At 33.4% G+C, this 144,179-nt stretch overlaps 2 protein-coding genes across 4 annotated transcripts; one reads left to right on the top strand and one right to left on the bottom strand.

Moving 5' to 3' along the window:
• Positions 1–51,230: 51,230 nt before the first annotated feature.
• Positions 51,231–92,624, bottom strand: LOC118187542 (AH receptor-interacting protein-like). Of its 2 annotated transcripts, XR_015041848.1 has the most exons (7): positions 92,488–92,624; positions 91,901–92,089; positions 83,162–83,336; positions 72,858–73,044; positions 69,983–70,125; positions 67,449–67,627; positions 63,411–63,535 (listed from the first exon to the last, which is right to left on the bottom strand). XR_015041848.1 is itself a non-coding variant. In XM_035357785.2 (6 exons), exons 1-6 carry the CDS (start codon positions 92,575–92,577, stop codon positions 63,321–63,323), a joined length of 999 nt encoding a protein of 332 aa, XP_035213676.1. In that variant the 5' UTR covers positions 92,578–92,624; the 3' UTR covers positions 51,231–63,320. The 2 variants fall into 2 exon arrangements, 1 of the variants encoding a protein (XP_035213676.1); XM_035357785.2 differs by lacking the exon at positions 67,449–67,627 and having other exon boundaries at positions 51,231–63,535.
• Positions 92,625–94,733: 2,109 nt separating this feature from the next.
• On the top strand, positions 94,734–139,807 carry LOC118187541 (F-box/WD repeat-containing protein 7-like). 2 transcript variants are annotated; one of them, XM_035357783.2, is made up of 11 exons: positions 94,734–94,988; positions 98,403–98,651; positions 102,395–102,465; positions 105,326–105,470; positions 112,535–112,669; positions 115,019–115,312; positions 116,872–116,985; positions 121,668–121,849; positions 126,390–126,615; positions 131,674–131,884; positions 138,553–139,807. In XM_035357783.2, the coding sequence occupies exons 2-11, from the start codon at positions 98,418–98,420 to the stop codon at positions 138,819–138,821; spliced, it is 1,881 nt and encodes a 626-aa protein (XP_035213674.1). In that variant the 5' UTR covers positions 94,734–94,988; positions 98,403–98,417; the 3' UTR covers positions 138,822–139,807. The 2 variants fall into 2 exon arrangements, with proteins under 2 accessions (XP_035213674.1, XP_035213675.1); XM_035357784.2 differs by lacking the exon at positions 94,734–94,988 and adding an exon at positions 95,056–95,190.
• Positions 139,808–144,179: the final 4,372 nt, after the last annotated feature.

Raw genomic sequence — 144,179 nt, 5'->3', positions numbered from 1 at the left:
GCATTTGAGAAGCGAAGCAGCGCGGTGTTGGCAGAGCAGGATGAATGACGTAATTAAATAGCCAGCGGTATCTAAACCAAAGTAGATGCAATTGTAGAGATAAGCTATGATTGATCGATTTTAGGTTGTTATATAACATGGAATAATCTCGAATTCGGGAGAACAAATGAATTTAGGGGGAGAGCACCATATCTAGATTAGTTAATCTTGAGGTCGCCAATTATTTTTAAAGCATCCATCGTATTTTGTTATATCTTACATATATTTATAAATATAAGTAAACAATTTAATTAATTGTAATAATGCTTGCCAGAATGCCAAATGCTAAATGCTTGCGCTGAAGGTGCAAAGTAATAAAATAATAATTTATTTACTAATAGATTATTTAGTATATTATCGCCTTGGACAAAAGTAGTTAGAATTCCATTGAAAGTAAGTAAATCATTAGCATATTTAAAATTGAATCTTGAATAAATTTAAAACGAAAACATTAAAAAGGTAATATTAAAAGTGAAAATGCTATCAATAAACCAACAAATTATGGTCATTGACTGTAAATGTAAATTAGTTGACTTTTGAAGGGGAGCAAAATTAACTTCCGATCAATTAACAATAATTAGTAAATGCGAAAGTGTTTCGTCTTTTTCTCAGTTAAGAGTTATTATGACAAAAATGCTTTTTAGTAAGTTAAGTGAGATGAGATGAAGTAAAACTGGTAATTAGAATTCAGTAAGAAATTAGCTGTACCGTCAAGTTTTAAAATCTTTCTTAAAATCGGCATATATTTTTATAAAAGTGAGTTTTATTTTCTTATTTTAGAAAATTGTCCCCCGACACTTTCGTCTTTAATCATATTAACTCAATGCAGACTTCGTAAAAATTATGAACGCAATGCAATCTTTAGATATATATATATATATGTGTGTGTGTGTGAGAGAGAGTGTGTGTGTGTGTGTGATAAAAACAAACTCAGAAGTAACTGACCATCAGGAATTTTGATGGCGTAGAAGTGTTGATCCATAATGAATTAGAAATTGGAGGCGAAAGCAGATTAAATATTAATTTTTTTTATTTCAGCAAATATGTTGCGGCCACAAACATGTTGGCACATTAATTGTGCCTATTCCAAAAACTTACATTTCAGATAATTTTGCAGAAAGAAAGGAGGAACAGACAGACTGCAGTCGAGCTAGGGAAAACAAGTGCGTTATGCTCAGGGTGAAATCCTAATTCAGACTCAGTTATGGTTCTCAATACATTTTGATTGGATAATTAATATTGTTGTAAAACTACTACTGGCTGCTTTAGTTCCATTTACATCAAAATGTAAATGGAACTAAAGCAGCCAGTGTAAGAGTGTAAGAGTGATATGACATAGGTTAACCTAGAAATAAATCAGTGCAAATAGAGGTTACTATTTTTAGAATACAGAAGGGAATTAAAGCTGCTAGTTTAATCTTTTACATATTATTTATTTTTCTTACATATATATACAGGGTGATTCGCCACAAGACCGACAAATTTGCATGATGTGTAAGGGGTACGGAGACGACTCGGAATCACACAGGGATGCAGGGTCGCAAATGCCGTAGTTGCGAGCTATCGTGCAAAGGATAAGGATTGTCTGTACCAAGAGTAAATACATCCAATCGGTTAGAGAAAAAGCACAGAAACAGCAACTCATTAATAGGAGAGAAAACATTTTATTGAATGGATATACTACAACAGGTGTTCAAAATTACGACCTGAAATCGTCAGGCAGCCCTGACACCGGGGCTGTATGATATTCCTTACGTTCTGGAAAATTCCTGGCATGTCATGTATCTTCCCGGCAGCTACAGATATTCGAGCGACGAGATCTTCAACTGAAGGAAGGGGTGTCTCGTACACCAAACTCCTCATGTGACCCCAGAAGAAGAAGTCCATCCACGGTAGGTCCGGCGATCTGACAGGCCAATGAACCAGCCACCACGAGCTATCTACCGCTGTCCGAAGTTTACGTCGAGGTGTCTGCGAACGTCAGTCATGAAATGTCGAAGAACCTCATCATACTGGTACCACATAGAGTGGCGGTGCCGTTACAATCCGCAGCTCCATACACGATCAGCATGTTAACCAGTTCATCGTTTGAAATACGCGAAACGGATTGCAAATGACGACTTCCAGCAGGATCGCTGTGCACGCAACCCTTTCTTTCGTTCAGTGCCATCTACCGCAAGACTGCCGGCACGAATCTTCCAGAACGTAAGGAATTCCATGCAGCGCCGCTGTAAGACTTGCCTGACGACTTCTGGTCGTAATTTCGAATCGTATTGTACTAGAACATAAGAGGTTCGAAATTTCTCGTAAATTAGAACCTCTTATGTTGTAGTACAGCCTTTCAATAAATTGTTTCCTGTCCCATTAATATGTTGCTATTTTTCTTCTTCTTCTCCGCTTCTTTGCTCCGTAGCTCGCAACTACGGCATTTGCGACCCTGCGTTCTTATATGATTACGAGTCGTCTCTGTACCCCCTACATACCTTGCAAATTTGTCGGTCTGGTAGCGAATCACCATGTATATATACATATATGTGTGTGTGTGTGTGTGTGAGAAAATTTTGACTAAGAGTCCAAAATTTGTAGCTACGCCATTGTCTAATAGGTATCATGCACAAATAAGAATAAAATTCTGGTAACAAAAAAGGAAAGTTATTTATATTTTATTGATACACTGAAATTTTTCAAACTGCAGAGTAACGAGCTTAAAAAATTCGAGCTTAGATCAACAACTGCAGTTTAAAAATACAATTACAAGAAATTTTTTTTAATAAAATATATAAACTATTCTTTAACCTTTTGTACTCATAGGAAAAAAATTAGCTAAATTTATGTTACTTAAAATACATTTCTTTTTTATTTCTTATGATTTTTAAGAAACGTACGGCAAATTTCTAACATGCTTAAATCAAAATGACGCTTTAAAGTACTTATCGGTTCGTTTGGTCAGTAGTTAAAAATAAGGATTTTCTGTACCAAGAGTCAATACATCCAATCGCTACTTGAAAACAAATAAAGCCGTTGCCAAATGTCGTCGTCCATGAAGTCCTGTCGCCGACACTATACATTTACAAACATACATATCTTCTCCGGGATTCGAACCCAGGCCCTTCGGTACCGTAGTAGGATCCCCTAACCACTATACCGTCTGAACGACAATCGAGTCGTTTAATTACTAGAAAATAAACGCTACCAAGATTCAGTTCACCGAGTCGGTTAGTAGATACCCGTAAATAAGCATTGCTCTTGCTAATAAATAGTCAAAGCATTAACTACATTGTTGAAAAAACTGCTGCTTTCCCAAGAGTCGATACTTGATAACAAACATTGTCCTTGACAGAAGTCAAAAGTTCCGAGTTCACTTCCTGACAAGGATAATGTTTGTTTGCAAGCTTTTTCCCAGATTCCTCCCTTCTCTGAAAGGTTTACTTCTGATGGATTTTCTCTCTCTGACACATTATTTTTCTCGAATTCTATAGCTATTTCGAATTCTGATTGAGATAACTAAAAGCAGCAATATCTGGAGAATTTTGAGAAACTTAGTGGGGTTGGAGACCTTCTTCTCAAGCATTTGCTATCGCAAATTGAAATCAAGTATAAACGAAGCTTAATTGATGTAATGAGTGTGTTCAGTCTCTGAGTCTAATACGCGTTATCGCTCGAAGTACGGATATATATTAGGATAATGATGGAAGAAAAAGAATGCTAGAGAATCGGCGACAATGGGTGTCGTGCTCCGAATGTTCCACTTATTAACCCCGCTCTGGTGAAAAAGACAATGGCACCAAGATGCACCTCAAGAACAACCTTCAAATGATGATACAAAGTACAAATACCGATGACTCGGAGTTGCGTAATGAGGAGCAAAATATTAAAAAAATGCAGATGTTTTTATGGCGTGCGTCACTAAACATCCGGGTCACGTGATGCTGAATGACGTCATGCATGGAACATTGCGTCACGCGAGGTGTCATTTTTATTTATTTATTTATTATTATTTTTTTTTAATGTCGCCTTCGGCTGCAACGAACGTTTTGGGCCGACAAACGGCCGAAAGTTATTTCGTAACAACTTCACGTACTCCCTCGTTAACAGAGTTTGACGGGTCATTGGTGAGGGCTGAGGTAGAGAGGGGCAGTGAGGATGGAAAGATTTGCTCACGGCTTTAAATGGAGACAAAAAGTCCTAAAGTCAATCCACGTGTCCTGAATGAAATTAAATTTCACCTGGTGCAAAAGGTGCTGGGTGAAGCAGCTGACAAAGGACTTTAAATGCCAGGTACACTTTATTGCTCCTTTTGCGCCTCACGACAAAGAGTGTGAGTTGAAATCACAAGCATATGTCCCATGCATAATACAGATATATAAAAATCTCAGGTCCTGTAATAAAAATTATAGGCAGTATGTAAACAATACCGCGAAAATGCTCGGCATACGTCCCTTAGAAACAAAGTGTTAGCAACAACATTAATGGTTTACACCAGCGTTTCCCAAATTTTCTTTCAAGTAGTGGCCAATTTTATAAATTTGAAATGTTCTGGGGACCACCTTAGTCTCGTCCCTTACCTTGTTACTACAGGTATACTCCTATTTTTAAAATATAGTTAATTAAAATTAATTAAATTCTATATTGATAATAACTAATTAAATGAACAGAAGAAAATTTGTATGTGTTTTTAAAAATTCAAGTTATTAGTTAATTCAAGTTTCAATAATCTGTATCTTTTTAACTAAAATCAATGGTAGTTCTTTGATGAAATGAATGAGAATCCTGATTCATGCCAACCTGTTCTATGTTTGGATGTACGCTGGTAAAAACACTATAAATTATGATCATAATAACCCTTCTTTTATTGCCAAATTTAGAGTAGACATTTTTTAGCTAGGGTAACCGGTTACTTCTAGGGCGCAGCCCCCAGCCCCCTGGCAACCAAAGCCAGCCAAATGGCTTATAGGGAGGCAGCCCCATTTAACAGCAAACGAGGCAACTAGCCAGCCGGCCGTGTATCTAAGAAACAAATAGACAAAAAACAGAGCTTAACTTGCTCCGGAGCCCAGCTCCGGTACTTCTTAGTTTAGGGAATAAATCATAATTCTAGGCGGAGCTCTAAATAAGAAGGTTCCGGCACTTCTTTTATGTAACTGAACAACAATTTCAGTAGAAATTTGATCTTGGAAAATTTTATTTTTTGCAATTAAATTATATTAAAAGTTCATTTTTGCTCCCAGTTTTGATGGACAGCACTCCGCAGGGGATGAGTCCGAGGGTCTCTTACCTCTCTTTTCCTACCATCGACCTCTCGAGACGACTTTCAGCTCGCCGCATATTTAGAGTACGCATACTGATAAACCTCAAGCTAATGTCCTCTCCGCAGAAGCTGCGCCACTTCGGAGGGCCAGTAGCTGATATAATGACAGAGAAATATCGATTTGATGCGATTTCATCAAAAAGCATTAAAAAAATATTCCTACCCTCATTCGAATTTTGAAAAAGTCCCTTCGAGGTTCACTTGCTTTTGTCTAGATACACTCCTATGTACCAAATTTCGTAGCCCTGGGTCTATTTGAGCGTACGCGCAGCACGAACGAAAGACACACACAAACAAACTCTTCTTTATATAGATAGATAGATAGATAGATAGATTATAATGCCTGTTTTATTCAAAATAATTCACCATCTTTTCTACTACTAAATAAATGATAATTCTTAGAATAACTGTGAAGTCTTACTGTAGAAATCATAGCACGCTTTCTCTGACAATGCACGTGTATTAGTTATTTATCCATACTATTGCTGCATTAGCGCCCTAAGAATTAATGAATGGATTTTGTATCTTTGGAGGGTAGGGTAGGGTTGGTTTGGAGGATAGGGTCGGAAACACTATTTGCCGGATTCCAATTTCTAGGTGAATGTTAGATTTTGTGTAATACTGTTTGAAGTGGTGATGATTTTACAATCCACTTTGTAAAAAGAGAGTCCTTTATTCTGTCAATACGTGCATGAGTTACACAGAAAAATAGTCAAAATGGATACGGGAACGGTCAAAATGCATGATTCAGTTGAAATTTGATATCCGAAATATTTTGCTATTATAATACTCCCTTTAATTCGTATAAGGAAGGAAAACTAATATGCCAGTGAACAATTTTGTGAATGTTTTCGTGGTTAAGATCTATGTAAATATTTAATTTAAATAATTTAGTCACTCATCGTAACTAATTTTGGACTATTTTTATAAACACACTACGTCGTTTTATTATTAGGTATGCATTTTATATAATATACTTTCTTACACTTTTTTGCTGTTTTTTTTTAAACAGAATATTTATTTGCCCAAAGGTGCGTTACTCCAAAATGGCTATAAGTCTCGAAACGGCATTTTGCATTGAATCACTTTTCAGATTGTTGCCACCAAACTTTATCACCCTGTATTATATTTAAAGAAACTAAATAATGAAGAATCTGCATGAATGCATGTACATTTCTCACGCTGTGACAAAACAACGGTACATAGGGTAATGAAATTTTGAATAACATAGTCCTCCATCCCAGCATGGACACCTGTAAGCCGGAAATTGTTTCATTGTCTGTTTCATTTTTGGTAAAGAACTTTTTATTAAAAACTCAACAATTTCAAAGCGAGCAGTGGCAACACTGTATGGAACAAAACATTTCTATGTCCAGCGCGCGAGAATGTCTATCGGAGATTATAAAGATATACTGTTTTTAAATAGCGTTAGCCCAAATGCTCTCGAAAATATGTTTGAGCGTGATATAAAATCTGAAAGCTTTCAGAATTTTATTGGGGTGGGGTTATTTTCTTTGATAGTTTTTTTCTTCCTGGGGGGGAGGTATTATTTACTCTTATATAAGAAAATATTATTTACTCTTATGTTAATTTACTCTTATCTTAAAGGAAAAGAAATAAGCTTAAGTTATCAGTCAACTGATTTTATTTGGAAGATTTTTCGCATTACCAATAATTGAAAAAAACGATTAGTAAATTTGCAACCTTTTCTAGCAGCTGACGGATGTTTTCTTTTGCCCCAAAAGCCCCGTGAACCGTTCCCGAAACAATTTATCGCAATGCTCGAGATTCAAATGTCGCGGCACTTTTCCACGATCTAGTCAAACTGCCACCTCCCCTCGTGCCATCCATAACGACCCTTGGGAAATTCGCGATCCCTGGATAACATGATCCCTCGTCATCCCTTCCCTTCACCGGATGATCACGTCGTGATGGAGTGCCTTGCAGGTGGAGGAGAGGAGGAGGGGAGAGGAAGAGACGAGCATCCATGACGGTTGCAAGAATGCCCATCCTCCCATGTCCGCACCCATGAAGGGAGTCCTCCGTGGGAAAAACGCAACGGATCGGGATGCCTCCCCCGAGCTGCGAAGATCCTGCCATCTCCCGCCAACTTGGCGACGATAACATCAATGAATGGATGCCTCCGCTTTGCCATCCTCGAGTAAACAAATAAGTTGTAAAAAAAAGGGAGTGAAAGAGGAATGCCATTGAGAAGAAGAATAAACTCTGAACGAGAGAAAAACAACAGAAAATGAATTACACGCAAAATTCACCTGCTGAATAGAACAATGCCACTAGGAACGCTCGCATGGCTGTTTTATTCAGTAAATACATAGAGTAGAACTTCGATTATTCGTCAGTCTCGCATTCTTCAACAGAAATTCCATTCACTACCATCACCGTATAGAAGCGGTCGATAACGATAATCTAATTTTAACACATCAGTTTACATTTTATATTTTGATAAAAATTTGATATTAGCATTGTAAATTGGAACATTACACATCCCAGCTTGCTTGCCTTAAAAATACAAAATCAAACATTTTTGTAGCAGGCATATATGATGTTACGGTGAAACACCGGAATCTGGAGAATGTCGATTTTCACCGGTGAATGTCAACATTCACATAGTCGCTTGTCGCTTGGTCCGAAATATTTTCCAAATACTCTTATTTCTGACTTACACCGGTGAATGTCGACATTCACCATGTACTAATGGTGAATGTTGAACATATAAGAACATTATATTTCCTTCTCCGTAATTCATTCGCGGAAAAACGCACTTGAGACTCAGAATAAGAACTTAAGAACATAAGAACTTAAAACACAGTACATTCAAAATGAGAAAGGAAAATAATAGAAGTTATAAACTTACCAAATTATGTGATTCAAATCTTATTTATTGCAACAACTTAAACTATTATGACACTTTGAATTGCACAAGAGGCCCTTGCTTTTACAACTGCATTTATTTGTGGAACACTTCCTTTTGGAATGGCAGCGTGTACATAGACTCCTCTCTTTTCGACCTACACCAGAGCATATCTGTGATTGTCGACATACACCGGTGAGGGTCCGAATGTACAAGAATGTAAAGAAATATTCGATCTTTCACCGACGTATTTGGTGAATGTTGACATTCTCCGGTGAAAGTCGACATTCTCCAATTTCGGTCTTTCACGGTAACAATGATGTATAACATTAGAAACATCGTTTGTGGATTATAATAATATATTTTAATATAAATCAGTTTAATAATATAAATTGTAGTTTAAATAAATTTTAATGTAGTTTAATATAAATATAGTCTGATATAAATCAGATAACTTTATTACTAAAAAATAAAATAAAAATTTAAACTAGTAAAAATGCGTTTACTGTTACCTCGAAAGGGACGTTAGTTCCGAATGGGATATTAGTGTAGAAATGGCATTTTGCTTCCAAACATTTAAATGCGTTGTATACCTGTGAGGTATTTCTCCCTCCTTCTACACTGGTGAAATAAATTAAGAGAATTTGCATATTTGATCTACGATCTCCAGAGCTACTGAACAGATTTTAATAAAATTTGGTGTGAAGATAGGTTTATATAATACAAACAAAATAAACATTCGACAGTTATAATAGACACACATGTTCGTGTGTAACACTCATGGGAGTCTGAAACAGCGGTTGCAGAAGACACAAAAGAAATGGGTTAATAGGGGGTATGGTCCCCTCTTAGAGCCATATAGGCCTCGCAGCGTGATATCATACTGGAAAAAAGGCAGTTTATCAGTGCCTGTGGCAAATGGTCCCACTCATTCTGCAACGCTGTTTTCAGTTCCCGGATGGTTCTCGGAGGGGGGTTGGGAGTTTCAATTGCCCTCCCCAGAGCGTCCCAAACATGCTCTACAGAGTTGAGGTTTGGAGACCTGGCTGGACGATCCATCCGACGAATATCCTCACTCTCGAGAAAGTCGTCGACCAGAAGAGCTCTATGTGGCCTCGCGTTATCATCCTGTAAGACGGGCCCACTGCAGCCGGAAAAGGTTCTCGGAGGGCTCCAAGGGCTCCATAGGGCTCCAAGTCTTCCTCCCTATACCTCACACCAGTCGCAAAGCCACTGTCAAAGACGTGGAGAGGTGTGCGGCCGACCAACATGAGGCCTGCTCAGGCCATTACACAGCCACCGCCATAATTGTTGATTTCCCGGACATTGGTAGCGGGTCGCTGACTCTCTCCATATTAAAGTACGGCGAGAATAGGTGTTTAGGCTAAAACGGGACTTTTCGGTGGCTAAAACGGTCGCCCATTGCTCCGTACTCCAATCCCTATGCTGCCTGCACCATGCTAATCGGACTCTTCTCTCCGTACACGTGAGCGAGACGCAAACAGCCGCTCTTCTGGCAAACAACCCTCTCTCATTCAGTCTTTTGGAAACAGTTACCCTTGTTACACGGGTTCCTGTGGCTGCATACAGTTCCCGAGAGAGCTGAGAAGCTGTTCCCCCTCTGTTACGCCTCGCTAAAATGGACAAATAGCGATCTTCTCTGGCCGTCGTGGCTCTTGGACGACCTTGTTCAGGCTTTCTCTCGAAAGATCCAGTATCCTGGAACTGTTGCCATAGGTTACGCACGACGATGGGCGTTAAATTAAATTCTGCATATCTGGACTTGCGACTGGCCTGCATCTAGCCTCCCCACAATTCGCCATCTCATTCCATCCTCTAAACGTTGGCGGCTACTCATTTTTACTCTTCAGATGTGAATTTAATCTAATGCTGCAAGATAACACCAAGAAATTCGCCGAGGTCTGCTAGCAAACGCAATTCGTCTTACGCTCCACGCGCTTATAAAGCCTGTTTTTCTGCTAGCTTCGCCTACACTAACGTGTACGCTTACGTATTTGCCGTACAAGATTTGCCTTTTTATCTAGAAGCAGTGGTTTTACCTTCAGTTTCTTTTCATGCAATTCGATAAAATATGTAAATTCTCTTAATTTATTTCAGCAGTGTAGTATGCTTTCATTATGTAATGGTTAGCACACTCGCCACGTACTCGAAAGGTCCGATAGGCTCGTGTTCCGGCGAGGGCATTGCTCATTTTTCACGTCTCCAGCGTCAAAATAATATAACGACTCTACGGTGACGCCCGAACTGAAGAAGGTGGTGGATGATGATTCTCCACCACCAGGATTCGGCGATTAAAAGTAAAGAAAGTCCGCCCTTACTGCATGCCTTCGTGGGGTAACGGTAGCACACTCGGCGCGTATTCGAGAGGTCAAAGGTTCGAGTTCTGGAAAAGTAAGAAAAGAGCACGTGCATCTAGGGCTGCCGCGTACCGTAAACCGAGTACGATGGTGTTTACGACTTTAAAATGCAAAGACGCGATACGAAGGGGGTGAAATCGGTTACCAAACAAAGATCAGAGACATTAGAGCATGTTGAGAAATTGCTTTTGATGTGTATAGCAGGTAAATATTTAGTAAAAGCTCGGAATACGCTGCATAAACGAAATTGCGAAGGTGGAGCTTAAAGCTGTCATAGATGGATGACACTATAAGCTTGTGATGTCACAATGTGTTCTTGCATTTTACACTTCGTGTGCTTATTGTTTTCTACTGAAAATAACAATACTCAAATCGTTATTATTATATATTAACATTAAATTCTTTTTTTTAAATTTACGTTTCTAACAGTTAAATTCTGGTTTGACTGAAAATAAGTTGTTGTTGTTGATGCTGTGACCTATCTCACTTGTCTGACAATCACATCAGAACAAGCCCACGAAATTCATCGGGGCAAGGAGTGCAAACTGTGTCTGTCTTTTGGCAAGAACTTTGAGCACCATACAGGTGGCAGCAGGACTTTGCTCCGTTCCGCCCCCAATTTTGATGCAGAGCACCCCGTGGCGACGGGTCCGAGGGCCTCCTATCCTTCTTACCCTACCAGCAACCTCTGGAGAGGACTTTCGGTTTACCGCATATTTAGAGTATCCCCATGCCGCACAGACAATGTCCGTTTACAAGCATCCATGCCTTCTCCGGGATTCGAACGACAGTCAGGATCGCTAACCACTTTGGATGGCAACTCGATGTAATAGTTTGCATATGTGAAATATATACCTCTATTTTTAGAAAAAATGCAAGAAATACGCAAAAAAAAAATTGAATTTTGTAACGAATTCAAACACTGAACCTAGCGTGAGAATAGATTTCATCCTGTTGATCAAACAATGGATGTGAAACGCTAACAGCGTTCATCAAGGTATAATTTGCTCATCCTGTTGAAGTATCCATGACGCTGTTTAAACAACAACAAGTGCTCAATCATAGTGACAGACTTAATGGGGTATATAACTAACAGTGACAAATGCCCATTTGGAAGTTTAACTATTTTCACTGCCTTTTGTCTTATCATGAGAAAATCGTCTAGAAATTGATAGCCTGATGAAAACTTTCTGCATGGGTGAAGGAACGTAGATTTCTCGATTCATTGCTAATCTTACACGATTGCACTTATAGTGAGGATATGATAGTGAGTATAGTAAGACTTAAGAATGGCAGTGACTCTTAAGTCTCACCATACTCACGATGAGTTAAATATATGATGATCCATTTACGCTATCCTATTGCAAAGATTATCATGGCAAAGAAAAGGCAGAATCCATCTTAACGGAACTGTGCAATATAAATGGTACCATAATGAAAAAATATAAATGCCGTTGGAAGGATACATGTATGACGAAAGTTGCCGGCGTAAAACATTTGCAAAAAAGAAGATTGTAAAGGACTAATAACAACAGAAGGGAGGAAAGGGCAAAATGCTTTTAATTGGAATTACAAGTTTTTCAACGTATATAACTTTTTAAGATACAGTTATCTTCCGTCACTTCGCAGTTTCAGGACCACCATAATCCTCCGACCTCACTCCGATTGACTTCTGTATTACATATTAATAATGTAATTAAATGTACCACATATTAAAAAATTACAATGAAATAAGCAGTATCCCTCAATACAAATATAAATTATCCTAATAAATAAATTAACCAACTTCCCGTTGCAAAATCTTAAGAATTCAAATGGTATATAAAGGAAGTTAAGGACTTTGTTTCCTGAAAAAAAAAAAATAAATAAATAAAAAATAAAAAAAAATAAACCTCATGAAAATCTTTTTATATAATTAAAATTATATATAATTAAAACATAATATAAAAAACTACAAGTAATAAATCTCATATTTTCAACAGAAAACAGTCAGCAGTCACCATACAAATATTAATTATCCTAATAAATAAATTAACCAACTTCCCGTTGGAGAAAAAAAAATAGCTTAACTTTTTAGTATCTTAAAAACAGTGAAATAGGCAATAAATATTTTATCTCATATTTTCAACAGTCAGCAGTCCAGTATACAAAACACTGAATGAAAAACCGTTGCCAAAAGCACATTTCTAAAAGAATGAAACTATTCAAAATGATGCGATTTCATCAAAAAAGATAAAATAAAATAAACTTCTTTCGAATTTTGAAAAAATCGCTTCGAGGTGCACTGGCACTTGTCTTTAGATGCATAAATGTACCAAATTTCGTAGCCCTGGGTCTATTAGCTTCCGCGCAGCACGAACGAACGACAAACACACACAAACAGACTCTTTCTTTCATTATATGTTAGAGAATAAAACATTTTTATTGTAATCGCACGCTGGAGGGCACACGTTAAACGATCGGTGGGCGCCATGGTGCCCGCGGGCATAGGGTTGGGAACCCCTGATTTATAGCTTCAGTTTCATTGTAATTAAAGGATTTACAATTATGATTACATTATAAGTGCTGTCATTGAAATTGGATAATAAATGCAACCGTAATTACATTGTAATTGCAAATGTAAATAATTCAGTAATAATATAATTTCAATTGAAATAATTTACGCTTGCCATTACATCGTAATTCATTTGATTAAATACATTGTAGTACATGTCATTCATGTCCCAATTTGGTTGTGGCTCTGAGCAATCGTTATACGAGCCATGAACGAAGCGGGTAGCTGCGAAGTTGCCTTCCGTATAGGCAAAGATATACACACAAAACATATATGACAGAGGCTGGTTTGGTTTGGTTTTGGTTTATTTAATTACGGCAAAGCCTCAAGAGCTATCTGCCTAAGGGAAGGGATGCTTTCGTGGGGGGGGGGGACTTTCTAAGAGAAACTGGCTCGTATACACGTTACACATGGGGAAAACCACGGAAACGCCCATGCAGCCAGCCCGTTCGCGGGATTCGAACATCTGACCGAATTACCAGTGTTCAGTTAATTTACCGCTCGGCCCGTTAACGCGATATTATAGGAACTGTCAACCTTTATAACAAACAACAAAGCAGCTCTATTTTCCACTTGATACTACTTCGCCTCTTCGACGCAAAAGTATAAACAAATAATAATAAAAATATTTTTTTTTTTTTTTTTTTAAATTTGGAAATGTGATATAAATATAAATTTCAAGTTGTTATACAATTTGTTTGATTTAAATAGAAAATTTTTTAGTAAAAAAGATACGCGAACATATGTGTGCAAACTTTTCAAAAGGGTTAAATGGCAGAAAATTCCACAACATATACCCTCTTCTCTACAACAGAAGCTGATATACTGAATTTTGGATGAAATTTTATTTATATTATGAGAAACATTAGATAGGGCTTAGTATTTCGAAATGTTTAAAAGCGCACTATTTTGTTCAAAAGGGATTGCAAAGCGACATAAAACGTACTTCTGAATTTGTGGAATTTCTGTGTCGAAATACGGCTGCATCTGTGAATGTGTATTGAAAAGCTATTTGTATAAAAACTGTCATTGGAGTACAAATGCTATCATTGTTTCAACTTACTTAAAAGATAAAAAAAATAAACAAACTTAACGAACATTTGTTCACTTTTTGTTAATTTCTTGTGCGAAGCAAAGGAAATATTGAAATCACAAAAAATTCCGGGTATCATATTTCAAAGAAAATATCTATTTTGACCGCTATCGAATGCAATTTAACGATGTTTTTGCGTCACATCTGCATAGGAATAAAGGACTCTTTTCCCCAAAATGAATTATATGCAAGATACATACATACATACGTACGCACGTATGTATGTATCTCGCATAACGCAAAAACGAGTAGCCTCAGAAAGTTGAAATTTTGTGCATAGGACTGCTATAACATGTAGCTATAATATATATAATTGAAAAAAGGAGAACAAACTAAAAAAGACCTGTGCGGTCAAAAATTTTGCGCATTGAGCTGCAAAATTAAAAAACAAGGTAAAAAGGAAATTCTTCATGCTATTGCTTGAAAGCAAATGTGATACTGTGGTTCCTGTGTATAATTTTTTAACATTATGTAAAAGTAAATTTCAATTACAAAAAGTTTAAATACAAGAAGTATGAAATCCTTAGCAAGAAAACTGACAAATAAAAACTGAATGTAAAACTCAAATCAAATTTGAATGTTAAAAAATTTTTGATTAAAGTTTAAACAATCGTAAACCATTTTAAAATACACACAAAAATTATTTGAAACACTAGCAAAATTACTAAAAGCGGTAAATGATAAATTAGCTTAATTCGAATTTCATTATGGACTTTTCAAGGGAAATGCATAATGAGCTTCGAATCCCGCTAATTCCGTAACGCGTTTTGTCAAAACATGAAGAATTGAGACTGAACACGAAATAACGTTTTACTATTAAACCGATAAAATTACCTAATATAACTTAAGTCTCAATTTTTCTGTTTCATTTCCCGACGCGTCCGCTGGTAAAAAGTAAATGAGAAACATATTAATGGCGCAAGAAAAAACTATACAAACTAGCCTGGGTAGGCAAATGTACAGAACAAAATAAACAAAGAAGTGCTATTAATCAACTTGTACATGATTTTAAAAGAGAACCAACTTAGCTTGAAGAGTTAAAACTTTGTAAAAGAAGGAATAAAACTTTTTAAATTTAAACAATAAGGCGCATCAATACTATAAGTGAGCTTACTAAGCTGATATACATCCAATATATATAAGCCTGATATATATATATCCACTCTGTTATATATATAGTATATATACACTCTGTTAGTCGGCTTAGTGAGCTAAGTTTGTTTTATTCTTATAAGTTGGTAAAGTACGCATTTTTGCTTTAAAATCGATTGAATTATGTTGTTTTTATCTTCCAGTTAAGGTTTTTATGCCTTTAGTTAATTTGCATGCAATAGTTCTAAAATTATCAACAATTTAAAAGTTGTTTAAGTGAGGCTAAGCCTGATATTTCTTACCGTAGCAGCCATATTTGTTTACGTTTGAGCAGAATAGTGAATTAAGTCTTTCTGCACCTTCAGTGTCTTTTTGCCGAGTGGGATCAAAAGGAAACTTAGTTTTGTCCACCGAAAAATCTGCTTTCTTGCCTGCTGGCTGAATTTCTTGTTTTTGCATAGGAACTCTCATTTTAATTGTAAAAATCGTTTTTTAATAGTTTTAACTGTATTTGGTGTTTTATGTTTTTCTATATTTTTCAATTTTTAATGAAGATATTTTGAGGTTTTATGTATTTTGCCTTGCCGCGAAGTGAATTAATTGAATGAGAAATCTACCTGTAATGAAATAAGTTTTAATGAAATGCAGCAGAAAATGCGCATAATTTAATACCCGTACAAGGAAGTCATGTGGTTTCCGCATCAGACTTTTCACTTACTAAAAGAAAACAAAAATAAAATGTTTACTGTTTACATTTCACAAAATGTTTTCTGCGCCTTTTTTTTCCTTCTTGTTAAAACAAATCTCTTTAACTAATTTTCTGAAAGCTGTCAAGATTCCCTTGAACTTCCAACGAAAAATGTCTAATTTAGAGTCATTAGGTTATTTTAAAGCAGGAGTAGATGAAAAATGTGCAATACTCTCGCCGGCGATTACGCGCCGTATGTACACCACGAAGGCATGCAGAGAAGAAAGGAAAAATACCTTAGATACTGCGCCTTTTAAAGGGCGACTGGTCATTAGGAGACTCATTCGCTAGATCCTGATGGTGAAGAATCGTCATCCACATCCTTTTAGTTCGGGTGCCACTGTAGAGCAATTTGGTTATTTTAAAGCAGGAGCGGATGAAAAGTTTGCAGTGCCCTCGCCGGGACTCGTACCTGGACTTCTCCGAATATGCGCCGAGTGTGCTACCGTTATACCACGTAGGCATGCAGAAAGAGGGAGAAAATACCTTATAAGTTCAAGAAAACACAAACACTGCACGCAATTTTGTTACGAAGTGCATTTCACTTTCAAATAATAGTAGGTTCCCAATAAACCGGCATGTATGGGACAATGCCTTAAGGTTTGTATGTTGTTCTATATCAGCACTTCTCAAACTGTGGCCTGTCAATCCTGTCCTTGTGCCCTCCTAGACTTACAAAAATATGCTGTCCTATGCAAACGAAACTAACAAGATTTCCCACCATTTATGTTGTAGAGACATTAGGATTTTTTTTTTTTTTTTTTGGTTGTTGTTGTTGTTGTTGTCGTCGTACGGGAGTCAAACTTTTTATAATTTTACTTCCTCATAACGAGTATAAAACTTTTTCAAATCTAAGGCTTTCTTAAGTCAAATCTAAAGATAACATTTCTTAAGTCTTTCAAATCCAAGGCTTCTAAGGTTTTCTAAGGCTTTTCCGCTTTCTTAGCATGCCTTCGTGTTGTAATGGTCAGCACACTGGACGCGAATTCGACAGGTCCGTGGTTCGAGTCCCGGCGAGGGCATTGCTCCTTTTTCACATCTCCTGCTTCAAAATAATCTAATGTCTCTACAAGTATATTTAAGGAATATAATATAATTTAAATAAAAGTTTACGTAAGAAACCGGGAAAAAGGAATTCGAAGTTACATTTTGTTATTTGTCAGAAATACTTTTTTTTTTTTTTATTTTTATTTGGCCTCGTGAAAAATTAATATTTTTGTCATTTAAAACACTTCTGTATTTGGAAGTGAGAATGAATAATAAAATGGATACGTCTTGCACAGCTGTTCTATACATATGTCGGTAAGCTTAAGTTTGAGATCGGCTATGATCAACGATTCCGAAAATAAAAGCCGGGTAGGGACTTTAAAGCCAGGAAAGTGATGGGTATATAGTACATATATATATATATATATATATATATATGTAATAAGATGACTTCATGGAAAGTTGCAACGGATTGATGCAAGAAAGGCTTAATTGCTTAGTTAGAAAGATGACACTAGAAGACAGACGTGGCCACTGATGTTGGAAACAATATTTTATTCTTTGGATAATGCACATCATCACTATGGGTGCGCTATACACCCCGCAATTTTATACAGCTTACATTTCTTAAACAATGGCCGAAATAGGAAAATTAACTCTGCGTGGCTAACGGCAAAGCGATGCAGCGAAATGAAGCAGAAGAAAAGAGTGAAGGAGTTGTGACGAAACTACCTTTTATACTGAATTCCATTTCAAACAGCATGACAGATTAATGTCCAGATGTTAAGATTTCAGCCATAAGTGCGCATCAGAACTGAAGGGAGTTTAGTTAGAAAAATGATTGCTCTTTTATTTTTAGAATACAAACCGAACGAATGGGATCTATTAAGTGAACTTTCTAATATTAATGGCCGTTACATGAAACTGCAAGGATATGGCGTTGTTAATCTTTAGACCTTATCTAATGTAAAACTGAATATATTTCTCTATTTTGCAAATTATAATTCGTACTAATACTATTTGGGCTTTTAGTGGTGTTACTGGCTGTTATAAAATTTAAATCCAAATTAAAAAAAAGCCAAATATACAGCTACGAAACCAAATTCCTCAGCAATCGACGACAGTATATAAGGTATTTTCTTCCCCTCCTTCCGGCATACCTTTATGGTGTAACACTTGCACACTCGGCGTTAATTCGAGAGGTCCAGGTTCGAATTCCGGCAAGGACATTGCATATTTTTGACATCTTCTGCTTCAAAGTTACCTATTCACTCTATAGTGGCGCCCGAACTAAAAGGAGGAGGACAATAATTCGTTACCACAAGGATTTAGCGATTGGGCACTCTCATTCCCTGTTACCCTTTATAAATGGGAGTACATAAGGTATTTTCTCTCACCTTCCAGCATGCCTTCGTGGTATAACGGTACCGTACTTTTCTGTGACGTTCCTGATTAAGAGCAATTAATGGCACTTGGTCTTTCAGCCATTACCTTGTTATGGTGGCTGCTTGTTGTTTTTCCACTGATCTGGCATCATTCTGTTTGATTTTACCTTAGGTCGGAAGCCTGGTGAGCGGCGCATAACCGCATAACTGTTGTAAAACATTTTTATAGCCTCGAAATTTCACAACAAATTAATAAAAGTAGAGAGCAAAATGATTTCTCTTACCTTGTATCCAGCTCAGTTTCAAGCGAGATCATAGCTAATAAACCTGTAATCCAAAAAAAGGTTGTAGACGGAAATTGTAAGATTACAAACACATTTTCTTAATACATGAAAATAGATTAAGATTCGTTAGTATTCAAATACAGGGTGTTTATAAAGTCCCAGACCCATTTTGATGTTTAATAACTCATAAATTAATGAAGATATAAACAAACTTATGGCATTTATTGATGGAATAACTTCAGGTTTGAATATCTTTACTTTTGTAAATATCGTCTATCGTCTGTGTGGTTAATTTCAGATAATTTCATTTTCCAGTCTAAATATGTGTACTTTTCTAAATATCGTCTGCTTATTAATTTCTGAACGCATAATGTTCTCCGACGAAGCATCCTTTCATCTTTTTGGCATTGTTAATCGCCTTAATGTGCGCATATGGGGATCTGAAAACCCCCATGAATACCGTGAGGCACAAAGGGATTCCCCAAAGGTTAATGTGGTGTGTGGACTAATGCACGACCGAGTCATTGGGCCTTTCATTTTTACAGATAAGACGGTCTCATCAGTCGTATACTTAGAGATGTTGGAAAACTTCGTATTTCCACAACTAGAAGAGCTTCAGCCACATGTCTTTTTGCAACAAGATGGTGCACCACCTTCAATGAGGTACCATCGTTCGTAGTTCTTTGAATGACCATTTTACAGGAAAATGGATTGGGCGAGGAGTTCCAATTCCTTGGCCACCCAGATCACCTGATGTAACGCCGCTGGACTTTTTCCTTTGGGGATTTGTAAAGGACAACGTTTACAGGAGGAGAGTGTCGAACATGGATGGCCTAAAAGCCAGAATTACAACCGCAATAGCCTCTGTGGATGCCGACATGCTTGCCGGTACCCGGCGTGAAATTGAATATCGACTTGATATTCTCCGTGCGACGAAGGAGGCGCACGTGGAAGTTCATTGACAAGGGTCATGAAACTTTTTGAGTATATCTAACCATTTATGTTATTAATTTTAATCTGTCTTTATTATTTTATGAGTTATTAACCATCAAAATGGGTTCGGGATTTTATAAACACCCTGTAGATATATCGAAAGGCAGTTATATAATAGAGAGTGTCATATCACTGTCCTTTCCTGAAGGAGTGAGAAAAGGAAGTGTAAGGAGCAAGCGAGTTTACACAATTAACTGCTTTGCAGGGTTTTTAGTTCATAATGCTCATCGCGCTATTGGCGACAGTCCACCACTATTTGCATACCAACAATAACCACACTCGGCGAGTATTTGGGTCCTGGTGATGGCATTGCTCATGATTCACGCCTCCAGCATCAAAATACCTAATGACATTATAAGAAGTTTTTGAAATGTTTCAGTATAATTACTAGGCCACGTTACCTCTGTGGAGTAAATCGATTTATCGGCAAGTTGAAAAGTTACTTAAAGTATTATTGCAGATAAATAAATGCAGCCGCCCAACCGGTATAGTCGTTTGGGTCGCTGACTGCCGAAAGGCCCGAGTTCGAATTCCGGAGAAGGCATGGATGTTTGTAAATGTAGAGTGTCGGTGCGGTAATCTAAATATGCGGCGAGCCGAAAGTCCTCTCGTGTGGTTTGGTGGAAGGGGAGAGGGAAGGGAGACCCCCGGGGTGCTCTCCATCAAAATTAGGTGTGGAACGGAGCTAAATCGTACTGTCACTTGAAAGGTGTCACGAGGAATTTCGTGGACTTGGGCTGACTACGTGAGACAAATGTGCATAAGCAACAGCAACAACACTAATTCAGAAGTCAAACAACAAAAATCAGCGTTATACCTACAAAATTTTCACAGGACTAGTTTCGATGGTTTTACCGAACCATCATCTTCAGCTGTAAAACCGCAAATGAACAAGATAGGAAATAATGATTAGATAAGATAAGAAAGCCTGGACAAGAATAAGCAAGTGGCGCCATCTGTTGGCGAAACCAGAACTAGAACATAATTTCTCTAAAAGCCGAAGGCAAATTTGGATTGGAATTAGGATCGTTAACTAGAACAGAAAGATTTTTATGAATGTGAAATGCCTCTAGAAAATCCAGTTCTCCAATGGAAGATGTTTTTTGAATAATTTTGGCAGCAGAAAAATTGAAGAATTTAGGAGATTATAAAAATTCTGTTGTCATTCCCTTCTTTCCATCAATTAGCTATAAAGTTGCACATATTTTGCAGAAATTTAACTTTCGGGTTGTTTTTTCTCCCATCAATAAAATTCCAACTTCTATACTCAAGGACCCCATTCCGGATATGAATTCATGGGGTATTTATAGGATTCCTTGCCAGTGTGGTTTAATTTACATTGGCCAAACTAAGAGAGCCTTAAAATTTCGCGTCAAAGAACATGAGGCATATGTTAGAAAAAAGGAAACACAGAGGTCTTCTGTTGCTCAACATTGTTGGTCCGAAAATCACACTTTCAATTTTTCTGCTGCCAAAATTATTCAAAAAACATCTTCCATTGGAGAACTGGATTTTCTAGAGGCATTTCACATTCATAAAAATCTTTCTGTTCTAGTTAACGATCCTAATTCCAATCCAAATTTGCCTTCGGCTTTTAGAGAAATTATGTTTTAGTTCTGGTTTCGCCAACAGATGGCGCCACTTGCTTATTCTTGTCCAGGCTTTCTTATCTTATCTAATCATTATTTCCTATCTTGTTCATTTGCGGTTTTACAGCTGGAAGATGATGGTTCGGTAAAACCATCGAAACTAGTCCTGTGAAAATTTTGTAGGTATAACGCTGATTTTTGTTGTTTGACTTCTGAATTAGTATTTATTCGGCGTGTTATTGTGTCTTAATTATTGTGTCTTAATTAACAGCAACAACAGTTACAGTTACACTGCAAAAAAGAGGACTGCTGGCCTTGTAGCTATAAATCAATTAGACTTACAGCATTAACATCCTCTTTGCAGTTGCAATCTATTACTGTTTCGCCACAGAACAAACAGCATTGAAGCTATGAAAAAGAAAAAAAAAAAAAGTGCAAGGACATAGAAGTATAGAAGTAACGTCACAACTAAAGGAATCGCCGTCTTGTGCACACTAGCGAAACTAAATGAGAAATCCAAGTTAAAAAGGTAATTAAAAACATAATTGCTGGGAAGAGAAATGTAGAAATTGCTTAAAAAATTACGAAAAACGAGAGAGAAGGGGGCTGCTGAGAGCCTCTGGAAACGAAGTCACTTTTGCACGATGTGGTCTGGGTATAACTAGATGTCCAAGGGTGAAATGAACCATGCAACTATAATTCGATGAGACTAAGTGCCCTAGTACATCTTGGTGTTACCTACAGATACATGCATACAAAAATACATTGGCATATCAATTACATAAACATATTCTATCTACATGCAAATAATTACTGTTACATGCATTGTTAGTAGATAGCACTTACTATGTTTGCAGATTTAGTTACATTAATCTATACATAATATCACCACATGTTTCAACTATGCAACTTTATTGCAATTAACAAGCACAGTTCCAGATTGTGTAAAGAGACGGTTACATGCACTTTACTGTGGCTTAAATAAGCGCCGCAAGACCTATGCTAAAAGTAGCCATGCAGAAGCTGTTCAACGAAACTGTGAGCCCTAGTTCGCAATTGTGCTACCTACAGTTAAAACTTGTACGTTAACAAAAAGAATTACATATAATTACACCTAAAAAAAATAACTACTCTTACTTACAATGTAAAAAATTAGCACCTACTACTTTGCAGACTTGGTTACATAAGGACATACTAAAATATACTACTCGTTTTAAATACAACTTGGTTACAGTTCACATTATAGAATATGCAAAGGGACAGTTGCATAAAATCTACTAATGTTAGCACCTAACGTTATGGAATAGTGAATGCAGAAAAATGCAAACTGGATAATAAGAATACTATGCAAGTGTAGCACTCGCCTCCCAAAGAGGCATTTGCATAAAGTTTCATGTAAAACTTTACAATCATATTACCAAAAACACACATTAAAGCTTACACTGACAATTACACTGGTGTGCAAAACTTAAGCAACAATGTAAATTTTAATCAGATAGCCATGATATTGTAGATAAGGGGTTCTTCCGTTCAGTACAATGAACACGCAATTCAGTAGAAAGGTCATGCGTATGCAATTGTCAAGGAAAAAAAGTCACAGGCTACGTGAGCGTACACAAAACGCGCTCAACTCGAGATTACCATACAAGGAAGGATGGAGATGCAATTAAAGACATTCGCTGTAAGTACAAGGAGTTCTTTCGTGAAATAATTGGCTAGAAGAAATGATCTGGATGACTTCACACGTGGAAGAATGATCGAAAATCTGGAGTAGGGGCGAAGTGTGACCAGTATAGCTGAAGATTTCGGAATCAACAAGAGTGGCGTTTCGCGTGTTTAGAAAGCCTTCCATACCATAGGTACAGCTATTAGAAAGGTTGGTGGTGGCCGTCCCAGGAAAACAATTGCAGTAAATAACCGGTATATAGTCTTGCAGACGAAAACAGTCCGAAACCAGTCAGCCAGCGCCACAACTCAACAACTGTGAACAGCAACGGGCGACAATTGTCGTGATTTACTGTGCCCAAACACCTTCACAAAGGTGGCCTATGCGCCTGCCGTCCTGAATGCTGCATCCCTTTGAAAGTTGGCCATCGGCATCACCATTTACAGTGGTAGAAGGAGCGCAAAAACTGGGCATTTCATCAATGGATTCGTATCCTCCTTACGGATGAGAATCGTTTTAGTGCCACAAGCGATTCTCAACACAAATTGATTTGGAGAGAGGTCGGGACACTGTTTAGTCTCAGTAACATTACGGAAAGAGACCGTTACGGTGTCCTGAAGATCTCGTCTGGAGAGGCATTATGCTGAACGGTCGGACGGAGCTCCACGTTTTCGACAGAAGTTCTGTAACCGGAGATCGCTATCGTCAGGAGGTGATCCTTCCCCATGTGCGTCTGTTCCGAGGTGCCATTGGAGTAGACTTCGTTTTATGGATGATAATGCACGGCCACACCGGACTCTTGCTGTTCAGAAGCTACTGAAAAGTGAAGATATCACTCGAATGGATTAGCCAGCGTGCTTCCTTGATTTAAACCCCATAGAAATGTGTGGGATGCTTTGGGGAGACGCTTGTGACACGATTACATCCTCCGGGGAACACCCAGCAACTGAAACAGATGCTGATTGAGGAATGGGCACTCTTACCTCAAGATCTGTTGGAAATCTGGTACTGAGTATGGAGAGACCGTTCGAAGCAACCATTGCAGTAAGGGGAGGGCATATCCCATACTAAGGAACACCTGCTTGTTGTTCTTCCTCTTGTACAGACAATCATGTGTAACGATACTATGAGTTCAATAAAGCTTGTTTTTGTTTGATTCCATATTGTATGCATTGTATTCATTTTTAGAGTAATTATGCTTTCGTCATCGTTTAAATACAAAATGCTGTCTCTTAATTCTGAATTTCATGTCTCTCAGATGATTTCTCGTGGAGTTATGCCAAAAAGAACACCTGTTGCTTAAGTTTTGCACACCAGTGTGCATTAGAAACCTATCCATTTCCTAGGAAATGAACGAAACTGTGATATTCCGATACATTCAGACGGTAGGCATTAATGAGTACCTATATCACACCTAAGTGCAAATATGGCACATATACCATTATAATCTCGTGGACTATGTTGAGCACGATGTATAGTTTAAAATGTACAGTGGCCAACTTAAAAATCATTGGATAGGAATTTCAATAGAATATAGTACGACTACATGTTTTGCTAAGTCGTATCACATGTGGTGTTGCATTCTGGGAAAATTTTGATGCAATCCAGAAATAATTATTACAGTAAATTTAAGTACACAGTAATTACAGTAATTATTACAGTAACCAACTATTTACAAAACACATACCCAAGAATGTATACACCTGAGTGCTTTCTGGATACCTAAATTATACTGAGAATATACATACACAAATACATACATGAATACACACATAAATACATAAATACATACATGAATACACACTGAGAATATACATAATGAAATACCAAATTTAACTATATACAGACAACATAATTCCAGACTACAAAAAGCGACCGAAACATTCAATTATTCCATAGTAATTCAAATCAATTATATATGCTATAAATAAACTAGCACTTACACCCTTTTGTCATACAGTCATGAACAGGTGCATTTAACATTTTTACAGAGGCACATACCATACCGCAAAAAAAGTATATGTAATAATACACTGCCTAATTAATAGCAGTATAAACTGAACTGAAATTAAAGTGATTTCTTAATACATATCAAGATAATACTGAATATAATGTCAATCTGACAGAAGAAAACAAGACAGCACATTAAACAATATCCTAGTGATACTATTCCTGAATTCAGTACAATAAAAAGGAAAGAAAAAAATCTGAAATGTTTCAGATTTTAAATTACGTTCAAAGGGGCGTTTTTTTAACGTTTTGTGTTGCATAATCGAGAAAATATTGTTAAGAATTTTATTATTACTATTTTTATTATTATTGTCTATTTTTCAAAAGTGTGTTTTTGTTTTATATTGTGTGAAGTTGTAACTATATGTCTTTTCTTGTGTGGCAACAACGCTTCTGTAATTCTTCAATTTGAACTTTTGGATGTGTGCCAAGTTTGATGGCGTAATGCTCTGGTGAGAGCGTCGATTGATTGTGTAAATGAAACATGTTGTTTCAGAACGTTATTTCTTTAAAATATGTAAAATAAATGTTTTGTTTTCTGAACTCGGATTATGCAAACGTTATTTAGTTTCAACATAAAAGTTTGGCGTCCGTTTGAAAGGACGTTTGTGTGATTTCGAGTAGTTTTGATTTAGGCGTTTTGTTAAAATGGAGTTGTTAAAGGCAAAACGTAAAAGTGAACGTACTTCGTTTACGTTAACTACGAAGATTGTGGAAGAAGAATTGCCTACTTGTACGGATCCTGAGAGATTGCAAGTGTTGTTGGGGCAACTAATTGACAAATTTGAACGCTTGGACAGTACTCAAAGCAGTGTTTTAGAACAAACCAAGGAAGCTGATTTCGAGAATGAATTTAATACGGCTGAAGGATACAGAGATTCCTTTATAGCTTTAAAGGTGAAACTTCAGAATAAAATTGGACAATTGAATTCGATGAATGTTACTACAGATATTGCTTCAGTTTCGATTTCGGATCCTAAAGAAAATAAAAACAGGAAGTTCAAACTTCCTAAGCTTGAGCTGAAAAAATTTTCTGGAGATGCAAGAGAATTTTTAGGCTTTTGGAGCCAATTCTCCAAAATTCATGAAGATGCGGATATTGTGCCGGAAGATAAATTTTTGTACTTAGTGCAAAGTGCAGTACCTGGCTCAAAGGCAGCTCAACTTTTGAACAGTTTTCCTGTTACCGCCGCGAATTATCCTAAAGCTATCGAGCAGCTGAAAGAAAGATTTGGTAGAGAAGACCTTCTGGTGCAGATCTATGTAAGAGATTTGCTTGGGCTTGTTACAAAGAATGCTACAACAGGCAGAACGGCGTCGGACTTAGGAGTACTTTATGATAGTATAGAAAGTAAATTACGAGCGCTGGAAAGCTTAGGACGCACCAAGGAAAAGTTTGCTGATTTCTTGGGACCTTTAGTGGAGTCGTGCCTACCTGAGAATATTCTACGTGCCTGGGAGCGGAGTCGAACTTCTGAACAGGGACAGGAAAAGAGTTCTGAAAGAACGCTTGAAAAACTAATGTGTTTTTTAAGGCATGAAGTAGAATCGGAAGAAATGATTAGATTAGCACAATCAGGATTTACTCATTCTGTTAAGCGTCTTAATAAAAATGTTATTTCAGGTAATTCAGATTTAGCAACAGCTGCCGCGCTGGTAAGTACAAATGAAACCAGTAAAGGTAAGCAAAATGTTTGTATATTTTGTGGTAAGCCTCATATGAGTGCTAAGTGTTTTAAAGCTGAAAATATGAGCTTAAATGAAAAGAGGCAACTTGTACAAAAGAAAGGTGTTTGTTTTTCATGTTTAAGAATTGGCCATTTAAAAAACCAATGTAAAGCCAATATTAAATGCCCCATTTGCAGTTGTGATCATATAAAATTTATGTGTCCTCAGAATGTTAGTTCTGTAAAACAAAATGACTCTAAGTTGGATGTTTCCCTTTCTAATAATAGTAAGAGCGAGAAAGTTTATTTGCAAACTTTATGTGTTCTAATTAAAGTTAAAGATCGAGAGAGAAAAATTAGAATTCTCTTGGATTCGGGATCCCAACGATCATACGTTGGGGAGAAAATTATGAAGCGAATGAAGGCTGATCCTATTCGACAGGAGAAAGTAATTCATGGTTTGTTTGGGGGGAGGGAAACTGCGCCTGTAACCCATTCTGTTTTTGCTATTGACATAAGCAGTTTAGATAACACTTTTAGGTGTTGTTTTGAAGCTTTTTCTGAAAAAAAGATATGTGGATTTGTTCCAACAATCAAGAATGCTCAGATTATAGAGGAATTGAAAAGCAGGAAAATTGAGGTCAGTGACACATTTTGCGAGGAAAGTGAAATTGATTTATTGATAGGTGCAGATGTCATTGGTAAACTGTTAACTGACGAATACCTAGAATTACCCTCTGGTTTAACTGCAGTCAAAACAAAACTGGGTTGGACGGTTATGGGTAAAGAAAATGATACTGTCAGGGATAATGCCCTAATAAGTCTTTCCTTGCATGTAAATAATGCTTCTTTGAAATCTTTATGGGAGCTTGAAGTTTTGGGTATTTCCGACCCGACGGAAAATAGTAAAACGAAAAATCTTCATTGCGACTACGAGATTGATTTTCAGAATAAATTATCTATTCGGCCCGATGGTAGATATGAATTAGAATTACCCTGGAAATGCGAATCGACCAATTTATCAGATAATAAAAGCATTGCTTTGACACGACATCAAAAAATGATAAAGAGGGCAAAAGAAAATAATTCTTTGAAGGAATATCAAGAAGTGTTTAGAGAGTGGGAAAATTTAAATATTATAGAAAAGGTTCCGGAAAAGGAATTAAACAATAAATGCCACTTTTTACCACACAGACCGGTTATTAAGATGAATAGTGAAAGCACTAAGGTAAGACCCGTTTTTGATGCTTCATCTTGTGAAAAGGGAAAACCATCTTTGAATCAGTGTTTATTGAAAGGACCTAATTTAATAGAATTAGTCCCTGATATTTTAGACAGAATGAGATTTTTTCCTATTGGTCTGAGTGCAGACATAGAGAAAGCATTCTTGCAGTTAGGAATTTCTCCGAAGGATAGAGATTACTTGCGATTTTTCTATCCAAGTGATGAGGGAGAAATAGTGTATAGGCACTGCAGAGTAGTTTTTGGGGTTTCCTGCAGCCCTTATCTACTAGGTGCGTCTATTAAATATCTCTTGAATAATTGTCCATCTGACTTTTTAGATGTGGCTGACAAATTAAAAAATTCGTTCTATGTGGATAATTGTATTACGGGTGTTTACAATATTGAGGAACAAGAGGATTTAATTCAAAAGGCCAAAAGTCTTATGTCGAGAGGCAGATTTAATTTAAGGGGATGGGAGAGCAATGTTGCTTCCAAATATACTACAAAACATTCTGGGGACACACCTCTTTTAGGAATATTGTGGAATTTAGACAATGATACTTTAAGGTGTAATATAAATGTAAATATGATAACTTGTGATACTAAGGCAACTAAGAGACTGATTCTGTCTATTGTACAATCAATTTTTGATCCAATTGGAATACTTGCACCAATAACTTTGCTTCCAAAAATTTCGTTACAAGAAACATGGAAGTTGAAATTTTCTTGGGACGAGGTATTGCCTCATGATTTTGTAAGTAAATTTTTTGTGTGGTTATCTGATATACTTTTGTTGAAAAATGTGGCAATACCCCGATTCATTGGAACCTTTGCAACAGTTGAATTGCATGTATTTGTCGATGCCTGCAAATATGCTTATGCAGGATGTATTTTCGCGAGAAGTGTTGATTCATGCAGTGTAAAAATTACTCTCTTAAGAGCAAAATCTAGAGTAGCTCCTATTAAGAATTTGACGATTCCTAGATTGGAATTAATGTCCTGTTGCATTGGATCCCGATTATTATATTCTGTTTGTAAAGCTCTTAATGATTTTGATATAAATGTAACTTTATGGTGTGATTCCACAGTCGCATTATGGTGGATCAGAAATCCTGGTAATTGGTCGAACTTTGTAAGCAATCGTGTTAAAGAAATTACTAAGTTGACAAAACCTGAATCATGGAGGCATGTGCCTGGTAATATGAACCCAGCAGATGTGTTATCTCGAGGTTGCTCTGCTAAACAAATGATTAACTCGAAGTGGTTTAAGGGACCTCTCTGGCTAAGAGAAAGCCCTGAATTTTGGCCTACCAATATTGTTTGTCAGCCGAGCGAAGCTGACTTGGAAAAGAGGAAGGTAAAACTTATTAATGTTATCTTTTCAGAGGATACTACTCCTTGGTATGCAGAAAGAGTTTCTGATTATGAAAAAATGATTCGTGTAACCGGTTGGGTGTTACGTTTTATTTCTAACTGTAGGAAGAAGTCAAATTTGTGTAAAGAATCTAAACTAACTGTTGCTGAAATCATAAATTCCGAAAAAGTTTTGATTCGGTTGGTTCAAAGCTCAAATTTCCCTGACATCGGAGCTCTTAATCCACTTGATGTATTCATTGATAATGAAAAAATTATAAGAGTTAAAACTAGAATATTGGAACGCAAAGACAATTCTGAATTTTTAACACCAATTTTGTTACCGAGTAAATGTATCTTTACTACATTGTTAATTGAGTCAGTTCATAAGAAACATTGTCATGCTGGAACTCAAATGCTTCAATCTATTTTAAGAGAAAGATTCTGGATACTAAAACAACATAAAACTGTGCGTAATGTGTTAAAAGGGTGTGTAATATGTCAACGATATAAAGCGAAACCGATGTCTTGCGAAGTGACTCCTCTTCCTGAAGATCGCGTAGGAGATTATAGGGCTTTTGAAATTTTGGGAGTAGATTTAGCTGGCCCATTGTTTTTGAAAAACGGTAAGAAGGTTTGGATGGCACTCTTCACATGCGCTGTGTACAGGGCAATCCATCTAGAACTGGTGACTTCGTTATCAACAGAATCTTTTCTTTTGGCTTTAAGACGTTTTATAGCCAGACGTGGCAGACCACGAACTATTTATTCTGACAATGGGACTAACTTCCGAGGAACGTATAACGAAATGTCTAAACTTAACTGGGACATAATAGAGAATGCGGCAAAAATAAAGAGAATAGTATGGAAATTCAATCCACCAACAGCCTCCTGGTGGGGAGGTTGGTGGGAACGGCTAGTTCGCATGGTTAAAGAACTTTTAAGACGTTCTTTGGGAAAATCGGTTTTATCTTATGAAGAACTGGAAACCTTAATTTGCGATTGTGAGTCGGTAATTAATTCTCGACCTTTAACATATATTTCGGAGAACTCTGAAGATGCTATCCCTTTAACTCCGTCAATGTTTTTAATTGAAAATTGTACTTCGAATGTAGCAGATATAGATAAAATTGACTCTCAGCATTTTTGGAGAAGAATTAAATACCGCACAAAACTTCTTAAAGATTTAAGGAACCGTTTCCGAAAAGAATATTTGGGGCAATTAATAATGAAACAACCATAAAATAAAGTAACCCGGTTGCCTAAAATTGGGGAGATAGTCTTAATAGGCGATGATTTCAAAAAACGCTTGTATTGGCCTTTGGGTAAAATTATAGAGAAAATTCCTGGTCGGGATGGCAAAATTCGAACAGTTAAACTAAAAACTCAGAATGGGATTTTCATAAGGCCCGTTCAGCGTATTTATCCACTAGAGATACAACTAGATGAAAATTATTTAGTTGAAGAGCCTAACGTTAACGACGATAAGAAAAACGATCAGACTGACGAACAGCATATAAAACAGAAATTTACGTCGTCAGGACGGCTTGTTAAGAAGCCTAATGTACTAGACCTTTTTAATAGGATAACATATGTTTTTGAGTCGTTTGCCACTGACTCAAAAAGGGGGGAGGATGTTGCATAATCGAGAAAATATTGTTAAGAATTTTATTATTACTATTTTTATTATTATTGTCTATTTTTCAAAAGTGTGTTTTTGTTTTATATTGTGTGAAGTTGTAACTATATGTCTTTTCTTGTGTGGCAACAACGCTTCTGTAATTCTTCAATTTGAACTTTTGGATGTGTGCCAAGTTTGATGGCGTAATGCTCTGGTGAGAGCGTCGATTGATTGTGTAAATGAAACATGTTGTTTCAGAACGTTATTTCTTTAAAATATGTAAAATAAATGTTTTGTTTTCTGAACTCGGATTATGCAAACGTTATTTAGTTTCAACATTTTGTGTGTTAACCTTTGTTTATTAAATAGTATCATGTTCACTTAAACCATAAAATTTAGTTCAATAACAATGTCGCAAAATAATTTTTAAATGAGCATATCTTTAGAATTTCCGATACACAGTTCGACGCGCTAGAGATAAAAAGGTTCCCCCCCCCCCTCGTGGAAGTGTGTTGCCATTGCTAGCTTTGAAATCGTTGAGTTTGTTAATCAAAAATTCGTTAAAGTTTTACGAAAATATGAAATCGATAATAAAACAAATTTGGGATTTCAGATTCCCACATTCGCAGTAAGATTACGTCATTCAAAATTGGATGGTTCTAGATACCGTTGTTTTATCACAATGCGAGAAATATACCTACATTATGCAGGCTTTTTCATTATTTAATTTCTTCAAATATAATGGAGGACTCTAACATTTTGTGGCAACAGCTTGAAAAATGAACAGACATTTATAGGAGTCCCACGCAAAATGCCAAAACAAAAGGCATAGTCCTTCGAGACTCGAATCCCTTTGGACTAATAATTAAAGTCCTAAAAAAAGAATCTCTGATTGTTGTTGCAGGTGTTTCTTTGTTTTAAGTATAGTGCATGGGAAAGTCTCTAATGCCATTCCTAGTGCCATTGCTAAAGAGTGCCATTACTATGTCTTATTACATGGCTAACTTATTGCAGATGTTCTGGAGCTCATAGATAACCATAAACTCACACATAAACCATAAGCTGCACAAGGCCCAGCTGTACTGTTAATTGCATTTTACTTGTCAACAAAATGAAAATTACTAAAACCTAGCAAACATGCAATTGTAGAGTACTGTGAGGAGTTTAAATTGTAAAGCACTATGCCATTACTAATAGGGCTGTACACAGATACCCTAGTTGTTCATACAATTAAACTCTCAGTTACTGTTTCCTGTTGGATGTTTGTAATCTTACACTTCCGTTACTGACATCGGAGTACAACTGAACAATGTTTAACTAATTCCCTCAGTTTTACTTTGGCTATTTTATTTTTCAATATATTGTCTGCGCATTATGACCAGTACTGTGGGCTTGGCAGCCTATGATGTAGAGAACTTGCATCAGTGGAGTTGAAAACATAATGGTCAGGATCCTTCATCTCTCCACATAACGGCAACAAAAACAAATAAATGCAGGTTGGTTTAAAAATAAATTGCTTTGAGAGCATTTCTGGTTAGCATAAAATGTGCCACGTCTAGTAGAGCTTTGTGACACACCAAGTGGAACACAGTGCAGGAAAATATAAAATTGGGTTTTGTAATTTTCTACCAAAGTTCTTTTACCATTATATTCTCGGCCAAATTGATTACATGATAAATCAATTTTCGCTAACGCAATATCTTGTATCTGGAGATTTATTTGGCGTAAACAAGGAAAAATCCATCGAGATGAGAGATTAGGATGTTGCATCCGTTGCACAATTGGGGGGACAAATATCAGATCAATTTTTCATACTCATTTCTGCTTCAGCCCATGACAGCATCACTTCTTCTGAAGTCAGTTGCCGCGAAAATAAATTAAGCGTTAAGTGGCAACTCTTGAATAATTCATGAAGGGGTGAACTTATCCGTTCTTGGGATCACACGTGTGACAAGAGGTATAATCGTTAAAGAAAGATTTGTGTACAATTCGTCAGATAATAATGTCAGAGATGTATCTTTTCAGTTTCGTGCAATGAATTCATTTATCAGAAAAGGCACTTTTAAACATTGCATTTACTCATAAGCTTTCCTTATAAAGATTCTATTGTAGAGTCATTAGGACTTTTTTTTTTTGCTGTGGGAGACGTGAAAAATAAGCAATGCCCTCGCCGGGACTCGAACTTCCACCTCTCGTATACTTCGCCGAGTGTGCTACCGTTACACCACGAAGGCATGCAGAAAGAAGGGAGAAAATACATTAAACTATCAGTGGATTATCAAACATATTTAAGCTTATAGTTAATAAATAAAAATCGATAACAATGAACATCAGAAACTAAATCGAAGTCTGGAAATATATTTGTACTTTTCCTCTCATTTTTGCTGCATTTTCTCATTCTTAGAACGATTTTAAAACGTTCAGAGACATTTAAATTAAAGATGGTTAACAAAAACCTCATTAAATTGATAAATGACTATTAAAAGAATTATTAAAAACCTATTATATTATAATTATTAAAAGAAAAAAAACTGAAAGCTTTCAGATTTTATATTACGCCCAAAGGAGCCTTTTTCTAACGTTTTGTATGTTACCTTTATTTATTAAATATAATGTTCTTCGCACCTAACCATAAAATTCATTCCACAATATCGAAAATAATTAAAAAAGAGTCTTTAGAATTTCTGATATCCAGTCTCACGTGCTGGAGATAAAAATGTCTCCCCCCCCGTACCATTGCTCGCTTTGAAATCGTTGAGTTTCTTAATCAAAAATGCATTAAGGTTTTACGAAACAGGAAATAGATAATAAAACAAATTCCAAATTTGGGCTTCCAGACACCCATATTTGGAGTAGGATTACGTCATTCAAAATTGCATGGCTCTAGGTACCGTTGTTTTATCACGATGCGAGAAACATATATACATTTATGCAGATTCTTCATTGTTTAATTTCTTTAAATATAATATAGGGCGATAATATTTGGTGGCAATAATCTGAAAAGTGATTGAGACTAAAATTTTCGACGCAAAATGCCAGAAAGGTATTAATTAGCTCTGCTCGGCTAACACCCTTTGGGTTAAAGCCGCTCACACGGTACAGTCGTTAGGTGAGCCTACTGGGGGACCGAAGGTCCCGGGTTCTAATCCCGAAGAAGGCATGGATGCTTGTAAATGTATAGTGTCTGTGTCGCATGGGGACATTCCAAATATGCATTTTTGCCGAAGGTCCTCTCGGCAGGTTGTGGTACAGGACGCGGCCCGTGCCCTCCCCCCCTCCCGCGAAGCACTTCTTAAAAATTGGGGGCGCAACTGAGCGGAGTCGTTGACACCAGTGTGGTGCTCAAGGCGTTTGGCAACGGCAAGCGCAATTTGCCAGGAGTGCAAGATTGGAATTCGTCACTCATAAGAATTTCGTCAAATTTCATAGCAAAATTTGCTTCTATTTCACGAAGGTTTTTTTATAAATACTGGATTTCATAAATATTGGATCTATATATCTATTTACTACTGTGAGCAAAATATATCGGGAACGATGAATTTAAAGCATGGTAAATTCAAGAAAACACTTTGCAATTTTCTTTTCAGAATTTACTACGACTTCTATTGGCATCTGACAACGATTTGCTTTTCATTTCCATTCCCCATATACAGATAAATATTTTTTAATGACTTAAGAATTTTTACTTTAGAAATATCTCAAAAACCGCAAACGTAATTGGGGAAAAAACATTAGATTTTCCTTTTGTGATAAAATTTTTCTTACAAAATTGTCTGAAATATTCTAAAATGTTTCAAGGGTAATATTATATCAAAAGAACAGAGGTCTGATCAAAAAGAAGAGAGATATTGCCATTTTATGAAATTAACACCGTTATCCTACCTCATAAAGGAAATTCTGGAAATTTATTACCATTTGAGGAAATTAACACCGTTACAATACCTCATAAATAAAATTCGTGAAATTTACTACCGATTACCTTACCTCATAAATGAAATTTATCAAATGTATTACCATTTCATGAAATTTATTACCGGTTACCGTATAAGGTATTTCTCCGGTCTTCCTAGCGTACCTTCGGGGTGTAGTTCGTGGTTAGTGGTTCTGCACGCTGGGCCGGGATTCCAGAGGTCCGTGTTTCAATTCCCGGCAAAGGCGGTTGCTAATTTTTCATCTTGCCTGCTTCCAAAACATACCTAATGTCTCTACAACCCTGTCTCATAAAAGATATTCATAAAATTTATTACCATTTTGTGAAATTAACACCGTTACTCTACATCATAAAGAAATTCGTGAAATTTATTACCATTTTAATGAAGTTAACACCGTTACCCTACTTTATAAATGAAATTCATGAAATTTACTAACGATTACCCTACCTCATAAATTAAATTTATGAAATTTATTACCATTTCATGAAATTTATCACCGGTTACCCTTCCTCCTAAAAGACATATATGAAATTTAATATCATTTCATGAAATTTAATACCGGTTACCCTACCTCACAGAAAAGTTCATAAAATTTGTTATCATTTCATGAAATTTATCATCGGTTACCCTACCTCATAAAAGAAATTTATGAAATTCGTTACTATTTCATGAAATTTGTCAACGGTTACCCTACCTCATAAATGATATTCATAAAATTTATTACCATTTTATGAAATTAATACCGTTACCCTACCTCATAAATGAAATTCATGAAATTTACTACTGATTACCTTACCTCGTAAATGAAATTTATGAACTCTATTACCATTTCATGAAATTTATTACCGGTTACCCTACCTCATAAAAGATATATATGAACTTTATTAGTATTTCATTAAATTTAATACCGGTTACGCTACCTCACACAAAAGTTCATGAAATTTGTTACCATTTCATGAAATTTATCATCGGTTACCCTTCCTCATAAAAGAAATTCTGCAATTCTGGTTCCAGTGGTGATTGCTCAGAGATGAGTTTTGCTTCTTCGGAGTTGATGATCAATATATCCTAGTACGGAAGCCCCTCGGCCAGTGGTATAATTTCAACCTCACTCTCGAGACTCTACAGCCACATATACTCGTATACCTTGGTGAGAATCTTAAAACGCTGTTCAGCAAGATAATTCTTCGACCGCATTCGGCACTGGTTGTCTAACAGTGTCTAACAGATTTAAAAATACTTCCGTCCCGTCTACCCGCTTCATCGTGGTCTACCCGCTTCATCGGACCAATTCCTTATCCAGCATGCCTGGAGATACACTGCCGTCATTCTCCAGTAACCGATATTTAAAACGCAAAGTAAACAAACATGGATCCAACTGCTATAGACCTACTAGCGGCCGAGCAGTGAAGTCCCTGAACACTTGTAGTTAGACCAGGGTTCTGTTCCAGGCGAACGAACTGACTGCATGGGTGTTTTCGTGGTTTTTCCCATATGCAATGTCAGTTTATGTTACGAATCAGTTTCCCTTAAAACGTTTTTCACAAATGCATTCTTGCCCTTAGATAGATAGTCTTAGCGTGCTTTCCCATAATGAAATAAACCAAAATATCTGGTATAGGACATTATTAAGCCTTCCTTAGATTCAGCGCCTGACCTTATTCAGTAATTGTAAATCAACGAACATTTAAACGATAACGAAGATTTGCCTTTCTGCAGTTTAGATTGATGAAAATGGTAGACGAAAATAATGAACTGTATCAAGGTAGATAAGGATTTAATTGTTTTTGCAGAAAATACTTTTACCTGAAATAATAACCAAAATTTTGGGGGGGCTAGGACTTGTTCCACTTTTGGATGTAATAGTGACAGCGAGAAAAAAAAATCCTTCAGGATCTCAAAAGAAAAACTTTGTAATATAAATATGTGTTTAAAATACCGCAAAACACAGTGGTAAATATTTTACCGAAGTATCCTAGATTGGGGTCAAAAGTTCTTTGCTAGTTATCCTATTGTTGTGTTTTTGAGATCATGTGTACCATATCTTAATACCTACTCAATTTCGTTTAAGTCCATCTTTCCTGGTGCGCTAATTTTATTAGCTGTGAGTACAGATTGGGATCATTATTCATATGAATCTTCCATAAGACCAAAGCTTATGGAAAATTATACGCAGACTTCGAAGATTTGGTTTTCCTGCAATACAAAAGTTTTCCTGATGCAGACCTGAAAATATAAAAAGTAGTAACTTCCTAATATTATAAGGTATTTTTTCCCTGCTTCTAGCATGCCTTCGTGCTGTAACGGTAGCACACTCGGCGCGTATTCGAGAGGTCCAGGTTCGAGTCCCGCCTAGAGCATTGCTCATTTTTTACATCTTCCAGCTTTAAAAAAAACAACAACAACTAATGTCTCTACAGTGGCGCCCGAACTAAAAGGCGATGGATGATGATTCTTCACTACCAGGATTTAGCAATTGCGTCGGGTTCCCTAATCTCCAGTTGCCCTTTAGAAGGTGGATGGATATATAAGATATTTTCCCCCTCCTTTCTGCATGCCTTCGTGGTGTAACAGTACTGCACTAGGCGCGTTTTCGAGAGGTCCCGGCAAAGGCATTGCTCATTTTCCATGTCTCCTGCTTCTAAAAACCAAATGGCTCTACAGTGGAGCCCGAAATAAAAGGTGGTGGATTATGATTCTTCACCACCAGGACTTGGCAAATAGGTCTCCTATTTCCTAATCGCCCTTAATAAGGGGTTCCAATTTTGGTATATGTACTGCCTAACCCCCTCCTTTCGGTATGACTTCGTGGTCTAACGTTTAGCACACTCGGCGCGTATTGGAGAGCCCCAGGTTTGAGTCCCGGTGAAGGCATTGCACCTTTTCCATGTTTCCTGCTTCAAATAATCCGAATGACTCTACAATGTGCTATTTCGCATGACCACAATGAATGCACTATAATTGTTCATCATGTAATGCCGAAGAAATATTTTCGAAATTGTGGCTGTAGTCGCAAATTGATATTCATGAAGAAATAAAAGAAAACAATAATAATAATGGTAATGCGTGAAAGAAAAGTTGTTAACTACAGGAAATAAAACATAGCATTCATAAAATGACATTCTTCTTGTCTGTTTTATTCTGGTGTAATTCTAATGGTTCAATTAATGACATTCAACAGACTGAGAAAATAAGTTTTACTAAATTTTCACCAGGGAAATTTTCTTACCATGTACTCGCTTATTTACGAATGTGCACTAATTTACGAATTATGGGTTTTTCCAAACTATCGTTTTGGTCCCTAAACATCTGTAAGACTTTCTGAGTTAGTATCATTTTCGTCAAACAGCATCAAATTTCGTTTCTTCCTCGCCCAACGCCATTTTAAAGAGTAATCATGCTGCAGTTATCAGTCTTTACTTTTATGTTGCCTAAATATGAAAACTCAGTCATAAGTTTCAGCAATCTTTTTAAAAAGCATGAACTCCTTAACATTAATATGTTAAGGAGATTTTTGTAGCCATAGAAGATCAGTTTTCCATTAAGTTGTGCTTAATGTTTGTGGAGACATTAGATTATTTGGAAGTGGGAGACATGAAAAATGTGCAATGCCCTCACCGGGACTCGAATTTGCACCTCTCGAATACGTGCCTAGTTTGCTAACCGTTACACCACGAAGGCATGCTGAAAGGAAGGAGAAAATACCTTACATACTCCCCCTTATAAAGAGCGACTGGAAACTAGGGCACCCAATCACCAAATCCTGTAGGTGAAGAATCATCATCCACTACCTTTTAGTTCGGAAGCCACTGTAGAGACATTAGCTTTCTTTTAGAAGCAGGAAATGTGAAAAAAGTGCATTGCTCTCGCCAGGACTCGAACCTGGAGCTCTTAGAGTACGCGCCGAGTGTGCTAACTGTAACACCATAAAGGCATGCAGAAAGGAGGGAGAAAATACCTCACAAGTTGTTTAATGGAATGGATATCATGTCTCTATGTTTGCAAATCTATAAGCACTGTGTTTACAATAAAAACGTAATCGTTCACAGCCGCGTAAACTGTTTGGAAAACTGGCCGTGTAAACTATTCACGGCCGTGTAAACTTTTTGGAGGCCGGGAGCGACTTTCAGGCAGTCAGTTTGAGAGAACTTCCACACATCTTTTTAACATAAAAAATATTCCATTAGTCTTTAATATTTTTAGCCCAAAGGGGTAATTTGCACAGAAGGTCTATTAATTTCGTTTTGGTATTTTACGTCGTTTCACTATAAATGTCGGTTCACTTTTCAAATTATTGAAACCGAATATTAGAGCCCTGCATTATATTTAAAGAAATTAATTAATGAAGAATCTGCATTAATGTATGTATGTTTCTCGCACTGTGAAAAAGCATCGCTACCTAGAGACGTCAAATTTTGAAAATTTTGAATTACGTGCTTCTCCACCCGAATATGGGCATCTGGAAGCCCAAGTTTGGTATTTGGAATTTGTTTTATTATCGATTTCATATTTTGTCAAACTTTAAAGGCATTTTTGATTAACAAACTTAAGGATTTCGAAGAGAGCCATGGCAAAGCTGCACGAAAAAAAAAAAAAAAAAAGATATTGCAGTTGAATTGAATTTTACGGTTTAAGGGCGAAGAACATGATATTTAATAAATAAAGGTAACACACAAAATATTAAAAAAAGCCCCTTTAGGAGCAATATAAAATTTGAAAGCTTTCAGATTTTTTTTTCCTCCTATGAAATTTGCTTCATTTCCTGATTACAGAATGTGGTCATTCAAACAACTCCTGAAATGAGATGTCTCGCCAAATGTGGTTAACTATGCCGTGAGAACATAGGCACACTTGCTAAGATTTTAAAGTCTCGGACGGCGGGAGTTTTCTTGTCATACAGCCAGGGTGACATATATTTTTTTTCTTTCCTCCTCCTCCACCTCCTACTACTCTTTCATATCCTTTCATTACCCCCTCCCCGCACAGGTTTGTTTCCCCCCCACACTCTTTTTTTTTTTTTTTTCCTGAAATTTTTCTTCCTTTCCTTTCCATCTTCAAGACAAATCCATTCGTCTTTTCCCACTCTACGGTAATTAAACACGCCAGTCATTACAACAGCGGGATAAAAAAAAAAAAAAAAAAAAAGAGCTGGCGTGAGTCGATGAATTTTCCCTTTTTCCCACAGAAAAACTTCCTCCTTTTCGGACTTGACTTGCTCCAGATCGTGATTCGGGCAGGTGAGAGGGAAAGTGACGAAAACGTCTTCTTCAGGTTTCATTCATAATGATTATAAAGATAAAATTTGGTTACCTGTTTAGTTTAGTTTAGTTTACAAGTGTATTGCAACCCTCCTGGCCGATAATAATCGGCCTCATGGTTAACGCAGCACACCCGACGCAGACAAACAAAAATACAGTTAAAAGATAAAAACAAAACATTAAAGCACAGATTAAACAGATTAACACAGATTGTGTATCTTTAAAAATACACTCACACAATGCAAAATAAGGAAAATCATAAGCATAGTCTGTTAGAAAACAAAAAATAGTAAGACGACACATAACTCACTCACCCAACACATAAACTCGTAAACAAAACAAAAACTAAAACAGTATTTAATATCCTATTCCCTATGATAGTCTTGTTTTCGTTCATAATCCTCATTATTTCTGTTGCATAGCTATTCACGAATTTTCGTTTTTCAATTACATTCTGTTCATTTATTTTTCCAAATTTCGTCCTCACACTCTCGGTCAGTTTACATTCTTCTATGAAATGAGCCGCATTTCCGTACTTCTCACAAGCCAAGCATTGGTGATTGCCCTGGAGATTAAAACGTTTTAAATAGGCCGGGAATCTACCACGATCCGTAATCACTTGAATAGTATCTATATTATTAAATAGATCCATTTTTCTTTTTATAGTCAAATTTTTCAAGTAACCCTTATTTTTATTTGAACCATTCCGTTCCCGAGTCCATTTCTCAATTATACTTGCTTTCATTTTTCTCAAGATAATTCTTCTGGAATCATTAATAGGGTCATAAACATCATCCTCCCCCAGGGCTGCCTCTTTAGCTAGGACATCCGACCTCTCATTCCCGGTAACACCAACATGTGCCTTGACCCAATGAAAATATATACCATTTTTGTCTCTTATTTGATTATAAATGTTTTTATATCCAAAAGAAGTCTGTCGCTTGGTTCCGGATTCGCCAAGCCTTGTAGGGCCGAGAGAGCATCAGAATAAATATGTATCGTAAAGTAACTGTTTTAAGTTTTTATAACTCCACCGCAGTGCCTCTCTAATTGCAACCGCTTCAGTTTGATATACTGATTTATTTCCTTATTTGGTTACCTGTAATCGACAATGCATATTTTATAGCTCTGACTAGCGGGCAACCCCGATAGATAAGCGGGCTGCTGCCAAAACAAAATTTATAATTATGTACACCTGTACATTCCTAGTGGGGGTGCAGCGCATGAAAGAACGCAGGCGGCCAAAATCAGCGGCGGCCGGACTTTCGTGATACCTACATTTTAAATTCATTGTAAATACTTTTTATACAATTTTTCATATGTAAGTACTTACTGAGTACGAAATAAGATTTGTATTAATTCATTAAGCATTTTGTCTTTTAATTTGGAAGCGGCAATCTTAGGAAAGTACGCGGCCAGCCAATGACCTAGGAACGGCCCTGCCAAGCAACAACCAATTCGTAAATAATGTTTTTGTTGCCAAATCGGGAAACAAAACCTTTGACACTTCAGGTTAATACGTATGACCTCATGATTTAAATTTAATGCAATATAGCAACTTTTTTCTCAATATCAATAAAATAATTTGCGTGGCAATAACATACCGCGTCAGTTATCCTAACCCAGGGATGGGCAAACTACGGCCCACTGGAAGATTCTATCCGGCCCGCGGATAGAATTTTTTAAATTGCCGGTCCAAGACAAATTAAAAGAAATATATATTTATATATTACATATCCATCTCCTTTTCTACTTTATTGAAATATTACTGTCAAAGGGATAATGATCTTTTTACTTTTTCTATTTTTGTTCTACAAAATATAAATCGACGGAAATAGCAAGCACAGAGAGCTTTCAATCGGTAAAGTGTTAAAAGCAGAAGATCTTTGTTACTTATAGCTGCAGACTAGCGCCAAACAAGCGTTATCTCTTTCTCGGGAAGCAGACATATGAGAATCCAATAAACTTAAATTAGACCTTACATGTGGCAGATAGCGCATTTTAAGCTCCAGCCGGCGGCTTTCTCTTTTGGCGCGAGTTCTAATATTATTGATTGCGTATGGAAAGATTGCGGACATTGCGAATAGTGGTGCAATTATTAAAAGTACAGAGTAGCTAGTACTTGTTTGGGTTATTCGTAAAATATTTCAACCCCAAAATGGCTACGAAAAAACGTAAAGTTGATTCAGAGTGCCGTACTTTTAATGATGAATGGAGCTGGAAATATTTTTTACCAGCGCGCCTCATCTGCAGAGAAGCTGTAGTAGTCTTCAGAGAATTAACATTTCCCGTCATTTCACATCTAAGCATAAGAATTCCAGTTACGTAGCAATGTCCGAATATGACAGAAAACAAAATGCAGAAAGTCTTCTTAAAAATTATCAAGTCTACAAAATGTTTTCGAGAAGATAAACAATATCCAAGAAGTAGCTACACATGCAAGTTACATTGTAGCATACAATTTTGCTAAAAATAATAAAGCTCTCAGTGATGGGGAGTTCGTTAAGCAATGCGTGGTTCAAGTTTGTGATGTTTTATGTCCAGACAAGAAAAATAATTTTGAGACTGTAAGCTTATCTCGAAAAACGGTTGTAGAGACATTAGGTTAATTGGAAAAGTCGGAGAGATGAAAAATGTGCAAGCCCCTTTGCCGGGAATCGAACTACGGACCTCTGAAATACGCGCCAAAGCGTGCAGACTACCACACCATACCAGTATTATTCATAAGAGGTGTTGATGTAAATTTGAAATTAACGAGGAACTGGCGTTCTTTAAAGGTAACTACAAAGGGATGTGATATTTGTGAATTTCAGGAAGTGATTTTAACTTTGAAACTGCCTATAACAAATATATGTAATATTACGACTGATGGAGCGCCAAATATGACAGGAAAAAGGTCTGGATTTCTTGGACTCTTAAATCAAAACTATCCCGAGAACAATGTTGTTTTTCTACATTGTGTTATACGTCAAGATGCTCTTGTGTAAATCTGCATTGAATATGAAACCCGTGCTTGATGCAGTCCTGAAGCTTATAAATACTATTCCATCTCGTGGACTTACTCACAGGCAATTTCGAGATTTTCTTTAGCCCATGCAATCTAAATACTTTGATGGATTGTACTACACGAAAGTAAGGTGGCTTAGTGCAGGATGTGTTTTCGAGTGAGTTTGGCAGCTGAAAGACGACATCGTGTCGTTCTTCCATGAGAAACTGTGTTCTGCGGAGTGCGAAATGTTAGAAGATACAGAATGACTTTCAGAATTTGCATTTTTCATAGATCTTCTTTGTCATATAAGCAACTTGAATGTCAAGATGTAAGAGAAAAATAAATTTATCGACGATATCTGGGCCCATCTCAAAGTTTTAAAACTAAATCTGTTTGCTGGGCAGCTAGCTAAGAACGACTTGGCTCATTTCCCGAGGTTAAATTCAATACCCTCAGTAAATAAAGAAAAGGTTAAGAATTATGAAGATGGCTTGAAAAAACTGCATTTGGAGTTTGAACGCAGATTTCAAGATTTCAGTGCCATTCAAACAGAAATGGATATTTTTACCATGCCTTTCAATGTAAATTGTGAAGTCAGATTTGCAGCTTGAATTAATTGAGTTGCAATCTTACAAGTTGTTTCTAAATATGCTAAAGTCAGAGTTTTACAAATCATTATCGAAAGAAAGTTTCCCAAATTTGATATCTCAAGCCCAGAAAATCAGTGCTATGTTTGCTTCATCTTATATATGTGAACAAATGTAAGGAACAAGTCTATGGGATATCGTAAGTCTGGTATACTACCCGGATGTGGCCTGTCAGGGAACATTAATGTTTATTAGTGATTAGTGATTACGCAGACAGTGATTAGTGATTGGACATGATAAACCTATCCCAGGACAACGCTTCGAAATGCATTTTTATTTATTGTTGAAATGCCATAAAAAATTAAACCAAAAGATAAAAGAAAGGAAGAGTTAGTACGATATATATGTTACCGTGAAAGACCGAAATTGGAGAATGTCGACTTTCACCGGAGAATGTCAACATTCACCCAATACGTCGGTGAAAGATCGAATATTTCTTTACATTCTTGTACATTCGGACCCTCACCGGTGTATGTCGACAATCACAGATATGCTCTGGTGTAGGTCGAAAAGAGAGGAGTCTATGTACACGCTGCCATTCCAAAAGGAAGTGTTCCACAAATAAATGCAGTTGTAAAAGCAAGGGCCTCTTGTGCAATTCAAAGTGTCATAATAGTTTAAGTTGTTGCAATAAATAAGATTTGAATCACATAATTTGGTAAGTTTATAACTTCTATTATTTTCTTTTCTCATTTTGAATGTACTGTGTGTTTTAAGTTCTTATGTTCTTATTCTGAGTCTCAAGTGCGTTTTTTCGCGAATGAATTACGGAGAAGGAAATATAATATTCTTATATGTTCAACATTCACCATTAGTACATGGTGAATGTCGACATTCGCCCGTGTAAGTCAGAAATAAGAGTATTTGGAAAATATTTCGGACATACACCAAGCCACTATGTGAATGTTGACATTCACCTGTGAAAGTCGACATTCTCCAGATTTCGGTGTTTCACCGTAACATATACATATATGTATGTGTATGTGTGTGTGATGAAAGCAGAAAATGACGTACTGGAATGAAAAGGCGTAGAACGTCCATCCATATTGAAGAGTAAGAATTCTGATTGCGTAGAATGCTAAAATGTCGAATACGTAATGAACATTAAACTTGGCAAACGAGGCAGATTAAATATTCATTTTTATTTCGATTTCAGACACAATTTATTTGGCAATTTAATCATGCCTATTCAAGAATATTTACATTTTTGATACTGTTGCGATAGGAAGAGAGCATGGGCACATGGAATCCCGATTTTGAATTTCGAATTTGTTTTATTACCTAAATCATATTTTATAAAAACTTTTAGTGAATTTTTGATTAGCAGACTCGACGATTTCAAAGCGAGCAATGCAACACTGTACGAAATAAAACATTTTTATCCCCAACGTACGAGATTGTCCATCGGAAATTCTTAAGATCTGCTATTTTTAAATATTTTGTTGTTGAATGTAATTTTATGTGGAGTTAGGGCCAAGAATGTCATATTTAATAAATACAGTAAATAAACTGAACTTAAATAATAATAAATCTGATGTCTACACCACATGACTTCCTTGTACGGAATATTAAATTATACGCAGTTTTTCTTGCATTTCTTTTAAACTTATTGGATTGAATTAAATTTACTTCATCCATAGCGCATAAACCACAATAGAATAATTGCACTCTTTAAAATTCACTATATTTCTTTACCATAGCTACGCTCTGGCGCTAGGTTCACTTAACAGCGTTATATTTCGTTCATATTATAACTCAGAACGGACAAAATTTATATCATTTGAAAAATTATCTAATCGTTGCCACATGTTCTATTCAAATACTTTTATAAATCTAGAACGTTGTATAAAAGAAATTAAGCAAATAAAACAAAAAAGAAAGAGTTTTTCACAGACGATTTATTATTTCTCATTCAATTAATTCAGTTCTCACTTCGTGACAAGGCAAAAATACATAAAAACTCCAAATATCTATTTTAAAAATTAAAGTAAATCTTAAGCACTTATTTCCTCGAAAAAATTCCAGAAAGGATTAAGCATGATTTAATTCGCAATAATAAATGAAGGCGTTATCTTTGTTGTTGCGAAGCTTACTTTCTCTAGATTGGCAACAAATCTACTATTCTGTTGTTTCAAAAGTAAACAAATGTGTCCGCCATGTTATTTAAAAATTGGACTTAACCGCACTTAAACAGCTTTTAAATTGTTGATTAATTGTATAAATACTGCTTGCAGATTTACTAAAGGCATAAAAACCTTAACCGGAAGATAAGAACAGCATAATTCAATCATTTTTAAAGCAAAAAATGCACAATTTACAAACATATAAGAGTAAAGAAACTGAGATCACTGAGCCGGATAACAGAGTGGATATATATATATATATAAATATATTTATATATGTTTGGTGCGGCCGATTGCAACCAAAATACGAGGTGCACATCTACATGTTATAGCAGTACTATATACAAAATTTCAACGTTGTTGAGGCTACTCGTTTTTGAGTTAGGCGAGATACGTACGTACGTACATACGTTCGTACAGACGCCACGAAAATTTCTTTTCAGAATTCATTTTAAAGCAATTTTATAATTTTTTTGGAGGAAAAGAGGCTTTTATTCTTTCCTTACGTACAGATGTCGCGCAAAAACATCGTTAAATTGCGTTCGATATTTCGTTCGATCGTTTAGCGATCAAAATGGATATATCGTTGAAACATGCTGCCTGAAACTTTTCGCTATTACAATACTTCCTTTTTACTTCGTACAAGGAAGTAAAATGGATAAAGAAAAAGGTTTTGTAAAGGCATCTTAAATAGAAAACTGAAAGCTTAAAAATATGATGAATTGAGAAAAAGACTGAAAAAAACAGAAAAATATATGGCAATACATAACGCTGCATCGAAAATTCTAAATGCTATGCTGCATTTAAAATTTTTCTTATTTTCTGTTGAACTGCGTATGGCGTAAATGCGAAGAAAATAATGCTTAATAACAAAGCTAAAAAGACAAAAAAAAAAAAAAAAAAAAAAAATGGGAAGTAGGTGTGAGTGTAACAGCTGACTTTAGTAGACTGCGAGCTCAACGAGAGCGTAAAAAACTTTTGAAAAGAAACCCTTTTGAGCGAGCATTAAAATCTGAAAAATCTTTCGGATTTTCTTTTTTCTTAATACATTTAAAAGTAGCAGTATCCAAAATAATGTGTACGAAAAAAAAACGATCTGTGTCTATTTTTTATCAAAATGGTTAAGCCAACAGGTTATCCTAAATTTGCTCCAACCCAGTAATTTCGTGCTATCGATTTTCTTTTACAGCTTCAGAAAGATTAAATCTCGCAACAGATTAGCTACTTTTACCGAGATGTATAAATTCAGAACTAAAGTCGGAAAACGTTTTTCAAAAGAAAGTATGTTCTTTTAATTAAAGAGCTTGACTTTTAATGAAGATAATTAATATTCGTTAGTGTTTTTGTTATTTAGTGGATTTTCTGAATAACTTCTATAGTGTCCAATTATTTTCGAATTTCAAGAACACGATTCCAATGCTTAAATACGTCAGCAATTTTTTACTTTATTCTTAACTCAGCTCTCCAGCAAAATTATGTCGGGGAACACAGGTGCAGAGTTTAAATTTATTGCTTAATGCGGAAGCGCTGCATCGAGAGCCATTTCCAGCACTCGTAAAATTTCTTAATCTTGCGGAAGTCCTCCTCAGAGAAACCACGACATGTTGGTGCTGCCACCTGTGGGCGGTTGTCAGAAGCGATCCGGAAGTCGGATATGCGGACGTGGGAAGCTGCCAACAAGTGACCAGCTGCGTCATGTGAACACACTCTTCCACCTAAAAAATCACAGGGGTGGAGGATTTCCTTAAAATGAGAAGGAAAGGAAATATTCCATTTTGAAAGTTGGAATTTTAAGCAGGATTTCCGAATATGTTCATGTGAAAAGAGACTGCTCGATCTCTAAACATGAAAAATTGTTTTACTCTCTTATATTAATTATTCTTGGTAGCTAAAAAAATATCGGTGCTACTTCGGTAGACGGGCGCACGAGTCTTTTGGCGATTTTCCTTGGCGCAATTGTTGGTGTGGTTTTTATAATCGCCTGCCATATTGAAAACTGCGTTAAGCACAGCAAAATATGCGATATTATTTAAAATAATGTATTAATTTTTTGTTGAAAACTTTTTTTTTTTCCATGATAGTAGGCGATTGCAAACGAATAAAAGATTAAATTTTTAAACAACATTTCATTCTGAACGGAATTAAATGCTATACTTTTCACAGAACAGTTTAATTTGAATGAAATATTTTCACAAGCTTCCGTTAATTACATAAAAAAATTTTAAGGTAATTCGATTTTATTCGGTTAAGGATTATAAAAATTAAGATCAAAGTTTAATGTAATATTAATACTAAAATTATGTATTATTCATGGGCATAGCCAGCTCAAATTACGGGAGGTGCCCATTACGACTCCTATGGCTATACTGTTCTACCTATTGCAGCATCTTCAAGTATATAGGTGATTATTACGTGACAAATATATTATGTTAAAAGGAAGCTATTTAAATATAAATAATAATTATATTTTGAATTTTATTAATAATAAAATTATGTAACATAATTATGGATATATTGGTAATTATTAAGACCTGCAATACTATCGCAGTAATCAAATCCCCACAATTATTGGATGGACAGGGCCTCCTGGCGATGATGGAGTTACAAGCAAAATTTGAAACGAGTAATTAAAAAAAGGAAAGAAGAAAAAAAAAGTTCGTTTGGCTGTATCATCTTGGAACGTCCTGAGAAGAAAAAATAAAAAGAAACGCCATTTTCTTGGAGTGTCAATGGATCATCTTGAGAGGTGTGTGTGTGATTATGGCAAAGCCTCGAGGGCTATCTGCGTAAGGGGAGGAATGCCTTCGCGGAGGACTTTCTAAGGGAAAGTGGCTCGTATACCCGTTACGCATGAAGAAAACTACGAAAACGCCCATGCAGCCAGCCCGTTCGCGGGATTCGAACCGAACTACCAGTGTTCAGCGACTTTCCCGCTCGGCCGCTGGTGGGCCTTTATCTTGAGAGGAAAAGAAATATTATTTGTCCAGATCATCTTAAATGCTCAAGCGTCTTCAGGGGCATATCTGAAACATCTTGGCGAGGAAAAAAAAAATTGATCATCTTAATGAATCTTGCATATATAAAAATTCTATGTAGAGAGAAAAAAATTTCAACTAATTAAAAAAAAAATGAAAGGTAGTAAATACTAAGCAGAATGTCCAAATGTATGGTATATCAATTCTAAATTAAAAGTTCATTGTTGAAAAGGCCATGGTTTCCTCAGATTAGCAGCTGTAGAAGTTTTGTTAGGACCTTCATGTACTCCAACTTTCTCTACCTCACAGTGGTCATTTGGCTTAACAGCTGTGACTTTGTAGGGTCCAAAACATCGGAGACGGAGTTTGATTCCAGTTCCAAGTTCAAGTCGATGTTGCAGTCCAAGTAGGATTGGCATTTGGTCTTCAAGTTTATATTTGCAGGCAAGTTTGCGACGTTAGCGTCACAGGGCGCTTTTTGAAGGCATATTCCAAAAGGTTTGTTACTAAAAACTTTCTTAAGATAACTAACTACCCATGGTTCAACATAATTTGTATTTTCTGTTTCATCCAAATACTGTTTCTTGTAATTTATAAAAACAGTGTAAACTAAACTTCTTATTTAACCTTCTTCTTATTTATTATTTGAAATTATATCAGAATATTGTAATTTTATCTGAAACAAAAGTTTTGGGTAATAATCTTTGATTTTTTTCTTTTTCAGTGGGAAAATACACCAGAATCGGGGCTCGGGATTGACCTCAATAAACTCCCTCCAATAAGTAATAAAGAATTATATTTAATTTGATTTATTCTAAAAAAAACATTATAATATGTATTTAATGTGCTCTTTCTCTTCTTTTTTAACTTAATGTATTATTTTGTAATAATAAAAAAAATTTGCGTCTACTTATTGTAAAAAGTGGAGCTCAAATGTTGATATATAAAATCTGTTTTGTTGTGTAGCTATTGACTTAATGAATGTTATTGTTTCAGGAAAACCTGCTAAGAGGAAAGGGAAAAGAACAAGCAAAAGACCCTTTCTTTACATTTATTGCCTTTTGCAAACATGAAAGCATTTTTGTAACTTTATAAATGTATCTCTAATCAAGTTAGTGTACATTACCTGTAAAATTGCAGTGTTAATGCCAAATCTAAGGTGAGCAACAGAATTAAGTTTGTAATTAATTTATGATAATTTTTATAAAATTAATGTTATCTGTTACTTTCTTTTCATTGTTTTGTTATTGTACATAATATCTACAGCAGTGGTTCTCAACCTTTTGTCTAATGTGTACCACCTAACAAAAATTGAAAGATACTACCACTACATTTTGAAATGATTAGTTTTCAATTTCTCAATAAAAATATTTAAAAAAAAACATGTTTTGCCATTTGCATGAAATATGCACGTATAAAAAAATATTAGATTAAAAGTTGGTTACAATTTTAATTATAAAATGTAAGTTATAACACTTCTAGAATTTTGTGTGAAATTTGGGCCTGTTTAAGAGAGATCAATTTCTTTATGGCTGGTCTTATTTCACTTAGTTTTAACCGTAAATTAGGATATATTTTTAATTTTGTTCTATATTTATTTTTCAATTACAACATCGAAGAAAATCCTAGTTCACACAATAAGGTTGAAATAAACTTTAGTAATTTCTCTTTCATATCAACGTCAATTCATATAGGAATAAATAATATTTTATTCCAAAACATTTGTGATGAATCACCCCTGCAGGAAATGAATTAGGTTTTTCGAGGAATTCATTTGATGTGGAATTATTTTAAATTTTAGTAACATATTTTTTTGGTGAAAATTACATATATTATTTCTTAATTAAACCTGTTGTTCTAAGGCGAATGCTTCTAATACAGACTTTTTTAAACCAAATGTCCGCATTTGCAGAGGGCAACTTGTTTGCATCATTAGAAATTAATACTGTGATATATACTGATTGATACTATTTATTGACTCTTTGAAGTATTTTCAAAACTTGTTACAATGGCCATTAAAACATTTTCTGATGTATCTGTATTATACCTAATGTGTTTCATAAATAACCACTGGTCCTGAAGAAGAAGGAAAAAAGAACAAAAAAGAAGTAAGAAAAGGTAAGTATCATTATTAATTACTAAATATGTTAAAATTAATGTACTAAATATGAATTTAGTGTCTGTGAAGGAGGATAAAATCTGCAAATTCAAAAATTGACTATTTTTCTGATTTCTAGACATATTTGTCCTTTTCTATAATGTTATTTCAAATCAGCGTGTATGTTCATACATCAAATAATAGCTATATAGTTTAGTCTGAATAACTTTTAATTTATTGCAATGACTCCCTGTATTGCTAAATTATATTATTTACATATAATTATCTATACTTACTATTTTATGATACATATACTGGCTATTTCATGAAAGAAATCAATCTAAGTAATCTTTATAAAACTTTTATTTCATATAGAATATATTCAAAAAGTCACTGTAGTCTACATTACATAAAATAAACAGTACATAACATAATTATTATTTAAAATAGAACCTTTCCCTGGTATCCAAAGGAAAAGCTGTTTTAACCAAAATTTTCATAAGCTGAAATGCCATAGGTTGACGGAGCAAATACTGTAATTTAATAGGAACAATTTTTGAGCATTTTTAGGTTAAGTAACCCACCAAATTATGCAAAATAATGCATATAACTTAAATTAACACTAACATAAAACTAGAAAGACATGATATATATACATCTAATATAAATTAGGAACAATTTTATGTAGTGCATTGTATCTTACAGAATTCAGTAAGTATCAAGCATAATGAAAAGTAGGCAACGAAAATGAATTGTTGAAGGGATTCAAGCTTAGGTGTTGGAAAGAGAAGATTAACAACTTATCAACATCTGAATTTGTCAAGGTAGATAGCTAACAAATACATGCAATTTCTTATATATCTATCTACCTTGATGACAAAAAAGGAATTTCTTACTAGCTGGTAACCTGGAAAATATAAAACATAACTATATACTTGATTACTTACACCCTCCTATTTTTTAATCATGGGTTTCTTATAGAACTTATAAACCTGTGTTATATCTGCATATTGATTCAGCATTAGCTGTAATTATTACACATATCAAACAATGAACATAAATTCTGCACTTTTTAAAAAGGAAATATATCTTTGACTCTTTCAGCTTATGAAAACAGGTACTAATGAGTTAAACTTTTCATAAAAGAGAAATGAAGTTTATGAAAGCAGATGATATTTATCCATACATATTTGGAAAACATTAATTTTAAAAGATAAGTATTTACAACCGAAAATAAGATGCAAAGAAATGTGTCAACTACAATCTGCAACACTAATATATTAAAATATCCTCAAATCTTTAATAATTAAATAAGGGAAGTTAATTAGTTGCCAAAAGTTCTTTTCATTAACTTGAAAATTAAAAACTTCAGTTTTGTTTTAAAGCTAATACTTGTACAGGTTTCATGAAAAGCGTAAAAAATGACTAATTCAAATAGCATAAACATTGCAACATTAAAAGTATGTTACTTATCTAAAATGATAATTAAGTTCATATAGCTCACATGTTTAAAAGTATTTAAACACTAAAAAATCTAAATTTTCTAGAACACTAAAATTTAACATATTTCCTTGGGTGATATTGAATACACTAATGTGACTATGTATAATGCTGTAACTTGAACACAAATTCTGAAAATACAGACTGCTGTACCCCAAAAAAGTTAAATCAGAAACAGAAAAAATTTTACTGAAATCTGTGATAAAAATAACAGAATTTACATATGTAAAAGAACATGATCATGATTTAACTAGTCAAACACAATGGGATGAAATAAAGATAAGAATTAATTAAAGTAATCCATAGCAGGCTCTGCAAAAATGCTGGAATATCAGTCATCAGTAGTAATTACAAAAGGCTTCATCAGTATTTCTTTTAGCAAATGTAGGATTTTTATTTTTTACCTCAACATTCACTTCTGTTTATGAACAGCAGCTAAAAATTATTTGTTTATACACTTTGGTTATCTTTTCACTTAATATGAAGTTCAATTTAGTATGGCACAACGCAAGATTCTATACAATTTTTTAAAACAAAAATACACATATAACTTCCAGTCATCTTTCAGACGTTTACACCTGCACTGCACTTGATAACCTTTTGAAGACACATACTTTCCAACATCCCAGAAATATTCCAAAACTTCAGAAATTTACAAACTTAAAATGAATTTTTGAGCATACAAAATAGCATTCGATATTTCATTTCAAATATCAAAGCGACATCATTTTCTAATTTTCTTAAATTAATAAATAAACATGATTAAAACTAACAGTTATTTCCACATTTTATGTCATTTTAAGACACTATCAAAAATTAAAAAATAAAATAAAATCTTAAATAAAATTTAAAAATGAACATAATTTGCGGATACAAGATATGTTTGCCATTTCAAACACACTTAATATTGATACCACATTCTCATTCAAAAATGGCACGCTAAATGAGTTTTACATATAAAATTAGGTATATCTTCTCAAAATATGGCATTTAATATAGCTACAATTTTTATATAATTATAATTACACACTTTATATAATAATTATTAAGTGCTTTGGTGACTTAATAATTTTCCATATGTAAAGGACTTATATTAGTGAATTAAAAAAGATTAGCTTTTAAAAAAAACTAATCTTTTTTAATTCACTGCAGCAGGAGTACATTTTATATGATTGCGTATCACACATGCCATAAAATAAGAGCATTTCAGTTATGTACACAAAATAAGTCACATAAGAAAATGACACTGAACTCATGATTACCTGTGTGTAGATTATCTGTTTCTAAGTGAGGATTATTTAAATGTCATCCTCCCCCCTCCAAAAAAAGCCTATCTTGATATGTGGAGGTTAAAAAAAAGTTTTTTTTTTTTTTTTTTTTTTTTTTGAGAGAGAGAGAGAGAGTCAGCAATCATGATAAAATAAACATTACTGCGGAAGTCTGGTATTTATACCAGACTTCGGCAGTAATGTTAGCTTAATATTGAATCAGCCCAAAACACCATTTCTATATAAGACAGAGGAGGAAGTTCCTACTAATCAACAGATGGAAAGTTGGCTTGTTAGAATAAATTCTGATGTTCAGGTCTTTGAAAATGTATGTGAAGAAATATTGATATTAATGGAAATATAGAAATAATGGTTGCAGCTAAGGAAGAACAAAAACTAAAGAACTGCCCTACATACGAATATTCCAGATGCAGTAACCGTAACCCAAGTGTAGGAGTACAGAGGCTGCATGCACATATTTTAAACGATTTTACTTTACTGTAAAAAAAGAAAACCTTCACCCTGGAATTTTCGAGGAAAGTGCAGAATCACCCACTGCTTGGTGCATTTTTCAAAACTGCCAACTTGCCGCGCTTTCGCATCTTGTCTTCTGGATTTGACCCTGTTCCAGAAAACACTATGCAAGGCATAACATTTACAATAGCAAACAGGTAAAATAAATACGAAAAAAAAAAAAAAAAAAAAAAAAGTTTCAGATTTTAAATTACGTCCAAAGGGGCGTTTTTTTTAACGTTTTGTTACCTTTATTTATTAAATATCATGTTCACTTAAACCATAAAATTTAGTTCAATAGCAATTTCCCAAAATAATTTAAAAATGAGCATATCTTTAGAATTTCCGATACACAGTTCTTCAAGCTGGAGATAAAAAGTATGTTACTTATCTAAAATGATAATTAAGTTCATATAGCTCACATGTTTAAAAGTATTTAAACACTAAAAAATCTAAATTTTCTAGAACACTAAAATTTAACATATTTCCTTGGGTGATATTGAATACACTAATGTGACTATGTATAATGCTGTAACTTGAACACAAATTCTGAAAATACAGACTGCTGTACCCCAAAAAAGTTAAATCAGAAACAGAAAAAATTTTACTGAAATCTGTGATAAAAATAACAGAATTTACATATGTAAAGGAACATGATCATGATTTAACTAGTCAAACACAATGGGATGAAATAAAGATAAGAATTAATTAAAGTAATCCATAGCAGGCTCTGCAAAAATGCTGGAATATCAGTCATCAGTAGTAATTACAAAAGGCTTCATCAGTATTTCTTTTAGCAAATGTAGGATTTTTATTTTTTACCTCAACATTCACTTCTGTTTATGAACAGCAGCTAAAAATTATTTGTTTATACACTTTGGTTATCTTTTCACTTAATATGAAGTTCAATTTAGTATGGCACAACGCAAGATTCTATACAATTTTTTAAAACAAAAATACACATATAACTTCCAGTCATCTTTCAGACGTTTACACCTGCACTGCACTTGATAACCTTTTGAAGACACATACTTTCCAACATCCCAGAAATATTCCAAAACTTCAGAAATTTACAAACTTAAAATGAATTTTTGAGCATACAAAATAGCATTCGATATTTCATTTCAAATATCAAAGCGACATCATTTTCTAATTTTCTTAAATTAATAAATAAACATGATTAAAACTAACAGTTATTTCCACATTTTATGTCATTTTAAGACACTATCAAAAATTAAAAAATAAAATAAAATCTTAAATAAAATTTAAAAATGAACATAATTTGCGGATACAAGATATGTTTGCCATTTCAAACACACTTAATATTGATACCACATTCTCATTCAAAAATGGCACGCTAAATGAGTTTTACATATAAAATTAGGTATATCTTCTCAAAATATGGCATTTAATATAGCTACAATTTTTATATAATTATAATTACACACTTTATATAATAATTATTAAGTGCTTTGGTGACTTAATAATTTTCCATATGTAAAGGACTTATATTAGTGAATTAAAAAAGATTAGCTTTTAAAAAAAACTAATCTTTTTTAATTCACTGCAGCAGGAGTACATTTTATATGATTGCGTATCGCACATGCCATAAAATAAGAGCATTTCAGTTATGTACACAAAATAAGTCACATAAGAAAATGACACTGAACTCATGATTACCTGTGTGTAGATTATCTGTTTCTAAGTGAGGATTATTTAAATGTCATCCTCCCCCCTCCAAAAAAAGCCTATCTTGATATGTGGAGGTTAAAAAAAAGTTTTTTTTTTTTTTTTTTTTTTTTTTGAGAGAGAGAGAGAGAGAGAGTCAGCAATCATGATAAAATAAACATTACTGCGGAAGTCTGGTATTTATACCAGACTTCGGCAGTAATGTTAGCTTAATATTGAATCAGCCCAAAACACCATTTCTATATAAGACAGAGGAGGAAGTTCCTACTAATCAACAGATGGAAAGTTGGCTTGTTAGAATAAATTCTGATGTTCAGGTCTTTGAAAATGTATGTGAAGAAATATTGATATTAATGGAAATATAGAAATAATGGTTGCAGCTAAGGAAGAACAAAAACTAAAGAACTGCCCTACATACGAATATTCCAGATGCAGTAACCGTAACCCAAGTGTAGGAGTACAGAGGCTGCATGCACATATTTTAAACGATTTTACTTTACTGTAAAAAAAGAAAACCTTCACCCTGGAATTTTCGAGGAAAGTGCAGAATCACCCACTGCTTGGTGCATTTTTCAAAACTGCCAACTTGCCGCGCTTTCGCATCTTGTCTTCTGGATTTGCAACTGTTCCAGAAAACACTATGCAAGGCGTAACATTTACAATAGCAAACAGGTAAAATAAATACAAAAAAAAAAAAAAAAAAAGTTTCAGATTTTAAATTACGTCCAAAGGGGCGTTTTTTTTAACGTTTTGTTACCTTTATTTATTAAATATCATGTTCACTTAAACCATAAAATTTAGTTCAATAGCAATGTCCCAAAATAATTTAAAAATGAGCATATCTTTAGAATTTCCGATACACAGTTCTTCAAGCTGGAGATAAAAAGTCCCCCCCCCCACCGATAGATTGTTGTCATTGCTCGCTTTCAAATCGCTGAGTTTGTTACTCAAAAATTCGTTAAAGTTTTACAAAATATGAAATCAATAATAAAACAAATTTCAAATTTGGGCTTCCACATGCCCAAATTCACAGTAGGATTACGTCATTCAAAATTGGATGGCTCTAGATACCGTTGTTTTATCACAATGCGAGAAATATACCTACATTTATGCAGATTTTTCATTATTTAATTTCTTCAAATATAATGCAGGACTCTAACATTTTGTGGCAACAATTTGAAAAGAGAACAGACAATTATAGGAGTCCGACGTAAAATGCCAAAACGAAAGTAATAGTCCTTCAGGGACTCAAATCCCTTTGGACTAATAAAAGTTGAAGCAAAATTTTGAAAACTGAAAATCCTTTAAAAACAACATAATAATTTAAAAAAACAAACATGGTTGAGAAAACATAGTAAGCTTCAAAAACTTAAAATCGTTATAAAACCCTGAAGAATTAAAATACATTCACCTATAAAAAAATTGGGGAAAGTGCAGAAGCACCCACTGCTTGACGCATTTTTAAGAATTGCACAAACTCGGTATCCATGTACACATCGACCTAGTTTCACTTAAAAAAAATCCCTGAATTTCACAAAAATGGCATTGTGCACTCCCTTGACTTTTATCCATGTACACATCAACCTATTTTCACTTAAAAAGTCAGAGAAAATTGACAAAAATCCAATTCTTCTTACTCTTGTAAAAAGCGCCAAACAAATAAGTGGGAAATTTTTAAAACTGGAAATCCTTTCAAAAAAAAAAAAAAAAAAAAAAAAAAAAAAAAAAACCTTAGAGACTTTGTAGAGATATTAGGTATTTTGGAAAAGTCGGACAAGTGAAAAATTAGCAAATGCCTTCACCGGGAATCGAACCACAGACCTCTGGAATACCGGCCCAGCGCGCAGAACCACTACACCACAAAGGCACGCTAGGAAAATGGGCAGAATACCTTATAACTTAGAAAACTAAAATCCTTTCAAAAACATAGTAAGTTTAAAGAACATAAAATCCTTATGAAATCCTGAAAAATTAATACTTTCACTTCCAAAAAATTTTCAAATATGAAAATCCAGTCCTTACAAAAACATAATTTTAAAAACTAAAAATTGTTTCAAAAACATAGCAACACTTAAAATCGTTACAAAACACTGAAAAATTAAAATACTTTCACCTGCCTGAAAAGGTGTAATCCACTCCGCTCAGCCGAAGAACAAAAAGTAACAAATTCTCAAAATGTTCTCGCAATATTGTTTAAAACAACCTCTACCATCTATTATCGTCTACACCAATTAGAATTTTAAATTTTAAAATACATACTGAAAAATACACTCGAAAATGCTCTGAATTTCATGCTCAAAAGAAATTATCAATTTAAAATACATACTGTGCATGTGCGAAAATGCTTTGAAATTCGCCTTCCAGAACGGCAAAATCAACTTCGATACCACATTTGGCGCACTTATCAATCTCGTAAAAATCGCCAAACACAATGCTCCAAATAAGTGGGCGATTCTGCACTTTACTCGAATTTTCTTCTTTGATTGCAAGCATATTTTTGAAAGTATAAATGATCATCTGCTACCTCACAGTTTAGTTTTCATGCAAAATTTCACTTTTAAAGAAGTAATGGATGAAAGGCTATGTCTGCATTCTTTCATAAGAAAATTATTCATATCTACTTAATAAAAAACACTATGAAACCCACGGTTTTTCGATATCTAAAGCTAGGAGAGGTAATGTTGACAACAAGAAAGGGGGGGGGACTGTCAAGGTTTAGCTTCAAGTGGAAAAATTGTTCCAAATATATGTCCAATCAAAAAATGGAATGTTTTGAATGTTCCAAAGGCAAGATCTTTAAAGCTGAAAGAAAATCAGCCAAGCCAAAGGACAGTTGCAAAATATTAAAATGCTGAGTGTCCAAAAAAAAGTGATTAATGCTGATTTGAATCATTAAAAAAAAATGCATCTTCTTTCTGCATGACACATCCCCAAACGCAGGACATGCTGCAGAATTTTTTATGAGAAATGTTTATCCGGCCAAAAATGGAAAAATTTTGTCACAATAGACAAATTGCGTGTACTTATACGACTGCAATAAAAAGAGATCCATTTATTATCATCAAAAATGAGAAAACAATCTTAAAACATGGTTCAAGGAATCTAAAGAAAGTTTTTCAAAGGGATTTAAGAGGGTTGCTGATTTTTCATATAATGGATCATTAAAAATAATGACAGTAGAGAAAAATGTTAAGATCAACTCCACATGTTATCAAAAACATATTTTATACCCAATTTTCAAATATGAAGTAACTTCTCCCTACACACAGTGCAATCAATCAGTAAAATTGCATCAAGACATAGCAAGTAGCAATACGTCAAAAGCTACTGTTAATTTCCTGGGAAAAAAATGGGACAAGAAATGTATATCCTTCACTCATATCTCTGCTAAATCTCCTGATCTATCACCAATGTATTTTTGTACTTTTGGATTTTTAAGAAGTGGGTTGTCCCAACTTCGACCCACAACCTCCTTAAATTTTGGAAACTTGTTCAAGAGCAAAGGGATAAAAAACCTCTTCCGATACTATGAAAGTCTTTATTGTCTTGAAAATTATGGTGTATAAAGATAGTGAAGAATAAGGGTTATCAAACAGAAGATTTAAAACATAAAAATTTCAAGTACACTATTTCCATAATTACAATGAAATTTGTCTAAAAAAAATGTGCAAACAGCTTCTGTAAATGAGTAGGAAGATGGAGAAAAAGCATGAGCCATAATAGAATACTACCAGAAAGCACAGATACGCTGTGAAACTGCATTGGATCAACAAACAGACTTCCAATTTAATTATGTTGGAAATTTATTACAGTTTAATTAGCATTTTAAATTAAATCCCTACCTTGAAAAATATACCGCATATGTTAGGTTTCCCTACCCTCAGTATAAAGCCTTTTGTTAATTATCCATGTTCTATGGTTGTGCCCAACTGTGCCTTTATTAGCACAGAGGATAATCGAGAGTTCAGCGTTCATGTGTTTACACATTTTTAACAGTTAAATATTTGAAGTATCTTTCCAAGACTAGATTACACATATAGATTGCCTATTTGTCCTTATTACTTATAAACATTGCCTATTTTGATCTCCTTATTATATACATGATGCAGTAGTTTTCCTAGGATCTCATTAAAAAATGTGTGGACAAAATAATATGCAAGAAAAATATCACCCTATTTTATGAAATGCATATTTTACATTGAGATGAGTATAATAATTTCAAAATTGTATTTAAAATTAAATCCTCAACATTTGAATTACAAAAATTTTGAGCAACGAAATAAGCAAAGTACATCGTAATTATGCTAAGATACAAAATTATTTTAGCATTTTAAGAAATCTTTTTACTTTCTAAACATAATTTTCAAACATTTTTCATTGTTACAAAGCATTATTATTTTAAGCAAAACTGTAGCACACTCATAACTAACAATTTTAGAGCATACCTCTTAATTAACATGTTGGCTGCCCACACGAGATAGCTCGTGCTAACGCTCAGGACGCCCAATACGAGTTATCTCGTAGTTTCTCGACTTGCCACTTTTATGCGGCTACAAATTACTTACTCGCTTTAGGTGTATCGAGGCAACAAGTCGAAGTATGTCTGTACGAATCAACTCGTAGTGGGCTTCTGCAAAGAGCTTTGTCTAACAAAAGCCAACAATGAGATAATTAATTCGTAGGACCCTTTTTTCTACGAAAAGAAAAAAAAAATCTGTAAACATTTCAATGATTGTTACGAATCATAATTAGTATTTTTAATACAATAATATGATTAAATCGATTTGGTTTATCTGACTGAAATCTGAAAAGTGCTGTGGCAGTTAATGTGTTAAAATCTTCAATTTCTTAACCTTCAATACATGTATTTCAATATTGTAATAATTATTTTATAAAATGATAAGCAGCACATTATTTTAAATGTTAATAAAATTTATATGAACTATTTATTTTTTACCTTGAATCTTCCTTAGTAAATGATATTCATCCAATTATTGAGATATTCTTTCATATAAAAAATGATATGTTTTCTCAAGCTATCAATTTCCCTAAGTAACACTTAATCAGCAAAAATTTGAATCTCCACCATTCATTTATATGATTTTTTTTAAACTGAAAATAAGAATTAAGCATATTATAAAGATTTTTCAGAACTATATTTTATAGAGGAAAAGGCTAAAATAAAAAATAATTTTGGAAATAAAGAATAATAAATAGTAAGAGCATTATATTGATTATACTGTATCTTGAAAACAATTATTTATTTTAGCCTTTAATGAACAAACATGTTAAAATAAATAATCATTTTAAAGGCATAATACAATCAGTATCAGCAGCATACTGAAATAGACTATGCTGTATCTAGATGACAAGGCATATTTATTTCAGCCTTTTTCTCGATTCTGAATCCAAATAGCATTCACACATAATAACCGAAAATGGCAGCCATAGTCAATTTTTTTATAATCTATAATAATGATTACTAAAAAATTACTTTACATTAGATTTAAAATGATTTTTGAGCACACTAGTAATAAACAGTTCAGAATATTTTGTTTCTTCTTACAAAATATATTTCTATTTCTTTACACAAAATGACAACTAGATAAAAAAACGTGGTCATACACACATTTAACAAAACATTACTCCACATATTCTGCATGATATTTCTCTTGCATCATTTTTAACATAATATTTTGTCTCATCCTGTTTACTTAGATTCTTCTCTAGCCTACATAATGTAATTGTAATAAACCTACATATATATCAACATTATTATCAACTTGACAATTTTTTATACATATGTCACTACAGTATGAATAAATAATTCCTAAAAATATGTTCTGTCTTGATAAAATAGTTTTTTTCTCTTTTTTACTTACATTACATACGTGTAGACAGGAAATTTCACACCTTACTGTAAAATCTCCATATTTAAAAGGAATTTCATTTAGTGACTAAGTCAGAAGTCAAACAGCAAATATCAGTGTTATATTTTCAAATTTTCACAGGACTAGTTTCGATGGTTTTACCAAACCATTATCGTCAGCTGCAAAGGCACAAATGAATGAGATAGGATATAATGATCAGATAAGATAAGAAAGCCTGGATAAAGATAAGAAAATAAGCTTGTGGTGCCATCTGTTGATGAAACCAGAACTAAAACATAATTTCTTTAAAGGCCGAAGGCAAAGATGGATTGGAATTAGGATCGTTAACTAGAACAGAAAGACTTTTTAAATGTGAAATGCCTCTAGAAAATCCAGTTCTCCAATGGAAGATGTTTTTTGAATAATTTTGGCACCAGAAAAATTGAAAATGTGATTTTCGGACCAACAATGTTGGGTAACAGAAGACTTCTGTGTTTCCTTTTTTCTAACATATGCCTCATGTTCCTTGATGTGAAACTTTAAGGCTCTCTTAGTTTGGCCAATGTAAATTAAACCACACTGGCAAGGAATCCTATAAATACCCCAGAAATTCATATCCGGAATGGGGTCCTTGAGTATGGAACTCGGAATTTTATTGATAGGAGAATAACAACCCAAAAGTTAAATTTCTGCAAAATATGTGCAACTTTATAGCTAGTTGATGGAAAGGGGATGACAACATAATTTTTATAATCTCCTAAAACAAGAGTGTGCTTTTTAGTGTGTTGAGATGAGAATTTTTTAACTGCTTGATTAATAATGTTGGGTGAAAAGCCCCTGTCAATAGCTATTGCTTTTAAATAATTTAGTTTAAATTTTTTTTTTTTTTTTACTTCCTTGTAAGAAGTAAAAAGGAAGTATTGTAATCAGAAATAATTTCAGACATCATATTTCAACAGAAATATCCATTTTGAGCATTTTCAAACCCATTCGGATGGTTTGTTACGTGGCATCTATACATACAGACAGAATAAAGGACTCTTTTTTTCCAAACCGGATTGTAAAATGGATTCAAAAGGGATTTTTTTTGTGACATATGTATGTACCTCGCATAAATAAAAAACTATTAGTTGTAGAAGGTGAAGATTTTGTATATGGGAATGCTATAAGATCTAGTTGTGCACCTCACTTTTTTATTGCAATTGGCAGCGCCAAATATACATACATATACCTATCAGCTTACCCTGCTTAAAAGTCCAGACTCTGCCTTTATTTTCATGATCGTTGGTCATAATAATCTACTTCTAATTACAGAAGTGTTTTAAATGATGAAATTGACCCAGATATTTAATTTCAAAATTTAACCCCCTGAATACTGGCACTTTATGCAGCTGCCTATATTGCTTATGCTTGCAGGTGGCCCTGAGTTATAACCAAAAGAATACTAGCCTATGATGCTCCTCCCCCTAAAAAAATCACTTCTTTGCAGCAATTGACAATATTTGACTGAAAACAAAATTCCTACGTATGGAGACTTTACAATATGCATTTCAAAGGAACACGAACATTAATGATTATAAGATCAATACTGCACTTCAAGATTCTTCACCAAATACTTTTCCAAGAAGTTTGGCTTTAATATCGTCATCTTTTTGCTTCTGTAAAACAGTTAAATGCTTTAATTCCTTCTGAATAGTATTCTGAAATGATGGGTCCAGCTCTGCAACTTTTTTGAAATCTTCGTGGGCAAGATCCAAGTCCCATATACCAGCATAAGCTTTGGCTCTCCTAAACAGTGCTTTAATGTTACCTATTTAAGACAGACATTTTTATAAATAAAATGTAGTTTAATTTTAGTAGAACTTTAAATCATTTGGATCACTCATTTTTCTCTATAGGTTCAATAAATGAAGCTTGTTGATAATTTTTTTGATGAAATCGTAAATTTATTAAAATGTACGTAAAAGGATCCAATAATATGCATTATTTTATTAACTGTACTGCTTTACTAATTTGAATCAATACGAAGTAACATCTTAGCTTAATATTAATTAAATAGTTACAGATTGTGTATTTTGCTTTAAAAAAATGTTTAATTTCACAAAAAGAAAAATAATATTGTATGTTGATTTATGGCCCATGCAAGTAAAGGATTTTTTCATTATTTTAGTTAAACTATGATTTAGTTGTGCATTTAGGAAAACAAAAAATAATTTCATTGCTTAATTTTGTCAAATATAATGTACTTTTGTGTTCTGTTAAGTGAAAATAAAAAATATTAAAATTTTTTAACTGCATAATATTTATAAGATAAACAAAAAATGAAATTCCTACACTTGTATTATAATATATATATATATATCTTAAAGCCTTCATTAAATAATAAATTATGTGGAATATTTTTTGAAAAATATTCAGATGTAATGTACTTCCCTTAATTAAAATATATGGAATTCTATCACGTTTTCCATTTCATATTTTATTACAATTTTTTAACTACAGGAAATAGAATAAAGTAAGAAACAATTTGATTAAATATCATTTCTATTTTACAGTTCAAACTTTAATGATAATCCATTTGATGAGTAGAACCTCTGAATGAGGGGAAAAGAGTTATAGAATTTTTTTTTTTTTTTTTTCTTTGTTACAAAGCACAATAAAACAAGAATTTTTTTTGAGTGTCAGTGCAAATTATGTTCACAAAATACATACTATATAAGATTTTTCTGTTTTTTAACACATGCATTCACTGAACATTTAAACTTATTAATAAACTTTTGGTTCAGATGTGGTGAGTGGTTTAAGCCACTATGCAAAGGCAATTTAAAATTGAAAGAGAAACACATCAGTGTAAAACTAAGCAAAATGTGGTGAGTGGTTTAAGCCACTATGCAAAGGCAATTTAAAATTGAAAGAGAAACACATCAGTGTAAAACTAAGCAAAATAGGCAAACTTCCACTAGCCCAGATTATGAATAAAACTCTTAACAAATTTGAGTATAATCTAGCACATTCTTTCTTCTTCAGAAGCAAAAAAACAAATTTAAGTTCGTGCAGATTATGAAAAAACTCATCAATTTTGAGTATGTTCTAGCATAAGTCCTTCTTCTTCAGAAGCAAAACAATAAATTTAGGTTGGCATAGATTATGAATAAAATTCTATTGATTTTGAGGGCACTCAAACACAGGACACTCTTCATCTCCTTTCATTACTGTTTCAACAACAGATGCTATATTTTTTATAATCAACATTTAGATGCAAGGCAGATTGAAAGGAAGGATACTGTTATAACATAATCTTGTCATGATTTCTACAGCTTCTCTAATTTTAAAGCTGATTTAATTGCTGTTATTAATAAGTTACAAAGTTTAATGTTCTAAGGAATATTTTACCAAGGATGCGCTATTTTCATTATATTAGTTCATAGAGAATTTCTCTCTCTCATGCGTAGCAATTCTTAATGATAAATTTCTATGTTGAACTAATATGAGTTTTAGTTTTTATATCTGCACTGGGGATGGAATGGTATCCATATCTGATGTAACTGTTGTATTAATATCTGACTTGTTCATGCTTTACAATTTTCAGATGGAATTGGGCTGGGTTTAGGACAAATTTATATTCAAATCTTATGAAAACTGAACTCATATCTGGGATAATAGGTTAGTGGGGAAACATTCCAATAACTCCTTTGTTTGGCAGAAATTTGGTTTGCATTGGTAGCAATATTATTTTTTCAGAATCAATTACTGAAAATTTTCTATTGATTTTACTGTTACGTTTTTCAACAAAGCCAGGTATGTATTTTTGTTTGTAGTAATTCTTTTTGTGATGCTCAGGTTTGGAACAAAATTCCTCAGCATGGTTCAGTAAAAATAAAAAGCAATTGTTTTGTGAGAAGAAAATGAAAATAGATCACACGTGATTCCTGAAAGTTGGCAGTTGATTACAGCTGACTGTAGTATGAAATGTATCATCAGTTCTTAAGATAAGGTAAAAAAGAGATAAAGGAACTGAATGCTTATTTCTTTGTTAAATCATATACTGGAGGTTAGACAAGATATATATGAACAAAGTGCTTTTCTTCTGAATATTTCTACTGAAAGGATAAAGATATCTAGAGTCCTAGGATATCTTTATCCTAGGAGACTTTTTTGGAAGGGGGGACTTTGTAAATTTTTTACCTGTTAGATAAAAATTTCAGACATAACAGAAGGCACTGAAACTCCTATAAAGAATCCTTCTTGGTACTTGTAGGATCATCCATTTGCTTTTAAAATTGTACATTTGCTGATAAAATCAACTTCGATATTAATAATAAATTTGGGTGTAAATTCTTAGTTTTTCAATTATAGTTTTCGCTAAATCATTTGGAACTCAAACATAGAAATCAATGACAGTAAAGATTTCACATCAGTAGTTCATGATACAACATGGTAACATTGAGATTGACAGCTTTCGGAATTTGTGTATGAAACTAACCTGTAAGTAAGAAATTAGGGCTTCCCTGCCTCACAATACTTAACCGCATTACAGGTTCCCACTCTCCTTAGAACGAAGAGCAGAGGTTCAACCTTCTCTCTCACCCCTTGGACAGCGAGATGCACCACCTGGCGTTCACCAGACGACACTGGTCGTTAATTTGCTACCTACCAGTCACTCGGGCTGCCTGTAGCAGCGGAACATTACCCAGACTAGAAACACGCCGTGCTAGGACGTGCCAGACCATTGGGCTGGCCAATAAGTGACCTTTCCGAAGCCTTCAGATTCACCAAGTTCATAAATTTTATACCACCATGGCTGAGACTGCCTAGGTACAGATCCTAGCAGTAGCTTCACACCTCGGGGGGGGGGGACTAACCCATAGCATGACGACTTGATTTGTTATCCTTTGTTACACATAAAAACATACCTACAAATTCTCTGCCAGCCAGTTCATCAATAAAAATAGCACATTTTTTGGTCTAATCCATCCCAAAGCATCCACACTCAACAACTGAATGTGAGAAGGCTCCAAATCATCACTAAAAGGCAGCATAAAACAGCTTAAAAATTAGAGAAGTATTTAAAGTCACCACCCAAAAATATGTTACCAAAGAGATCTTCCCTTCTTCTTCAGCGACTCGACAGGCTGTGATGGGCCTTGACAAGTCTCTCTCCAGACATTTCTAGCCATCTGATTTTTGGATTCCCTCTTCCGAGTGCCTATTGGCTTGTACGTGAATATATTTTTGGTAATTCTATTTTTGAGCATTCTGATTAAGTGACCAGCTCACCTTAATCTTTAGATGCTGATAAAATTTATGGTGTCTAGATACCTGTATGTGCTGTAGATTTCTGTATTGGTTCTTCTTCTCTTGATGCCATCTATCTGAATACCTATGGCAATGGTTCTCGAAATCTTTCTCTCAAAGACTGCAAGTATTTCTTTATCCTTTTCAGTTAATGTCCAGGTTCCAGCTCCATATGTCAAAAGTCTAACTTAGTATTTGTAAATTGTCAATTCAGTTTTCCCCCCCCCCCCATAAAGTTTTGTTTCAAATACTTTTTCATACTAAAGAAGCATGCGTTAGCAAAAATAACTCTGTTACGAATTTCATTACAGTTATTGTTCTCTGTATTAATTACAAAGCCAAGACATATGAAACAGTCAATAACATCAGATTTATATTTATCAATTTAAGAAAGAATGATTAAATTCCGACTGAGTACACATATTTACTTTTTATCTGGTCGATGCCAAGGTGCATTTTAGCTTTTTTGCCCTCCAGTGCAACAAATGCTCGTTTGAGTTCTAGCAATGATGCCAATACTGTCCACAAATGCAAAAACTTGAATTGATTTGTTAAGTTCTTCCCTTGAACCTTCCATAATCTGAATGTTGATTCTGAATACAGAAACCTTGGAGAAACCAATAAAAGATAAATTATAGTGGTAATTAATATCCATCTGAGGTAATTATTTGCATGACAACTCATTAGATTTCTATTAGAGTATAAAATAGAGAGGAAAGTGATGATACCACTTGTTATACATATAAATTTATTTACATATATTATAGTGGCTTACAGCCGTATTTATTAGGCACACACCTTTTGCATTGTTAGGCTTAACACCTTTGCTGTTCCATGCTAATGTGAAGTTATCCAACAACTCCAGGATGCCTGGAGTGCCACCCAAGTGCTATCAATTCATAACACCATCTATTATAGTTCTAGTTAATGTTGTGTTGTCTGAGATAGCTCATCTACTTTTATTTCTGTTTGAACATGATTCCAGTGTATCAACCTAAAATATTTTATCTCACTTTTCAACTTCATTTTAACCCCCTGTTTCAGTTAGTTTTTCAGTTTGTTATCCATTATTTAAGAAAAGGAACCCATGTCTGGGACTTCAAAATCAAGACAATTTTATTCCAAATCTATACCAAACTAGGGTCACTCCTTCCTAATTTCAAATCAAAGTAGTTTATTTGTTTATGGCAAGCAAATAGGTTTGCTGTGTGTGAGTTTTCTGGTTTTCCTCATACGCAGCATAAATACTAGCCTGCTTTGCGCCAAAGTCATTTTCCTCTTTAAGGCAGATAACATTTTACAATAGTTAAACATGGATTTTCTCTTGCAGTCACAACTATGCTAAGTGTCTAGCACTATAATCATCCAAACAGTATAGTAGTTAGTGATACCAAATGAAATACTGAGGGGCCCAGATTTGAGTCCCAGAGAAGGCATATACATCTGTAGGCTTACAGTATCTATGGGGGGAGGGCAAGGAGTCATGCAAAATACACAGTGAGGGCGGGATGTTATCATTGCCCAGGTTCTCTCCAGATGCAGATATGCCATGAATCAGTTCCCAGGCTGAACCTCAACTTATCTGTAAAAAGCACTTTGCTCCACTGAAATCTGGTCCAAAGTGTTGTTGTCTGGATTAAGCCAAGCGTGCTTTCTTAATGTACTGCAATGAGCAGACCACAAACCGTAGGTCTTCTGGCATGCAGACCTATCTCATGAAGCCTTCCAGCGAGTGTAGACCATACAACTTGGGTTCTAGTGGCAGCATACAGCTCATGTGACAGCTGTGAAGCTGTAGCAGTCCTGTGGGATCTTGCTGAAAATGCCAAATAACAATCCTCATTTGTCATTGTGGATCTTGGTGAACTTTGTTTAAGTCTTCTCAACATGGATCCAGAGTCTTGGAACTTTCCACTAATTGCAGATGACAATGGGCATTAGATTCAGCTCTTCAGCCACCTACACTTGTGATCCTTTGGCCTGCCTCCAATCTACTGACAATTCTGCATCTCATTCTATCATCCATACATTCATGGCTACTTATTTTACTTGATACTTTATAAAATTCACCCAATTCTTGCGAAAAACACAGCAAATGTCATGAAGAAGTAAGAGCACACAAATCACCAAAAACTCCCTCTATGCTTATGTATTCAACTATGAATATTGCATAATTTTTTGTCGGCAAAATTGGTAACCTTAGTTCAATACTTTTCATAAAAATAGACATAATTTGCAAATTCTCTCAATCTTGTCCATGAGTGTACTTGTCTCGCACTAGAGGCCTAGCTTTTGGAATACCAGATGCAATGAAAAAAATTTGCAAAATTCTTTACATATATTTTTTAGATTACATTACCATAACTGTGCTCCATCACCATAAAAGAATTACAATGTCGACATTATTTTCAGTTACTAAATTCCTCACTGAAAAAAAACCTTTACAAAATTATCTTTTATTACAATGCCTGAAACATTCCTAAACTTTATTTATAGAGATAAATATTTTCCTTATAACTTCATTTTTACTTTACAGAAGAGGAAGAAGTCAAAAGGAGGAAAATATATTGAATAAGGAAAATGGAAGACAACTATCATGTTAATGGATATCAAAATGTGATAAATGCAATCTTGACACAAACTTGTCAGCAATCCTCCCCATAATTTGCTGACAATTGCTATAAAACAATTGAGTAGCACTGCAGACATCATACATATGATATTTCAAGATGATTCTACACACTTTTGCAAAGTTTTTTCAAATTTCTTTGTTAGAAGGACATCCAGCATGATCATCTTCTTCAGTTCACATTTGGTAACTTTTGAAGCACAGGCAAACAAATGTGGTGTTTGCATATATTTGAAATAATTTCATAGGTACATATTTGACAATAACTAATTATACAGCTGCTGATTTCATGATAACAAAACATAAAACTCAATACTTATTATAATCACTCACCAGGATCTTTTTCTAGCACAGTAGTTGTATATTCTATAACTGGATAATAGTCTTTCTGCATCAGCTTACACTGAGCATAATTTAACAGAATTGGAATTTTCAGGCTTTCCAAAGCTAACCATTCTTCTTCTCCAGGCTTCTCTCTATAAAGTGCAAAATACAAATATGTGAACTTTGGCACATTATGCTGTATTATCAAATACTATAATATCAATAACAAAACTTTAAAATAATAATAATTGCATGTAATAAAATCTGTCGGCGAAATGTTTTTGATGTACTCTATAACATAAAATTCTGTTTCTAATTTAACAACAACAATAATAATAATAGAAACGTAAAAAGAGTGAGATTTTAACAATCATCCAAAAGGATTTGTTAACATAACACTGAGCATAATTTGACACGGTAGACATGTTCTTGCTGAAGTCTACCAGTCCGCTGTTACACTCACTCCTGCTACACCATTTCTGTTTATCTTTTTAGCTTTATTATTAAACGTCATTCTCTTATCACTTATGTTATACACAATTCAACAGCAAAATTAAAAAATTTTTAAAAGCAGCATAGCATATGTTTAGAATTTCCCATACAGTGTTAAGTGTTGGCAATAATATTTCTATATTTATTTCAGCATTTTCTTAGTTCATCCTATCAATATTCAGTTTTCTTAGTAAGATGAGTAGCAAAATAATAATAGTTATTTAGTAAGATGGGTAGGGGAAAAAATTCCTGCTTTTTTTACTATCAACTTTTTCTGTGTTAACTTTTTGCTAACTATCAAATTCTTTATAGTTACCCCACATAAAATTCAATTCAATAGCAAAATCACAAAATATTTAAAAAATAGCATATTTTTAGAATTCCTAACAGAGTTTTAGAGATTGCTATAAATATATTTATATTTGTTACATAATTTCTTTAAAAACAAGCTGCCTAATAGTTGTCATAAAAAAGAAAAAACATATACTGATTTTAATAAGTACAGGTAGTGTAATTTCAGAAAAAATATTGAATATTTTTAATTAGACATCTCATGAATTTAATACATTTATTTAAATCAATCACACTAAGAAGTAAAAAAAAAATATATATATATATTCTTAAGAGCTGTTTTTATTGCTTTTAAATCACTCAGTAATATTCTAAATTAAATTTGAAAGTAACTCAGCTATTACTGAATGGCAACACACTGGCAGGTGGATAACAACAGTATTTTATTTCTGGCCGTGACAACACACTACTTTCATAGAGCCAAGTTTTTTACTTAAAGCTGAATATCTTGCATTTTTTTTGAATGGCAAAAGTCTTGTGTGCTGGAGATAAAAATGTTTTACTTTGAACAGAGTTGCCATTACTCACTTTCTAATCATTGTGTTTGTTAATCAAAAATCCCCTAATGCTTTACAAAATATAAATAACAAAATAAATTTTAAATTAAAAAATTCAGGCTTCCAGATGCACATGTTTGAATGAAGGACTACATTATTCAAAATTTGATGGCTCTAAGTACCGTCGTTTTTTTTACAGTGCAAGGAACATACATACACACATGCAGATTCTTCATTATTTAATTTCTATTAAAATAATGCAAAGCAATTATATATGGCCAAAAATTTGAAAAGTGAAATGTAATTTATAGTGAACCAATGCAGTATTCCATTTTTAGAATAATACCCCTTACATGCTAAAAAGTCATAGAGAGCCAAAAAATTGATTAACTGTGACAATAGCAACAAGAAGCTACAGTCTCGTTAGAATTTTCCAGATCTCTTAATTAATTAATTAAAAGGTCACAAGTGATTTTTTAAACTTTTTTTCAGGCATTGTTTAAGATTCACACAATGACTTCACTGTTGTTATAAAAAATCCCTTATTTTATGAGGTATGAAAATTCATTCCACCACAGCACATTAATTAGTTTTACCTTTATATAGTAATGCTCACTTTAAAATGTTGACTATATATACGAAGAGCAATATATGGAAACATATAGCTTCAACTTCCTTTCTTCTTATCCTGTATATGCATAATATCCATACATACGAATTTATTTTTTTAAAAAAATAACTTCGATTATTTTAAACATAAACTATTAGTGTGTTATAGTCATGATAGAAATTAATTACAGCTTTTTTTCTTCAGCAAACCAATAAAAATAATTTGTTTTCCTCTTCATGTTAAGTTTATTACTTTGAGATTATTTTACCCACAATTAATTTGTAAATCTGCCTAAAAGGGGCAGTACATATTCAGTAACATAGATAAACTAGTCATGCTAAGCCTTGACTACTTTGAATATGTACTGCCCCCTTTAGGCAGATTTACAAACTAATTGTGGGTAAAATAATCTCAAGATAATGGACTTGACATGAAGTGGAAGACAAATTATTATTATTGATTTGCTAAATTCATATCTAAAAAATTTCAATTGATCTTAAATTGTAAAAAATATTTGTAGTCGTCTTTATGCAAAGCATTCCTCAAATTAAACTTTAAATGTTAATTTATCTTGAATTTTCTTTCTTTTTTCTGGGACAGCATATATAAGCAAAATTTGACAATGGGCTGTTAACATTTTCCAATAGAGACTTTTTATATAAATTTCAAAAACACTACATTAAATGATAGAAATACTGTTGTATTAACTTTTTTGAAAAATTGACATTATAATACATAAGGTTCTAAGTTCTCTTCCTATTTCCTCATTTGAAGCATGAAATGATTTAAAGAAACAGAACATCTTAAAAAAAAATCGGTATTTTTTTATTGGATATAAATAAAACTTTCTAGTACAGCCCTTTCAAAGAACTTGAAAATTTAAAATTTTTCAAACAGCAAAATTTTAATACTTTGTTAAACTAATAATTATTACCTCAGTAACAGCTGTTCTATCCTTCCTAAGGCTTCAACATATTTTTTAACTGCCTCATCATACTGCTTGTTTTGGTATAATTTATTACCTATTTCTTTTAACTCAGGGATAGATTTAAGTTTTTCTTCTGGTTCCATAGACCAAGATTCTTTTTCATACTCGCCAGGCTTTTCCACTTTTAGCAATTCTAAAATATAAAACAAAATTTATTTATTACAGAAATTTTAGGACTTTCAAAGAATGATAAAACTCTAGCTCTGCATACTGTAGATAGTCACTTTGCTGAACTTTTTGATTTCTGCAATGTGGTTGCAAAATCATAAATTAAATTTTTTTTCTTCATGCGTGCCAACTTTTCAATACAAGTTCTATGAAGAGTTGAGTCAATAACAAAAATTATATACTTTCTTTAAAAAGGACCTCCAATGTCCAGGGCATCAAAACTTTGAAAAAATACTGGTTCATTTTAAATTATGTTTCCCACATGAGCAAATAACACAATTTAGCAGCTGATTTTGCTACTTGCTCATTTGATATACACAAATCAATTCTTAGGAATTATTTATGCAATCATCTTTGCTCTTATAATTTTCGAATTCTGCAATAATTAAATTTTTCATACTTATGTATTATCCCGTCAACCACGAAAAATGGCTACCATCAAACCATGAAAGCTATGGAAATCCCAACAAAGATACAGTAATCATTCCTGTAAAACTCTGAGCCGCAGCTCTTCCTACAACTCTTACAATTAAAAATTTGCCAATCTCTTTGCACAATCCACCAAATAGACATTGCTGCAGAGAGTACCTAGGCTTCATCTTGGACAAAAAGCTAACATGGGTCTCCCACTTAGCATATGGGAAAGAACCAACAGCTTAGTCAATAATCTAAATAGAATAGTTGACAGTAAATGGGGCCTGAAAGAAAAACTGTTAAAAGAGCTTTACCTGCAAGCTATTGAGCACATGATACTTTATGGTTGTCTGGTTTGGATGACTAACACCATCAGAGTTTGGTAGAAATTATAACAAGTCTGACACAATGCTCTATTCAAATTAAGCATAGCCTACTTAACAACCTCTATATCCGCATTACAGGTACTTTCTAGATATCAAAGCTCAATACCTCACAGGTAAAGAAAATACAATATCATCTCTTACACATAGTCACATCTTGATTATGCACCAAAGTGTCGAACACGAAAATCACAAAAAGCTAAATCCAACACACTCAGCTAACACACCATGGACAAAAACAACATCACAAGGTACTCAGACAGAAATCTACTCAGAAGCTTCCAAAGCAGACAATAGAGTAGGAGCGGCTTTTGTGACTTATGAAGACAAGAAAAAAATCCATCATGAAACTTAATGCCTCAGCAATCGTGTTACGGTATTTCAAGCCGAGGCGTACGCTCTCAAAAAGGCAGCCCTATGGGTAGGCACTTACTATACAAACCATACAACATTTCATACCAACAGTACGAGTGTTTTGCAAGGATTGAGCAAGGCTGACTCACCCTCCCCCTCTCATCAAAGCGCTACGTGAAGTCCAGGCTACTCTTCGGACAAGGAAAAAAAATACAGCTAAACTGGGTAAAGGCCACATGGGCCTGGAAGGTAATGAGAAAGCTGATACCTGAGCAAAAAATGCCATGATGAAAAACAGAAATTGACAAAGAAATCCCAGTTTCAGAAGATATCTCCAACACACTAATCAAAGGAACCTTTATGGTAGACTGGCAGGAAACATGGAGAGAAAGAGACACCAGGAAATTCACATTTAATATTTTTCCAGACACCTCCCTCTCATGAATAAAGAACAACCACCTCTTTGTCCAAGCATGCACACCACGGTCGCTTCCCTTCTTACTACACACGTTTCTTGCATTGCAACATCAAATGCAACTGCAGCACAAGTTCTGAAGCAGACACCATGCATTACTTGAGATCTTGTCCAGAGAGAAAGAGGCTTTATACTAGATTCTTCCCTTCTAACATCTCGGATGTCACAACCAAAGATTTTTTCACTGACTACTATTGTGTAAAGGGTATCCCAGCTATCATGACACAAGTCAATACAGGACGCTTCATCAAAGAAGTGGAGGATTTAATGCAACAGGCAAAAGCCTGGCCAAGGTCAAACACTCACATTATAATAATGTAAGTTCTGTAACCAAATAACTAATAAAAATATTTACTAACCTAAGTCAATGTATGTTGGAACCATAACTGGTTTTTTGTTGTACCTTATTACATGAAGGACTTGAGTCTAAAAAAAGCACAAAAAGATTTAGAATGGCAGCCTAACTGCCAAAATGATTACTAGTGCAATGATCCAGATGAAATCCCGAACCCTGTAATGACTACATGCATGGATAATTAGCATATCATGGACAGTTGTCTGGTATACTTGTAAAGAATTCATACAGGCAGTACAGACCCTCCCAACTTAAAATCAAATCATGCTGGGATATTTTTCTCATCTATTTGAAAATTAATAATATCGAAATATTACTTTGGATTATATTGTGTTGAATTTCATTCACATAGACAAGAGGGATGAAACATGATCAGATCTCAATAATTGTTGGAGATTTTATCAAAAAGAGCTAATACCCCTCGAAAAGTTAGCCTTTTTCCCCGAACAGCTTTAATTTTTATAATTTACATTACCAGTTTTGAAGTTCTTATTACAGAACCTTCTTCAGTTGCAAGAGTGAAAATGATGAAAGACAAGCTTGTGCTCACACAATACCAGTGAAATTAACAGAGACTTAGAAAATTCAAGAAAGTTTCAACAAAATATGAAACATAGTTGCTGGCGTCACCTGCTGATGAAAAATGAAACCAACAATGAAATAATTTCTTTAAAAGCTGTGGATAAATTCCAATCCAAATTTACCTTCATATTTCAAAGGAATTATTTTACACTGCAAATCCTAAAAATTAACACTGTTTACTGTTGTGTGAGCCTCTAATAACACCTATTTATTTTAAGAATACATGTTAGTGAAACTCTGTAAAGAAGAACTACGGTTAATACCAAACATAACTATTGACAGGCATGATTAAATTCAGGAAGTTCATGCATCTTCTATAGGAAAAGAAGAATGTGTAAAAAAAATAAATAAATAAATAAGTGGAACTGGATGCATCATTGAAATGGACATAAGGATATCAGGTTCAATGTTTCTTCTAACTTTCTTCGGAAACATACAATGACCTGACTAGAACAGAGAGCTTACTAAAGCTATGTTCACTAATTGTAGTAAGTGGACAGGATACAGACGAAGGGTATACAAAACCCTTTATTTTTTTCTTTATATACAATGACTTCCGTACTTCGGAATACAATGACCCTCCACTCGGGGTCTAACTTAAAAGATATCAAAATAAAACTAAACTCTAATTTAACTTTAGAATAAGATTGGCCTTATAATAACAGAAAGCGTATGTAGCACAGAGACTGTGAACACTACAATACGTTTAATTTATCAAGAGGATTAAAACCTCTGGCCTGGAAGGCAAAGTAGCAACTGCGTAACTTCTAAGGTAAGCGGCCTGCTTCGAACTCACGGCTTCCTCTCTTCTGCTTGGCAAAAAGGCCACACTTAAATACTTGGCGTTCGCCAGACAACTTTGCATAAACTCCTTCACGCTTATAATTCTGGCCGGAAGTAGAAAATAAGAAGTGATAGTAAAGATTTAAAATAAAATAAACGTTAGTAAAACTTAAGATCCTTACATACTTCCCGCCAGAGTTAATTAGTTTGAAACTGAGGTCTAAAACGACCTTGTTGAAAACTTTTAGCTCTAGAAACTAACGCGAGGCCAAACTTTTACAAACATAACTTAGCTAGAAACTAGAAAATTTTAAAAGAAAGAAATTTGTTACAATAGCAGCTCCCGGAATATACAACAATCTTTTTTCTTTTTCATCTGTACTGCATCAAAACAGGAGCTTTATTCAATTCTGGTTCCTTCCAGAGATCTGGAAGGAAAACTAGTTTAATGAAATGTTACAGAATGACATTGTAAATAACATATAGAATATACTTTTCTTAACATTCTTATTTCATTCATGACTATTTTAATTATCTCTCCCCGTGCTCTCTGACATGTGTTGTAAAAACACCAAACACGAATGTGTTTCTGTCTATGTGTTCAACACTTCCTCCTACAATCAAAACACTAACGTGTTAAAATTCAACATACGAGACCTCTTAACACACCCTAATTTCAACTCTAGACCCTGAGGTACTATTCTGAAAGTGGCTAACTCTAAAGTGTAGCGTCAGAGAGCCTAACTACATCATTCAACCTTTAACACATATTCACCATGATTTAATCTTTACAGTCACACGAATAACAAATTTTTTAACATTACTTTCACTTTTACCATATCACGTTATTTCTAAACATTCAAAATAACAGTTCACATGTATACAAGAACATATCAAGATGCCGTTAATTTTACACATTTGAAAACATACATTAGTAGTACATTGTTAACTTCTATTCTTTTCAAAGCAAGTGCCAATTCTTTCTACATTGAAATAATACTACATTTCAAAAAGTCTTTCAGACTAAAACTTCTTTCTTGTTAGAATGTTTTAAATAAAATTTATACAATAACTTTTTACAATATTTAAGTCTTTATACAACGCTATTATACATCAACTTTAGTTTTACGCGCGAGTAATTGAAAAACATAATAAGAAAATCGGTCACAACTCATTTCTCGCCCTTTTGGCGATAAAGGTAGACCTCGCATGAGGTAAAACTTCTTCAAATCTGCCACTTGCAGTAAGAATGAAAGATTAACTTAAGTTTGTAAAGTAACACAAAATTTTACTTATCTTTGTAATATTCAGACATCCTTTTCTGGGCCCAGTCTTTAAAGGTGCTGCAGACCGTTGCTTGGTTGATCCTCCTTCTTGTACGGGCTCGCCCTTCAGTGCTTTCCTCTGGAAGCTTCCGTTTTTCACCACTACGGCCACCCTTGAACATCTTCCTTCTGTCCTCTGCTTGTGGTCTTGGCCGTTTGAAGGCAGCTGGTCTTGGTGGAACCGGGAAACTTCTGTCGTGATCCTGCTTGGACCTCGTTGTTGGCCGTTCAAATTTTTCTTGTACTTTTTCCTCCGCCGCTGATGGCCCTTCCGCAGTTCGGCGACTTTTGCTGCGGAGAGTTCTGTCGGATGAGTCAATCTTCCGTTTCACAGCCGGGTTATAGTTGCCGTCCTTTCTCCCGGTCTTTTCCACATACGTCGTCCTTCTCCCTTCTTCATTCTGGGGGTGTTCGTGAACTCTGTTTTTTGGACGGTGGAACGACTTCTTTTTCTTTGTACCTTCAATTTTTCCGCGGGGCAATTTTCTTTTCACTTGCTTCTGTCTCTCATTGGCTTGCCCTTGTACTTGTCGTTTTCCCACCTCTGGAACTTGTACCTGCGGTGTCTGCCGTACCGGATCCTGCAAAAGATCTGAAAAGATTTGCATTTTATTACGGTCATAGAATGGTTTTATCTGGTCAATGTTTGCGGAACAGGTTTCGCCATTTCTTGCCTTTAATACTACAACAGCGTGAGTTATTTTTTCTATAACATATGGTCCTTCAAAGCGTGGGAAAAATTTGGCAGTTTTATCTTCTGGTGCTGAAGAAAGTGAATGCTTAATTTTTAGTACTTCATCCCCTACTTTATAAGTTACTCCCCGTCGTTTCAAATCATAATAGAGCTTCTGTTTTCTTTGTGCTACTTCCGTATTCTTCTTTGCTTCCTTAATTAGTTTTTCTATATCACCCATTTTAAATTCTGGGGCTCTTTGTTGCACATAAAATAATTTATCTAACGGTGTTATAATCTTTCTGCCTAGAAATAACTCAGCAGGAGTTTTGCCCGTTGTATCATGTTTTGCGGTCCTAAGGGCGAAAGCAAATTCATTGACATAGTTATCCCAGCTTTTATGAAAATTTTTAACATAACTACGGATAATTTTCACTATATTTCTGTTGACCCGTTCCGCTATATTTGATTGCGGCCGATACGGGACCATTTTTAAATGACGTATGCCCAGTTTTTGGCACATGTCTTCAAATATATTACTTACAAATTGAGGACCATTATCCGATATAACTTTTAGGGGCGCCCCGTATTTTAAAATATATTTATTTAAAATAGAATCGGTAACTAATTTCGCGGAGGCTCGTTTTAAGGGAACAATTTCGGTCCATTTACTAAAATGATCAACTATAACAAGGAGATAGCGACTTTTGTTTAACTGACTTTTTGGGAAAGGGCCCAATAAATCGATACCGATTATTTCATTTGGAAATTCGGATTTAATACTATTTAGAAACCCGGCCGGGCGGAAATTAATATAATTAACGGCTTGACATGTTGGGCAGGACTGGACATACGCCCTCGTTAACTTTTGCAGTTCAGGAAAGTAGACTGCCTCGCGTACGCGTTGAGTAGTTTTTCGAATACCAGCATGAGAAGCTAAAGGGCTGTCATGGAGCTCTTGCAGGATATTTAATCTAAGACTAGCTGGGATAACAGGTCGAAATTCGTTGTTGGAATTCGTAGTTTTTGTATAAAATAATAGACCATCTATTAGTTCGTAATGGGCCGCCCTATTTCTTATCGCCACAATATCTTGGTGACTAAAATTTTCAGGATCCTTCAAATACTCATAAATACTTCCAAACTCAGGATCCTTACCCAGTTCGGTTATTACAGTTTCTCGGGAATTTATTGTACACGCTGTCAGCATTGCAACTTTTACGGTATTACCCTGTTCGTCTAATTTAATTCGTGACAGGGCATCTGCTACGATATTTTCCTTTCCGGGGGTATGCTTGATTACCAGATTATATTCTTGCAGCTTGAGTGCCCATCTTATTAACCTTGGGGATAAATTTTTTCCAGAGTACAATCTAGTTACCGCCGCATGATCAGAATATACTGTTATCGGCGCCTTTCCAAAATAGACTCGGAACTTTTGCACTGCTAACAGAACTGCAAGTGCCTCTCTCTCGGTCGCGGAATAGTTTCTTTGTGTTTGATTTAAAGTTCGGCTAAAAAATGCTACTGGCTGCTGATTTTGCGAAAGTACCGCTCCTACCGCATAATCCGAAGCATCCGCTGAAATTTCTAAATTTTCATCCTTTTCAGGAAATTTCAACACAGGGGCTTGCGTTAATGCTTGTTTTAATTTTTCGAAAGCACTATTGGCTTCGGCCGTCCACGAGAATCTTGCCTTTTTCCTTTTTAATTTTAACAATGGCTCAGCGATAGCCGCAAAATCTTTTATAAAGGACCTATAATATGAACAAAGTCCTAGAAAAGAAGAGAGCTTCTTTGCCGTGTTTGGAGTGGGATACTTTTGTACCGCGATTATTTTTGATTCATCTGTCTCGATCCCTTTTTGCGATATTTTGTAACCTAAATATTTTAATTCAGGGGCTGCAAATTTGCATTTTTCGACATTAACTTTTAGACCGGCCTCATTTAATAAAGAAAACACCTGTCTTAAATCCTGTACATGTTGGTCTAGATTATCACTAGTAATAATGATATCGTCTAAATAGATAAATGTGGACTTTCCGAGAACAGGTCTTAACACAATGTCCATGCATCGCTGAAATGTTGCTGGGGCGCCTGAAAGGCCAAACGGCATTCGCAAAAATGCATAAGTGCCAGACTTGGTTATAAAAGCAGTCTTAGGCACGTCCTCAGGCCTGATCCCTATTTGAAAATAACCATTCGTTAAGTCTAAAGTTGTCATAAATTTGGTTGATTTTATGTTCCTTAAAATTTCTTCTATAATCGGTAACGGATATACTGGATATTTCGTTATGGAATTTAATTTACGGTAATCAATAGCGAATCTCCACCTTTTTGGATGCTCCAAAGGATAATCATTATTTTTCTTACATAAAACCACCGGACTAGCATAACTACTTGAGATAGGCGTTACGATCTTTTTACGTAGCATATCGGTAATATGCCATTCTATAATTTTTTCCTTATTCTTATCATACCGGTATGGTTTTTGACGAACCGGCAATGCATCTCCGGTGTCAATACTATGGTTAGTAACCTGGGTAAATCCTGGAATATCACTAAATAAGGAAGCAAATTCACTTACCACTTGTCGGATTCTATCTTGCTCGTCATTAGGCAGGTGGTCGAGATTTAACCTTGGCGGTTCAACCTTTTCTACACGCACTGGTTTCATCGTCAGCTTAAGAGACGCTTCATTAAAATCCAGTGTAGCTTGTGCGTCTGAAAGAAAGTCTATTCCTAGTATTAAGTGTGCTTGCAAATTCTTTACTACAAAAAACATCACCTTTACTTGTTCGTCCTTGATACGGATGTACAAAGGTACTTTACCTACGCACTTACATTGTTCTCCTTGCGCCGCTAATACTGTTGTATTATCCGCATTATATATGCGGTATTTGCGAAAATACTTTCTAAAAAAGACTTCTGCCACACAGGAACACTGCGCGCCGGTATCCAGGAGTGCGGTGGCCGGGATATTATTTACCAAGACTTCAATCTTCGGAAGAGTTAAATTTTTCACCATTACTGTATTTAACTTGTAGGAAGAGGGGTTTTCGTGGCCTTCGGATTTCCGCACCCTCTCGTCAGCAGAAATCCGTTTTAGTTTAAATTATTTTTTCTTTCGGTGCTCTCCTTTCTCCACTGGCCTTGAGACTTTTTTCCTGGGTTGCTATTGAACTGTCGACGTTCGCCGGCTGTTTTTGAATGCTCGGGTTTCCTTGCCCACTGATTCGCTTTTTCTCCGTAGCCATGTGCTTGAGTTTGCTGTAGTCTTGGCGTACCAAATTGGTTTCGCTGTTGATATTGGCGTCTTCTTTCGACGTCCGCCGTTCTTCTACTTTCAAACTGGATTGCTAGCTCAAATAATTTTTCCAGTGTAGTCGGATTTCTCAATTCAATAAAGTCTTGCACTTGGGGTAGTAACCTCGGCAAAATCACTTGAATTATTTCAGGATCCGGACGGTTTCCATACAAGAGCTTGAAAACGTGAATTTTTCTTAAAATAAACCTGGAGAGGTTTTCCATTCTTTGTTGATATATACTGAAAAGTTCTGTTTCTAATTTCGCACGATCCCTTACAACAGGGAAGGCTTTTAGTAGGGCAGTCTTGAAATTTTCGTAGGTATAGGTGGGACTTCCTGCTTGACCCAAGAGACTTCTGCCGATACATTTGAACCAGTTAAGCGCTTGGCCCCTCAAAGCGCTGGTAGCTAAGGTAACTTTTTGAAACTCGTGCACGGGGTAGAGCATGAAGTGGTCATCCAATTTTTCCAAAAAACTGGTTACCTGTGAGTTTCCATTAAACGTTGCTTCTGGTTTCATCGAAGCGCGCATGGTCTGGACAATATACCCAAATCCTTCCAGGGCGGCAGCTGGCATTTCTGGATTCTGAGCTGTTTCTGCAGGCAGCACAGGTTCTTCTTGAAACTCGGCCATGGTTATTCTTCGTCGGGCGCCACTATCAGGTTCAATGTTTCTTCTAACTTTCTTTGGAAACATACAATGACCTGACTAGAACAGAGAGCTTACTAAAGCTATGTTCACTAATTGTAGTAAGTGGACAGGATACAGACGAAGGGTATACAAAACCCTTTATTTTTTTCTTTATATACAATGACTTCCGTACTTCGGAATACAATGACCCTCCACTCGGGGTCTAACTTAAAAGATATCAAAATAAAACTAAACTCTAATTTAACTTTAGAATAAGATTGGCCTTATAATAACAGAAAGCGTATGTAGCACAGAGACTGTGAACACTACAATACGTTTAATTTATCAAGAGGATTAAAACCTCTGGCCTGGAAGGCAAAGTAGCAACTGCGTAACTTCTAAGGTAAGCGGCCTGCTTCGAACTCACGGCTTCCTCTCTTCTGCTTGGCAAAAAGGCCACACTTAAATACTTGGCGTTCGCCAGACAACTTTGCATAAACTCCTTCACGCTTATAATTCTGGCCGGAAGTAGAAAATAAGAAGTGATAGTAAAGATTTAAAATAAAATAAACGTTAGTAAAACTTAAGATCCTTACAAGGATACCAAACAGATGTTTCTCTCCAAAATTGGCAATAAGTTCCCGAATGCTGCCCACAATCACCGATGAGTTCATGACTTTTCAGTGAAGGTGTGAATAATTAGAAAGTACCAAATATTTAAATGAGTTTTCTTGTTTTATAGATCAGGAAAGCATTTCTGAATAAATTTTCAAAACTAAATGTACTTCAAAATACATACCCAGCTTAAACTGCAAGTCACAAGGATTCCTCAAAAGAATATCAAGATCTTTATGTCCAACTCCTTCAGTGAAAGCCATCATTCCACAACAATGTCCTTTATGCCCTTTCTTACTGTTAGCAATACCAGCAAATTCACGATAACTTTTGGACACCAATGGATAAGAATCAACACGCTATTGGGGGAAAATACTTATTTTATTATAAAAAGCATTTTTTTATAATTAAAAGCAATATCCACAGGCTAATTTATTCACATTATTTAGCTTACTGATATTTTGGTAATAATATTCTTGTACAATATACAAAGTAAATGTAACATATGATGATCTGCACAGGACCTAAATGAGTTTCACTTATTGTTAATAAATAACAATAAAATAAAAAAACAAGCTTTATAGCATGTATGTCATGTTAGCATGTACATTGTAGTTTTATTTTTAAATTTAAGCTCTTACACTTATCATACTTACTTCTTATGTTTATAAACTAGTAAATTCAGTGAATAAGCTATGAATCAACCTGGAAACTCTTCGGGATCAATAAAGTAGCACATATACACTTATAATAATCAAACACATACAAAATATTGAAACCTACACCAATGAGCTAAATTTTAATCATTTTAAAAATAAGAAATTTGAAAATGACATCAGTTTTTATGGCAGTTTTTCTTTTTTCAAAAGTTATAAAAATACCTTAATACAGATTATCTTACATAAAATAAAATCAACCTATTTTAATTTCTATATTTGTAAAATTCTCGTCTAAACACCAGTATCTATATTTAAAATTAACTCATCCAACAATTGACCATTCAATGTGATTGATACTCTCCTAGTGCTGTGACAATCCAGTTCCACAGTAGCCATTAAATTTTGGCCCATGAAACCTTAAGGTTCTTAAAATATTATAGAATTTTGATAATATGCTCAATAATATTTGATACACTTAAATCTCTGGCCAATAAATTAAGTACATTACGTACATAATCATAAGGTATTATGTGAAAAATATAGTTATCCCATCAATTAAATGTTATCCCATCGACCAGGAAACTCTTGCCTATCACAGTGATTATGGGATAACCAATTATGGATAAACGTAACATAACAGCATGCTCATAATATCTTAAGCCATTAAATTAATAACTGATTCTCGATAAGCTATGTTTTGTGTTTATGAACAAGGGTATAAACAAACTGTTATTGCATATTTTCCCCCTTGCATACTGGGGGGGGGGGAATCTGAAAGGTTTCAGATTTTAACGGTCACCCAAAAGGGTTTGTTAAAATTTTTTTATGCTCTCGCTCACTCAGCTTGCGTTCTACTTAGTCTGCTGTTGCGCCCACTCCTGCTAAGCCATTTGTTTGATCTTTTTAGCTTCATTATTAAGCTTCAATTCAGTTTTCTTGGTAAGATGGTTAGAAGAAAGTGTTTTTTATCTTTTTGTTATTAATGTTTTGTGTGCTAACTTTATTAAATATTGTACTTTTCATACTTATGCTACATAAAACTGAATTCAACTTTAAAATTATCAGATATTTAGTACATAGAAATACCTTACGAGGGTTGTCTGAAAAGTTTCCGATCTTGATATGTAGATGGCAGCACTAATCAATGAAAATGCGGGAATTTGTTTGGGCGTTCTTGGAAAACACCCAACTATAATTTCAGCCATTTTGAAAGCAAGGTTTTTGTTTGACAGTTATTCCTGTGAGTTGGTGTGACTGTTTTTGTAAAAATAAAAAAAAAATTGAGTATTGAGCTGTCATTAGGCTGTACACGGGGACTCTGCTGTGAAATTTTGGGCAGCTAAATTTAAATGTGGCTGTACCAACTTGAGTGGCCATGAACGTTCAGGACAGCCAAAAACTGAAACCATTGATGACAACATCGCTAAAATTTACCAAATGGTGCTGCATAACCGTCGAGTCAAGATTAGAGAGATAGCAGAGGCTACAAGCATGTTCAAATGAATGCATTTGCCACATACTGAACTAAGATTTAGGTATGTGCATGCTGGCTGCATGGTGAGTGCTGCGTTTGCTCACTTTGGACCAAAAACGCTAACATTTTGCACCGCTCTGTTGCTGCAATTCAGGCATAACAAATCAGAGTTTCTTCGACGATTAATCGCTGCAGATGAAACCTGGATTTATCACTACAGAACAGAAACTAATCAATGAAAACAGTGAATGGCAAAGGGTCCACACAGTCAAAACAGTGGACGGCAAAGGGAGAATCGGATCCAAAACAGGCAAAAACATATGGCAAAAACATATCATAATATAAATAATTGCAAATATATAACTAAATAATAATAAGATTAAGAATATTAACAAAACATGTGAAAAATAGTTTATTAGATTTATGTTTAACTTAATAAACAAGCTTTCAGAAACAAAAATCACAGATTTATTAATGCAATTTTCTATTATTTGGCGTAAAATTGCTTAACTGAATTTTAAATCACCTCATTTAAAAAATATTTAGTCTTCCCTTATTTTCCATTCTAGTTCTGCATTCTTCAGTTATTATTATTATTATTATTATTATTATTATGTTTACTTGTGTTCTTGCTTTAACCTTTTTCTAGTGCACTTATTGCATAAACATTTATATATTTTAAAATACATTAAATAATTTTTGTGCATTTTTCCTTACATTATTTCTTCCTTACTGCACCATGCTTTATATAAAGAAACAATTAATTATCAACTTATTAACTTCTTTTTGTTACTGAAATGGATCTTGATTACACTAATCAACTTCCAATGCATCTTCAGTTATTAATATTGTTACAAATTTTGTATTTAAATAGGTAATTTAAGTGAAATTATAAGTAAAATTGTTGTACTTCTTTTGTATAATGTAACATGAAAAATCTAAGAAATAAACTATGTTGGAAAAGTAAGAATACAGGGGCAAGTTCATTTAAAATTGAGTAAAGGGGCATCTCGGTAATTTGTCAAGGTATCGCCAAGTAGTTTTGGTGACTAATTTTTGCCGCTAGATTTGGAAAAAAACTGCCAAAAGTCACTACAATTGGGGAGCCTGGCAACATTTTGGTCCAGTCTCTGTATCACCATAATAGCTATTGTAATCAAATAAATACAATGAATACTATATTAGCTGTAAACGTAATTCCACCCTCATGTTACCTTCCAAGAATTTCAAAAAGCAGAAAGTACAGTCAAAAGTCTTTAATCCGGATGTCCATAATCCGGAATGATATATAATCCAGACTTCAAAGCTACAAACTTTCTGCGCATGCGTTAATGCATTACGCATAATACCTTTATGCATGCGCATCTGCATCTACGCATGTGCATATTACGTTTACGCATGTGCATTTAATGTATAACGGACGGTATAAGCTAAGTTAAAATTACTTATTATTTTTTGAAGACTGTTAGAGCAATATTATAAAAGTAAGCTTGAACTTTTGATTATGTCAAAAAGAATTTCCGATTCTGGAGCTACCAAAGCATCTACAAAGCGAAAGCATGTTTTGATGTCCATCAAACAGAAAGTGGAATTCCTGCAAAAAATTGATAAAGGCATATCTTTGATTCTCTAACCATTCCGATGTTTATCAATTTCATGCTGCTCTGCAGGGGGGGAACATTGCGGCGCTCAATGAACTGGAAGTTGATCTGTCAGCACTATCCCTATCTTCAGGGCAGATGTTTTTATTTTATTTGGCTTATAATTCCTTACTAAATGTAGTATTTTATCTCGATGTACTCTGATATGATTTAAATCAAATTCCTCGTCGTTATAAATATCACGAATACACATCAAATATGTTTCTGGTTGCAATTTCCTAATTTCGACTATGCGTAATGTATGCTTTACGCATGCGCGCATTAAAAGAAATGTTTCATAAAGTAAACAATTAAATATCGAGCTTTTTTTTTTTTTTTTTTTGTAAATTTTTATACCCTTTAGATCATAATTGCTCTTTATTTCATAAATTACGTTTTCATATTTTTAATTTTAGAATTTCTGCATGTCATCTTACCAGATTTAAACTGATGATCTACAATCCGGGAAAACCGATAATCCTGAATCGCCGAAGTCCCGACGAGTCCAGATTAAAGACTTTTGACTGTACTAGAAATATCTCTGTAGCCGGATAAAAACTATTTAGGGCTTGAAAGAGCATCTGCTCTCAGTTACTGCTGTTTTCTCTGCGTGAATTTGGAGTACTAACATATCTCTGGGTAGCTTTCTCTTTAGCTGTGTATTGCCTTGTGTTTAACATTCATAGTAGTTTCAAAATTAATTACTTATTCTACTCTGTGGAGTTGTCCAACTATCTTTGTAGAAAGTTCCAGATCTCTGAAGTGTTATATATGATAAAATAAATCTTATTAACCTACCATTGGAGCTGTGTGCATTCAATCTATTATGGACCCTATGCACGCAATAATATTGTCAACATAATTATGCATGAGTCCCCATGTGCATGGAAGTGACATAGTCACATGCATTGCATTAGCATGGCTTACTTAAAATATTTCACACAATTTTACTTCTTGAAAAAGCTTTCATTTTGGTATTCAGTAATAAAAATCTCTTTAAAAGCATTACCGATTGATTTTTTAAAAAAATCCGATTTTTAACAAGTGATTTTTTTCCAGTACTTAAAATCATTAACATCTGTTTTTAACATGATTTGTAAAGAGAAAAGATGGTTGAAAACTCAGCTGGATGCTCATCACACAGTGAGAACCATCCATCAGAGCAAGACACTGAAATGTCTCAACAAGACATTTGAACCCAATGTAACAGCCACATTTTATTTGACTTATATATGAAATACTCATTTCGAAGTACAATTCATGATCGTGTGTTACCACAGGAAAAATATACACAAAATTGCTAAATCTAGCAAATGCAGCCCTTTAATTGCAAATTGAGTATACATTTATATATAAATGGGCATGAATTTAGACTGCATGTAAATTTAGATCTAGATTTTTAAGTTAACCATTTATTTAACCAAGGAAGCATTATGTTGGAAAGCACATAAGTGGGATGAATTGCAGGATGGTTGGTTGCCGACTTCATTTGGCTGTCGATCACAAATATATTTTATGGATCCTGATAGTAAGCATCATACTCAAACAATAGAAAGGCTATGGGATAGTACTAAATGGCATAATAACAGACATCAGGGACACTGTTCGGCAGCACACTGATTTTTATCTGTCCAAATTTATGTGAAGATGTTTGAAAAAAAAAAATGAAATTTTCTCTGCAGTGTTGGAAGACATCAAAAATTTTATGCCTCCCATTTCATGTCAATTATGTTTAATCATTTTTTTTTACTTCTTTCTTATGCGTTATAATAAAAAATTGCAATATATGAAATTAACCTTTCATCTAAATTAATATTTTTAGATACTTAGTTACTAGCATGCTTTCGTCCTTGCATTAGGTTACCATAACTATTTTGGGCATCATTGCATTAACAATAGTTTGGTGATTTTTTTACATTCCCAATAATGGAACTGTACCCATTTTGCATCATCATATATACAGTATAAACATTTTTCCCGTATGTTACTTATAATTTATTTTACATTTACATACAGTTTAAATAGTCATAATTTCATTCAATATGGTAACATTTCATTGTTGGCACTTATATTCTGATAATATTTTACTTGTATGTATATGGCAAGCAATATACAGAGAGTGTTCACACATTTTTGTAATGATTTTGCAAAAATTTATATATAAACAAATTTTAGAATTTTATTTTTTAATATGTTCAGTCTGATAGTCCTCTTATTAAACTATCATATTACATCTTGATTTTCAAGATAAAAGTCCTTTTCTTAAGACATCAAGTTTGATTTTATTCCACTCCTTCACAATCTTCCAGAGACCACCCAATGTTTTGGGATGCCACTTATATGGAGCTTGTTTCAAAAGTCCCAATGCACCGTAATCCATAGGATCCAATTTAAAAGGAATAGACCCAATTCTGGTTCCATTTTTTATTTTTTCAAAAAATAGAGCATTAGATTTAGAGGTATGACTTGGAGCCTTACCCTGATGGAACTTAGTACAGTGAAGATTGTTTGGATAAAGAGATGGAATTTCTTCTTTAAAAATGTATGTTAAAACATATTTCTGATAGTAATCCAAATTAATTTTGACTTTTTTTCTATTTTCCTTATTTTCAGCTTTTCCATTTTAAGAGAATCCAGTAATAACCATAAAACCTTTAAAAAAACGGCTGATCTTTAGAATATGGTAACTGGTAGTTTGGCGACATTTTGGAGGCGATAAAGGTTACTACCTGGGACTTTGGTAATAATGTGAGCAGTACTCAGTTCCGATTACGCATTATTTTGTGTGAGGGAAATAAGAGATCATGGGATATGTCATGTGATATTAATGGACGAATTACAGTTCTTTAATCGGAAAAGGGGGGAAATCGGGAAAAAATCTGGAAATTTTGTATTTGGCTTTATTCTGTGTTGTGTGAAACAGTGTTCATTAATTTTTGGATCCCATGGCCCTAACTAAAGTGAATTCGAAATGGGTATTTAGTGGGATTGAAAGGGGTAGTAATAAGTGTTTCTTTAAGGTTGTGCGAGATAGAAGTAAAGATGTTTTATTAAGTTATTTATTTTACCTGGTACCTTGCTGTGAACTATAAGTATGATTTTAAAGATCCTGAAACAGGTGCACATACGCTTGCTTTTTATTTAGCGGAGGAAATAAGAAAAGTTTATCGGACACATAATCAAGATTCTGAAGAAGATTAGGTAAGTTAGTATTTTTAATTATTTGAGGATATTATTTTTATGCATTGTTCTAAATGTAAGGTGGAAGTAAAGTAATTTGGTATTATTGGGAAAACTGTTATTAGCAATGATTTAGTTTAAAGTAATTAGGATTGTAAGCTAATTTTTATTAATTTAATGTATGTGCTTATTTATATTTTAAGTAGTGTTTTTGAATTTAATTATATTTTAATTAAATGATAGTTATTCTGTGAATTTTATGTTTGTAGGAATTTGGTATACGTTTTAGTTGAAGTAAACGTGCATGGAAATAATTTAAATATTTGACACTAAGTATTTGTAATGTTTGCGGTATGAATTCATTGGTGACATTTATAATATAATAGATAATTTAGAGGTAAAAGTTTTTGGATATTTTATTTATTTTATACGTGGAAATGTTCATATTTGGTAAGGGTATATACTTTTTCGTTATTAGGTAATTTCATATATGTTCTTTTTAACGGGTTTAAAGATTCAGAAAATTGTCATGCATTTTCGCGAAATTTTTCTAATTTATGAGAAAAAAGGAGTGTACATGGATATGGTGAAGAGTGTGCGCAATGCCATTTTTGTGCGATTCTGGGATGTTTTTTTAAGTAAAATTAAGTCGACGTGAACATGGTTTATGTGTTATTTTGACAAACGCGTAAGGAGTATGGTATTGTGCAATTTTTCCCAATTTTGCAGTGAATATTTGTCATGATTAAGCAGTTTTGTTAGATAAAATTTCTAGCATAAGTGTAATTCGGCTAGTAGATTGTTGGAAGAAGTGTTCAGTAGATAAAAAGAAAAGAAACATGTCTTTACTTCGTGAAGACAAAATGGCGGTGGGAAAAAAAAATAGAGGGTTGCTGTAGGAGAGTTGGTCGCCAAAAAATCGCCAAGTTACCATAATCTAAAGATCAACCGAAAAAACTTTCCTTGTTTTCTCTGAACCAACATATCAAGTCTTTTTCTCCTCTTTTACGATGGTAAATCAATCTTTTTTCATTACAAACAGATAAGTATATCCAAGCCTCATCCATTATAATATATTTCCATTTTTCACCTGCTAAATAATTTTCATGCAGCAATCTGCCCACAGTCTTATGTTGAGGAGCATGTTTCAGCGTTAGGGGATTAACATCATGTTTTTAGTTTTGATTAGTTTTAAATCTGACTTTATAATTTTGTTAACATTTCCTACAGAAATATTTAAAGATTTTGCAATAGCTCTTTGGAGAATTGCATTTTCCTTTAAAACAGGAGATGCAACTTTAGATTTAATAAAAGCTGTATCTACATTTGTTGCATATGCATTTTTTGCCTTTTTCTCAGTCAGGTGTAAACTTTGACATTTCTTTCCTTTCATATTAATTATGTCACTTATTTTACAAGTAAAAAATATTAAAACCATGCTTTTCATATATTTTTTTATGAATGAATAAGAGTATTTCTCTTTGGACAGTGCGAAAATATAGCCTTTGATCCATTGCTCATATTTCAACAACATTTTAAAGAAAAGAATATTTTTAATGCTACAGATGATAATTAAACCTTATTCATATTTGATGCCAGTCATGTTTGTATTTTAAAATTAATATTTAAATTCATGGAGAAAATCAAAATCATTACAAAATGTGTAAACACCCTATGTATATTGATGAATACTGATAATATCTTCACACTCACAATTTGTAAATTAAGTTAACCCATGAAAAAATTGCAATGATATGATGTGCATATGTGGTTTTTATAATAAAATTATGTTTAAAAACAAATTTTGCTTAATTATTTTAGGAATATTAAGATGCATATTAACCAAAGACATAGAATAATTAATGCATTTTAACATATAATGCAGTAAACTTTATACATGTTTTATAAAAGCTAACCAAAATATATATATATATATATACATATATATATAAACTAAGTGGTTACCCTACACTCTTTTTTACAGTAAACTCAGCAACTTCATCAATGGTCATTGTTTTGACACACTCCTCCCAGACTGGCATTTTAAATTTTTTTCCTAAGATCAACTCCATAGGCCTTCCCGTTTTTTTACTATCATCAATACAATCTTTTATTTTTCCATCACCGTTGAGCGTATGCGTTTGAAAATGAAATGTGACCTGCAGGGAAAAAAACATAAAAAATGATAAAGTTTATTTCTGCATGATAATTACACATAAATGATGAAAATTTATATGCTGTAAAAGTATACTTCAAGTAAGTAAAAAATTCCCAAGTCATAAAATCTTTCTGAACATTAATTCTGCTCTTAGGTCCTGAAGAGATAAAGGATCAAGAGTATACAAAAGAAAAAATATACATTAAAACATAAATATTTTTATTAAATACTTTCTCTCTCTTTTTTCTTTTGAAAACGTATTTGGCTTAACTACTCGGAATTTTTAACAAGTTTGAGATTTTACTTTCATAAAATTCCTCTTCAGATCTCACTGCAGTGGTACAACAATTAGTTTATAAAGCAAAATATATATATAATAATAAACAGTTATATATGCACCTTAGAGCCTTCAGGAAAATCTGGTGGATCACTTCTCCCCGCATGTAAAATTTTCTTCTGAACTCCTTCAATTAACTGAGGAGAATCCATGTTATTATCACTATTTTAGTAAACTGACACACATTATTAAACAGATAAACACGACAGTAGTGTTGCCAAAGTTAAGTAAAAAAATATGACAGACAGACAAAGTAGACAGATGTCTTGTTTTGCACCCACTAAGTCTTTCTGCACCGATGTGCGAAAAATCAAGTATAGGTGCGAAGGAAAGGTATATAGAAAGGGGGGCTTTGAGGAGAGTAAAAAGGAACTTCGTACATTTTGTACGAGTTCAAAAGGCCAGAAAGAAAAGATGGGACAAAATAAAATTTAAAATAAATGGCCCAAAAAATAATAGAGGGGGGAAAAAAAGAGCCTATAGAAAGAAAAGGAAAAGAAGTAGAAAATATCCTAAAAATACGATTGTGTCCATGAGTGTAGTTAGAAAGAGTTCATTTTCAAAAATTAGTGTCTTTAAGAAGCAAACTTTAGCTAAGTTTGAAAAAAAAAATGAATGAATTCCTACATGGTAATGTGTATGCCCTTATCTTGAGACCTAACTAGAAAAGACATATATCATCACAGAGATGTACATAATATTTTAACTAAAGTAACATTAACTATTACCGTTCCCAAAAAATTCATGTATATTTCAGAAAAACAGTAATTGACAAAATCATAAATCCATACACTGTGTGAGAGCATATCAGCAAAAATAAATTATACAGTTTATTTTTCTTAAATATTAGTTAAATATAAAATTAATTTATTAATTTAACCGTTGTAATTTATTATAGTACAAGTTTAACAAATTCCGTCACACTGTATTTATATTTGCTCATAATTCTAAGTTTGATACCTGAAAAAAAAAAAAAAAAAAAAAAAAAAAAAAATCGTGGATCTTAGTTACAAAAATCACTCATCGATGGTCAAGAGATCCCCATTTTTTCCCTCTCAAGAAATTCCTAAGCACGAAGAGGGGGGGGGGGCTCCGAAGTGAATTGCTGATAAGAGCGGACTACTGATAAGGAATGTGGAGTCTCTACGGAATAGTTACGAAGAAAAGAACCATATGACTTGCTACTATTACTAACTATTGTATAATGTTAGAATCTTATGACAATAATAAATAAAGAAATTTAATGGCACTTTAGTGATATGTTACTTATCTGAATATTCCGTGTCAGGGTTTCTTTTGTATTTCTCGTGTAGATAGTAAACAGGGAACAAGATGATTGAAGATTCGAAGAAGCGAAGTTTCCTTTTTCAATTGGATGAATGAGACATTGCATAGGAAAGGTGCATTAAACCTTTTTAGAGAGTTGAAAACATTTAAAAATTTCGGAGCTATGTTTAGGCACTGCCTCCAGCTCCGGACTCCAGCGGCGTCCCTCATAACATTAGTAATCACTCAAATCGTAAAAAAAATATGGGACTCAGTAATAGCTCAGTATAGGTTTCAATCACGAAGTATAATGAGTAAATCTTCATACTCCGTGGTTTCAGTATAGGTATATACCATAATAAAGCTGCTGAAGTTCTGGTAAAAACGTCTATGTGAATGAGTTGAATATGATTTGGATTATTAGTACAAGTAAGAAATGCTGAAATAAGTAACATCAGTATTTGATACATATAACAGTATAGCATAACAGCTACATAACATTGTTTTTGCGTTCATGTACAAAGAACAGAGGAAAAGTTTCTAAAATATAATTTAAATTGGGATGGATATTTAAATTAGAGGAAGAATATGAAATACAATTTTAATAGAAAACACCACGAAGGATGGAATCTGAGGGTTTTATTCTCCAACTTCTAGCATCTCCAGAAGTCTTAAAAGTTTCGATATAAAAAAATTATATAAACAGAGATATAAAATAAGAACTCACATATTGCATCTGAATAGCAAAACTTAAAAAAAGGAACTATTCCTATTAACTGACAAACAAAAGAATGTTAGGATTCATTACTGAAAATGAAAGCTGTTGAACTTGGAAAAGTTCGTAGGTTTCTTATTCATCTCTAAATTTGCCTACTTTTGAACATAATTTGAGATACTTTTATTTTAATTTTGTATACAAAAACTGAAATATAATGGCAAAAATTCAGATACTTTTACTTTTATTCGATTTATTTTTCTCCCAATATTATTCTTATACTCCGTCATTATTCGCAATAGCTTGATGGCATCAAAATTTTTCTTTTGTGCCACCTATCTGTCGTCAATAGTTGCGAGTTACTTTTTCTCGATTATTTTATCAGGAATAAATTATGTGAAACTTCCTGTGTTACTGTGATATCCATTGTGTCTTTAACTGCAATTTTTTCCAAAGCTTCCTATTTCTGTATTTGTGTCTAATGAATAGGAAATATGAAAGTGAAATATGAATGATGATATCTTGTTTGTGTACAAATTTAATGAAATTTCATTGTTACGAAATTCTTAGCATTTGTCACAGGTATTGTCTCATGTTTAATTACGAACTTATAGTTTAAGTACACAGGTTTAATTACATGAATTGCTATTTACAAGTTGTCTTTGATTATATTATATGAGTAAAACGCTTGTTTGTATTTTCATCATTTTGCTTGTTTGGGTATGACGTCCAGTACAGATAGGTTTGTACTGCGAATATTCAAGTGCAGCATATTACTTTTCATGTAAATAATCTGTTTTATTTTCTTTTATCATAATTCTGTCAATGGAGTTGTTAAACTTAATATTTTAAATAGTTGTCATGTTTACTTATCCAGACCATTTAAATATTGCTGGGTATTGCTTATTTTCATTTAGTGAATTAATTCTAAATTGTTTTGTACAGCTTTGTTATTTACTGGACCCGTGGGCATATTTAAACTAGAATCTTTGCGTTTAAGAATAAGTGTTAACTTTTCCCATTATTTTTTCACAAGTTTTAGGTATTCCTACATATATGGATTTCGAAATTTAAAAAATTCTGAATGCAGGTCAAAGATACTTTTCTATTTAATGGTGCGTTTCCTGTATTAATATTTTAGTGTTAATGAATATGAGTTTCAAGCTGTGTAAAAATGACTTTGTTGTTAAAATATACTGAAATTTTTATGTTGCACATAATCGAGAATTTACATAGTGTATTAAACCGTGTACGGAAAGTGTTTAACTAGTTTTCATGTGAATAAAAACACGTAATTGTTTTCTAATGTATTAGGAATTCAACCTTGACAAATAATTTTCAGTATTTTTAAGATATGTAGCATTGTGTTACAGAAGTTAATAGTTTTTATCAGAATATAAGTAAATATGTATATTAAAAATTTTTAAAAGAGCATTAAGAAAAATTCAGAATTAAGTATTTCATTTGTAGTGTTCATTTGTTGATGTGGGTATGGTAGTCTGATACATTTAATTGACCGTATTATTGAATTTAAATATCTTTTAGGTTCTGAGAATGTAAAATTTTTCAAAAATCCTTGAGAATGCATCATAAATATTAAGCAAACATATTTATTTTGATTCAAGAGAAAGATGGGAGCTAAAATGAAATTGCATATCTAAATTTGAGTTATCTTAAAAAACTGCTCATTTTTTATTTACAATTCAGTGTCTGATAAGTTGGTGTGTAAATTACTAAGATTTCGTGTTTCAATAGCAATTATTGCTTAGAAGATTTTTCATTTTTCAGAATAAATAAAGTGAAAAAAACTACTATAAAATTCTGTGAAAGAAAATGATTAAGATACATTTTTTTTTTTACTGTCAATATCTTTATTTCTGAGCATTTAGGAGATATAAGCCATCTGCTTTACATCTTACCAAATGTTACAAAAGCACTTTACATCTTAGCATCTTACAAAATTGTCTCCAAGACTGTCAAGCATCTTTTTCTTGCTTTCCAAACCAAATTTGAACATTGTTGTACTTTTGTTTAATGTTACTGTCCTAGCTCAGTAAATATATTGGTAGTACCAAAAAACAATATTATATTAAAATGCTTTTAAAAGTCAGCAGGTAATGTATATATATATATAATATTAGGAAACCTTTATGGTATCTTGAACAAATGTCATCTGGTACAGAAGCTGTTTATGCCTGTTTTTAATATTTCCCCTCCCCTTAAATTTAGTTTTCAATCTGAAACATCCCATAAGAATCACTTGGCAACAATTCATCATATTGAAACAAACTATGAAACTCCTTTCTTCACTTTTTTTTTTTTTTTTTTTTGGTACCAAAGTAAAATAATTACGGACAATGTTGTTATTCTGTGTATATAAACACAGAATAACAAAATTGTCTGTGAATCCAGTAGTAACTACTTCAGTCTTTAAGAAGAATTTGGTTATAGCATGTAGTATAAATTATTATGCTTTGATGTATATTATTTCATTAACATTAATTTTAATTCAAAAGTAAAGTAGTGTTTTCTCTATCACCACTTTTTGAATTATTGGCAGATTCAAATTAATTAAGCATGTAAAATAAGAAATTGAATAAATTCAGGTTCGTGCAAATTGCAAAATTACAGTACGTTATTATCTGACTTCCCAAGAAATGCTGGGTGCTGAGTAAGAACTTCGTGAATTTGCAGAAAATGGTTATTTGTCTGTTCTATATAGTACTGTTGGCTAAAGTGCAGAATCGCCCACTTATTTGTTTGGCACTTTTTACAAGAGTAAGAAGAATTGGATTTTTGTCACTTTTCTTTGACTTTTAAAATGAAAATAGGTCGATGTGTACAGGGATAAAGTCATGGGAGTGCGCAGTGCCATTTTTGTGCAATTCTAGGATGTTTTTTTCAGTGAGAATAGGTCAACGTGTGCATGGATATCGAGTATGTGCAATTCTTAAAAATGCGCCAAACAGTGGGTGATTTTGCACTTTCTGCATACTGTTTTGTTATTTTTAATCCAAATGAATAAAAAATCTGATGTGGAACCACGTAGTTTCCTTGTACACCATTTGTTTGAACTTAACTTCCTTGTATTATTCTGACTTAATTAACTGATGTCTCAGGGCAAGTTGAAAGTGACATTAAAAATTAAAAATTTTGAAATTAAATATCCTGTTCAGTTAGCAGTCAAACTTCTTGAATTTAATTTTTTTTCTTTACAAGTATAAAAATTCTCCAGATATAATTGTAAAAATCAGGAGGCAACATTAAAAGTTAGATTTTATTATTTGTCCAAAATAAATTTTTCTTAAAATTGAAATTGCCAAAACATGAATATTTTCATCATTTAAAACACTTGTATTGGAAGTATATGTCCACGACCAATGATTGTGAAAATAAAAGCCATGTAACAGGGTTGAATGTATATATGTAGTATTTTTTTACTACCTTGTATCTGAATTTGGGAGTAAAATGGCTGATTTTTACAGTTATTGTAGTTTATCTCGGGACATTTAAATAAGGAACTAAAACAACAGAGATGTTTGAAAATTTAATAGGATTGCTTTAATAAATTTTAAGTATTTCACAGAGATGAATATTATTTGAAATTTTTTTCTTCAAAAATTTAAATGATTTTCCGTAAAAAATTTGTAACCATATTTTAATTTGGGTTAGAAATAAGACTTTTTTTTTTTTTTTTCGCTAATGGCATTTGAAAAAAGGTATTGATTTATTGGGGGGGAACTCGGAAGTTATATTAGTAATGCAAATATTAATTTTCTGAGTTTAAAATGCTTTTTTATTTTAAAGGGGGTGCGATTTTTTTTTTTTTTTTTTTTTTTTTTTTTTTTTTTTTTTTTGTTTGAGTGAGTTGATTCATATTTCTGATAATTTTGAAATATCTTAACAAATTTATTTATAATTATATTTGTGTGAGATATTTTTTCTAAATTTTCAAGCTTTATTTTTAAAATATCATTGTTCAATTTGTCTGTGCAGGTGATTAAAACGTATATGCTGAGAAAAAATCAGCTGTGCAGTTTTGGAATTAAACCTTTAGATTTTGTTGAAGATGTAGCTAGTGACCATGAATTGGAATCACCCAGCTGCGTTGCCGAGTTTGAAGAGGAGGAAGAAAATATGGATGATAGTCTTTCTGAAGATGCTGCTGCATTTGATGACAATGCGTTCGATGATGATGATGATGACCAGTTTGATGATATTCAAAGTGCAAACGACAGTGGAGTTGTAAGAATAAGTTATTTTATTATTTTTCATCAGTTACTGATATTTTCCCCTTAGATGTTTTTATGAAATTATACTACCAAATAAAGGTTATATGACTTAAAATTCTTAAAGTTAGTTTTTGGAAGCAAGTCAATCTCAAGGGAGTATGTATTTAACACGTTGAGTGCAGCGCCGGTCCCTGGGGACTGGCAGTAAACTTTCCGTGTGGCCGGCTTCGGTCCCTGGAATTTTCGTTTGGCTGGCATCGGTCCGCGGGACCGACAGTATTAAAGTTAAATAATAAATATAGTCTCCATGAAATGTGATCAAATTTAGTTTTAATGAAATGTATTGAAACATTCTAAACAAAAATACGGCTTAGCTCGCTGCCAGCTGAATGGAAAGGACAGCAAATTCGGCGCCGTGCTCAACGTGTTAAAGTTTGTGCTGTAGTGTTAGGGGAAAAGTTTTTTTTTTTTTCCTCTTTCCAAATTTTGATTATTGAAGTGGAGGAAACATTTACTAAATATAGAAAGTATGTTAGTTATATTCTTCTGCAACAATGGATGTTCAGTATTATCATAAAGAGAAACTAAAATGTACTCAATTATTTACCATTCAGTAAAGAATCCATATGCAATTTGAGATTTCTGGGAATTTGCATGATGGTGATCGAAATAGCTGGATTTAGTTCTTCATAGTCATTCATGTATTGAAATTCCTTAAATATAGAAATTGGCTGCTGACTAAATATACCACTTGCTTTTTAGCTTAATAAGGAAGCTGTGTCTAGACTAGTGCCAATTTATGTATCTTTTATAGCAATAAGTAATATGGTAGACTAGTGCTTTAAATTAAGCACTTTATATGCCTCTCATTTATACTTTATTTCATTTCTATCCCAGTTTATTCCAAAATATTTCATTTATAGAGGCATAACTTCAGTTATATGTTGTTTTTCTCCTGATGCATTCGACGTTTCTTTTATTGTTAAAACAGTCCCTTTTATTCCATAAATAAATATTTGGAAGCTGTATGTTAGTATATAAGGAGGAGAAAGGAAAATGGGATGTCTCAGACTAAATAAGAGTTCAGATCCAGATGGTGGTTGGAAGAGTGCTATTTAGGAGGGGATAGACATTAAATCCTTGGCTGGAATTGCTTTACTCTTATATGATAAACATGTTTAATTGGACTGCTATTTACCATTAATGTTTTACACTTATGTAAAATCGAATGGTGCATCATCAGGTGGCATTGGAAGATTTTTTTGGTACTTACGTATTATTGCAACCACCTTAGTAGAAATTTCCAAAGCTTCAGAATATACCCAACTTTGATAAGCATGCTCATAACAGTTATTCTGACAGCCAAGCATGTGACAAATATTGAGTTTCCAGCATCATTATTTTTATATCAATTCTTTTGTTGTATTCCAAGCTCCAAGGCTTTTATAAAAAAAATTGTGATTATCTTTTATCAAAACCAAATTTTAAATTTGTCCTTCTAGAATTTTTCTATAATGAAAGAAAGAGAGGTGAAAATTCTGCAGGAATACATGATTTTATTGCTAAAGGAACATTACTCGAATTCTTTTTGAAAGTGATTGTTAAGAAATTTTCACCGCAGCGAAAACAAAAACCCGTTTGTAATCCGGTTTAGTGATTGCCTTTTGGAATAAATATATAGTTGAAACATAGACTGTGAACATAATAATATGTATGTATGTAATATATATATTTTTTAAATAAAAGAAATTATTCTTTTTCTTCTGTACAATTCTCCAAACTGCTCCAAGGTGTGGTTGCAAATACTCAAGTACCGATTTTTTTCTTTTAGAAACAAGAATTTTGCTTGCATATTAAAAGCTTGGTGGAAAAAATGTTTATCTACTTGTATATTAAATATGATATACTCTGAATTTTTATGACTTTAATAATGAACTGTTTAAAAGAAAAACATAAAATAGAAGAATAGTTTGTTAAAAAGTATATAAACTGTGCTTTACTGTGTTACTTTTACTTTTCCCATTTTACAATAGTGGTTATTTAATATTTTGGTACATTTTCGTTATACCGGCGCCACAAAAAAACATGAGATATTTTTTATTATAACAGTACTAATAAATTTTAAATACATTATTATTGAAATGCAATTTAAATTTTAACAGGGGCCATGAATTTAGTGATGTTTTGCAAATTTTTTTCAAATAAATTTGAAAAAAAAAAATCATTCTTCTGATGTAATCGTCACAACATACTCTAAACGGTGTGATTCCGGATGGTGGCATGAATGGCCACTTTGACATTTATTACGCCATTTTTCACTGTCCTACATTCTTTCAACGTTGACTGATCCGAAACAGCTACAAGAAAATATTCTTTTGTGTTTGTACAAATGCCTCCAAAAATCCACTGTGAAGGAAGTGCCTCCTCATCTTTAGGTAAGTCCCAGGTTGTGAAATCCATTCTTCCCCTATAAAAAGTGCTTTTAGTCAAACAGTGTATGCAAAGAGAGTTATCTATGAAATTATGTTTTGTGCAGTACTAAAAAAAGGCTGCAAATCATAAAGCGTGAATATTTGGCTCAGTTTCGCTCATAAAACCGAGATGATTTAGGTGATCACATTGTTGCTATCTTCGGCACATTACTATAGTCAAAAGTTGTTAATTCGGACACCCATAATCCGGAATGATCTATAATCCGGACCTCAAAGCTAAAATCTTTCTGCGCATGCGCATAGGCATTTACGCGTGTGCGTAAGACCTTTACGACTGCGCATATGCGTCTGCAAGCGCAGAATACGTTTTCGCGAGCGCGTTTAATGTATAACGGACGGGATAAGCTAAAATTATATAATTATCTATTTCAGTTAATGTTGATGATTGCGTTGTTCCTTAATCTTCGAATTGGATCCGGCTTATTATTTTTTGCAGACTGTAAGAGCAATTTTATAAAAGTAAGCTTGAACTTTCGATTATGTTAAATAGAATTTCCGATGCCGGAGCTCCCAAAGGATCTAGAAAACGAAAGTATGTTTCGATGTCCATCAAACAAAAAACGAATTGCTACCAAAAATGGATAAAGGCATATCCTTTGTTTATCTAACCGTTCCAAAATCTGTTTATCAATTTCACGCTGCTCTGCACGGGGGGGGGGGGGACGTCGCGGCGCGCAATGAACTGGAAGTTGATTTGTCAGCACTATCGTTATCTTCAGGGCAGATGTTTTTATTTTATTCGCCTTATAATTCCTTACTAAATGTAGTATTTAATCTCGATGTACTCCGTCTTTGATATGATTTAAATCAAATTCCTCATCATTATAAATATCACGAATACAAATCAAATAGTTTTCTGGTTGCAATTTTCTAATTTCGGCTATGCGTAAGGTATGCTGTACTCATGCGTGTTGAAAGAAATGTTTAATAAAGTAAAACAGAAATAAATATTAAGCTTCTTTTTTTGTAAATTTTGATACCCTTTAGATCATAATTGCTCATTATTTTATAAATTACGGTTTCATATTTTTAATTTTATAATTTCTGCATGCCATCTTACCAGATTTAAACTGATGATCTATAATCCGGAAAAATCGATAATCCGGAATCGCCGAAGTCCCGACGAGTCCGGATTAAAGACTTTTGACTGTAGACATTTTAACAGTGTTTTTTATTGCACCCATATAACAAAAAAGTGCCAATATTTTTAATATTATGCATCTTATTTTATTAACAGTATGAATTAAAAGTATTCTAATTTTAGCTCAAAAGGAAGTCGGAAGCATTCAATGACAGCAGTTTTGGAAAAAAATTATGCAAGTCCGAATATATAGAGTAAGTTAATTAAGTTTTCAATAGCATTTCAAGCTTTCAACTTTGATTGTTCTTATAGTAAAAATATCCCAATCAATTCTTTTGTGTTTATAAACTTAGCTAAGTGCATTACAAAAGTAAAATTAATTGCATTACTAAAACATATGCTAAAAAATTTTTTTTTACATTAATAAATGCACTGGAATTGGAAAGGTTTTTTTTAATAATGTTCTGATTATGTCAGTCTATCATTATGTACTTATTAGATTATTTTACTACAAAGCCTCACAGATTTGATGCTGCCAATGGCTGCCAGAGCCTATTCTGAAAAGAGATTGGACTTCTATTTTCCACCCGCAATTTTGAGGGAAAGCATCCGGGGGGTCAGGGGTTCTTCCACCCCTCTCTTCGCCCACTAATCCACACAAGAGGACTTTCGGCGCATCGCGTATTTAGAGTGCCGCCGTGCTGCACAGACACAGTACATTTACAAACATCCATGTCTTACCTGGGCCCTTCGATACCATAGTAGGCTCCCCTAACCACTATATATGCTGACCACAGTGTTTTGTTCTATCATGTAGTTTTTTAATTCAAGCCATGTTCTCAAGACTTTGACATATTGTCAAAAATACTGACTTTTTTTTAATCGAGTGGTGGTCATTTGGCCTTTTTTTCAGCATTGGCCACTCCTAAGTCCAGAAGTGATGGCCATTTTATTGTGGAGGCACATAATAGATAGCCACCGTTACCTGCTATGAAGGGACAGGCAATTTTACATTCATACCTTCTCTGGGATTCGAACCCGGGCCCTTCAGGATTGCAGTCAGCTCTTCTAACCACTATACCATCTTGGTGGCATATTATGAGACTGTGTAATTATATTTGAATTAATGTACATCATAGTTGATCTGTATGAGTCACATAACACTATCAGGTCATAATTTTCTAAAGAGCGTCTGATGATGGAGACAGTTTGATTTATTGTCTCGAGATACCCAATTTTTCTGTAGGGATATCAAAGCTGCTCATCAATTTCATGAAGCTTTACCAAACATATACTTGATAGTAAAATATTTTTAACTTTGTTTTGAATCACTTAAATGGTATTTTTTTTTTTTTTTTTTTTTATATAATTGCAGTTAATATCTTCAGTGTACTGAGAAAGGAATTGGAAGTTTTCAAGATGCTTTTATTTTTGTAGTTCTTGGTGAAAGATACTGTTCGTACCTCAAAAACCTAAGCTTTCTACTAATCAGTTCCATATACAGTACAAAGTCTGTAATCCGGACATTCATTATCCGAAATGATCTATAATCCGGACCTCGAAGGCACAAACTTTTTTTGTATGCTTTACGCATGCGTGTAAGACTATTTAAGACTTTTTGAAATCTTTTAACATAAAATCTGCTGTGTGGAGCATGACAAGATCGTGCGAGGATGTGTCTCCAGATACGTTAAAAAGTGCTTGGCATAATTTATGGCCAGCTGCCGTATTTCATGGTGAGCACGATGAAGATGATAGCTGCGAATTTGAAGGTTTTCGGATATCTCAAACTAAAGGTGAAGTTCTCCAGTTAATGGATTTTGTAAAGAAATGTGGTGATGCAGTAATAAATGAAGATGATATAACAGAAGTTTTTCAATATGCTGACAATGCCCTAATCATCAATCAATTAACGGACGGCGAAATCTGTACTATGGTTCTAGATCTAGAAAATGCCTCTTCCAATAGTGAAGAAAGTGACAGAGAGGTTAGTGAAAATGAAAAAAATTCGATTGACAAGTTAGCCTGTACTCTTGACACAGCAATTACAGAACTTGAGCAGTGGAACTTTGTAACTGAATAACAAATATCTGTTTATAGAATTAAAGAAAAAGTATTAGCACAAAAAATGAAACAACTTACATTGAAAGAAATGTTTAATAAAGTAAACAAATAAATATTAAGCTTTTTTCTTTCTTTCTTTCTTTTTTTTTTTTTTTTGTTGTAAATTTTGATACCCTTTAGATCATAATTGCTCTTTATTTCATAAATTATGGTTTCATATTTTTAATTGTATAATTTCTGCATACCATCTTACCAGATTTAAATTGATGATCTATAATCCAAAAAAATCTCTAATCCAGAATCGCAGAAGTCCCGACGAGTCCGGATTACAGACTTTGTACTGTATATGGCAGATTAGTATGCATATAATAATAAACAGGTCCTGTAATTTATTCAGTTTCATCAGTGTTTCTTAAACACTCGTATGCCATTAATTGTAAGTTATACCACCCAGTTACTTACTACCAAAAGGGGAAAGCAACTGGTTTTAAGTTCAAGAGAAAAGCATGCACTCAAAATAAAATGAATTATTTCAGAATAATTAGTAATTTTGAAAAGTATGTGGTTCTAAGACGCCATTCATTTTAATATGTGCTGTTAGAATTAAAGAAATATTGTATATTTTATCATATGCTCAATGTCATGTATTTCAATCTTTATTTTAACTGTGATTTTTTATAATCGTCTTTAGTGAAAACCCTTTTTCTTGGCAATCCTTTATATTTCATTTAAAAAGTTTTATTCTTTGTATATCAGATGTTTGAAAAGCATGAGTCAAATTTCCTATTATTTGATTATTCCATGTCCATGATTTTAGCCATCTCTCTTCATATGTTAATGGTATTTTATCTTTGTTGATTTTTTTTTAATTTACTGTAGAAAATTCTTCTCAAATTTGTATATTTAATTCTTCTCAAATAGTTGCTGTTTTAATTTTGTTAGTTTTTTATTAACTGAATTTTTGTCAAATGACTATATACATTAATTACTTAATTCCTTGTTTTTGCTGTAAATGTGATTGGGTTTTAAAATCTTAACACCTGTTTGCAGTAGTGAAGATGACTCCAATAGCCAAAATGAGTTGGAGATGTTTATGCCAGAGCCGACTGACTGTCAGCCACCTATAACAAGAAAAATAAAGCCTGTTACAGCACCTACTCCACCAGATTTAGATATGTGGCTTTCTAAGTTTCAGGTAAGATTTTCTGTTTTTATTAGAAATTTACTTTTGTGTTGCAAATGAAAAAATATTTTCTTCTCCACTTAGGTATATAAGTATAATTTAAACATTTACAAAATTTCTTTTTAAATTAGAATCAATAAATTGTGAGAAAACATAGCTAAGGATATTTAAAGCCAATTCACACTCACATGATCACTTGTTAAGCGTTAAGGCGGGAAATGGTTACCAATCAGAAAAAAGCTCAGGGAGTATTTTCTGGATGGCTGGAGACAGCACCAGTTCACTCAACTTCAACTTCTTTGTGATGTCAGTTTCAGATGTCTCATTTCAATATCCACAGTTATGAATATACTGTAAACAATTCTTGAGAAAAATATGAAATCAGATAGAATAATTTTAAAAAATTCAGATAGTAAAAAATTTTTAAGTTAATACATTAATTATGTAAACTATTTAAATGAAAATTCTCAGATTTGTTAAAAATATTAAATTATAATTGTCAAGCATAAGAGAGATACAATTGAAAATTTTTACACAATAATCTACAGCAAAACATTGTTGCAAGAAAAGGATATATTTCAAATTTATTTTGAATTTAAAAGTCTGTACCAATTAAGCTTGTTATAACGGACTCCTGTTGCCTTATGAATAAAGAAGTGTTGTTGCCCTGAGCTAAAGATTGTACATTCAAGTCCCCCTAGGAGCACTGTTGTAACTGAGTTGGCACTTTTAGTATGTTAATTACAGAAATGTTTGTCACTAGGTTTAGAACACTACAGATGCATATTCACTTTGCTAAACATGAATATTAAAAACCAGTTTTTTAATGAGGACACCATAGCATTGAGGTTACACACTGAAAAGAAAATTGAAATACTACCAGATGTTGCAAGTTCGGGCCTTGCATTTTTCCTTTTCTAATGACCATGTGAATTCACTAAATTTTTATCTATCACAATTTTTTTTAAAAAGGGGTCCACAAGGATTTTGCATTTATTTTTCAATGATAACAAATATTATCTTCCCTTTCTGGGCAGTATTATATGAATTATCCTTCTTAAAAAAGTTAGTCTTTGGTGCTGTTCATAAGACAATCTGTGTAAAAGCCATTTTGGCTGATGCTAGATTTGCAAAAGCATTAATGGTATAACATTTCCTTTCTTTTAACCCCTTCGAGCTGGGTAGCGAAAACGCGCGCTTATCGTGGAGACCGGCAGTGTCTTCCACGAGCGTCTCTCCAGGGCCGGGTACTTTTTTGCTACTAAGTCTAAATCCATGAAATTTTCGAAGTGTTGTTTAATAATGCTCTATAGAGTATTTAAACGGCTTATGCTTTATAGATATTTATATATATATATACTTTAATTACCTTATTTCTTGTTTAAATGCATATTTTACACATTTTATTTTAATTACTCACCATTTTATGACTTTTAACATTATACATCTGAAAACTAAATATATTACTTAAAATTCTCTTTTCGTATGAAAAATTTGAAAACAGGGATCTACACACAGTCCTACGTTACATTCCTTGAACTCGTAATAACTCATTTGCCGTTTTGGAGGATTTTTCCGGGAATGTGAACAAACGAAGCATCATCATCTCATTTTCTTATCAGTCTCTTATGAACAAAGTTTTGGAAAATGTCTTTCAGTTAATCTTTCAGAATCAATATCAGAATTTCAGAATCAATATCTGAAATATTTTGCATCATTTCTGCTATTTCATGCTCTGTTAAACATTTTCGACGCTTCGACATTGAAACGGTAAAAACAGAAAGAATTCACGTCTAACAAGATCTAATTATTTTCTAAAAACTGAACTGTAAACCGAAATACTCAACGCTTTAGCGCATATAAAACTTCTACTTACAATAAACAACTACCACGTGCAAATAAAGTGCGATTTAAAGAGATGTCATAAATCATGCCATTTGGAAACATTTAGTTCCCCGTTTGTTTATGTAATCAAAAACACGTATATGTGAGTCATGCTTCTCTCATTTCGAGTACAAGGTCTAATGTACATGTATCTGAAACCATATGGACATACAGTGCCATCTTGTCGCAGAAATTATAGTTTGAAAAACGTTCCAGGCTACTGGCACAAATACGTGACAGTCTGTAGTAAACGCAAAAATGCTCTTGCACGCCTGCGTGTCGGCCGGTAGGTAAGTGTGTTCGTTGTTGGCACGTATACGTGACAGTCTGCGTGAAGGGGTTAAACCTAATTTAAAAAATTTAGGAAACCTTATTTATATAGAAGGGAAGCTTGTCAATATGTAACATTAAGACAAAATTCAACCTTAGATTGAAGGTGATTTTATGAACTACTTTTAGGCATTTTCGTGGCTTCATGTTTTCCTCAAAATGCACAATTATTTTTGCACAAATTTTCACCGAAACAAAAATTTAATCTTAATGATAATTTTTCATTAGTTTGAACAATACTTTCATTAGTATTAACAAATTTAATAATTTTTAATTCAATTTTCAAAATAGCAAAGAAAAGTAAAAAATTAGTTTCTTCTTGTTTTCTCTGCTATGTAAGAACTTGTTGACTCTGCTGACTGTATATCATTTCCAAAATTTTATTTTGCCCGAATGTCATTTAAATTACATTAAATGTTATATGTTAGAAAGGAATATGCCATAACTGAATTTTTCATGAACTGTGTAATCTAAGGAAATAATTCAGCATAAATAGAGCAAATATTTTCTCATCTTTTGAAAATATCCATTTAAAAATACACAAGTTCATGCATGCAATAGAAAAAATGTTCTGCTTTTAAACACTGTTCCATGGTAATAAAAATCAGTTTTATAATTCAATTTCCTGTTTTTAATTCAGTTTTGTTTCCCCTTCTTTCTAAATAATAATGATATATGAACTGAAATTCTGTTTCAAATTCGATTTAAATTCACAGATGTTAAAGCATATCTCATAGGAAATATTTGTGTGCATTTGTGTATATATGTACATATAAAATCAAAAAAGAATAATTAAATAGGTTTTAACAGTCCAGGAGAACTTATTAACATTATTGCATACTTGTAAATAAATTATATTTTATAAAAAATGAAAATACTTACATTAGTAATATAACATTGTCACATGAATGTAATAAACTGTAGATGAAACAATGCAAATACATTTGAAATAAGTTTTAAAAAAAGTTTCTTCAATTTCTTCCACTTAAATGAAAGATTTTTATTTTTTGGTGGGAGGACTACTTTTTTTCTGCTGTGAAAAAATACCACAGTTTCATTTGTTAGTTTTGCATAAAAATCTCCAGAGGTGGTTTATTATTCCATTATTTTTCTCTGGTATTCGGAGATTTTCAAGGAAAACTATGAATAAATCTAGTTACACATTTTATTTGTACAAGAGATTTTCATCCACTGTTTCCTCTTATAAAATTATCATATTGTGGTGTATGCCTCATTTTCTTTTAAACTTATTGTTTATGTTCAAATAAAAGGAAAGGAAGGATAAAATTAAATACTACTATTCAGTGTTTAAAAAAAATATGACCTTCACTTAGTTTAATACTGGAATAGTTTGTTCTTATTATTAACACCTATGGTACTAGTATTTATTAGCTCAAAATTTTCAGTTAGTTTAAATTAGCACCAGATGTGCTATTAGTCTTGAAATTCTTTTTTGCTCAAATCACTTTTCAAATTATTAACACTAATTGTTATCATATTTTATGTATAAAAAATTAAATAATGAAGAATCTCTATGTATGACTCGCTGTTTTTCACTGTGGTAAAGTGGTGGGACCTAGAGTCATAAAATTTTTAATAAATATTGTCCTCCAAACGAACATGTGCATTTCGAAGCCCAAATTTTGAATTTCAAATTTGTTTTTGATTAATTTCATATTTTATGCAAATTTAAAAAATTTTTGTTCAACATACTCAGTGATTTTGAAAGCAAGAAATAGTAACACTATTAGGAAAAAAAAAAATCTTTAACTCCAGTGTGCCACACTGTTGCCATTTGGCAAAAAGTAAGATATTTATCTTTCAATTTTAATCCACTAATATGTCTGTTTTAAAACAATATGTTGTCTGTCACTGCCTCAAATAAAATGCTTATTATCTTCACACATTAATGTGTTACCATTCAGTAAAGCGTAAGATAATCAGTTTTCAAATTTATTTATTTTTTCTTATTGAGTAGGGTATCAAGTGATTGGAAAGCAATAAATGCAGTTATTAAAAATGTTTTTCTACTTTTTAATCTGATTATTTTAAATAAAAACCATTTAAGTTAGGCGTCTCTTTAAAAATATTAAATCTTTAATCAAATGATACTGGCTAGATGCATGAGAATAATTATACACATTTTTATGATAACTCTTTTAGGCAGCTGCCACTTAAGTGGCTAATTTTTAAAGAAATAATATAGCAAATATAAAAAAGTATATGACAGTCTTTGCTTTTAAATATTTTTTTAGTTTGCTCTTTTAAATTTCATGTGGTTTAAGGGCAAAGAAAGCACTTCTTAATAATAAAGCTGAAAAGATAAAATTGTGTTAGCAGGAGTGATTGGTAACTTTCGGTGCTCAAGTAAGAATATAAAAATCCCCATGGTGTGGCATTAAATTTCTGAATTCTTTCAGATTTTATTTCTTTAAAAAAATATTTTAGTGGAAAAGAAAATTTGCCTTTTAGCCATTAATATGCTCTCCTCTCCTTTTTTTTTTAAATATATTTTAAAATTTTGTTGTAAAAAAAGTCTGAGGTAACTATAAAAATTTCCCGAGTCTACAACTAACAAAATATAAATATGCTGTTTGCAGTTCTGAGCTAAACAGTCATGGAATAGGTTTATAAATTAAACAGTAATTCTTGGTAATTCAAGGTTTAGTCGTGTATTTAAAATAACTATTCCAAATATCAATGCTAGGAGAAGGAAGATAATTGCAATTGTATTACTCTCTGGTAAATTAATATACAGTGCTTTGATTGCAGGATTTTTAGTTTTGCTGTTTAAAACTCTGCATTATTCAGTGGAGGTGCAGTGCCTTTTCATTACTCTGCTTTTGGAGATAAGATAGAAAATCGATATGTTCTAACGTATGAAAATTCTCTTCATTCATTTACACAAGAGAGAAAAAGAGAAATAACACTGCAAATGCACAGTGGAAAAAATCTGTACATTTTTATTTAATGTTTATAATGTTTTACTGTATAGGATTTTTCAATTAAACATTATCATGTTAATTTATGTTGCATGAATTTACTTAGTAAAACGCCCACCAGTGGCCGAGCGGTAAAGACGCTGAACACTGGTAGTTCGGTCTGAGGTTCGAATCCCGCGAACGGGCTGGCTGCATGGGCGTTTTCGTGGTTTTCCCCATGTGTAACGTGTATACGAGCCAGTTTCCTTTAAAAAGTCCCGCAAAGGCATCCGTCCCTTTAGGCAGATAGCCCTTGTGTGCTTTGCCATAATTGAATAATCTTAATCCTTACTTAGTAAAACCAGAAATACTTATATTGCTGGCCACATGCATTTCAAATTCTTTATTTAACTGTTAGATAAATGGTAGTCAACCCAGATCCTTTAATGTGGATTTTGTAATCACACCTTAGCCCTTTTGAGGCAGTGCACCTTTGTTTAAGAAGTTATCTCAGGATGGATGGGAGTCTAAAGGAATCGTCGCACAGGACAGAGGTTTCTCTTCTCTAAGCCTAACTTAAGGAGGTCATAATTTTGCCTTAACCTATTATACATATTAAAATTAGAATTAATAAAGTTTTCTTATTTACATGAATATATATAAAAAATTTGATTACTTTGAGAAATAATTTTCAGAAGCACTATTCAAATTAATCCTAAGTTTTAATTAACAAAATACATTAATAAACTTTAAAATTAATTTTAAAAATGCAAGAAAGACTGTTTACAAGAATAAGTAACAAAGTCTTTCAGAGGAAATGGAAAGCAGGCACTCATTGAGCTCGGTCTTTGACAAAATGTCTGTATCAGAATTGCTAGAATAGAAAATGAATCATCACTTTCATCCATGTTACTAAGTGGCTTATTTACCATGCTAGTATATCCTTTCTCTGATAAATAACGTTTTCTTGCCATAATAATTTGAAGTTGAGGATTTCCGAAATAAAAAGGTGAGTACACTAAATATATTCCTAAGCAGCGCTAAATTAGCTGAACCACACATCGTAATCTTGAAAGACCGAACATAGTGGCAAAAAATAAATGAGATAATTTTTTAAAAAGAGGAATCAAGTGGATATCAGAAATGCGCATGTTTACATCACATAGCGAGTTCAAGACCATGATCTGTTTGTTTACTGTACGTTTTCTTGCCATAATAATTTGAAGTTGAGGATTTCCGAAATAAAAAGGTGAGTACACTAAATATATTCCAAAGCACCGCTAAATTAGCTGAACCACACATCGTAATCTTGAAAGACCGAACATAGTGGCAAAAAATATATGAGATAATTTTTTAAAAAGAGGAATCAAGTGGATATCAGAAATGCGCATGTTTACATCACATAGCAAGTTCAAGACCATGATCTGTTTGTTTACTGTACGTTTTCACTCCTCCCCCACAACAACTGACATCAAAGTCTGGCAGAATGTGATCAGACTGAAGGTCAGGATCCTCAAACTGGGTTCATTTCAAGAGTGATGGGCACAGAATGCCATCTAGTGTTCTTTAAAAAGTTGTTCAGCTTAAAATGCACATATGCGTTACTGGTCCCCTAAGCTTATTCTCCAGTGATGCTGAATGGAACACTCATCCAGAAAAGGCTAAGAATTGTTCTTGTGCCTTATGGGAACTAAGTATCATAGCATCTTCTTGGTGAAATGCATAAAAAAGTGTCAGTAAATAATGAAATTCTGAACTGTATGTGCTTATTTTAATTATTTTTATTGTTCCGAATATTTATTGCTAAAATATTTTTAATTATCAAATAAGCAGGGATAGCATGTTTTGTTCCTTCTAACAGTGTTAATAGTTTAATTATTTACTGTAATTAGAAGGAAATTTTTAGCTTTATTGATGGTGTATTTTTATTCGTTATTCAAGGAATGGAGCAGTGGTGACCGTCTTACAGCATTAGACAGACTAATAGAAATTTGTGAACCGGCTCAAGTACGGCATATGATGAATGTTATAGAACCTCAGTTTCAACGGGACTTTATATCTCTTTTGCCTAAAGAGGTTTGTAAACAGTTTATGAAGTGTCAGTTTAAAATCAGTTTTTTTTTTATTCAGGATTTACAAAGCTTGATATTTTAGCAATTTTATAGCTGTATTAAATGGTAGAAAAATTTCATTTTCTGACCTGATCTCATTCATAACTATTAATATTTTGTATATCTGAAAATATATTTCTTTAGTACTTGTTACCGTGACTTTTAAAAGAAAAATAATTGTGGAGTTTTGTTACCATATATTTTTAAAAGCAAATATGTTACCATATATTTTTAATCATTTTCATTAAAATCAGTTTTTTTTTTATTCAGGATTTACAAAGCTTGATATTTTAGCAAGGTTAGGTTTTGTTACCATATATTTTTAAAAGCAAATATGTTACCATATATTTTTAATCATTTTCATTAAAATCAGTTTTTTTTTATTCAGGATTTACAAAGCTTGATATTTTAGCAATTTTATAGCTGTATTAAATGGTAGAAAAATTTCATTTTCTGACCTGATCTCATTCATAACTATTAATATTTTGTATATCTGAAAATATATTTCTTTAGTACTTGTTACCGTGACTTTTAAAAGAAAAATAATTGTGGAGTTTTGTTACCATATATTTTTAAAAGCAAATATGTTACCATATATTTTTAAAAATATTCAGACACCCTTCTTGAGAAATCAGTGTGGTTATTATTGCAATCTGAAGTATCATCAAATAAGATAAAAGCACTGGTAGTCATTTTAGTAGGTCATATGCCTTGCATTAGACTAGAAGTTCTCAACCTTTTTACCAATGCTAGGTCATCCCCCTTCCCTTTCCAAAATTCAAAAAATACATGTACATTTATTTAGATTTAAATAATTAACAGCATATTAGGAAGTAGTTCAACTTGGGCTGACTGCATCCCCTCTCTCCTGAAAGTATAAAATTCTTCCCTGGTTGAGAACTCCTGCATTAGAAAATGAATAAATCAGAAGAGCTAAGTTGTTGCAATTATGGCATTATTGTGTAGTGCCTTCATTGCAGCAGATTACTTTGTGAAAAAAGTATTTCTAGTACCTGAGCTGTTCTTCTGTTTATGAGGAGGCGTTAAATATAGGTTTCTACTGGCACTTGCAAGCCTGATATAAGCATGGTCAAGCCTAATATAAGCATTTGAAGATATGCAAAGTTTGCTGTTTCAGTAGAAACTCTTTCTTTGGAGTGATGTCTGATCTAGCAGTCTGATAGGTGTGTCTGTGTGTGACACATGACAGGAGAATACTTTATATTTGAGTTAGTTAATGTCAGTTTCGAAGTGTAGTGGGGACATAATGATTGAGCTGTTTTTAGACCTGGAATCCTTAGTTCTTAGAGAAAGAAAACAGAACATTGTATCATGATACTCTACACAGTTCTGCATTTTCACTACTGTGGCAGCAGTTCGGAGGACGAACATTTGTGTATCGACAGAATGTTTTCTTTGCACTGTAAAGTTTGTGCTTCCTTGATCCGAAAACTGAAAAGTACTGAAAAATTGGACTGACCTTCACAGAGCCCTAATCACAGCTCCTTTGACTACGTATAGGAAGGAATGGAATTTGTGTATGCTCAACCACAATGCCATTTTTCATTGGCCAGATTTGTTGCCACTTTCGGTGGATGAATGGAAGGCACTTTCTGCAGACATATATCTAAAGGTAATGGGTTACAAGCAGAGGCAGTCTGTAACTGATGAAAACAGTAAACCAAAGTACTGCTAATGTATGCCACCATATAATGTCTGTAAAAGTAAATATTTTACAAATTTGAAATAAAATTTGTATGTGCAATCTTACCATTATATTCACCATGTTACATCAATAACTCGGACTTTTGAAGTTCATATTACCTAAACCTGTTAATTTCAAAATAAAAGTAAATATTTTACAAATTTGAAATAAAATTTGTATGTGCAATCTTACCATTATATTCACCATGTTACATCGATAACTCGGACTTTTGAAGTTCATATTACCTAAACCTGTTAATTTCAAAATAAAAAGTGTGAACTGTACATAAGAATATTTTAATTTGTTTACTTGTTTTTATTTGGCCCTCTTATAATTTAAAAAATGTGTACACAATGTAGAACTGAATTTTCTGATCATTATTTGAAATATTGAAGGGGGGAAATATGTTTATTGTATGTAATATAAAATTTATCCCTTTTATTGTGTATATGTTACCAAAATTAGAAAAATACTTTTCAATGAATAATTAATAAAACCACAAATTAATTTTTGTGTTGAAAATAAGTTTTAGATTTAAATGTTAGACATGAAAATCTAAATCTGAAGTTTTGCATTTCATTTAAATTGATAAATTAATTTCTCTTGCAGCTGGCTTTGTATGTTTTGTCCTTTTTGGAACCTAAAGATTTATTAAAAGCTGCTCAAACATGTCGATATTGGAGAGTCTTAGCCGAAGATAATCTTTTGTGGCGAGAGAAGTGTCGTGAAGAAGGAATAAACGATGTACGTGAAGTCCTCAGTAGACGACGTTCTCGATGCAATATTAGTGCCAATAATACTGTCAATTCAAGTCAAATAATTCCTAGCCCGTGGAAGGCAGCATATATGCGTCAGCACAATATTGAAATGAATTGGCGGTGTAATCCTATAAAACTGCCTAAAGTGAGTTTTTTTTTTTTTTTTTTAATTTTTATTTCACACTTTAGATTTGACTTAAGTGTTAACTTGACATAAGTAGCATAAAAAAATAAAGTAATTTAGAAGTCAAAAAACAAAAATCGGCCTTATATTTGCAAATTTTTTGGGAATAGTTTTGATGGTTATACTACCGAACATCAAAACTAGTCTTGGAAAATTTGCAAATATAAAGCTGATTTTTGTTGTTTGACTTCTAAATTAATCATTGTTCGGCATGTTATTTTAACCTAAAAGTATTTAAAGAAAACCTGTAAAATACAGAAGGATAACTGAAAGGGCAAAATACAGCTAAAAGAGATAATTTGAAAAAGAAGGTAGTGTGGAAAAGTGTACTATGCAAGATATTATTTTCCAGTCGCCTGGTACTTTTTAACATTTGTTAAAAATTTATCTGTTTTAATATTAAATACACAAGGGTTATTTGTGTAAAGGTATCTATCTGAAGGAGGAAAAGTTCATATTTGGATTATAAATGGGGGAATGTTCATGTAGCTAACCTGTTTTCTGAGATTCAGATTTTTCCTAGCTGTCTTATCCATTCAGCTACTGATAAGCCACAAGAGGCAGTCAAATTACCATTCTCTCATTACTGAAAATGTTATAGCATGGCAAGAAGACCAGTACTGCATAGACTAGAATAAAGATAACTGAGACTGTCAAACCATACACAAAAGTTGAAATCTATCTTTTTAGTGATTTTTTTCACTGTCTGTTTTCCAGTCATGCTACATCCAAAAACAAGTAAGCTAAATTGATGTCCATGTATTTAGTTGCAAAGTTGTTGTTAACTTTCTGTGCATCTACTGTTCTCTGTATCTCTTCGTACCTAAGAAGTGTGTTATTAATGTCCTTAGCTCAAATTACAAAAATATAATAAAAAAACTCATTAAAGAATACAAGTAACTCGTTTTCACATTCCTTTAGAGTATGAGTACCATGCATTAAGAAATCCTCATTTATATTATATATGAGGTTTCATTTGTATAAATATGAACAATCTTCATGTTAAGTATATGTATTAAATAGCATTTATTTTATTGGTTTCTTTTAATGTATTTGTAACATTAATAGATCAGTAGTTAAGTTCTAATGGTAGCTTCCCATAATATTCTGGTAAAAGTGTCTGATGTTTTTCATATACACGATATAATAACTGATAAGAAAAATTAACACTGCTGTGCAGTATAGATTGTTAACAACATATTCAATCATAGTAGTATTAACAAAATTTTAATTTTGAGTCTCAGAAAATTTATGCATATTGAAATTGTTTAGTATCTGTATATTTCTTTGCTATAATATGAAACGATAAGCAATGTTTGCTGTACAAATATTTAGAGTAATCTAATTTTATGCTTAACAGTTTAAAATGTTTTTTCCTATAACAATTATGTTTGAATTAATATAAGTTGTGATTATGTTTGAATTATTAATATAAGCTTTAATTCATCATATTAATTAAATTTTATTACCATTACAGGAAGAATCATTCGTTTGAATTTTAGTGTACTTTTTATTCGTAGGTTCTCAAAGGTCATGATGATCATGTGATTACATGTCTTCAGTTTTCTGGAAACAGAATAGTCAGTGGCTCTGATGATAATACTCTTAAAGTGTGGTCTGCAACTACAGGAAAGGTAGTACTTGTTTTTATAAATCAGTATATGCTTAACAAAAATTGATTTGTATGTTATCAAATTCCTCCTTAACTATAAAAATGTGAGTAAAAAAAGAGTCAGATGGTCAAATGTTTGAAGGGTAGAAAATGATAACAATGTAATTGCAATTGTAATTACAAAAAATTGTATAATCTGATTATAATTACAATGTAACTGTGATTGTGGTTCTAATAACCATATAATTGGAATGCAACAGGTAATTATAGTTGTATAATTCAGAAAGTAACTGCCCCTGATAATTTCAGTTGCATAGTGTAGAGAAATCATGATCATAATTGAGAACTACAATAAATGACACTGTATCTGGAATGTTTCATCATTTTGGATGACAAGCTTTTAATAATAATACGAGGGCTATCCAGAAAGTAGATTACGTTTTGGAATAAAAAAATAAACAAAGTATAGGAAACAAATTTTATTATATACAGATGAAAGCCACACTCAAATACTACTTTTCTACATAGTCACCATACAAATTAAGGCATTTATCGTAGCGATGTACGAGCTTGGAAATTCCTTCGTCGAAAAATTCGGCCGCCTGCGCCTTCAACCACTTCGTTACCTCTTCTTGCAGCTGTGCGTCGTCATCAAAACGCTGCATAGCCAGCCACTTCTTCATTGCTGGGAATAGGTGGAAGTCGCTCGGTGCCAGGTCGGGACTGTACGGCGGATGAGGAAACAACTCCCACTTAAAAGATTCAAGAACCTTACGAGTGACATTTGCCGTGTGGGGCCGGGCGTTGTCGTGAATCAACAAGATCTTAGAGCTCAACATTCCTCTGCGCTTGTTTTGAATTGCTCTTCTGAGTTTTTGGAGAGTTTGGCAATACCTTTGAGAGTTTATTATAGTGCCTCTTTCCAGGAAGTCCACCAAAATTACACCTTTTCTGTCCCAAAAAACAGTCGCCATCATCTTCCTTGCCGACATTGTTTGCATGCATTTCTTGGGTTTTTGGGGAGAACTTGTATGCCCCCACTGCATTGATTGCAATTTCGTTTCACAGTTCACATGTTTCACCCATGTTTCGTCACCAGTAACGATGCGATCGAGTAAAGAGTCACCATCCTTATGGTAAGCGTCCAAAAAGTTCAACGCTGCAGCCATTCGCTGATTTTTGTGGTCCTCTGTCAAGATTTTTGGAATCCATCTTGCACAAAAATTGTGGTAACCAAGCTTTTCGCTGATGATTTCGTGCAACAAACTTCGCGAAATTTGTGGAAAACTCAAAGAAAGTTCCGTTATTGTGAAATTTCGATTTTCACGGACTTTAGCATCGACTTTTTCGAGAAGTTCGGCGGTCACTATGCTGGGTCTCCCACTTCGATCTTCGTCGTGAACATTGGTTCGGCCATTTTGAAACCTTATGACCCACTGACGCACTCCACCTTCAGTGATAATGTTGTCCCCATACACTTCACGAAGCTGCCAATAGATTTCTATCGGTTTACAGTTTTTTGCAGTCAGAAACCTTATTACTGAGCACACCTCGCAGCTTGCGGGATTTTCAATTAACGCAGACATTTCAAACCGTCACAGTATCTGAACGGAGCACAGCACGAACCTCTCACTAGCACGGCTAGATGCAGACTGAGCTGCGCAACGCTCTGACCCCAAGATGGCCGCGCTAGCCCCGCCCCTAGCGGACACAGACGGAAACGTAATCTACTTCCTGGATGGCCCTTGTACAAAGGAATAATCATATATAAGAAAATTATTAGTATATTCCATCTGAAATCGTTCTGCTTAATTTCTGCATTACTACAGCGTGTAACACCAGCATAAATTTTTCATCAATTCTTTGTTAAATACTACACATATTTTCAGTAAAATGTAAAAGAAATGTAGTTAAAGCGGAATGCATTTACAGGAACTGATTTTGCCAGTTTCATATAGAACAGAATAAATGTAATAATTCGTTAAATAAATGTGGATTTGAATTACTTGATGGGGAGAAGTAAACAAAGACTGTATTTCTATGGAAAGAGATGCCTTTGTGGAGGATTTGTTAAGGGAACTGATCTTTTATATATGTATGTATATATATATTACACAGAAAATTAATCGCAAAAACTTCATTTAGTCTTCCTGTTTGAATTCCTTTTTTCTATTTTAGCTGACAGAAATATGACTCCATATCATTCTGCTTAATTGCTATGTGTGCTCAAATTTTCAGTAATGGTATTCATTGTGAATTAGTTTATAATTAAATACAATACATATTTTCAATAAATAGTTTAAAAAATATTTACGAGTAATTGTACTAGTATGATCTATTTTCCAGAGCTCCTGGTACTATAAACAAGCATAATTTTGTTGAGTGTCTGATGACTTCTCAAGGAGGTTAGATTGTATGGGTTATGGCAAAGCACACAAAGGTTATCTGCTTAAGGAGAGAGATACTTTTGTGGTAGTATTTCTAAGGGCAACTGGGCAGTATTCACATTACTTTGGAAAAACCATGAAAAGGCCTATCCAGCCAGCTTGTTCGCCAAAATTTAAATGAAGTTCAGACTAACAACGTTAGCGATCTTTTTTAACTCAGCTGTTGTTGGATTTTAAATGGAAGAAAAATTGCTTTATGTTCCATCTGAGATCATGCTGCTTAATTATTGAGTAAAGTCCAACTTGCAGTAATGATATTAACTATGAAATAAGCCTTTATCAAATATAACACATATTGCCAAGAAATAGTTAAAACACATTATTTTTCTTAAAGATTAATGTGTCTCTCTGAGCTTGTTGTCATAGCTTCAGATAGAAATAAACAAGCATAATATTGTTAAGAAAAAGTTTTTAGATAATTGCCAGCAGGGGGGGGGGGAAGGCATTCTTTTCTCTCCAAGACCATCCTGCTTAAATAATGTGTAAACTGCAACTTCTAGTTAATGGTATTAACTATGACTAACTGTAATATAAAGTAAATTTGCATTAAATAGTTAAAAGTTTTGCAGGAAAATAAATACATGTTTATTTGCTAAGCAAAATTATGTGTTGATGGTTTATTTAAGTGTAGCAAAGCATATAGCGGTAAGGATGTCTTATGTGGAGAACTTTCAAATATGAAGGTACGCAAACTTGTAGTTTTAACAATAATTAAAGTGAGTCATCAACTTTGTTAAGCCAATAAAAAATAGCTTAAATTTTGCTTAAAGATAAATTAAAAATCTTGGGCTCTGTGGATGAAATTGATCTGAGAAACTGTTACACGCAAGGGTGCATGAAAGCTTAATTAAGATCTTGTATTTTGCACACTAACAGCACTTCCCAAAAGCTGCTTATGAATTATTTACTTTGTCCATCAATTTCAGTGGCATGATTGTATCCGGAAATTTTATTTTTCAGGAAGAATACTTTATATCAAAAGTAAAAATGATGTGTCTTCTTCATGATGTAATAAACTATGAGTACTAACAAATTTAACTGCAATTCAATTACATTGTAATTCTAGTTAATATGCATGTACAGTATAATTATAAATGAACCTAGAATTTATTGTAATTGAAAATCGTGCAGTTATGTTTACATTTACTGAATTATCTGCAATTACAATTGTTATAATTGTACAATTTGTAATATAATTACAGTGTAATTGAGTTGATTGCAATTGCCTGCAATGTAGTGCTTTAATTGTGGTTGCAAATTGCAGTTATAATTGCATTATAATTACTAGTATAAGTAATTGCAATTACATCGTAATTCAGTCAAATCAGTTATATTGTAATTGAAGTACGCCTGACTCTGATCATTTGCCCCTCTTAAATAAATTATTGCATTGATATATTCTTTAAATTAATGAAAACCTTATGCTCAGCATTTGCCCCTCTTAAATAAATTATTGCATTGATATATTCTTTAAATTAATGAAAACCTTATGCTCAGCAGGTTGCATACTCAAGCTAAATTGTACTTATTTGTTGTATTCGTATAAATATTAGAATGCAGAACTGATAATCAATTCATAATAGAGTAACACTGTAAAATTTAAAAAAAAAAAGTAAATGTATAAATTGTACTCAGTAGGGAACTGTGTAACCTATCACTTTATTGTTGAATAAAAAAAAGGGGCCCACCTTTTTTCGGGGAGGCTAATTTTCTATCTTATTTAAATTACTTTCTTTCAGTCCTCCCTTTCTTTTGAATTTTTTTAAGAGTTTCAGATAATCTTGATTTCCTTTAAAATGTATAAAAATATATTTAAATATATAATGCCTTGAAAATCTACCATGCCTTCAATACTCATATCATATGTTTTGGAAAAGCTTGTAGTCTCTGGCTGTCAGTCTGATGTCTCGGTATGATTCAATAAAGCAGTATCCAGGCTTTATATTGCCTTTTTAGTTACTCCCTCTATGCACATCCCATCAGAAAGTTGTCCATTTTGTATTATTGCCAGAAGTGGGCTAGCTTTTCATTAGGCCACCAAGGTTACAGGTGACCAATAAATATCTGTTAGTAGAAAATCATATGTGGTTGCTAAATATATGACAGGGGGGAACAGCCAGTTATACTAATCATAAAGTTATTTTAGAAGATGTGTAGTTATATATGTGCAATGTTTGCAAAGTATGTAAGAATTTAGAAAGACTGTCATGGTTAAAAATTCAAATGTTTTCTGATAATTTTTTATTTATTTATTTAGTGCTTAAGGACATTGGTAGGTCATACTGGTGGTGTTTGGTCTTCCCAAATGTGGCTCAATATCATCATAAGTGGATCTACTGATAGAACATTAAAAGTATGGAATGCTGATACTGGTCAGTGTATACACACCTTATATGGTCACACCTCCACTGTGCGTTGTATGCACCTTCACGAAAACAAGTGAGTATAGTATTAGATTACGTATTGCTTAAATTTTTCCTTCTTAAATGTTATTTTGATAGCTTGTGTTTTATTTTTGGAATTTGCATTAATGAGATGTGTGAAATTTGGATGGGAAAATATTGTTAAATGATAAAGGACATTTTTTAGTTGTAACATTAATTGTAAAAAATGTATTCATTTATTTTTAAATTTTTGCTTCTTGTAAAAGAATGCCTTCTCTCCAGACAAAATTTAGCCCATCAGCAGCCGAGCAGAAAAGTTGTTGAATACTGATGGTTCGGGGTTCGAATCCCAGCAAAAGGATTTGTTTTCATTTAAGAATACCCTAATTTTTATTGCATACCTTAAATCTAGCCAATTTGAATTTAATAATTAGCATGCATTTTAAAAAATTTAATTATTTTACTTGTTTTCGTATCAAGAAACTTAAAAACCAGATGAGTCCTATACGTATGTTTATAATAAATAATATTCTTTTCTTGTAAAATAAATTATTTTTAAAATCAGGTCTGATCAATAATTAAAATAAATATGTGATAAAAATTTTAAAAGTAATCAATTTTTTATTTCATTTTATCAGTTGGGAACATTGTCTATTAAATGGCATTTAATTTGCATTAATAAAATTGTGATTATGCATTATTATTTTTGTTGTATTTGCATATTAATCAAAAATTACGTTTGGCAGCAGATTAACTGGCAATGATCTGCTATCTGATGATTTGAATTTTTTCTCTATTTTGGTCAGTGCAAACGTCTCGTATAATTGTTCCAGCTTGTGACAGTTTTATCAATTTTTTTGGATCCTGGCAAAGTTTTTGTTAGTTCCTTTTACCAACAATAAATACAAGGTCCGGCTATTAATTTCCAGGACTTGTGGAATAACTCGGAAGAAAAAAAGGTTAAACACATAGCCATTTAATATGATTCAGAGTAATCCCCTCCTGCTGTAATGCACGTCTGTGCTCGGCTGTACAAATTTCGGAAAGAAGTTTTGGAATACTGTTTAATAGTGATCCTCTTTTGGAATACTGTTTAATAGTGATGTTACAGTTTTCTGGATGGCTTCGACATCCTGAAATCTTGTTCCCTTCAGCGAATTTTTCAGCTTAGGAAACAGGAAAAAGGTCTGCGGGTGCTAGGTCTGGTGAGTATGGTGAGTATTTCAATGACACCATGCTGGGCTAAGAATCGCCTTACAGGTAACGCAGTGTGTGGATGGGCATTGTCATGTAGCAGCAGCCAACTCCCATTTTGTTGAAAATGAGGCCTCACTCTATGAATTCTTTTTCGAAGTCGGTCAAGAACTTCTGTGTATAAATGTCTATTGATAGTCATGTTAGGAGGAAGAAATTCATGATGAATGAGTCCATCGCAGTCGAAGAAAGCAGTTAACATGACCTTGATTTTGGACTTTTCAAATCAAAATTTTTTCTGCCTTGGTGAACATGGAGACCGCCATTTGGAGCTTTGACACTTGGTTTCAGGGTCATATTGATAACACCAAGACTCGTCTCCCGTGACTATCCCATCCAGGAATGCAGGGTCAACATCAGCATTGTCGATAAGTTCGCCACATGCGTCCAGTGTCAATTGCTTTTGTTCGTCCCTTAAATGGTGAGGAACGAATCTGGAATAAATCTTGTGTTTGCTTAGGTCTTGCATCAAAATTCGCCGAACCGTCTGTTTGTCCATGTTGAATTCATTGGCGAGTACTCAGATAGACAATCGACGATCACATTTCACCATATCGCGAACTTTTTCAATTGCTTCCGGCGTGCGTACGGGCTGCGGCCGACCTGTGTGTGGATCATCTTCGACACTTTTGCGCCCTCCCCGAAAGCGTTTAAACCATTAAAAAGTTCTTGAGTGGGATAATGCTTCCTCGCTGTAAACTTGTTTTAACATTTCGTAGGTTTCCGCAGCTGTCTTGCCCAATTTGAAGCAAATTTAACGTTAATTCTTTGCTCCATTTTCACTTCGACAGTAGGAATTTAAGAGCTACGTTTTAATGCGCCTTTCCACGAGAACCACTTACTTCAGAATGGCGCCAATTTCACTGCACATGCTCAAGAAAACGCTTTTCAATATGCAATCATTAGTGCCATCTTCCGACTTTTCGTTCTACAGTTACATCAGTTCTGGAAATTAGTAGCCGGACCTTGTATATTGTTGGGCTGTTGTAAATGTAATAATTGCTTTCAAAATAGTATCTTGCTCTTAATTTTTACTGTTTGTTTCACTTTTCATTGTTGCTATTCCAGAACATTTTTTTAGTGATATGTAATTTAATGAAATGGGAATTTAAAACATTCTTGACTGTTTGTCAATATTTCTTAATTCTGAAAAATGCAAATAGTTTCTATTTCATTATTTAACAAATTCTGATCAGGGCTGTGGAGTCGGAATAGGAGTCGGGCAGATATTGGGGTAAAAGGAGTCGGAGCTGGAATTGCTAAAAATGGGTTGACTCCGACTCAAGTTTTTGTTGGACAATTTGAATTTGAAATTAAATTGAAAAAATTAATGACAAGCTGAGTTATTTTTTTTAATTTATGGACTTTATACATTAATAAATAGTTATTTTCTATTTTATTGACATATTAATAAATAAATGTAAGGGAGGAGGATAGATGTGATATTTGACATTAGTGATTAAACTGATTCATTTAGTTACAAATCTCACTGGAAATTTAGGTAAGCAGCAAGAACTCCCAAAATTGATGCCATTCTTAGGAAGCAAGAGGGAAAAGGAGCAATTATCGATCACGCAGTGCAATAAGGAAGTACATATTTGATGGTAAAGAGGTTGTTAGAATTTAGAACTTTTTTAGGAGATGTAAATAACCCTAATGTTTCATTAACAGAAAGACTGTGGAATGATCTTGCAGAATTGGGAACTCTTCTTTCTATAGCATATATAGCCACAAAAAAGCTGCAATCTGAAGAATTGACAGAAGGTGAGAATGGGATGTTTGTTCTTTCTGAAATGGAGGGTTTATTGCAGAAGGAATCATTTCTTCAATGAAGAAAAGAGAAACTAGTTTGCTAGACAATGAGATCTTCTTGGGTTCAATATATGGAGATCCGAAACACGGAATTTTCTTGGATGACAAACAAATTAAAAAGGCAAAGAAAGCCATCTATGAACTTTCATAAAGAATGAAATTATTCTCAGAACAGTTCGAGAATTTGAATCAGGACAGTCAAACTGCAGACATTGCAATTGAGTCTCTATCATCCTCTTCCAGTCATGAATTAGATTTCGAGAAATGTTTTTGGGTAATATTGAAAAGGCTGAGGCAAAGTGAATGAAAATAAAGAACCAAGAGCCTTTAGATATAAAAATGAAAAAATACAAACAAGATTTCTACACAGCCTTTGAAGAAACAGAGAAATATGATTTTGCTTGCAAGACACCTCTTTTAGAACTTATAAAAATCTATTCTGAAAAGTTAAAAGAAGTAGCCCTAACAGTAACAGCTCTTCCTCCTACTCAAGTTAGTGTGGAAAGACTTGTCTTTCAACGGAACTGAGAAGAGTTTGATAAACTTATGAGTGTAAGTCACTTATAGTGACTTATAATAATAATAATGACTATAAGTATCAAATCAGATCTATGGCCCTCCAACAAAGAATATCTTGCCGAACTGTTTCTTAGAAATAACTGATGCCAGTTTTTCCAGTTCATAATAAATGCTAAATAATATCAATAAATTGCTGTGTCATCAATATTTTTTTTCTGTAGCATCTATTACTTCTTTTATATTAAAAAAATAAGCTATAACCCATGTGTATATATATATATATATATGAGGGAATCATTTTTCCTACCGACTCCGCAGATCTGATTCTGATTATTAACGGAACACTGACAATGTCAAAGCTAAGATTGAGCATGTGATTAAGAGTTGGGGAAGAACGTATATTTTGATATTTAATTAAACTATTTGGACATAATCGCATAATATGAATCTTGCCTAATCATTATGAAAAGAATATTAGAATCAGCAAGTTTCCTTGACCCTCTTCAGAATCATGAAATTTAAATATACCGCTTTTTTATATAGCTTTTGAAAATCTGAACTGATTATATTTCAGTTTGGAAATTCTTAAAAGAATGTTTTATATGCACATAGTTCATTTCCTAACATTAAAATCATAATCTTGTATAAAAAATTATCTGAAGAATACATGATATAAATATTAAGATACAAATATGTATTATTATTTATTTTAAAAGTAATTTTTGCACTAAGCTTTAAGGTTCTTTTACAAAATGAATGTATTGTGTATGTTTCACTAAATAGAAATTATAGTAATTATGTATTTTTTAAGCAAAATTATTAAAATTCAGTTGCAAATTAAATATTCTTAAAAAAATATTCTTTTGTGTCGTAATTCTTACTTTCAAATTTGATAAATATTTACGCAGAAATTAACTGCTTATAAATGTGAGTTCAAATTAAATATTTGAAATATAAAGGTACAACAAAGGAATGGTGTAATGTATTTGGCATTTCTTGATTTTTTTTAGAGTTGTGAGTGGATCCAGAGATGCTACTCTTAGAGTGTGGGATGTTGATACTGGAAAATGCTTGCATGTTTTAATAGGCCATGTTGCAGCTGTAAGATGTGTTCAGTATAATGGTAAATTAGTAGTTAGCGGGGCTTATGACTATATGGTTAAAGTTTGGAATCCTGAAAGAGAAGAATGTATCCATACTCTACAAGGCCATACTAACAGAGTGTATTCTTTACAGGTATGTTTTTTTGATTGATTTTCTAATGCTAAAAAAATTTCATGCCTTTCTTATATGCCTTAATTTTGAATTTACATATATTGTCATAGTTAATCCTCTCCCTGCGCATCCCGCGATTTCCACGGGCAACGTAGAAATAGCAAAATTTGTGCAACATGCGATTTCCGCGGGGATGAATTTTTGCCTTCTATTTAACTGTGCAACCTTCTCTTTCCCCGATCAAGGTTTCCTTTCGGCTTTTCTGTGATGTTTAATTGTTTATTTAGATGTGGGCTAACAGTTGGCATTAGTTTTCCACATTTCTACCTAATATACAAAATTACGTAATGTAGAAGAGCTCAAAGATGTCTGGCAGGAAGCGTTTCGCGAGTGATATATTCCTGACGATATTTCCGACACTGATAGTGGTTCTGACTCTGATTTCAAGTATATTGAAGATAGTTACAGCAAAACTGATGAGAATTTCTCAGATTCCTCTGCAGATAGTGATAAATCTGAAAATTTAGTTTCTATTGAAAACTTTCGACAGTGGTTCAAAATTGATATGCACAATATTATATTATGCAAATATTTTCATTAGTATATATGTTTTACCTTTGCATTCTATAAAATAAATCATAATTTAACACTAGAACGGCAGTAAGGGGTCATTTTAACCCTTTGATAAAAGTACTGAAATAACTATGGAAAAACAATTTTAAATGCCATACATTGGCACAAGTACATACTTTATATGTATTTCATAGTTTATATTTAATATCACTTGATAATTTATTGACTTTTAGCACATGGCGATCAATTGGATCATACTACAATTACTCTAACTCAGTTATTTGATATAAGAATTGATTTCAAATAAATGGTTTCGCAAATTAAAACTAATGTTAACTAAAATAAAACACAATTTAAATAATATTTTCTATGTACTTACTCGGAGGATGATTCACTCTGTAAATGCAGAAATGAGAAATGTTCTCTGATGTTTCAGTTATATCATTATAGGTGTAGCTGAATGGAATATGTAAATCATTTCATTTCAGTTCTATTTAATGTTTAAAATATTAGAGATTACACATATGAATTAAAAATTAATGCAGTTGATACAAAAATAATTTTTAACAATTTTTCCAGTGCATTTTCCGCACACAACTTTGGAACATGATGCACAATATTCTTGAGATTTGTTTCCATTGCACGTCTGTACTTGACACTTTTTTTCTCTTTATATCTATTTTCTTTTCATGTGTTTCTTCTGAAGACTCAAGAAGAATCTTTGGGAGTTTTGAAGCCATATGTACCACTCTTAACTCTTCTCCTAATTTCAGTCGAAAATCTCTCCATTTAATGGTGTTTCCTGTAACACTTTTATAAATTATCCAGGTGTTCAAAGCTGCGTGATCCAAAATAATGAAAAAGTTATGTACGGGCCATCTTCTAAAAGCCAATTTAACTGAATATTTTCGGCACATCTGATCATGAATATCCACACCATGCTTTGTTGCGTTGTGAAATATTAATGAATCGGCCAACTTCTTGAGAGTGTCTTCAGTTTTCACAGTAGAATAATGAGTTCAGTAGAAAAACGCTTTTGTTTCTTTTGCCTTCATAGATGGTAAGTGTAATATTATCATGTTCCACTATTGTCGATGAATAAAGATTACTACGCATATTTTTCAAAGATATAGGAATTTCTCTTCTATTCTTTTTCATTGTGCCAGCCATAGTTATATTTTTTATTTTAGCATTTCTGCTAATTTAATGCTAGTGAAATAGTTATCCACGGTAATATTCCTCCCTTTGCTTAGATGTGACATTAATTTTATGACATTATTTTCAGACAAACCTAATTGAGGATTTGCTGTTTCATCTTCTCCTAGATAAGGAAATCCATTCAAGAGGTATTTAGTACTAACGTCGATAGATAACCAAAATTTTATTCTAAATTTGTCAGGTTTATTAGGCATATATTGTGTAAATCTTACACCTAGCTTTAGATGGGAATAATTGTTCATCAACTGTAATATTTTATCCTGGTCAGTAGCACGTTTTGCAGTTTTCAATAAATTTGTTCCACATGTCTGATGCAAGAGCAAATTTATCAGTCTGTAATCGAGCGGATCTTGGCGTCTTTTCATCGAACCTTAAAAATTGGTTTATTTCTTTGAATCTATCTCTTGATATAGTTTCTTTCCAAAATGGTATTCCCCACGCTTCGGACCATAAGGAATATAAATCTAAGCCCTTTGCTCTTATTACTTCTCAAACATACAATATAGCAACAAAAGCATCTAACTCAGCCAGAGATAACTTCCAGTCTTTATTTCCAAGTTGCCGATGAGCTTCAGATTCTGTATATTTCTTTCTATGCAGCAAGATATCATCATCAATAAAAAGCTTGAAAGCACCAGACGCTGTCCTCAGAAACATGACTCTTTGCAAAATATGTTAGTCCTGCTGTTTCTTTTGGAACATTATAAGTAGGAACACAGGGAAGACTGAATTTTTGGAATTTATTTCATTCCATATAGTGTTATCAGGAGCTGTAAAAACAGTTTTGCAAATACCCTGATCCATTTTTGCTCGTTTATTTCTAGTGAGTTCTTCTTCATTTACTTCGCTGTCCTCGGATTCACTAATAGTTTGTCTGGAATTCATCTTCAGTTTCTACAGAAAAATTATCAATTTCACCTCTGTCAGACTCATTTTCAGATAGCTCCTGCAACAATTTTTTGATTTCTTCATCCATAAGACCTCTTTTCCGCTTATTAGGCATATTTTGTAAAAGTTGAAAAATATCAGACTCTCAGAAAACGATAGGGAATATATTTTAGCATATGATTCTCGCAGCGTAAAGGAAAGGTGATTCTTGCGTAAAGGAAAGGTGAACTTGACAGAATTCATATATACTGAAACACTGATTTGGGATTACCAAGAAAACATCTGTCCTAACTGTTATCATCTGCAGTAAGTAAAATACATCTGTAAAATAAACTATTTTTGAAAAAAAAAAAAAAAAAAAAAAAAAAAAAATGTAAGCATGAAAATCCCTGCATCTACCTTCCTTGCAGTATTTTCTTCAAACAAATAAATAATTGCAAGCAAAGGAACAACAACTTATGTAGACATTACAAAGTAGTGAGACCACCCAGGTTTTTATCCCTCGGGGAGATAGTATGAATGCAGTCGAGAAATCCTTATCAGTGAATGTTTTTCATGGGTTATTTTACAATGCCTGCAGCAGAAAGAGAGATAAAAGTAAAAGGGGTCAAAATGACCCCCCGTCCGCCGTTTTAGGAATACATGACATTATTTCAAAAACTAACAAACTTAGAATGCTGAAATTTGTTTTACAAATATTTGTTATCTATTTAGGAAAAGTCAATAAATTCCAAATGATTTCTTCCAATAAAACAAAAGTAATCAAGAGTCAAAAGTGTTCAGGGGTCAAAATGACCCCTACTGCCGTTCTATTGTTAACCAATATTAATTTTCAAAATTTTCCCTTTTTTGTCATTATTCTTCAATTTCAGTATTCTGACAACCTTTTTCTATGATCTAATTCTATATTGAATAAAAACTCTTTTACAAAAAATTTTTGTGTATTTTAACTCTAAAATATATGTAGATTTGAAATATGTAATTAAAAAAATGCAATTTTTGAACCTATTTTGATTTAAAAAAAAAAAAAAAAAGGTACGCAGTGAGAGGCTTAAACATATAATTGAACCATTTTAAAATTTTTCTACAATCTGTTTCAAAAAATAGTTAACTCTTTCCTAATAACCTAATTACCTCCTTTCCTTCCTAATAACCATCTGTGAAAGTGATTAATATTTCTGAGAGCATAAACAAACATTTTGTTGAACATTTCCCTAAAAATGCCACTTCCCCAGAAAGCCGAAATTGTCTGAAACTGTAGGTGGTTGCCATAGCAACCCTGTAACTTTTTTTTATTATTATTTTTATTAGAGCAGACATGTGAAAAAATACTGAATTTTCCTTTAAATATTAAATGTTAGGCAAAAGTGGAAAGCATAATCTAAAGGTATTTTGGATTTAAATTTTATCATGTATGTTATATTTATTTTGAAACTGATAATGAATCCAAGTTTGTGCTTTTAAAGCTAAAGAAACAAAGATGTCTTTATAATGTGTTGTATCTACTATTTCATTAAAAGATTCTTTTGAAATTATTCAGCATATTTCTGATTATGTGATATGACTTTATTTTATTTTAATCTATTTATTATGTTACTGGAAGTTTCTAAATCTTGCATTGTTCATTCAGTACGTTTTTGTGTGCGTGAGTGCATTGATGATACACTGCATGTATAGCGCTAGCAGTGTCTTTTATAAAATTCAGCTTTCTTAACTTACTTATTATAAAAAATGTGATTTAAACGAGGTAGTAAATGATGATTATATGTATGACACTCATTGCTAAATCATTGCTTAATCAGAACATTTTGTAACTACATGCCACTGTACGATTGCCACTAGAGGTAAAAATATTTGCACAATACAAAATTACTTGCTGACTCATGGCATTTAAAAATGAAATAAATTTAAAAAAATAAGTAATAGTGTGTATTATTTTTGTATGAAACTATATCACAAACAGGTATATATATTACAAATGAATAATATTGTTGCATTGTTACTTCAAAATGTTATTCATGTATAATCTTTGCACGAAACAAAATTTTGCTGTAATTCAAAACCATATATATATCTACAACTAATGTCTAATCTTCACTCCATGCCAATATTCAAAACATGATGCTGATTGAACTAAAGGATAAACAGTGAGATGCTGAATTTTCCATGCCAGTACACAACCAGCAGTGACTATGTTAAGGAAGAAATATGGGTAAATGTTAGCAAAAATTGTAGTACCTTCTAATATTTCGATAATCATAAGAAAGCTTTCTTACGTATGATTCCAAAATGGGGCTCTGATATTTAAGGGGTTTTAGTAATAGGTATGGAGGCACATTTTATAAATATTATATTTGATGATGCATCCTTTTTCCAAATTCTGTGCAATTTATATTTCAGTTTGATGGTGTTCATGTGGTTAGTGGATCTTTGGATACTTCTATCCGTGTGTGGGACGTAGAAACAGGAGCTTGTAAGCACACATTGATGGGTCATCAGTCTTTAACCTCAGGAATGGAATTGCGGAACAATACTCTTGTGTCTGGTAATGCTGACTCTACTGTAAAAGTGTGGGACATAACAAATGGCCAGTGTCTTCAAACTTTAGCAGGTGAGATTTTATTGAATAAGTAACATTATAAACTTATTGTAAATTTGTTGTTGATATCTGTGTAAAAGAAAGAGTTAACTGATTATTTACTTACCAGCTGACCAGTAAATTCCTTTTGATTCTTATTTATAAATAATTCATATTATAAGGGCTAAAAAGCTGTGTGAATTTTTTAATATGTAATACAATATCAAGATTTTGCAAATAGTAGTAGTTTGCAGTACACAAAGTTCACTGGGGTATTTCTTAGAAATGTTTTTTTTCTATCATTTAATTATTGATGAACATGTCATTAGGAAGAAAAAAGTAGGTAATTTAAAATAATTAGTTATATTGATTTCTTTCTTAAGAAGTTTTTACTTTGTACTCCATTTCATTTCTTTCTTTTTGAGAGAAGGTTGACTGATCTCAGAATCTTTGATACACAGAGCTTGAATTCAAATAGAAAATTGATTGAGATGATAGCCAAAGGAGATTAAATAGCAACTAATCTTTTCTGAGCATAATCAGTATTTATCATTCTTTTTCATTTGTGCAAAAAGTCAAATTTGCACTATTAAAAGAAAATATTTTTTTCAATTTCAGCAGTTATGGTTGAGGTCTTTCTTTGGATAGCTATACATTTAAATTACAATAATTTTTATAGGTGGCAGTGGATTATTTTAGTATGTAAATATAATACTATTTTTAAACTCAAAATAATAAGAGATAAAAATGTTAAAAAATATCATGAAACAACATATGACAGAAATGGTTTACTTTAAAATTCAAAATTCTTCATGTTATGTTAGAGTGAAAAGTTGAATACAGCAGAATGTACTCCAGTGTAAATAACTGCTGGAATCTTATTGTAAATTATGTATTTATAATAATCAATATTAAACTTTTATATTATATTCAGTCTACCGGAAAGTTCTGTCCGTTTCGATGACAACAGTTTTTGATGCCTAAGCACACATTTATTTGGCGTATGTTCATCTCTCTATTTTTATTGCTGTATGTATACATACTGACATATCAAATTAAACAAAGTTGATTCACTTAAGTGTGAAGCGATAGTGTACCCACGGCTACTGATAAAGTTCATTTATGTGAATTTCAACGAGGAAAAAGTGCTACAGAAGCATGTGGAAATTTATTGAAAGTGTTTGGTGAAGGTACAGTTTCTGATAAGACAAGCAGAAGATGGTTTGAAAAATTTGAAATGGGTGATTTCAACCTTTCTGATAAGCCACATTCTGGCAACCATCTATGATTGATGACAATTGTAAAGACCATGTTAGAGCAAGATCCTTTTCTGACATCAGAGATTGCAGAAACGCTTAATTCAGCTCAGGAAACCATTTTGGACCATATTCGGAAGATAGGATTGGTGTGGAAATATTCATGACGAGTGCCACATGAATTAAGTCGGAAGAATTTGGATGGTCGAGTCATCATATGCATATCTCTGCTTGCTCGGAACAAAATCGAGCCCTTCTTGATACAGATGATAAGTGGGGATGACAAATGGATTACCTACGAAAACATCGTAAGGAAAAGGGCAGATAGTGAGCCTGGAAAACCTAGCCCTTCCACCTCTAAACCAAATTTGACTCTCAATAAAAGAATGTTCTGTATATAGTGGGACATTCGAGGACCAATACATTATGAGCTTTTAAACCGAAATGAAAAGCTCATTTGGAAGAAATATTGTCAGCGACTGGATAATTTAAAGACAGCAGTCCAAGAAAAGAGACCACTGTTTAAAAGAAGGACAGCATGCTGCATCATGATAATGCTAGGCCACATGCTGGTTTGAGGAGTTGTCGAAAGATTGTAGAACTAGGCTGGGAAATTTAGTCGCATCTGCTATATTCCATGGACACAGCACTCTCTGACTATCGCTTGTTTTTGTCCTTACAAATTATTTTGAAGGGCACAAAAATTCAAAAATGGAGATATCAAATAAGAATTGGTACCACTTTTTGCATCAAAAAATGCAACAGTTTTCAAAGATGGAATATACAAATTTCCGTCATGCTGGCAAGAAGTCAATAATAATAATGGCAATTATATTATTTAATAAAGTTTATTTACAGTAAGAAAAATTTGTATTTTGTGTTATTTTCTAATTGAACAGAACTTTCTGGTAGACCGAATAATTGTATTGGAAAAGAAGTAAGTCTTAAGCAACAGCCTTTTATTATGTTGTTTGATAAATAAAAAGGCATGCTATTTTTTCAGCAGTACTTTTTTCCCTTGCACATAGGCAAGTGAAGTTTTAGTATTATTTGTGTGAATATGTAAAATCTTTAATTGTTATTGAGAGAATGGTTTAATAATGTTAAGATAATAAAGGTCTTACATTATTATTTTAAGATGTATTCTTTGTATTTAAATTTTGAATCATAACTCTATCAGTTTTAAAAATTTATTACATTGCAAACATGATTACATCTCAAGAAATTATTAGGGTTCGTAGCAATCCTTACAAGTGCTTATAAGTCCTTATATTTGAAAATAAAATATAAAGGCCCTTATAGGTGCTTACTTTTTCTTTAAAGCCCTTATTTTTTTGTTTTTAGTGCTTATTTTTTAATCCTTTGTTTTTAATGAACACGCATTTTTTCCCCGTACCAAGGCCGAAACTACGAGGGCCATCCAGGAAGTAGATTACGTTTCCGTCTGTGTCCGCTAGGGGCGGGGCTAGCGCGGCCATCTTGGGGTCAGAGCGTTGCGCAGCTCAGTCTGCATCTAGCCGTGCTAGTGAGAGGTTCGTGCTGTGCTCCGTTCAGATACTGTGACGGTTTGAAATGTCTGCGTTAATTGAAAATCCCGCGAGCTGCGAGGTGTGCTCAGTAATAAGGTTTCTGACTGCAAAAAACTGTAAACCGATAGAAATCTATCGGCAGCTTCATGAAATGTATGGGGACAACATTATCACTGAAGGTGGAGTGCGTCAGTGGGTCATAAGATTTCAAAATGGCCGAACCAATGTTCACGACGAAGATCGAAGTGGGAGACCCAGCATAGTGACCGCCGAACTTCTCGAAAAAGTCGATGCTAAAGTCCGTGAAAATCGAAATTTCACAATAACGGAACTTTCTTTGAGTTTTCCACAAATTTCGCGAAGTTTGTTGCACGAAATCATCAGCGAAAAGCTTGGTTACCACAAGTTTTGTGCGAGATGGATTCCAAAAATCTTGACAGAGGACCACAAAAATCAGCGAATGGCTGCAGCTTTGAACTTTTTGGACGCTTACCATAAGGATGGTGACTCTTTACTCGATCGCATCGTTACTGGTGACGAAACATGGGTGAAACATGTGAACTGTGAAACGAAATTGCAATCAATGCTGTGGGGGCACACAAGTTCTCCCCAAAAACCCAAGAAATGCATGCAAACAATGTCGGCAAGGAAGATGATGGCGACTGTTTTTTGGGACAGAAAAGGTGTAATTTTGGTGGACTTCCTGGAAAGAGGCACTACAATAAACTCTCAAAGGTATTGCCAAACTTTCCAAAAACTCAGAAGAGCAATTCAAAACAAGCGCAGAGGAATGTTGAGCTCTAAGATCTTGTTGATTCACGACAACGCCCGGCCCCACACGGCAAATGTCACTCGTAAAGTTCTTGAATCTTTTAAGTGGGAGTTGTTTCCTCATCCGCCGTACAGTCCCGACCTGGCACCGAGCGACTTCCACCTATTCCCAGCAATGAAGAAGTGGCTGGCTATGCAGCGTTTTGATGACGACGCACAGTTGCAAGAAGAGGTAACGAAGTGGTTGAAGGCGCAGGCGGCCGAATTTTTCGACGAAGGAATTTCCAAGCTCGTACATCGCTACGATAAATGCCTTAATTTGTATGGTGACTATGTAGAAAAGTAGTATTTGAGTGTGGCTTTCATCTGTATATAATAAAATTTGTTTCCTATACTTTGTTTATTTTTTTATTCCAAAACGTAATCTACTTTCTGGATAGCCCTCGTAAATAAACAACTTTTCTTCCTTATATGCAACGTCAGATGGTGAATCATACTCCCGGAAATTGCTTCCCCCCCTTCATCTGCATTAACGTAACCTATGGTGCGTGCAAGAGTACAGACAGGTGCACGTCGTTCTATTGGCCAAAGAATTGAAAACGGTAGAAAATTCCGGTACATTTAGTATTCTTTTCCTCGCACCCAAATACTGCACAAGTTTGAATTTTTATCAAGATTTTAATAATTTGCATTCTTGTTCCGCGTGGTCAGTTCATATTCATGTTTATTATGATCGTTATGCTTATATTATGAGCATATGTATGAATATTTATAATAATACAGTTGCAGTAACTACTGAAGTATAGATAAACTTCCAAAAATGGGTGTGTTTTTACACAGATTAGCTTTCTAAGGAATAATATCTGGAATGGCTTAAATAAAAGGAAAGTAATCGAATAGTCAAAATAATTTCATTTTCTTTGCCAATACATTATACAGTACGGAGGTTGGGAGTTTCTCCGCAAAATCTCTAATATTGAAGCAGCGGACTTTTTTTTTTTTTGTCACTGTCCAATCTGGGTTAAATAGGACTAAAAGTTTTTGCGGTCTACCCAACCCAAGCGAAGATTGATTCTATTCCGGAAATTTAATACAGTCTGTTGAAAATTAGAATCAGAAACACCCCAGATTAGTAAGTCTCTTTTTTTTTCCGCCTTTATTTAGTTCTTTATTCTCCGAATACCGGCAGATGTTGATTCCGATTGCGTAATATCACATATGGAAGAATTATGCCGTATTGCGCAATAACGTTTGCGGTATTTTGCATTGATAATTAATTTTGATGTTCAGTCTGAGATTTGTTTATGAACACTTAAAACAGTTTTACTGTACTTTCTAAGCAGAATATTTCTCAGTTCCGTTGGTCTATTTTTATATGATGCACATATCGAAACGTCAAAATCATTTATTTGGCCGAGAAATCTAAAGAACGGCTACAATCTCTCTCACTCCTCATTTTCCAGTTACTATCTGGAATATTCGGGAATTTCTGAGAATGCGGGTTAGTTAAGCTTTTACTGTTAAAGGATGACTGCATGAAGCAATTTCCCGTCTTCTGATTTCAGAAATGTGCCTCTTTTTTACATAAATTACTTTGCTTGGAATATATGTTAAGGGAAAACTGTTATGCAATGAAAATTTAGAAAATGTCCAGAATTTTGATTTAAGTTAAATTATTTAAATATTAATATGAGTGGAAAAATAAATTGTATTTATTATTAGGTGCCAAATGAATACAATTAATATGGCTTATTATTATTTATTTTCTATATTTTCAACTGAAATATCATCATTAAATCTTGTAATATAGTTTAGTTCTGCATAGTTTTTTTCCTCTCATTGTAAACTAATTCTGTAAATTGAACTGTCATTTAAAAAAAATAATAATTGTTTTCCATTGTTGAGGTAATGCTCATTCTCTTAATAAATATTGCATTGCTCATATTTTAAATTACAAGTCTAATTTTTCTTTTAAGGTTATGCAGTTGTGTATAATGTAATTAGACAGGTGCTTATTTTTTCCTTAAAATGTGCTTGAAAAGTGCTTATAGGTGCTTACTTTTTTAACTAAAATGTGGCTATGAACCCTGAATTATGAATTAATATTCTTTCGGAGAATGATGAATAAAGGTTGAAGACCTCATAACTACATTAAAAAACTGATTTAATATAATAAGCTTCAAAACTCCCTTCCCAGTTCTAAGACAGGGTTCCCATTCTTCAGAGTCTGGGAAATGAAAAATGGTCAGTCCTCTCAAATAATAAAAAAGTAGTAATCTCAAACAAAAATTGCTGTATTAAAAAGAAAGCAAATCATGAATTACTGCAATTTGTTTTTCTTGCTCAAGTCCGTTACCTGCTGGTGAGCTGTTCGTTTTTCTGTATAGAAATATAACTGTTCTATCACCCATCTCTTTAGAAGTGTAACTCGCTCTTCAAAAATGAGTGTGCAGTTTTTAAGTAAATAACTGTATTAGTTAAATGCTTTTTTCAGTTGAATATATTTCAATCGAGACATTTCATTTTAAAAAAACACCCTAAGGAATTATAGTTATTTTGAATGACATAATCTTTTTATTGGTTTAAGATTTAGTTGCATGTGTCGTAATTATGAGGGGGTTCTCAACAAGGGTTGAATTTCATAGTTTCAAGGGGGATGCAGTCATGAATGCATTTACCTGCTATATAAGTATTTAAAGTTTTATTTTATGAGCATTAAAAAACTGCTTTTATTCAAGTTTTGGTGTTTGTTAATTTTTTGTACTTTTTCTTGTTTAATTCCTAAAACATAATAAGTAATGTAAATGTTTGTATGTATTTTTCCAGTTTTGGAATAGGGAATTGCAGAAAGTGTTGAGAACCCCTCATATATATGTTTCATTTGCTTCACAGTTATGAGTAACATAAACCAAATTTTTATTATTATTAGTTATTTTATTGTATTTCATAGGAAGTGCATAAAAGTATTTAATTATTTATGCTTGATGTGATGACAAGTTTCATGTGCATGGTTAGGAAAAAATAAAAGTTGAATTTCCAGAAGTAATTTAAAAACCCTTGAGAAACTGTAAGGAAAACTTGTAAGAAATTTATTCCATTTAATTTTTATCTGAATACTTTTTTTTATAAGCATTTTTATTTTCAGGAGCTAACAAACACCAAAGTGCTGTGACGAGCTTGCAGTTCAACAATAAATTTGTTGTCACATCATCAGATGATGGAACTGTAAAATTATGGGACTTAAAAACTGGAGAATTTTTAAGGAACATTGTGGCATTAGAAAGTGGTGGCAGTGGAGGTGTTGTTTGGAGGATAAGAGCATCAAGTACTAAATTAATATGTGCGGTGGGAAGCAGAAATGGAACTGAAGAAACAAAACTCCTTGTTTTAGATTTTGAATCAGATCCTAAATAATTAATGAAGTTGTGCTAATTTTTAACAATTAATGAACTTATAAAAACTGCCTGCATATATGCAAGAATGAAGTGAAATACTCTGGAAGGTGCTACTTGTCACCTTCATTTTTGCAGAAGAAATAAGACTTTGTTCAAAGGAAAAAATTTTTAATGTGATTCAGTTTGTTTCAGGTCATGTGGTCATGATCTTCATATTTTCCTGCTTTTTCATCATTGCAAAGAGAGACCATTGGACGAAATTTCATACATTTGATTTATGACTGATATAAAAAAAGTAGCGTAGCCACTAGTTCCCTCGTTTCTGTGCTGCAATAGTTTTGCTCATTGTGCTGGACACAGTTGCTTTCTACTTTTTTTTTTGTCAGAATACTATTTTGTCCTGCCATATTGTAAATAAATTGCCTTTATTTTATAAAGTTATTACTTTGTTATTTGCTCTTGTGATACTTTATTTTACTTTAGACATAATTTACTTTCACAGCATTAGAACTGAATAGAATTGGCCGTTCGTATTGATGGTTCTTGCCATGTAAAATAAGCTAGTTGTTTATTTAAATGTATCTAATTTTTCCATTAATTTAAAAGATCATACAGTACAAGATATATTTTTAAGAAGCAATACGTTTACTTCTGATGAATGTAACATACTGATTTAACAGTATTTACATTGAAATAGGTTAGGTAATTCATTTTATTTAGAGAGGACATATTCTTAAGTATAGTTGAAAAAAAAAAATCTGGAATCTAAATTAATTGAAAAATTCAAAATTATAAATTTTAGCAGTGTGTTTATATAGACACAGTATGCAATTAAAACTTGAATTTGTTTAGGTTTATTTTTTCAATATTAACAAAACATATTGAGAATCTTTTCTGAATCAAAGCAACTACAGGACTCATTCAAGGGTTAATACATATAAGCACAAAGTGTAAAATACTTAATTCTTTCAAAAAAAAAAAAAAAAAAAAAAAAAAAATCAAAAATAGCCAATCAGGGCTATCCTATGATAATATTGGTAATCCAAATCCACCGAAATTAATTGGCGCATTCTTTTTTAATGAATGTGTATATTAAGCCTGTATACAATTAATCTCTCTGATTAAAAATATTTCTGTAAAGACAAAATAAGAAAATTAAAAAAGTTTTCTATCCTCTTCTAGTTTCATGCGTTCAAATGCTGCTTTTCTTTTATGCCATTTAAAATATATATATATATAATTTCGTTTTAGGAACCGAGCAGAATCGCCGTTAGAGGGTGATTTTGAATAGGGTTTTTTTACCTTTGACTGCCTCTTTCTCTCGTGATTCTAGCTTATTTACTTAATGTGTTCCAGCTGTTTCAATGAAGTAAAGGGATCGTGAATGTAGTTTTTAAAGCCTATGTAAATTAAATTCCCTATTTTATTGAAATGGATTGTGTAAACTGTTAAAATAAAAAATAAATACTCATAATTAATAACTGATTGGTAAATAAAAACTTATTTTCATTGCTTAATTTCGTTAAAAGACGTGTGCATTGAATTTTGGATTTATGGAAATGCTTTATTTTTTAACTATATGAACTCTCTAGAAAGAAATTATAATAATTGAAAGAAAAATAAAATTCCCTCGTATTAAATACATATTTGATTTATGGGGGGAAACACTTTATTCGTATATTATGTATACTGTTCGGTAATAGATTGATTTTTAACAAAGTTTCACATAGTAATTTTTAACACATATACTGCAGTGTTAGGCGAAAACTTAACCATTAAGGACACTGCAAGAGCTGCTGATGTAGTGCAATATGAAGATTAGTAATTATTTAAATGCACAGCAAACAAAAGGCATTCTGCCAAAGTTACTACGTCAACAGTAAATCTAAAGCTATTGAGGTCCAGGGCAGAAATTTCTCTCCTTATTGGAATGATTACGATTCAAAATATCAAGATAAATATGTAATTGATGTTTATTTAGTTAAAATTATTTCGAAAACGAAGAAATATTAAAACTAAAGAAAAAAACAGCTTACATCTAGCAGACAATATTGTTACATGCATAGAGGTTCTTAATAGATTGAATGCACACAGGTTCAAAGATAGGTTGATAAAATTTATTTTATCAAAAGAAACACTTCAGAGTTCTGGAACTTTCACAGAAATACTTGTGCAGGTATTTACAATATCACAGTGTGTAATCAGTAGTTACACTTCAGACTACTAAGAACATAAATGCAATGCGATGCAAAGAACATCTAAAGAATGAAGCTAACCTGGAGATATCTCAGTATTCCGAACTCATGCTGAACCAACAGCTAACTGAGGAACTGATGCTGTCATCTCTTATTTAGTTTTTCTCCTGGCTACTGAGATATTTCTGGTACTTTCTCCTTCTCGAAAGGACTGAACTTTACTGGAAGGCATATGAAGGCTGGATACGGTTACAGCTACATAGAGGATCAATTAGTTATTCAATTGCAATAACCCATTACAGCTACACAGCGACTGAACCAAATGGTCGCCAAGTTGGCAACAAAAATTAGTAGCCAAAACTGCTGCCAGCTTTGCGATACCTCGACAAATTAGCAAGATAGCCATTTACTCAATGTTATGACTCTGTATTCTAAGATGCTGTGGGAAAAAAAAAAAAAATGGGTTTAAAATGGCATCATGTTAGACAAAATAAAGATTTTTCATTTTACCTTACAGAATTTTTTTTTTTTTTTAATCTTCAGCACATGAGACTGTCTACCAGAAATTGTAAAGATAGGATGTTATTAAATATTCTTAGCTCAGATGCTCTTGAAACATTATGTGTATGTGAATGAAAAAAACGCCCCTTTCAGCGTAATATAAAACCTGAAAATTTCACAATTTCATGGGGGGAATATGGTCCGCCTTCTTTTTAGCTGTTGAGTACTTAGTTTTAATTTATGAACATAAAAAAAAAACTTTTTTATTTACCAGTATTTTCGCAGCCTCACGGGGCTCCAGCGAGTTGCTTCTTCGAGATAGTGGAGGACGTGGGACATATGCCTGTTTACCTATGTTATACGTCAGGCGTCCCCGTCCTCCGTCACCTGTTAATTTATGAGACACGTTAGAAAATACTCTAAATAAATTTATACTTGTATTTTTCGAGCTTGGAAAGGAGGGGTATAATGATCTAGCAATGGTGAAAGGCATGCATGGAGCTAAAATGGTTGCGAACCACTGGTATAAATTTCATTAATGATCAACTTCAATTGCTATTTGCCAGCAATGTATTCTTTTTGCATATTCATAATTGTTAAGGCATATAAAGTACATAAAATATTTTAAGCTGATATTAAGTCTTCTTGCTTCAATATGCATTTTCAAATTTGTATTTAGCATTTTCTTTCATAAAAAACTTGAAAAAAAGGTCTTGAAAACATCCACTGATCTATTGATAATAGTAGTAATCAATAGTAATGTAATTGACAGTAAAATTGATAACATCATTTTTAGTACATGCATTAAAATTATAAAACTGCTGTAATGCACCGAAAAGAGTATCCTTACTGCCTTTGATTTTATTTCTTACACTTAACCCCTTAACTACTTTGTTATGTATATATACGCCTTGCTTAGCCGATGCGTTAATTGCCCCAAGCGTATATATACGCCCTTCCAAAATACTATCATTTGCTTTGCGCTGCTACCCGTAAAATTATTCGTAAAGCTTTGGAATGCAACACTACAATGACCTTGACAAAGTATGCAAAGGAGGATACTATTTTAGAGAAGTGTGAGGGAGAAATTGGAGAGAGGGATATGTCTAAAGCGGTGAAAGTAATGACTGCGTGGTATTGGCTGGTGTTTGAGTAAAACATATTTTTTTTATTCTGTGTCTTCCGTTTTCGCTTACTTTTTGTAGTAGGTTCCAGGAATAAAGAAAGATATGCTGAATGTTTCAAACCCATTTATCTTTTTTGAATTATTTTTTGATGAACTGCTCGTGCTCTGAAACTAACTGTTTTGTACACGAGTATATGAACCAACAGCTTGCAAACGAAAAAGAGATTAGAGATTCTTTGATCCAACACAGCTTTCACATGGCTAACAGCTGCACCTAGCGTTGCCATCTCTTCGCTGTCAAAATCCGGGATAGGAAAAAAGTTTTTCTTCAGTCGTAACTGAAAAAAAATCTCCGCCTCCTCAATCTCATTTAAAATTATTTTTTGAGGTGCAAGAGCAAGCACACTCTCGCCAATACTTGTACATTTTATTCTACCACAAGAAATCTTTTTTGCCAAAGAAGAATCTGGAAACAGAGGGCTATACAATTTGTGCAATTCTGACTATTAAAACTATGATGGTGCTTAATCCTATGATAGATTGAAGTAATTTCAATTGATGATATATTATCCTGTTCTTCTGAAGATTTCTTTACGAAAAAGGTTCGAAATCAATTGCGAAGAATCCCTATTCAGTATTAACGACTGGTGTTTCTTGCTTTAGGAATGTACAGTCAAATCTCTAACATCCTCGTACTCAATATTTACCGTTTTCCGACATACTTTATATTCTCCGTTAAAGTTATCTTTCCTCATAAGCTAATCAAATTGAGTTAACCACTTGTCTTGAAACGGCGTCGAATATTTTGTCCTTTTTTTGTGGCACTTGTTCACTTGCAGAATCAGAATCGTCTTTTCCACTAGACGTTATTATACAAGCATTTAAATAATTTCATAATACGCACTTGTTTGTGAATAACTAGCTAACTGCAGACTAAATGAAAGAAAGGACTGAAAATGAGAGGGTGAGGGGAGATGAGAACAAAGCTAAGAATATGTATTGACTTAGACGTTCTTTGGCTGCTGTGCGTAGTCGTGTGATTTTCGATATTCTCAACCACTTCGTCCGTGCGCATTGTGTCGTTATTTTCGAGAAACTTGATATCACGGGAGAGTAATATTTATTTTAAATTCCTTCCGGGAGCCAGGAGATTTTAATTTTCAGGGCTCAATTCGGGGAGAGGTGGGAACCCTAGCTGCGGCAAAAAGGCCACTCTCTGCTACGTTGGGATAACTATCGTTGCCGTTAGGCATAGTTGCTTCGGTTGGCTCTAACATATTCGAGCACCTGAAATAAAGCTTTAATCAACTAAAGCTGCACATATAAAACACAACATCACAGTTGACATCGGAATAACAACATTTACACAAAGAACAATGTTGCCATTCCATGTAGCATAATTTTAGTGTTGCCAATATTAATAAATATTATACTACACCAATGCACTGCTGGACCACCCCTCCTTTCCAATAACGATAAATACTAAAACTTACAAAGAAAATTTGTTTTTTATATTCATAAACTAAAAGGAAATCTTTAAGAGGTAAATAAAAGT

This window comes from Stegodyphus dumicola, chromosome 6 (genome assembly GCF_044657685.1).
Source record: "Stegodyphus dumicola isolate Sdum_Otavi_A_Nest chromosome 6, ASM4465768v1".
NCBI classification, from domain to species: domain Eukaryota; kingdom Metazoa; phylum Arthropoda; class Arachnida; order Araneae; family Eresidae; genus Stegodyphus; species Stegodyphus dumicola.
Note: the sequence above shows the minus strand (reverse complement) of the source record. Positions and strands in the feature narration are given on the sequence as shown.

Bases quoted from the DNA above. Each gene is read 5' to 3' on its own strand.
- LOC118187542 (XM_035357785.2), bottom strand. From the start codon at position 92,577: ATGGATTCTCCTCAGTTAATTGAAGGAGTTCAGAAGAAAATTTTACAT. The intron at 73,045-83,161 runs GTATGTATTTTG...TTTATATTTTAG, and splicing joins TGACTTGCAGTTTAAGCTGG to AATTGCTAAAAGTGGAAAAG. The intron at 70,126-72,857 runs GTAATAATTATT...TGCACTTTATAG, and splicing joins ATAGAACAGCTGTTACTGAG to AGAGAAGCCTGGAGAAGAAG.
- LOC118187541 (XM_035357783.2), top strand. From the start codon at position 98,418: ATGCTGAGAAAAAATCAGCTGTGCAGTTTTGGAATTAAACCTTTAGAT. The intron at 105,471-112,534 runs GTAAGATTTTCT...TCGTTATTCAAG, and splicing joins TGTGGCTTTCTAAGTTTCAG to GAATGGAGCAGTGGTGACCG. The intron at 115,313-116,871 runs GTGAGTTTTTTT...TTTTATTCGTAG, and splicing joins ATCCTATAAAACTGCCTAAA to GTTCTCAAAGGTCATGATGA.